Raw genomic sequence first — 144,179 nt, forward strand, 5'->3', positions numbered from 1 at the left:
CCTATCTATGTATTTCTTACATATAATATTAATTTCTAAATTTACAAATTACCCTACAAACTTATAAACTGAATTTACCTTTAGAAACAAAGAGTTATCTATCTATCTCTCTATCTCTCTATCTATATTATGCCTCATTTTCATTATCTATTCATCTGTAAATGAACTAAATTGGTCCCAATTCTTGGCTCTAGTAATTAAAGATGCAGCAAATACAGGGACACAAATATCTCTATAGTTGGAGATGGAATTCTCTGGATATATGCTCAGGAGGGAAGCAATTATTCATACATAAGGTAGGTCTACTTTTAAATGTTTTGAGAAATGTCAAAAATTGCTGCCCCGATGGTTGTATTAATGCTCACCTCCACCAACAATGAATGAAGTTTCTACTTTCTCTGCAGCTCACATATTTGTGTTCAGATTTGTTGATGAAAGCCTTTCTGGCTGGAATGAGGGGGTATCTCAGGTGAGTTTCAATTTTTATCTCCCTAATGGCTGGGAATATTCAACTCCTTTAATGATAATTATTACTTATTTGTGTTTTCTTTTTTATTAAATGGCCATTCTGTTCATTTCCCCATTTGTTGTTAGACTGGCACATTTATTTCCTTGGTATTTAATTACTGCCATTCTTTGAAAATTCTGAATATGAACTCCTATTTTGTATATAGATGTAGTAATAATCTCACACAGTGACATCATGAAGATGCATCCATCTGACCTTTAACTTTGAATAAAGAAGGGTGAATTATGTCTTCTGTGAAATAATCTTCAAATTCGTGGATTGTAAGAGTGTAGAGCTCTTATTCAAGGTGTTTGCATGTTTTCAACAAATAGAAAATCAAAAGACAAACAATAAATACTTTAGTATAAACTGTTTGCATGTTAGTATTCCTAGTGAAATTGATGAAAAATTAAAATGTATGTCTTCTTAAATCATTCATCAAAATATTTCATCAGAAAACATATGCAGTATAATAACTCAGTTAATTACAGAAAATATAAAGACAATCAGGAGGCTCAGCAGCAGCTATAAAATCAGATTTATAAATAAACCCAGACTCTGATATTATATGATGCAGGATAAGGCATACACATTTGTTTTATTTTATGTAGAAAAGAGAAAATATAAGCCTTAATCATGAGTGATAGTATGAGATATCTGAAAAACAATCAATGGTCACAAAAAAATCGTGAGAAAAATAAAATATAAGAACTGATATATTTCAAATAAATTTGTTTTTGAAAATGTCTCTGGCTTTTCTGAAAAACTGAGTTAGGGGAGCTATCCACATTAGTGATTACCAGCACAGCATCTCCACTAATGATGTGGCAAGTAAATCTAGGAAAAAAAAAAAAAAAACAAACATTAGTTGAACTTCGTTTGATGATTAGTTTTATCCATTTTACTTACTATTATATTGGACTTGCAGATCTTGACATGGTAGCATGTTCTAATAGAAGGTCATATTGGTTATCTTGGAATGCCATGAAAAAGAATGGAGGAGAGGAAAGGAAGAAGGGAAGAAGGGAAGAAGGGGAAAAAGCCGCAGGAGAAGTGCTCAGTTCTGGGGGCGGGTGAAAGTTCTGGAAGGTGGGTTTTTTCCAGAGTAACAGGTAAAACATTGTCATAGCAGTTACAACTGAGAGCAACATTTAACTGGCAGATTGAGTATGAGAAACCCTGGTATGCTGGTGCCTCTGTACCAGTACAATTGGTTCATAAGCAAATCTGTGCACCTTGCTAAAGGTAATATGTCTATTCTTTTAGGAAACAGTTGCTTAATTTGATTTCAATTTTTATTGGTCTATGTTTTCATTACAAAATTATACTTTATGTACTTGAATAAAGAACTCTTTTTAACATCCAAAAATTTATCTGCCATAACATTAAAGAAATACATATATAATACACACACACACACACACACACACACACACACACACACACACACATATATATATATATATATATATATATATTATAGTAATTTCAAATAGTTAACTGCATTTATTTCCCAAAGAATGAAAGCTTCAGAGAGTCCAAAGAATATACACATGTCTGATTTGGTAGGAAGTAAATGTTCAATGCAGCTGGATTTATTTTGAGGTCCTTGATCTACCTGGATTTGAGTTTGGAGCATGGTATGTTTCTATTTGCAATATTCTGTATGGTGGTCCTGTCCAGTGGTGAGAGTGGGGTGTTGAAGTCTTCTACTATAACTGCGTGAGGTCTTATTTGTGACTTGAGTTTTAATAATGTTTCTTTTACAAATGTTGGTGCCTTTGTATTTGGGGCACAGATGTTTAGAATTGATTGATACAGGAGACCACTTCCTGAACATTACACCAGTAGCACAGACACTGATTTAAACAATTGATTAATGGGACCTCCTGAAACTGAGAAGCTTCTGTAAGGCAAAGGACAAAGTCAACAAGACAAAATGACAGCCCACAAACTGGGAAAAGTTATTCACCAACCCAACATCTGACAGAGGGCTGATCTCCGAAATATACAAAGAACTCAAGAAGCTAGTCTCCAAAACACCAAACAATCCAATTAAAAAGTGGGGTACAGAACTAAATAGACAATTCTCATTAGAGGAATCTAAAATGGCTGAAAGACACAGAAGAAAGTGTTCAACATCCTTAGCCAGCAGGGAAATGCAAATCAAAGCAACTTGGAGATGAGAAGGGGAGAAGAGGAGGGATGCAGAGGACATGAGGGAGCAGAAAGGTTGAGTCAGGGAAAGAATAGAAGAAAGCATATGTGATAGGTAGGGTTTTAGTTGGGGGGGTGGTAGGGCAGGACGGGAAGGAGAAGGGAACTGGGATTGGCATGTAAAATAATCTTGTTTCTAAATCAAATAAAAAAATCTGAAAATAAATAAATAAATAAATGTGCTGGAGAAATACCTGAGTAAATAAGTAACAAATAGGCAAGGCAAAGAACAAATAGCATCATCCCAGGTCATGGAAAACTTCTGGTTCAATGTGTTTCATAGCTGTCTCTTTGCTGCTCAGTCATTTCCTAACACAGCTGAAACTCACCTCCATAGCCACTTTCTAAACAAATGTTAAAGTCATGCTCATCAGATCATAACTACCACATCTGTCTTTGACTTTTTCAGACCTCAGTCTAGATGCTTGTTCACCATCCTCAACACATCCAGCGATAAACACATCTGGAGTCATAGCCCCGGAGGTCAGTGGCCCAAGAAATGTGGGATTACAAAGTTCTTAGACAATCCACACTTATTTTCTGTTTATATCCCAGAATTATCTAGAAGCTAGAATGAAACATCACACCAATGGATGTGTATGCCATAATGTGCTCATGGTTAAAATTATTATTACTTGACATTATACTTTATAATGTATTGATTATGGGATCAGATGCACATAAACAAGTTTTACCTCATTACATTTTAATTGGCCAGAAGACTCATCAATTAAGATGTTAAGCTATTCCCTGTTTTTAACTTTTGGCTGTTTCTGGAAGACGTTTGGAAATGCACAGTTCTGAGAGTAAAACCACATTGTAACAGTTTACTTTTCAACAATGCATTTTGTCATACTTTACAGATCCTGTTTTCAGGATCAGAAGAGAGTCCAGAGAGAGTCTTATAAAGCCACCATTTTTTCACATCAATCTAGTCTAGCCTGCTGTTGACATTAACCCAATCCCTGTTTACCAGCTATATCAATCCCCATACTAATTTTCAGGTAAAACATTTTCCTCTAATCTTTCCTTTATCTACAGAAACACCTCAATCTCTATAAATGTGCCCTTATCTATATAACTAATGCATTTCTTTTCTGTATTTAATTGGCTAACTCCCATCATGTAAAGCACTTCTATAGAAGATGTTGCATGGACATCAAGGACTTATGACATAAAATTTACAATATTGTATTTTAAGAAAAATGTGGGTAATGTAGTTAATTATTAAATAAAATATTTGAAAATATATTTTAATGGGATATTATAGTTTCAAAGGACTAATTTCCAATATAGTCAAAGTTCACAACTGCAGTTTCAACTTGGATGTATACAATACGAAGCTCAAGCATGTATTATGACCTCAAATAATTGTTGAAACAACTAAAAATCAGGAATGAAAATATTGGCCTATGGTATAAGCAATTCTTTTTTGAAAGTATGGGGACTGTTTATTACTCTCAGTCACTATCTTTCATGTTACCTTTTGGCACCCAATAAGGGGCACAAACCAAGGACCCTGAGATTAAGAGTCTAGTGTTCTACTGACTGAACTAGCCTTGACCTAGAGACTGATATTGGGGTTAAACCTACACGCTTAAAATTAGAAAAGAAAAGCAGCCAGATAATAGCTCCTACCCCTACCTCATACTGAAAGCTTGATTGATCCACATAGGAGCTCTTCTGCCTTTTCTCAGCCTGGCTGGAGAATGAATGCCTCTTACTGAATTCTAAAGATATTGCTTCTATCTTTTGTATCCTCCTAGTGCTGAGATTAAAGGAGTATGATCTGTCACTCTTTTAGTCAGATTCAAACTTAATTCAGAGAGTGTGTCTATCTCGTAATACTGAATCCCAGGATTAAAGGTGTGTACCACCACCTCCTAGCTTCTGGCTGTTGGGATTAAAGGTGTGTGTCACCACTGCCTGATCTCTATATCTTGAGGCTGACATTGTTTTCCTGACTCCTCAGTCAAGCTTTAATGAATTATAAATAGTATAGCACTACACAAATGTGTCAAGGAAACCATTTTAGGGAACTAGAAAGGAAGTATTTGTTCCTCTGCCCTGATGTCCTCACCCTACTTGCTAGAAGCAATGACTATATGAAATGATACATTCTTACCTCTTAATGCCATACTGAGTAAAAGGGCAGATTTGAAAGTTTAATAAGAAACATATAAGTTCTACACATTCAAGGGAAAAACTGAACACATTTTTGTTTTTGTTGTGAAGAACTTACTCATTTAAGCATTTGTCTTCACTGTTTTACATTCACGATGGCAAAAAGCATAGTGAGTGCTTGGGTGACAAAGCCTTAAAAAGCATTGAATGTTCATATTATACTGTGTTATCTGAGATAAATGTCCCCATCTTTGCCTCAAGAATCACAAAATCCTTCAGTCTTTGCCATTTTTCTTGATCAGTTTCTGTTTTAAATATTTGAGTTGGTGTTGTCAGCCCAATTTGGTCTTACTCTCCACAAAATGTTTCTGTATTCATTTTCAAATATCTACATTAAAACCTAAAGCATTATCCTAATATTCAAGGACAATATCTATGGGATGAATATATTGCTTGATAGGATTTTGTATGATATATTATTCATTTATAAATACCACTGAGCAACTGGTAATTAATTTCTCTTATATACATTTGGAAGATAACCTAATAAAGTCATATCTAATGAGTGTTGCAGTTCACAGAAGAGGATTATGTTCATAATGCCATGCAAATCCCTAAGCTTTGGAAAGAAGCTATCATGAACACTGCTTATTTGAATCACCAAATTACTCAGGAGAATGTTGTATATATCAACTATAAAACTATAGCCATCACACCTCTTGTGGGAGCTGAAGATTTTACAAGCATCTGAGGGAAGAGTAACACTGTGCTTCAATGAAGTAAAAGTGGACAAAACATTGTTTTAGAATTTTGCAATTTCATGGGAAGTAGGTTACACAGTGGGTAGTATTTATTATGTGCATATTTTGTGGCAAGCACAATTTTCAGCATTTTTGTTACTTACTTGTTTAAGTCCCACAACATGAGTACAACATGAGGTCTACTGTATCACCTGCCCTTAGTCATAAAAAGAAGTATTTGGATTACTTTTCTTTTCATTTTTTCCAGATTATTTTTTGTAAGTTGTTCAAACTAGGGAGTGATGGAGCATAGCTCTGTCATGGCTGGCCTGATGTCTGATTTCAACTCCTGTGTACCTGCTCTGCAATGCCCCTTTAGAACACATCCTTTACTATGACTCCCAGGCCTGCCTGCCTACTAGTAGGGTTTCTTTTAGGTGCATTAATGGGAGCTTTCCCTGCTGAACGGTCTCAGGCAAAGCAACAATTAGTAGAATGTTACTCCTTTTTTATGTTTTAATCACATATCAATGGCAGCAGGTATAAGCAGAGAAAATCACTGAAACTTAAAATAGATATGTTGATGTTCAAGTAGGATTGTGCAGTTGGGATGCAATGCTGGAGAGAACACTCTGACCAGCAGTCAGCAAATTCTGTGATGCTGCTAAGAAGCTGAGCATTGCAGTACAGAGCAAGAAAGCACCATTCAGGGAACAATGGAACCCTCAAGGCCACTTTGACTGGATAAGGACTAGGATCCATGGTGAAAGGTTTTCTGTAAGAATGTATCCTCCTACAGATGTAAAGCTGGGGTCCCTGTCAGTAGGACCAGGACCTATCCCTGATGTGTGAGCTAGCTTGTTGGAGCCCTTTACCTATGGTAGGATGCCATGATCAGTCTTAATGCAGCATGGAGGGGCTTGGTCCTGCCCCAACTTAATGTGCCAGATGTTGTCAACTCCCATGGGATCCCTTACCTTTTGGGAGAAATGGATGAGGGGTGGGCTGGGGGGAGATGAGGGAGGGCAGGAGGAAGGGTAGGATGGAGTACTTTGGTTGGAATGTAAAATTAAATTTAAAAACTACATTTAATAATAAAAAGGATGTACCCTCCTAATTAAAGATATTAATCATGAGTTTTTTTAAGCGTTGTTATGATACATTTTTTCTTTTTAATTAATTTATTTATTTGTTAATTAGTGAGTCTGATACGTGTGTGTGTGTGTGTGTGTGTGTGTGTGTGTGCGCACGCGTGCATGTGTATAACAAATGTGCCTGTGCACCCTTGAATGCAGGCACATATAAGTCATAAGGAATGTAGAGGACCAAGGATAACTATGAGGAATCTGTTCTCTCATGCCACCTTGTGGAATCCAAGGATCAAACTCAGTTTGTAAGGCCTGCAAGCCAATGACTTTATCTGTTGAGGCATCTCAGACCCATGATCTTAGACCATTTCATGCAGTATTATACATTCTCATAACTCAGGAGGCTTCTACAGACTGAAGAACCTAGTTTCTCTTTCCCATCTTCAAGATCTGTGGCAACGTAGACATTTTCATATACCATAGGAAATCACTGGTATCCAAAAGATTTTGAGGGACCACAGCTCATATCGCATCAATATATTCCTTCATGATGCTTTAGAATTTATACTATACCATGGGTGACAAGAGTCTCAGAAAGAATTGGTTGTTGTGTAGGTACCTTGAAAGCAGAATCCCACAACGAAGATGCAGTTTCAGTAGAAGATGCAGGAAATGTAGAACATAACAAAAGTGGGGAAACACATTCAGTTCCCAGCATGTCAGTGAGGAGTTGGCTTCTACATGCAGACAGCATATTGCCTTCAATATCTTTGGTAAGGCAATTCCTTATCTAGTCATTTGGAACTATTTTTTTCAAAAAAAATATTCACATTGTCTCATGATTCCATGTATTAGTGAATTCTAGCTTGTCTTTAACACCCACTTCTCAGGATTATGAGATTATAGAGGGTATGGGATGCTCTCTCTCTCTCTCTCTCTCTCTCTCTCTCTCTCTCTCTCTCTCTCTTGTTTCTGACCTCTCTCTAACATGTATGTTTTGCACAAGAAATTTCATTCTTTGCAGTAAGCACTGGTCACACTTGCTTGGTCGTGTCTCTCCCAGGGGCACAAAATCTATATTTCTAGACTGAAGAGTAAACAGTCAGTTCACCCCAGATGACTTACAGTTGCCAAGGGAGCTGGGAGGTGAGAGTGTTTGTAAACAGTTTTATCTCCATGAGCTCCTAAGGCTCTGAATAGATGCTCAGGGTCTGTAACTTCTAATTCTGTAACAGAATTGATTAGTCCTCATTCTGAGTGCTCCACATTAGCATCTCTGCAGCAGCTTCACTCAGCACCTGACTTGCTATTAGTCAGGCTGTCATGGGACCTGCAAGTTCCAGAGACTAATTGCAAGAGAACATTTAATATGTGAACTATCTTAAATTAATTCAGCTGAGTATGTCACAGTTTTAATAGTACAACTTAGCAGAAACTGATTCTCAGACTTTAAAAGTGTGCCCAACTTCAAATGCTTAACACTGAGAGAAAATATTCAGAACTTCTTGGCTAAGATAACATCTTTTAAGCAGCCTCTGATAAAAGAATTTTAAATTTGTTAAATGGTTAAGCCTGAACCCATAACATGGAAAAGAAGCATACAGCTCTGAGTGGGTGGTACAGTGGTCTCTCTGCATTTTCAATATTTTCACAAGTCCAGAAGAAATAGCCTTATTTACCAAGACTTGACACTTTTCATCCAGACCAATTCCCTTTAGAATCTCACTGCCCTTCTCTCTCCATGTCCAATCCATCAGAAAATCCTCCCAGCTCTGTTTTCTGTGTATCTAGAATCCCAATATTTCTCATCACTATAACAGTTCAAAGTATTCTCAACACCCTGCTTGAATTCCAGCCTGAATTCTGCCCCTACTTCAAGAATGACTACACCCATCCTTACATTTTATTTTAGAATCTGTGACCTTCTAGAGTGCTGGGAAGTTTACATTTTATCAGAATTGGTTTTATTCTTTATCTAACTGCAATGCTATAAATTCCATGAAGATGGTGATTTGTATTTTTTTCATACTCCTATGTACTACAGAAATCTAGCATGCACTTACAAGTACCTCGTGGTTCTTGTACAAATACAGAATAAAATAATTAAAATTAGCAAATGTAAGTTTAAAAATGTCAAGCTTCTTCTTAGTACTAGAACAAGATGAGTATGGCTTTACTAAGATTTTGCCTGCAGGACATTGGCTAGGTCTATCTACCAGCATCACCAGCATTGCTTTAAAGCTCATTGGAAAGAATGCACATCTCCAGTCCAATTTCTCTATCTTGGATCTACTTTGTGTTGTTCTGAAGATTGAATTGTGCATTGTGAAGGGTGATCCATGACCCACCAACACGGGGTATATCTCTGCAGCATCTCCTCCATCTTCAGTCACAGTACAATTTGAGAAGCACCATCTTTGCACCTCTTACTCTGTGCTATAATAATTCATTTTAAGAGCTTATTCACTGGAAACAGAGAACTTCACCCCTAGACCTCTGTCTTTGATTTGGAAAAACATGTGCATTAGGAAAAATGTTCAGGGTGGCTGGTTGTGGAGAATGGACATGGTATTTCATCAGATGAGATAGGACTGCTGCCCATAGAGATCATAAAACTAGGACCAAACAAACTCTAAAATGAATTTATTCAGCTAGCTTTGCTCTGACACAGCATAGAAACCAAGACCCAACTGGAATTCAGCTCATTAAACCACAGATAATCTATGGTCTGACTGTTCACCAATGACCTCACCTGACACCAACATAATGGTAGCTAGTCATTTCAAGTCTGTAGACTCTAATTTATGATGCCCATTATTTCTAATTATTCACCCATGGTAGGGTTTTTTTTCTTATATTATCTCAATTCAATATCAATACAAGACATCTGTTTCTTAGATTACCTTCTTAGTCCCATGGTCTAGCTGTGTATTTTCAACATGGGTTTCAGCCTCTCTAGTAATAGTCACTCTATTCTTGGCACTAACCAATTCACATCTTGAATTTGTAAGATATGATTGTGTAAAAAAGAGCTGGCTGTTACAGAGGCAGCATCTCCACCTATGTGAGTGGCACAAAGCAACACAATGGAGTGACCCAGTTCATTTTAGCTTCTCACACTTGCAGACTCACATTGGCGAAAATGTTTCTGAGAATGTCTATCTCCACAACAGTAGAACTGCCCAGCTTAGGTTCAGTGCCAGTCACATTTGGAGACTCTCTTCTGATCATCTTCCATGTGAAGCTACACAGTCATTGGACTAATAAGAACTTTGATTAGTGAAAGGAAAATTGTGAGAAAAAACACTGAAATTTTAAAGCACAATATATCCTGTCTCTGGAAAGATAAGTATTGCATATATACATTCTGTGATTTGAAGCAGTTCTAGAATACTACATTTCTTTGGCAGCATCTGTTTAGTTTACTAACTGTTCCTGTCAACAGATGATCCAGATTTCCATGTTATGTTTTGAATATCTTCAGCCCAAGGCAAAATAAGAAATTTGTCAGAAAGTATTATCTACAGCACACAGAGGTTATCCTCATGGTTGTGGTCTCTCTTTGGGTACAGAGTCAAAAGTTATTTGCTTTTTATTAAGAAAGATCCATAAAGACATGGTATTCACCTGCCAAGCTGTGATGGTGCTGTCACCTCTGAAAGGAGTGATTGGCACTTAAAATGACTTGCAGAGTTGAAGATCAAGCCTGTTCCCCCAATGGAATTCTAGTCATCAGGATAAAATGGGTCTTTTTGGAGAAATGCTGTTATCACATTCTCAAATGTCTCAGATCTCTCTGGACTTGACCTAGTGCTTGCTTCGTTCCACTGGAGTGTCCAGTCTCTGTATTCACCCAGAGACCTTTGCCTACAGAAATTTTAAATGCTTAAAAGCTTATTAATTCTAAATTCTAACCTGAAAACCTACAAACAAAGCAGCCCACTCACTTCAATGAGTTGAGTTGGTTAATCGCATAATGTAAGTACTGAGGATTATGTCAAGTTTTTTTTGGATTCTTGAACATTGGACAGTCAAGAATGGCAATTTAAAAATCAATATGGATTTGTGCATGTTAACCAAATTAGCATTACACTCCTGTTCACACCTTCTCTTTAATGAGCCTTTTTTTATTTTCTACAAGACTGATCATTATAATTATTATGCTCTAATTAGTCAGATAAAGTGAATTGCTTTTGTTCTGTACGTTAGATGCTACAGTGAACTTGCATTGCTAATAAATTATGCACCTGGTGTTCAGTTACAGAACACAAATAAATAACATTTTATTTTCTGACACCACATTTATTTTTAAGATTCCCCATTACTGGCTTCTTCCTAGCATCAAAAGCTTAGGAAAATTCCCACCTTATACATACTTAATTTTTCATGCTCTTTCACGAATTTTATGAAATGCCCATGAAATACTTTTTGAGCAGGGGAAATTATGTTTTGCAGTGAATGCCTATGTAACTGAAGGAGATTCTGTCCCTAATATTAAAATAGTTATATTTAAAGGGCTCCAATGATTGAATACAGGATTAACAGTTGTTACTATAAAACTTATTTCACAGAGCCATGGATTAAGTTGGTCTTGATTGAGTTGATCTAGAATATAACCAAAAATACCCATACAAAAGTTTTAATTAAAATGCAAAAATGATTTTACATTTTGATTCTCAATTCCTTACATACAAAACAAAATAAACCAAAAAAACACCAATGAATTCTTTCATATCAAAATAAAACAAGTTCAGGGTTTTCAAGACAAGAGTATAACACTGTTATGTAGCACTATTAGCACTGTCCAAGGCAAGCACTAGCACAGTGCTAGCTGTGGAAATGGCTCCTTTGCTGTGGAGCTCATTAGTAGTTAAACAGGGCTTTTCTTTAGTTAATATGCCTGCTATAATTGGTTATTGGTTAAAAACTAAATTTCCCTTTGCCATCATTACATGCAAACCTCTAAGAGTCAATGTATTATTGCTAGAAAAGATTTAATTATGCTAGAGACTATTTTCACACTTTTAAAATTTGACACAATTATAGCCTCAAGTCCCAGCCCCATTTTTGTTAATGTTTACTAGGTGTCTGTCATAATCATGCATAGGTCTACAAACACACACACCACACACAAACACACACAAACACATTTAGATGTTATATTTTTGACAGCAGTATTTAAATTAGCAGAAGCGTAATTTGCTTTGTTTTTATTTAGCACATTTACATGTTTTTGCCTGGTCACACCAGTAGGTAGTCTAAAGGAAGATTCTTTGAATTTAAAACAGAGGATTTTATCTCCAAAGCTGCAACAAATAGGAGTGAAGTTACTCTCAGAAGTATTAAACCTCTACTACACCACCCAAGGACCTTCTGAAAAATTCTAATCAGAGATGCTCTGAGATGTGTTGGGAAATTATTGCAGAGCACTGAAATAATCCAGGGTCTGCAGGGGAAAAGCACTAGAGTTTGTGTTCATATGTTTAGAAGGATATTTATCATAACGAATGTGATTGCATGGTTATAAGGAACTGTAGTTTGTGTAATTCCAAAAGGAAGCCTGTAGCTGTTGACATAGGTGGCAAGGCAGAGAGAAAATATGAAGGTTGTACTTGAGAATGAGAGAGGTTGCTTTCATGGTGCTGTTCAGACTTTCAATGAATGGACAATGTGTTCCAACTCAAAGATCTCCAAACTTCAAAGTTACACCCATTCAAAGCACTCTCCATATTGATACACAAAACAAAATCAATCTCCCAAAACTATTCCTTGTCAATGTGGCATCTCTGTGCATTTCCTTTAATCTTAACACACAAAAGACAATGCCAATATCCTGTTTGTGCCTAACCGGCAAGAATCTTATCTGTGCAAACCAGAAAAGCATCAAAGTTCTGAGATAATGTTTAGGTGTCTTGATAAGCTGTAACTCAAATATTGTAGTAAAGTTAACAATGCTGAAACATTGTGGTACAAAGAAAACCCATCATTTAATGTAAGGGAGGAGAGGGGAATAAAGGAATTAAAGTTGAAAAATGATATTGAGAGAAAGCTAGATGACAGCTTTGTAACCTAACGTATAATCAAAACACCTCTTCAATAATAATGACAAAAGAGGACTTACAGTCTTCAATGTGGTTTCTAGTCATGTGATCTGTGAGGATCAGATAAAGTCCTCAGTGAATGTATATTATTGACAGGAGCATGGCCATATTAAGAACTCCAAGGCCTCAAACCACTGGAATTGGCAAGACCTAGCCCAGAACAGACTCAGTGGAGTTGCAAATTCTTACCTTGGTCTAAACATGGATGTTGAGGAACAGTTGATCTCTTTGGTAAAAGCAGTGTGTACAGAAAGAATCTACTGCACCTTTCTCTCCTTGGATGTTGATGTTGTGAACACAAAGAGTCAACTGAAGCTTTCTTTCTCCTCCTGGATGACTGAAGCCCAGCATTACAAACCTATAAAGTCTCTGTCCAGCCTTAGATAACTCTCCAGTCCCACATTTGTGCTGTATAGCAAACACTCTGTGTTCATGGGCAGCTGCTAAGTTTCCATCAGAGTGCACAGCCATCCAAATCCCAGCTTTTATGTATGTGTTCCTGTTGTTCTTTTCATTCCTGTCACCCCAGTAAGGTCAATCCAAAAGCTATGCAAGTTTCTGCAATGGTCAGCACTGGAATTTACAAGTACTTTCTTCTGTAGTACCTCAGAAGTTAATAAACATCTTGGCTGTTACTTGTCTTTTCTCTGGGAGTAATATGAAGAAACAGATGCATCAACTACATTACTCAAGTTAACTTATCACCAGTTGGATTACAAAGACAAAAGACATCTTCTTGTGTTGATATTACAATAAGATTCCATTCTTCATATTTAGGTTTCCAAGTTCACTGATTCTGTTGTTTGCTGTGAGGTCCAGCCTATAAATAGCACTGGCAGTCCTCTAAAGATTTTTGCACTTCCCAGAAAACTCTCAGAATTCTTTCAGGGAAGCCAAGTATGTCTCCTGTGTCAAATTTGCTGTAACATTCTGTTCTAATGTTCAGATATTCCTGAGTCTTCGAATCCCTTCCTCTATGTGCAAGGGAAAATGAACATCCTGAGTTTTCTTATACTACATTAATCTTTGGTTCAGGCTTCTGTGCTTCAGGAAGACAAACAAGAGCAGAGAGCCATTTCTCACCTCTGTGCTGTACGATAAATGTGGAATTTCTTCTATGTTGGCCTGAATCAATAGAGTGAATTTGCCCTAATGACATTGCTGTACCATTAACACATGCAATTTAAAGGCATTTCCACATGTATCACAGACTTTTTTCTGTGTGAATATATGAACTTTAGAAGTTTTTTTAAAAGACAGCATGATTCTTCCTGGACCATACTGTACCACACTCACATGTGTATGATATTCTTACCTACACTTAGGTATTTTGGATCCCCAATAGTAGGTTTTTTCCACTAAAACAATAAGTCAGATCAAGCCAAATCAAAAAGTCTAGTTTTAATGAGACAAGGACTCTCAGGTGGCTCTCAAGCCCCCAAGAAGTGATGCATGGGAGGGAGGAGGAGAAATTATCTACCAGGTCTCGAGGCCAGAGCTTAAATACCTGTAGACTTGATCTTGAGCTTCAGGGAAATGTTATCAATTGACTGGTTTTCTGAGAGAAATGGGTGGTTGAGTGGGGCCAAGGAGGAGTTTCCTTGGTGAAGTTAACAGCTAAACATTTTCCCAGGGAATTTCCTTTCTAGGATTTAATAAAGTAATTTAATTTTCTTCCCTTCTCCTTAAAACAGAATTTAAACCAATGATGTCTTATAGAATGAAGAGAATGCAATCCAATTCAGCTCTTCTCAAGGATTAGAGATGACACGTATTTTAGAAGTGTAAACTTCCCTCTCTTGGTCAATAAGCAGTTACTCAAAACACTTATCAGAATGCAAAAAGGCAGAATCCATGTATATACATTGATGCTTTAAGCTGACAGAATAACAGTGAGACAAGAAAGTGAGCAGGATGCATTAGCATCTCAGGCACAGTCAGAGAAAATAAATACTGCAGGCCTTGCAGCCATTGTCCCAAATCAAGCAGCAGCTGCATATTATCTGTGAAGGTGAGGTTTCATGCTGGAGAGATCCAAGGATGCTCCCCACTCCCAGTAACAAATCTCCTGCATAACATCAGTTATGCTTTTTCTAGTTTCAAATAATACTACTGTGGCTGATGCATTGCCATTTTCCTAAACCAGTATAATTTATAACTGCATTCTAAATATTTATCTTTATACTGACAGATAAGTAGAGTTTGCTGTCCTCATGAGAGGCTTCAGCTATCCATTTGAGTATTATAATATATATATATATATATATATATATATATATATAATGACTGAGGCAATGGGGGTCATAGGAGGAGTTGGATGGAGAAAAGAGGGGTAATTATATAAATACAGAACTCATATTGAAATTCTCAAAAACATTGAAAGGAAAAAAGATTATCACTGTGCACTGTCACAGATATTCTATAGGAGACAGAGGACAGAGGCATAGCTGACGCTTCATTTTCAGAAGACTGAGAGACAGGCTACAACATACACTGTTTGGACAGCTAGAATTGCAAAAACATTTAAAAAGAATCAGTCTACCACAAGATCCAGCAATTCTACTCTTAGGCAGATACTCAAAAGCTGCACATTCACACAATAAGGACATCTGTTAAACTATGTTTGCAGCAGCATTATTTGCAATAGCAAGAACCTGGAAGCAACCTAGATGCCCCTCAATTGAAGAAGGATACAGAAAATATGGTACATTTACAGAATGGAGTACTACTCACTGGAAAGAAACAATAGAATCTTAAAATTCCAGGCAAATGGATGGCACTGGAAGAAACCATCCTGAGGTAACCGAGTCACAAAAATACAAACATGAAATGTAATAACTCATATATAGATTTTAGACAGGGAGCAGGGGACTGCCAGCCTACAATCCCACCACCACACAGTCTAGAAAACAGGGAGGACCCTCAGAGAGACATGCATGGTACCCCTGAGAAGGGGAATGGGACAGGATCTTCTGAGTGGCCTAGGAGGGGAGAGGAGGACATAAGGGAGCAGGAAGATTGAGTCAGGGTAATAATAGAGGAGAGTAGCATGAGCGATAGCATAATAGAGGGAGCCATTATAGGTCTGAGGAGAGACCTGGCAATAGGAAGATTTCCAGAGATCTACAAGGATGACACCAACTGGGAATCTAAGCAGTAGTAGAGAAGCTCCCTTAAATGTCCTTCCCCTATAATGAGATTGATGACTACCTTCACGTCATCCTAAAACCTTCATCCAGTGGCTGATGGAAGCAGAGACAGACACCCAAAACTAAACACTGAACTGAACTACTGGTACAAAGTTGCAGAGAGGAAAAAGTGATGAACAAAGGGGTCAAGACAGGGCTGATGAAACGAACAGAAACAGTTGACCCTGAACAAGGGGAACCTCATGGAACCCAGACTGATAGCTGAGAGGCCAGCATAGGACTTATCCAGACCGCCTGAACTTGGATGTCAGTTAGGAGGCCTGGGTAATCTATGGGGCCTTTGGTAGCAGATCAATATTTATCCTTGCCACACACATGGACATTGGGAGCCCAATCCACATGGAGGGATGCTCTTTCAGCCTGGACACATGGGAGAGGCCCTGGGTCCTGTCCTGGATGATATGACAGACTTCGGAGATCCCCCATGGAGAGTCTCACCCTGCCTGGGGAGCGGAGGAGGGGTGGGGTGGTGGCTTGGGGGGTTGGTAGGGGGCAGGGTAGGAGGGAGAGGGAGCTGGGATTGGGATGTGAAGCAGGATTGTTTCTAATTTAAATAAAAATTAAGAGAAAAAAAAACTAAAAAAAAAAAAATGACCCAGGCACATTCCCGCCATGCATATTGCAATGTTCTTGTTCCTGTGGAGAACAGTAGGCAAACAAAAGTAAAATGAGTCCCTGCCTTGTGCAGTCTCCAGCTAGAAGAGGTGGTCAGACAGTTATAAGAAAAGTGAGTACAGTAAGTTTAGGTAATGAAACTCCAAAGAATAATTCAAATGTGTAGTAAGTTAGAAAACAACTGGTTTAAAGGATGTGTAAAAAGTACAAAGGTTACAGTAAAAAACTGAGATTGTAAGAACTAAATGTACTGAAGGACAGATGGTGTACTGGAATGGGGCAGCAGAGCAAGGCAGAGGAGTGGGGAAGGATCTAGAAAAAGATGACACTGGAGGATGTGCTGCTTTCTGCTACTATGGCAAAATATCTGAAAGAATAAATTAAAAAATGGGAAATGCACATTTTGGTTTCAGAGTTTTAAGTCCAGGATCAATTGCCTCCATCACTTTTGGGCCTGAGGTGAGTCAGTCTGTCACAGTAAGCACACTTTGAGGGAAGCTGTCCATTCCTCTACTTGGGGCAAAGGAAAATGGCAGAAATGTCCTCTGTAGAAGCATGCACTTGAAGACACACTGCTCCATAGCAGTACAAGCATGGGCATTCAGGTCCTAAGGAACATTTCAAACTGTAGTGGCAGTGTATCAGAGTGGGTGGATCATGGGCCTTTGGGGCCATTCTGAGAGCAAAGGGGATTGGGTTCTGATTTATTTTGTTGTTCCTTAGTGGATACTGAATTGAAGGTAGACAAATATTAAAATAGGAAACAAATTTTTAAATTTGTTTTAAACAATTTTTTTTTAAAAAATAGGAAGCAACTGTTTGGCAGGTGAGGGGTAATAGGCACTAAGCAGTGTTGGTCTTTATTGGCCTTCATCTTAGTAAGGAAAAGGAAAGTGGAAGAAAAAATGCACAGGATTTATTCATCCATAACAAAGCATAGGAACTCAGAGTTTCATCATTTATCACCTTGAGGCTGTTGCTATGGGGTGCATGATGCCTATACTATCCTTTCATAGTTAAACTTGCCATATGATCACAGATGATTGTCACAGATTTATATTAATATAAATAACTATTCTTTTATATATTCTCCACATCTTTTTCCTAACTCAACATATGCATAGAACTCAATCTATTAATTCCACAAAGGGTAACTAAAGTTAACTATATTTCTGAATCTTACACAATCTCAAACATATACCCATACTTATGTCATGACTGAGTACTGCAGTAGTTTATTGATATTATTTATAGCTTAGAGATAGAAAACACTTAGATTTTTGAAAGGCAGAAATGGCAAACCACCATTTAACATAAATTTGTTTTGAATTCCATATTAGCTACTCAAATTAGTCATAAATGTGCAATTAATTTGGAGAAGTTTCAAAGTATGTCAGGTGGTTCTGATGGGACACTCCAATCACCCAGACTTGAATTACCAAAACACTTAGCAGCATCGTAAAGTAGAGACAGTATAGTTTGCCTTGTCCAAACATTCACACTTAAACCATGAAAACATGAGCAATCATAGTCAAGGATTGCACTCTGCATACACTCCTCATGAGTAAAAGGAAGCAGCTTAGAGTCAAAGGCACTGTGTGCAACAGAGAACCAAGGCAATTTAACTGCACATTTCAGTATTCTATAAAATTAATTCAAGCAATTGTAAAGTTGTCATAGTTATATGATTACTATTGTTGTAATGGAACACTGTGACCAAAGCAATATGGAGAGAAAAGGGTTTATTTGACTTACATTTCTACATCATAGTTCATCACTGAAGAAATTCAGGACAGGAACTCAATCCTGGCAGGAACCTGGAGGCAGAAGTTGAGGCCATGGAGGGGTGCTACACATTGACTTGCTCTCTAAAGCATGTTCAGCCTGTTTTCTTATAGAACTCAGGACAACTTGGCCAGGGATGGCCCCACCCACAATGAGCTGGGTCCTTTCTATCAATCACCAACTGAGAAAATGCCCTACAGGCTGTCCTACAACCTGATCTTATGGAGGCCTTTCCTTAATTAAGGTTCCCTCCTCTAAGATGATGTTAACTTGTGTAAAGTTTATATAAAACTATCCTGTACAACAGTGTTAAAAAATAGAAAAAAATTAAATCCCATATCTTACCCCTAAATAAGATACATAATTTAATTTAATGTTTTAAATAATGCTTATTTCATCTACAAATGTCTTTTCCTTCTGTTTCCTTTTTTCCTACTTCCTCCTCGGTTTCCTATACTTTATTCCTCCCTCTTCACATTTTGGTTTTAATGAATGAAGCAAATTACATTATTTTGGATGATTTATTTCATTTTATTATTTTATTTTTATTTAAATTAGAAATAAGCCCACTTCACTTGTCAATCCCAGCTCCCTCTACCTCCCTTCTTCCCCTGCCCCCCCCAAACCCCCATCCCATGGCCCCTCCACTATTTAGGGAGGGTAAGGCCCTCCATTGGAAATCACCAAAGTCTGTCATATCATCCAGGGCAGGGCCTAGACCCACCCTTATGTGTCCAGGCAAAGAGAGCATACTTCCATGTGGAATGGGAGGCAAAAGTCCATTCTTAGCCAGGGATAAATACAGGTCTACTACCGAGGTCCCATATATTGCAGTCCCTCCTCACTGCACCCACTTTCAGGGGGTTTGGATCAGTCCCATGCTGGCCTCCCAGCTATTAGTCTGGGAATCCATGAGTTCTCCCTTTTTCAGGTCAGCTGTTTCTGGTATCTTCTTTAATTTCTTTCTTTAATGTCTCAAAGTTCTTTCTATACAGGTCTTTTACTTGTTTGGTTAGTGTTACCCCAAACTAACCAAAAAGCAGAGAGAGTGCATGTTAATTAACAAAATCAGAAATGAAAAGGGGAACATTTAAACAGACACTGAGTCAATCCAGAGAATCATCATGTCAAACTTTGAAAATCTGTACTCCACAAAATTCATGAATATAAAGGAAATGAACAATTTCCTGGATAGATATGGCTCATCAAAATTAAACCAAGAACAGATAAATAATTTAAATAGATCTACAACACCTAATGAAATAGAAGCAGACATCAAAAGTCTCCCAACCAAAAAAGAAAAAAGAAAAAGAAAGAAAGAAAGAAAGGAAAAGAAAGAAAGAAAAAGAAAGAAAGAAAGGAAAAGAAAGAAAGAAAAAGAAAGAAAGAAAGAAAGAAAGAAAGAAAGAAAGAAAGAAAGAAAAGCCTGGGGCCTGATGGATTCAGTGCAGAATTCTACCAGAAATTCAAAGAAGAGATAAGACCAGTACTCCTCACAATGTTCCCTGCAATGGAAGCAGAAGGGTTATTGCCAAATTCTTTTTAGAACACTACAATTACCTTGGTAACCAAGCCACACAAAGACACAACTAAGAAAGAGAACTACAAGCCAATATCTCTCATGAGCACTAATGCAAAAATATTCAATAAAATACTGGCAAATCAAATCTAAAGAACACATCAAAGAAATCATCCAATATGATCAAGTAGGCTTCATCCCAGGTATGCAGGGATGGTTCAACATATGAAAATCTATCAGCACAATCTACCATATAAATAAACTGCAAAAGAAAATTCACATGATCATCTGAATAGATGATGAAAAGGCCTTTGAAAAATCTAACACAACTTCATCATATAGGTCCTGGAAAGAACAGGGATAACAGGAAATGTACCTGAACATAATAAAAGCAATATAGAGTAAACCAACAGCCAACAACCAACATCAAACTAAATGGAGAGAACAGTGCCTGGCCCCTCCGCAGACCATGCAAGGCCTGAAGGCCAAAGCAAAATCAACACCAACAAGGCGGCCTCCAGGAGTCACGTGCTGCCAGGGCAGTCCTCTGCGCAGACGCAGCTAGCACCCACACCTGAAGCTTTACAGAAGGCTGCGGCTTCAGGTCCTCCATTGCTCCCTGCAGGCAGACCAGCTCCCAGGCCCCCAGTACCCCACAGGCAACCCATTGTGCACTGCAGCAATGTGAGCAGTGATGATGACAAGGACAGGCTTGTCATAGCAACCTGGTGGTTTATTTTTTATTGAGTTTTTTTTAATAACAGGTTTTTTTTTAAACCCTCTTTTCCCTAAAGCACATTTTTTTCTGGCATAAATTCATGATTAATCTTTGTGCAATCATGAACTTTTGACCAATAATTGTTGTTTTGTGTCAATTCCAGCCATTTTTGTACATGTTATATAGACAATTATGCTTTTTAGGAGTTTTATGTTTAGAATCTATACAGATGGTTGAATATCTATATACATACAAATATGTTATATATGTATATGTATAGGAACCTGTCAAATCAGATTATTAAATTTAAAAAATCATTCTAAAATCAGGAACAAGACAAGGCTGTCCACTCTCTCCATGCCTCTTCAATATTGTACTTGAAGTTCTAGCTAGAGCAATAAGACAAGAAAAGGTGATCAAGAGTATACTATTTGGAAAGGAAGAAGTCAAACTTTCAATATTTACAGATGATATGAGTCTATATAAGTGACCTGAAAAACTATACCAGGGAACTCCTACAGCTGATAAACACCTTCAGCACAGTGGCAGGATACAAGATTAACTCAAACAAATCAGTCGCCCTACTATATATGGATGATAAATGTGCTGAGAAAGAAATCAGAGCAACATCACCCTTTACAGTTGCTACAAATAACATAAAATACCTTGGTGGTAACATTAACCAAAAAAGTGGAAGGCCTGTATCATAAGAATTTTAGGTCTTTAAAGACTCAAATTTAAAGACTCTTAAAGAAAGAAATTAAAGAAGATACCAGAAAATGAAAGGATCTCCCATGTTCTTGGGTAGGTAGGATCAACATAGTAAAAATGGCAATATTGCCTAAAGCAATCTGTAGATTCAATAAAATCCCCATCAAAATCCCAGCACAATTTTTCACATATCAGGAAAAAAAAACAATTATCAACTTTATATGGAAAAACAAAAGACTCAGGATAGCCAAAACAACCCTGTACAATAAAGGAACTTCTGGAGGCATCAACATCCCTGACTTCAAGTTCTATTACAGAGCTATAATTCTGAAAATAGCTTAGTTGAAAACCCTGATATTAACCCACAAACATATGAACACCTGATTTGGACAAAGAAGCTAAATTTATATGATGGAATAAAGAAAGCACCTTCAACAAATGGTGATGGCATAGCTGAATGCTGGAATGTAGAAGACTGCAGATACATCCATGTCTATCTTCATACACAAAACTTAAGTCCAAATGGATCAAAGACCTCAACATAAATCCAACCACACTGAACCTATTAGAAGACAAAGAGGGAAATACCTTGAATGAATTAGTACAGGAGACTGCTTCCTGAAAATTACAACAGAAGCACAGACATTGAGATCAACAATTGATGAATGGAGCCTCCTGAAACTAAGAAGCTTCTGTAAGGCAAAGGACACATTCCAAAAGGCAAAATGGCAGCCCACAGACTGGGAAAGATATTCACTAATCCCTCATTGGACAGAGGGCTGATCTCCAAAATTTACAAATAACTCAAGAAGCTAGTCTCCAAATCACCAAAAATCCAATTAAAAGGTAGTGTACAGAACTTAATAGACAGTTCTCAGTAGAGCAATCTAAAATGGCTGAAAGACACATAAGATTGTGTTCAACATCCTTAGCCATCAGGGAAATGCAAATTACAGCTACTCTGAGATACCATCTTACTTCTATCAGAAGGGCTAAAATCAAAACCACCAATGATAGCTTATGCTGGAGAGGATGTGGAGAAAGAGGAACACTCCACTCCTGGCAGGAGTGCCAACTCCTAGAGCCAATTTGGGAATCAGTATGGCAATTCCTCAGGAAAATGGGAATCAGTCTACCACAAGAGCCAGCAATTCCACTCTTAGGCATAAAGTCAAAAGAAGCACATTCATACAGCAAGGGTATCTGTTAATGATGTTCATGACAGCCTTATTTGTAATAGCCAGAACCTGGAAGCAACCTAGAGGCCCCTCAACTGAAGAATGGATAGAGAAATTTTGGTACATTTACACAATTGAGCACTACTTAGTGGGGAAAAAAAAACAATGGAAGCTTGAAATTCTCAGGCAAATGAATGTAACTAGAAGAAACCATTCTGAGGGAGGTAACCCAGTTGCCAAAAGACAAACATACTGTACTCACTCATATTTGGATTTTAGACATAGAGCTAAGGATTACTAGCCTACAATCCACACTGCCAGAGAAACTAGGGAACAAGGAGGTCTTTTAGAGAAACATACATGGTCCCCCAGAGAAGGGAAAAGGGGCATGATCTCCTGAGCTCATTGGAATCATGGGGGGTAGGGAAGAGTGAGCTAGTAGGATGAGAAGGGGAGAAGAGGAGGGGTTAAGAGGATATAAAGGAGCAGGAAGTTTGAGCTGTGGGAAGAATAGTTGAGAGCAAGATAAGTGATACCATAATAGACGGAGACATTATAGGTTTAAAGAGAAATGTCTGGAGATCTACAAAGATGACATCAGCTAACAATCTAAGCAACATAGGAAAGGCAACCTTAAATGCACTCCCCTGATAATGAGATTGATGACTGACCTTATATCTCATTCTATAGCCTTCATCAAGCAGTTGGTGGAGGTAGTAGCAGACACCCACACCTAAACCCTGAATGAATTGGAATACTGCTGCAGAGGAGGAGTGATAAGCAAAGAGGTCCAGACCAGGCTGGTGAAACCCACAGAAACAGCTGACCTGAATAAGGTGAGCTCTTGGTCCCCAGACTGATAACTGGAAACCAGCATGGGTCTAATCCAGATCCCATGATTGTGGGTGTCAGTGAGGAGACCTTGTAAATCTATGGGACCCCTTGTAGTAGATCAGTAGTAGATCAGGACTTTAGGAGCCCATCCCACATAGAGGAATACTCCCTGAGCCTAGACACATGGTGGAGGGCCTAGGCCCTATCCCAAAGGATTTGACAGGCTCTGAAGACCCCTTATTGAAGGCCTCTCTCTCCTTGGGAAGCAGAAACAGTATGGGGTAGGTAGGGTGTTAGTTGGGGGGGGCAGGGTAGGAGGGTAGGGAGAGGAGACATGTAAAACAATATTGTTTCTAAAGGGGAATCCCCATTGCCTAAATACTCTTTTTTGATTTTGACTAGCATTTCAGTCTTCTTGGGTCCCTAACTTCATCCCAAAGTCAGTAGGAAGTAGAATGGGAATGCATACATCGCCCATTTTCCCTGGTTGAAATGCAAATTCAGAAGGGACTCCCTTACATGGGGGATGCCAGTATCTCTCACTCCCTGATAGGGACACAAGCCAGACAGCAATTCCATGATTGGAATCTCCAAAAAAGAAAATGGGGGAACGAAGGGACCAGCTCCCCATTTCAGCACCCATAACAGCCTAGCACATGCTTGTCTGACCTTGCCTTGGTCACTAGGAGGTCAGATGCCTGCCTCATGGCAAGGAACCAACCAGAAGTTAGCGGGTGGTGCTATGCTTTACAGCTCTGGCTGTGCTTTATGGACATTGCACAGCAATGACTCGCAAAGCATAGCAACCACCCTGGGAGGGCCTATGGGCCATAACAGCCGGTTGACCAATCTACACAGGGCAAACCCTCCAAGCCTGGAGGTACACTAATCCTGAGCCTGTGCGTACCCCTAGACACTCCCCTTATGCTGCCCTATAAGATCTCTATGCAGTGGCTTCGAAGAGTCTTTCCTAGCCACCTGCTATGGTGGATAGGTGAAAGGCCGGAGATAACATGGGGTTAGCTCGTTAAGCAACTACAATAAAACCTCTTGCTGTTTGCATCAAAATTTTTTTTTAATTATGGACAAAAATTTTTTAAATTTTGTTTTGTGTGTACAAAACAAAAACTTAAAGGAATTCATGCCACTTTGGCTAACAACCCTCTCCACAAGAACTACAGAGTAAATTAAAAATATGATAGCAAGCAGGAGAAGCTCCTTTATCATGTTTGGTCAGGGCAATCCAAACATCTCTTAAAGCAATCTAAGCTTTTGATGCTGCTCTTAGATACTCTCAGAGGTTGAAGGTAAGACTCTATTGCTGAAAACACCACATGACAGAAACAAGAATCTTATTTCTTGGGTCAACTCTAGTGTGAAAGACTCCTTGTGGTCTCAATTCCATAGGAACAAACAGTACTAGGGAAGCAGCCAAATGAAGGGAGAAATTAATTTTCCTACTCAGCTTTGACACCTATGTACAGCAACACTGACCAACATGGCAAGATATTCATAGAGTCTCTATTTGCAACACCTTGTTGAATGCAGATACAAGTGAAACAGATTCATTAGTGAAGTCTGCTACACAGGATCCTTAGCTCCAACGTCAACTTAGTTCATAAGCTTCATCCTTCCAGATAGAAACTCGAAAGATGTTGCCTCATAAATTAGTGACTTTTGTTTAGGCACACACAAAAAAAAGGGAGGGCAGACTATTTACTTTATATCCTTCAAAATGATTTCAGCTTGAAATAAACTTTCTGAAAATTAGTATGTTTCAGAGCGACATATCTTACTGGCCTTTAAAACCATTATCATATACTTTCTTAAGGAAGTTATATTTAACAAAGCCACAGACAGACAGAAATGCACAACCATGAAAATAAGCACATTATACAAATATAGAGAATAACGTTAACAGATCCATGAAGATAATCATGAAAAGGTTACAACAAATTAAGAAACTTTTTGTATATTTACTTTATTTGCATTCTGTCAATTTTCATTCTTTCCTACCCAATTGTCCCTTTAAATTTAATGTTACACTGTTGACATTTCTTTTTAGAATGCCCTATGTTGCTCTCTTACAGCAGAATGAAATTTTGCAGAAAGTACAAAAATATAAAAAAAAAATGCTTGGAAGAGAGTTACTGTGAGTTCACCTGTGACTGAAAATTTGCATAAAGCTAAGCATGATATATTTCTCAGTTATAGAGTTGGGTATTTAATGGATCAGGCCTTAGAAACAATGTTGAAGAAATTCACTAAGAAGGAATAGGATTGTTATTCAGAATGTATTTTTTCTTAATCAACACTGAAACAAAACAGTGGCTAAGGAATAAAATCATGCTTTATCAGGTTTTCTGGCGTCTTATCTGGAATATCCCTAGCAAAAGGCAGATTAATAAGAGAAAAAAAGTAATATCTTAAATAATAGATACATATTCTATGCACATGAGAGATACCCAGAGAAATGAATAAATTGGTTGCCAAAACAGGCTTGTTTTATTATTATTCTAAAAATGTGTTGCTTTTTGTTAAGGAGGTCATAAAAATAAGTTAGAATTGCAAGCTGGGATGATTATCAACAAAAATGTCATAGCAAGTTAGAAACTGATATCCCTGCTTTTCTCCTGGGTGAGATGGTCATGTGCTAACACAAGCCAGCTGCCAAGTGAATACAAGTACATCCTGTCTAATACAGAGATTAGTGCCAGATTCCACTTATATTAAAGTAATACACTTCACTTCTTGAATTAATAATCATATCTGCCCTTCACAGACTAAACCTGTTCTAATTATCTTTCTGAATGGAAGAGAGTAGAGAATTTTGAAGAACAACTGGACACATCATTTGCTTGTATTGATAACTTTGATAATATAGTTGACTATTAGCATTTCAGTAGTTGCCATGGAGACCTCAGAACAGGTGTCCTTTGTTAAATATAGTGTTTTTTGACTTGTAGTGAATTTGCATTTAGGAATATAATGTGTTTCACTCCTCTACCAATTGCTGTTGGCTCTTTATCAGATATAATGCATGCAGTCCACAACTCTATTGAGAGTGATGAAAATTTCTTCCCCAAAGGACAATTAAAAGGCTTGAGTTCTTTTCCTCATTGAAATAGCACAATATTCGCATCGCTAATACAACTAATGTATTATTATGGATCAAATATTCAAAAAATTTAATTGAAATCCTATTGTAACAAATGGCATAGTTATGCATGCAAACAATTCAATCAAAAAGATCAAGTATATAGAGAAAATAAGATAGAGCTTCCTTTCCTCCCCCTCATAATGAGCAAAAATGATCCCAAGCACTCCTGTGCAATCAATTATTCACTAATAACATGAGGATGATGCTCATTAAAGCAACACAAACTGGGAACATGAGTAACTAAGAAACAGGGACGTCCTGTGGGAACACTACTTATTAGATTTAGGTAGAAAGAAACATAGTGCTATTTATTAAAACATAAGAACAGAACTTAAGTGAAAGAGCTGAGCCTCTTTGTGGTGCAGGATCCCCAGGACATTACTCATACCATGTATATGTCAGTCATGCCCTCAGAGAAGTGACTGCATAAGATGCTTTCATTTGTTCCACCCTGCTTGTGGCTTTAAGCTCTAACACACTGGGAACTCTAGCTGCTTTTGAAAATGTCTTATATCCATGCCATAGAGAAATGGGCAATGAGAGGTTTTCAAGCAAAGCCTATGCCCTTTAAGTCTGAAATAATAAAAGGGATGGGACAGCTATTTGAAAGTTGTGAAGATTTGTTATTGCTTTAAGAAAAGTTATATCCAATTTTGCAAACTCCTTAATTATAAACTTAATGATATCTCTGAGTTAAATTGGTCGCCACATTTGGGAGTTTTAAAAGGATGTTTGTCTTTATTGAAGGAGACTTTTTTTGAGGATATCTCCATGGATATCTACTAGGCACAGTGTCCCCGATCTAGTAGGGGGAAATGAAATTGCAACAAATATTAGTGCATGGGGGTGCACTTTCCAAAGTCAGAACATACCAAAATAATGGTTGTTTGTCATCATCATAAACAAGTGAAAGACTATTTGATTGAGGAACATGTCACTCATAGGAAATTTAGGATATATGGGTTTTTTATCTGCAGTGGAAATAAATATTTGAGTTTCTGGGGAAAATTGGGACAGAAATAGTATAAGAGACTCATCATTGACCTAGGTAGCTAAGATGCTAGCAATCATCTGGAATCTATGTCCTAAGAAAAGGTAATGTTCACTAAATGAAGAAATCAATAGTCAGTATTCAAGACATAAAGACACTTGGACACTGTAAGTTCTTCAGAGCAATGCTGAAAACAGCTACTTAATAAGTTAGGTTCAAGGCCTTTAAGCAAGGCAAGAAGACACAGAGAAGGCTATGAAGGACATAAACCCACAACTGTTCACTCATCCTTTGTACAGCTGTTTATTTGTACATATGGTTGGAAATTGAATATGATCACTAAAACCAATTCAACATGAGTCAATAAAAGAAAAATTGTTCTCTAAACCAAAAAGTCTTAAAAATTATCGTTCTGTTGAATATGGAGTTGGTGAATATATTTTTCCATTCTGAGGGTTGCCATTTTGCCTTGCTGACTGTGTTCTTTACCTTACAGAAGCTTCTCAGTTTCAGGAGGTCCCATTTATTAATTGTAGATCTCAGTGACTGTGCTACTGGTGTAATTTTCAGGAAGCAGTATCCTGTACCAATTTGTTCAAGGGACTTCCCAATTTCTCTTCTAGGAGGTTGAGTTTAGTTGGATTTATGTTCTGGTCTTTGATCCATTTGGACTTAAATTTTGTGCATGGTGATAGACATGGATCTATCTGCAGTCTTATACATGCCAGCATCCAGTTATGCCAGCACCATTTGTTGAAGATGCTTTCTTTATTCCATTGTACATCTTTACCTTCTTTGTCAAAAATCAGGTGTTTGTAGGTAAGTGAGTTAATATCAGGGTTTTTCAATTCAATTCCATTGGTCAGCCTGTCTATTTTTGTGCCAATACCAAGCTGTTTTCAGGACTATAGCGCTCTAATAGAACTTGAAGTCAAGGATAGTAATACATCCGGAAGTTCCTTATTGTACAGGGTTATTTTGGCTATCCTGGGTCTTTTGTTCTCCACATAAAGTTGAGTATTGTTCTTTTAAAGCCTGTGAAGAATTGTGCTGGTATTTTGATGGGTATTGCATTGAATCTGTAGACTGCTTTTGGCAAGATTGCCATTTTTATTACCTTGATCCTACCTATTCAAGAGCATGGGAGATCTTTCCTTTTTCTGGTTTCTTTCTTTAAAGACTCAAAGTTCTTACTATAAAGGTCTTTCACTTGTTTGCTTAGTGTTACCCCAAGATAATTTATGATGTTTGTGGCTATTGTAAAGGGTGATGTTTCTCTGATTTCTTTCTCGGCCCTTTTATTGTCTGTATATTGCAGGAAAACTGATTTTTTTTTAGTTAATCTTGTATACTGCCACTTTTCTGAAGGTGTTCATCAGCTGTAGGAGTTTCCTGGTATAGTTTTTCGGGTCACTTATGTAGACTATCATATCATCTGCAAACAGTGAAAGTTTGACTTCTTACTTTCCAATTAGTATCCCTTTGATCTCTTTTTGTTTTCTTATTGTTCTAGCTAGAACTTCAAGTACAATATTGAAGAGGTATGGAGAGAGTGGACAGCCTTGTGTTTTTCCTGATTTTAGAGGAATTGCATTGAGTTTCTCACCATTTAATTTGATATTGGCTGTTTTTTTACTGTATATTGTTTTTATTATTTTCAGGTGTGTTCCTGTTATCCCTGATGAGGGCTGATCTCCATAATTTAAAAATAACTCAGGAAGCTAGTTTCCAAAACACCAAATAATCCAAGTAAAAAGTAGGGTACAGTGCTAAATAGAGAATTCTCAATAAAGGAATCTAAAATGGTAAAAGACACATAAGAAAGTGCTCAACATCTTTTCCTATGAGAGAAATGAAAATTAAAGGTTCTCTGAGATACAATCTTATTCCTGTCAGAATGGCTAAAATCTAAAACACCGAGCCTAGCTTATGCTGGAGAGGATGTGGAGAAAGGGGAACACTCCTCCACTGCTGGCGGGAGTGCTAACTCCTACAGCCACTTTGGAAATCAGTATGGTGATTCCTCAGGAAAATGGGAATCAGTCTATCAGAAGATCCAGCAATTCCACTCTAAGACATATACTCAAAAGAAGCACCTTCATACAACAAGGACATCTGTTCAACGATGTTCATAGCAGCACTATTTGTAATAACCAGAAACTGGAAGCAGCCTAAATGCTCCTCAACTGAAGAATGGATAGAGAAAATGTGGTACATTTACACAATGGAGTACTACTAAGCAGAAAAAAAATCAATGGAATCTTGAAATTTGCAGGCAAATGGATGGAACTAGAAGAAACGATTCTGAGCAAGGTAACCTGGTCACAAAATGACAAACATGGTATGTACTCACTCACATATGGTTTTTAGACATAGAGCAAAGGATTACCTGCCTACAATCCACACAGCCAGAGAAGCTAGGAAACAAGGAGAACTCTAAGAGAGACATACATGATGCCCCATAGAAGGGGAAAGGGACAAGCATTCCTGAGAAAATTTGGAGCATGGGTAGAGGGGACAGGAAGCCAGGAGAATGAGAAAGGGGGAAGAGAAGGGATGAGGAGGACATAAGGCAGCAGGAAGGTTGTGTAGGGGGAAGAATAGAGGAGAGAAATATAAGAGAATCCATAAGAGAGGGAGCCAATATAAGTTTAAAGAGAAATTGGGCACTAGGGATATCTCCAGAGATCTACAAAGATGACACCAACTATCAATCCAAGCAACAGTGGAGAGGCTACCTTAATTGCCCTCCCCTGATAAAGAAATTTTCAACTAACTTATATGTCATGCTATAACCTTCTTGCAGCAGCAGATAAAAGTAGAAGCAGATACCCAAAGTTAAACACTGAACTGAACCATTATCCAGTTGCAGAGAAGGAAGAGTGATGAGCAAACTTATCAAGACCAGGCTGGTGAAACCCACAGAAACAGCTGACCTGAACAAGGGAGAGCTCTTGGTCCCCAGACTGATATCTGGGAAAGCAGCATGGGTCTGATCCAGACTCTATTAATGTAGTGCCAATCTGGAGGCCTCGGAAATCTATGGGGCCTCTTGTAGTAGATCAGTACTTATCCCTAGCATAGGTGTCAACTTTGGGGAGCCCATTCCCCATAGTGGGATACTCCCTCAGCCTAGACACATGAGGGAGGGCCTAGGCCCTATCCCAAAGGATATGAAAGACTATGAAGACCCCCATAAAAAGCCTTACCCTCCCTGTGGAGTACAAATGGTATGGGATATATAAGGTGTTAGTGTGGGGGCAGGGGAGGAGGGGATGGTTTTGGAACTGGGATTAACATATAAAACATTTTTTGTTTCTAATTTAAATAAAAAATGTAGAAAAAATAATTGTTGTAGTAATAAATTTAGTTCTTCCTTTTGTTCAATGAAGCTGTCAATTGAAAAAGATAATGAAAAAATTTGAAGACAAATAATTAAGTCTGGTTTTAATTAGCAATATGATGATGAACAATTTGTAAGTTCAAAATGGGATATTGTGTTCTCATGGCCCTGGAACTGCTTCTGTAAGGACCTCAAAGACTCCAGACCAGTGAGAAATATGTTATACTTGCCTATTCCAACACGAGAGGTAACTTATGAGATAGTAAAACCATCTTGATACCATTAGTGATCACCCAATAGATAATAGTTAATGTCCATTAAAAGCCTATAGTGGAAGTATTTGTGATGACTAACTATATACAATGTCTCACAGTGTATGTAGAAATCAAACCCAGGAAAAATTTGATATAAGTCAGTCAGGATTCAAATTAGATTATGAGAATAATTAATAAAGATTAGAATTTAATAAACCATGTAACTTACCAAGAATGTTCTATTCTCCTCTCCCTTGGTATCCCTAACTGATATTAACAAACCCTAAATTATTGGAAGTAGACATGAAATGCTTCTTATCTTTCTCACAAAGTATAGGTACAGTATCAAGATAGAGACTACAGGAACTGGAGATACTATAGGGATGTATTTGTTCCAACCTTTCAAATTCCTTGTTGAAGCTATCCACACTGAATTTAATGAGGTGGATCACCAAAAACAGAAAGCCTTTTAATAATGAATACATGGAGGTTTTGCAATGTACAGAAGTCCAACAGTGTCTTCTGTCTTCTCCAGTTATATAATTGAGGGGATACAACTGTGTATCCTTCAAGAAAGAATAGAAGATTTTACTCTTGGACCATGTTCATTCATATAAGAGATGATAGTGTAGTGAGATATTGACCTGGCCAACACCTGTAGCACTGATCATGCCTGTTTGTTCATGGTCAAAGGTGAGAATCTGATGGAGGACAGGACTAGATCTGGGATCTCAGACCCCAGAGCTCTCTCTTGCTGCTGGTCTGGTCACAGGAAACAGCTTGGGACGATCCTTGGAGCTGGAACCTCTGGTAGCCACCACCTCTTGTGTAAGTGTAATAAAATTCATCTAACCTGTACTGAGTCTAATGAATCTTGACTCCCAGGTGATATTAGAGTAAGGAAATACATGGACAATAGATGTCTGGTTCTGTAGCTAAGTATATCTTATGATGGGAGTTTTTCAGGGGAAACTTTCCAAGGAGTGGGGAATACATTACCCATTGTGCTGAGTTTGGCAGATATAAGTCATAGTGAGGAAATTAATCACAATTGGGTTCCTATCAGAGAATGTATCTGTAGGCAAGAAAGAAACTTAGGGAATGCCGTTGCTTAGTCATTCACCAGAGTCCTCAGTTCAAACCACCAGCACACCAAAGCATGAATCATTCATGGGATGTCCTTTCTTGCAGTGCTCTACAGTAGGTGAAAATGAGCATGAACTAACAGAAATGATTTGATCTGGACAACAGAAACCTTTTAAGAAATGAATATAACTTCAGAAAGTTGTAGAAATATGTCATTCTAGAACTTTCAAAGCAAAGGGATGGCACTCAGCACTAGTCAATGCTTCTCCTGCAGAGGTTTCCATATATGTCCATTTCCGGTAAAATGGGAAACAGAAGAGAGTCAAAACACACAAGAATATCTTAGTGTTTGATTTGTCATTCCCTGCCCTCCACGCTGAGAAACAACCAACTCAGCAGATTTTTCATTCACAAAGATTGGGCTGAGTTCGCAAGTTTTATTTCCAAATGTGTCAGCTTTGAAATGCAACAGTTAGGAGATTATTTTCCAGCATGTCTCATTATGTGAAATTTTCACTCTTCTTAAGGTTATAAAATATTTAATTATACCATTGAAACCATCAAATGCCCACTACATCTTCACAATGACAATAACTTTTTTTTGGACTAAACCAAGCAGGTAAATGTGCAAGAAAATGAAACTGTTACAAAGCCAAGGTTGAAACTGGAGAATAAAAAGGACTGGAGAAGGAAGCTGAGCAAAAGATGCTATTTTATTTCTGAGCATAAAAGAACAGTCCAGATGCAAGTTTCCAATGGGGTTTCCCTTATTTCTTTACATCCACCCTTTTAAAAGAATGTGCAGTGTTGCATCTGAGATCTCATCTCACATCAACAAGAATTGATTTACAAGCATATCTTGATTGTTTGTGCTTGCTATATGCAGAGGTGAAAGACAAGAGTCTTGCAGCTGAGCAAATCTGAGCTTGGAGATCAATTTGACTAAGAAATTAAGAGATTCCTCCAAAGTCCTGCTGTGTTTGGATACATGATCCCCCAAAGCCTATGCTTGGTGTCTTAGATGAGAACGTCAGAAGATGGAGGCCAGTCATAGGTCATAGGAACTCTGGCTCCATCTTCTTTTTCTTTTCCTTCTTGCCATTAGATGATGAAGCAAGTCCTTTGCCATCAAGCACAAGCAACTCAAGGTCCGGAGCAGTGAGACTTTTTTCTCTTACACTGAATCCTGTAAGCTTTTTCCAGGACAAACATTCTCTTAACCCAGCAGGTAGCATAGAAGGTTGGTGAGCTTCAGGGAGCCTAGGCTACATAGTAGAATTCTGTTTTTAGAAAGCAAAAATACAACAACAAAATTCATTTCACATACAAGTTTGTTATTTCACATATTTAATTATAGCAATGAACAAAGAATTTGATAGGGGAAGTGCTTCTTTGTATGTGTTTGTCTTACTGGATGATAAATAAAGTACTGTTTGGCCAATGAGGCAGCAAGTTAGGCAGCACTAGGAGTAAAGGAAGATTCTGGGAAATGTTGTAAAGAAGTGGTGATCCAGACAGGAAGTGACATAGCAAGGAGACTCATATATAAGCAAGGGCAAGAAGGAAGTTGCCCCTTCTCTCTTCTCTCTGGTCTCTGCTCTGGAGTCACCAGGTGAGTCAGGGAAGACAGGATGCTTCCGCTGGCATCTGATAAGATAAGTCTTATAAATATATATAAATTTATGATAATTAAGACTGAGCTAGCAGATGAGAAATCCTAGTCATTGGCCAAGCAGCATTTATACCTAAAATAAGTCTCTGTGTGTTACTTGGGACCATAACGTGGCAGCGGGTAGAACTCAGGAGGCTGGCAGAAGGCACCCACTGTTGGCAGGGCTTAGGCAGCCTTGGCAGAAAGACTTATCATTACAAGAATTAGTAGTGAGAGTTGGGTCATAAACAAACATTGTATTTGTGGAAGAAGCTTGGTAGTAAGATCACAGAACAGTTTTAAGTACAGGCTAAAGAAAGGCTAGTATATTCCTAGAATGCTTTAAGAACTTCCTGGTTGAGTATGGTAGGGCTGAAAAGACTGGATACTGAACAGAATGAAAACAAGAAAGACCCATCTGATGAAGTTATGATAACTGCTATGAATAATTATAGGCCAACCTTGTCACACTATGATTGACTATGTGTTTTGTTTGTGCCCTGAACTTGTGGAACTCTAAGGTTAAATGGCATACAAGAGTTTCCCTGATGGAGGAGACTTAAGGAAAGAAAGCATTTAGGCTCTGATATCAATATGATTGTCTCCTTCAGTAAAGTTCATAATAGAGATTTGAAACAAAATAAACCAGTAAGAAAACCAAAACTACAACAAAAAATGACAAAAAAGATAGAATTTTAAAATTTTCAGCTTGCGCAGAGAATGAGCTCATGGTGTACATGATGTTTATGATAAACATAATATAAAGAATGATCCAATAAGACATAGTCAAAGAACCATCAACAGAGCTTTAAAAAGTTAAAAAGAAAAGCAGTCATTACTGTGATAAGAAAAGAAACAGAAGAAGCCGATTAGAAGTCATCAAGCAGCTCCACCCATCACAGAATCAAATGCAGTGAAAATTTAAAAGAGACTTTGGACTTAATCCTTTCTGGAGAAATTCCTGGGTTGCACTGTGCTCCAAGATGTGCCCTGCTCTTACCTGATGTGCAAATTCATGGTTCAAGCTGTCAGTAGACTTTGGCATCCTTCATATGCTCTGGTTTGCAGGCATGCCTATAGAATACAGAGTTGCTGTGACATTGTAGCACTGTGGAGAAAAGCAAAAACCTGGGGGAACAGACACATAGAGCTGGCTGTCTTGATACTCTGATACCTGAAGTAGTGAAAATACAGTCAAAACTCTGAAATTTAGAGATGTCAGCAGTGTGGAGCCTGCCAATAGAATCTTTTGACTGGGAGCAGAGTCAACCCTGCCAAGCCCTTTGAGGCTAACATAGTGAAACTCTGTAACTTGGATAGCAAGCATGGAACTCGAATACTTAAAGTCTGCCTTGGTGAACTTCACTCTTGGTTTGGTCTGATTGCTTCTTGTGTTCCTAGTCTTTCCATTTGGAGTGACAATGTGTACCCTGTGTCATGGTGTCTGGAAAGTATGCAACTTGTCTTTTTTTTTCACATTTTCAGAAATTCACCACTGTGTTTGCTTGATGTCTGAGATAACACAAATTCCTGGAATGAACCACATCTTACAGGGACCTTTTACAATGCTGAGTACCTAATCAGACTGTAAGATTGTAGAGGATTTGAATCACTGAAAGCCCAGAGACAAATTATCTTGGGCCAGTTTTTACCCACCCTTCTTAATAGTCATCTATTGCCTTTCTCTGGATGTGACCTGACATCTTGTGATTATTAGATAAATCCTTTGGTATGTACAAACTTCTCTGGGTTCTATCAGCTTAAAGGCTAAGCATGTAGCTAGACAGCATCTTTAGCCTATGGCTGAGACTTACTTGCTTTTCTAAGAGCAGCAGCTTATCTGGTATTTCCAAGAACATACTTGTAAAGTGTCTTCATTTTTAATTTTTCTTTGTTGTTACTATTAAAAAGTTTGTGAAGTTGTAACCATATCTGAATCTGGCATTTAGTTAGAGTAACCTGTTTCTGGGACATCATCACTTTTAACATTGATATGTGCATGAGTTAAATATTTAGTTTCCAGACTGTGGCACTACCTAGAAATGGTAAACCCTTAGGAAGCGATTACTGGAAGGAAACTATATCATTGGCAGTATTGGGATTGTATCTCACTTTCATTTCCTAGTTGCCATGCCATCGCTTTCCTCATAACCTCTTTCTGCCATGAGTTGATGGTTATCACAATCCTGCAAGCAATGGGAGAGCCAAACCCAGACTGACACCTCCACAGCTGTGAACCTAAATAAACTTTTCCTCCTTGTAAGTTGATTGTATTAGATATTTTGTCACAATGGAAGGAAGTTAATATGAGACTAGATGAATAGGAGGAAAAAAACAAAGCTGTCATTACTCCATTGAAGACAGATATACAGACCACAGTGCTACTAGGTAAAACTAGTAACTTCTAAGGAGATGAATTAATAAGGAAATAATTCTGAGATGGCTTAAACTTAATCATAGAGCTAGTTGATAGAGAACAGGAAAGAGTAGAGAAGCTAACTAATAGTTACAAATCAAGATAACAAAATATGAACAACATGTCCGAGAGTGTATACAGCCAGCCCTTCATCTAAAAATGAAACTAGAAGTCAGTGAGAAGACTCAATGAAGAAAGATACCAAGCATGACAAGTTTGATCCTGGGACCTGCAGAGTGGAAGAAGAGAACTGACTCCTGCAAATTGTTTTCTGACCTCCATGTATGTTCTACAGAATGCCTTCATACACTTACACTTACACACACACACACACACACACACACACACACACACACACACAGACACACACACACACATACACACACACACACACACAGAAACACACACAGACACACGACACACGACACACAATAAATAAATGCAATAAAATAATCAAAAATCCAATTAGTTTGATGACCGCATACCACAATGGTCTATTGGTGAATGAACTTCCCAGGTCATCCAGTTTATAAGCAACAACTATTTCTCCTTTTGTATTGTCCTCCTGTTCCAAACTTCCCCACTTTCTCATCTCTCTTACCTGTAACAAGTGTTAGGAATTGCTAAACCTCAAATGTGTCCCTCTGTGTGCAACACAAACCTAATAAATGATTATCACTTTCTACAAGCCATTTATCTGCTTTTCATACTGCTTGTTTTTACTTTACTCCTTTTGGTTTTTAGAACTGGAACTCTTCTAAGGCTGCATGTATCCCCAAACAACAGACATGGCAAATTTAAGCTTCAACAACACAATAGAATCAACAATGGTATTTGTGAACTGGGAAAATTTTGAAGGTTTTGCTGCTATTCTATTAAACTGCACCATTTAGGTCCAACTTGATAAGATTATGACAGTTTTATTAATTATAATTATGATAGTAAGAAGAAAGTGTGAGACACTACTCATGTTATAATATAATTCTGTGGCTGATGCTTATAATTTGATTCATCTTTGATTATCCTTAGGAAAAGGTAAAACCTCTTCTACTTAATTGTCAGCAATTTCTTCCCTCTTTTGCTTACCCTACAATACTGAGCTGTGATTAGAGATCTTTCACTCTCCTCTTATTGGTCCACTTTGTACTGATTACCGTTATAATTTGGTGACAATTAGATCAATTTTTAAATGCTATTTCATAAGGATTAAGGAATAGAAGTTTTAAAGGGAAAAACTGACTACCTTTGTTGCAAAAGAATGGTGAGCAATTTCATATGGCAATGAGATGACAAAGGGAAGAGACCAAAATAGCACTTCCTTTGCACAGAGATCTTTGTACACTGGCCTCATTTCTAGGATATGTTCACAATTCAAGATCTTCTGTTGCCAGGTATCATTGCATGCACCTGTCATCCTTTGACTCAGGAGTCAAAGTCAAGAAGATCTTGAGTCCCAGGTCAGTCTATGGTATATAAGGAGACATTTTCCCACACAAGAAAGACTTCCTCTGGAGATAATCATTTTAGTATTGGCTTGAGAGGGCATTTTTCTGTTGTTATGATCGTTTTTTTCCCTGTAAATGTCTGATTTGAAGCTTTGAAATGGTGTTCTATAGTCTTCTGCATCTCTTCAATTGAAGGCAGGCTCCCTTGCAATAGGAAGGACTTCAAGAAAGTCATGTGCGTTAACAGTTTGCAAGGGAAATGTATAAGGGAATATTTGACAATGGTATGTAGATTTTGAAGTAATGGTGCTATTGCCTTACTGAGTTAATATGTGGCCTTGGGCAGTTGCATGAAAGGAAGCAGTCAAAAGAAAATTCAGTGACTTGATCCACCCCTGAAGCATTGGAAACAATATAGCATATTTAAGATGGAAGAATCAGGGCTAGCATAATAGAAAAAACTATGTATTCAGGATAAATTATTCCACTTACCAATCCTTTTAAGGTTGTATTTGAGAAAATTAGCTCTTTGCCAACAACTTTGATATTTCTTATATCAGTATCAAAAATATGTAATAGGAAAAAATAGAAATTGGTATCTCTTTTTAAACAAAGTCGTGTTATATTACCAGAATTATAAAGCATCATTCAGCTCTATAAGGCCCAAATAATTAGGCTTTTTCACCTGTCCCCAAAGTATCAATAACGTGGCACTTAATGACAAAAAAGCACAAAGAAGAGGTTTAATCAATGAAGAGCATTGGTTAGAGGAGTAAACACAGCAATCCAATGACCTCAGATCTGTTAAGATGCACTGAGGTGAGTTTAAGATTTAAACAGAGGAAATAGGAACTAGAAAGTCAAGAAATATACATGGTTAGCCAAACAGCCCTGGTCAATGAGTGGTCTTCTTGGTACTGTCTCAGTTCTGCTTCTTCATGGTAGCTTGAAGAATAGTCTCCTTTCCCTAAAATAACTATTCCTACTTCAATATGCAGTCTCATCGCAATAGACAACTGCCCACAGAATGGTGATCTGTCCAACAAGGCCCTGCTGTGTCTGAATCCAAGGCGACTTTATAGGTTTAGGACTATGTTTAAGAGCTGTAACTACCCTTGAGGGTAAAGATGCTATGATTACTCTTAATTTTGTTACTCCAACCTTCAAAGGAGATGATACAGATTAGGAATCATTATTTTTTACACAGGAATTTCTTGAATAACTAATGTGTTAAGTGACTCAAAACAAAGGAGACAGACACAAAATGAAAACAGAGATCCAGGCTTTCTTCTGTGCTTTGTAGAGAAAATAATGTCCATATACCTGTGATGACAATGTTTACAAGTGGAATCAGAATAGAATAGATGTATGATTCTGACATCTATTTGGTATTCTAATTTAGGCTTAATGCCATGCTTTTGTATTATGTTAGTATTGATAGTTTTCATTATTTCAAGTAATCCTAATTCAAGAAAATAGTTCCCTGAAAGTGTTAGTATGGTCCTTTAATGCCAGCACTGAGGAGGCAGAAGCAATTGAATCTCTTCTGGGTCAGGAAGGAGTTGTCTCAAAACAAAAACAGAAAAGAAAGAAGAAAGAAAGAATGAAACATGGAAGCAGACAAAAGGAAAGGAAAAAAGCAAGAGAAGAAGGGACTAAGAAGAAAGGCAGGATGTAATGAAGGAAGGAAAGAGGAAGAGGACTAGTAAAAATTTTGGTCCCAAAATATGAAAATTCTATCTAGAGGTTCCCTTAGTCTCGAATACCTTAGTACATGTCTGTCTCAGAGTAGCTGCCAGGGGACAGCACTGAGGCAAACACAACTGCCTAAATATTTTTTGTCCATTCTAAGATTTAATTATGAATATGCTCCAGTACTTTTTAATTTGTTTTAAAATTCAATTTTAGTAGCCTCATGTTATCAATTGTATATGTCTATGCATGTGTTTACATGGTGTAAAATTTCCCACATAGTTAGAACATATTGTGCAGTCATTTGGTTTACTCACATTCAGAGGAAAGAAGGAAGGAAGGAAGCTAGGGAATAAGAAATAGAGGGAGCGAAGAAGGAAGGAATGGAGAGAGGGAGAAATGAAGCATGCAAGGAAGAAGCAAAGAAAGGAAATAATGAAATAAAACCTTGACTTTCTCTCATATTTTGTTCTTATTGTGAAACATTTGCATTAACTAAAAGGATAAGAATATGCCAGAGACCCTTGAAATCAATGTACAATTTGTTTTCCACGGAATGTGTCAGATTAACTCTACTTGCTTTATGACTGGCAGGTAGATAACTCAAGTATATGTTCTAGGAATTCTTGGGAATCATTCTGAACTTTAAAATTCAGTGTTCTTTTTAAGTTATATAAATTATTGATTTTGACCAAAACTTTTATATTCATTATTATTTTTGTCCAAAGAAGAGACAAAAGAGTCAGATACATCTGCTTCCATAGTTAGGAATCCCACAAAACAACAGGCTTACATTCAGAGAACTGGTACAGAGCCCTGACAGCCCTTTCTTGCTGATTCAATCTCTGTGAGCCCATATGTGTCCTGAGAAGTTGGTTCAGTGGGCTTTGTTTTCCTGGTGTTCACCATCTCCTCTGACTCTCAAAGTCTTTCTGCCCATTTTCCATGGGATTCCATGATCTCCAAGAGAAGGATCCTACTGAGACCTCCCATTTAGATGTTCTGCTGGTCAGTGTCTAGCTGTTGTTCTCTGCATCTGCTCCTATTTGGTGTTAGAGGAAGCTCTCTGATGACAAGTGAAAAAGGCACCAATCTATAAGTACAGGAGCATATCATTAGGGACCATTTCATTGGTTTTAATTAATTAATTGGATAAGTCATACTTGGTTCTACCATTGTTCTCTGGGTTTTTGATGTTCTGGTTCTTGACCATTCAGGCAATGTAAGTCATAGGCTCTCTCTTGTGGTGTAGTGTGGACCTCAAGGTAAACAGACATTGGTTGGCCATGACCACATGAGTTTTGAGCTACCATTGCACAGCACCTCTTGCAAGCAGGAGAGGTTGTAGAGCAAATGATTTTGGCTAGGTTGGTAACCATGTTTATCTTTTGTTAGTCAGCTAAGAGACTAGAACATCGGCAGAAGGTTCCATGCAGGTAGCAGCTGGAGCTCTTTACCTTCTATGAACTGTGTGGATGTTGTCCTCAACAATGGGTTGAGATGTCACCTTGTAGAGTGGAAACCCCTGTCTGGGTGGTTGGGGATCTCCATGGGATCTCCTTGGCCCACAACCCTACTGAATGTAATGCTATCCTGCCAATGGGAGTCTTGCCTGGCTGCAAGAAATGGACAGTTCAAACTCTTCATCTCCCAATACTCAGAGTCCTCATTAAAATCACCTTCATAGAGTCCATGAAGTTTCCACTGCACTAGGTTTCCACACCACTTTCAAAAGTCTCCAGTTTCCAGCCCTCTTTTCAAGTATTTTCTCCCTACATCCTTTCTCCCTATGAACTGATTACTCCCCTCTTTCCCCACACATCCCAGTCTACCTGCAAAATCTATTCTATTTCTCTTTCTCCAGGAGATCCATGCCCCACCTCCTCCAGAGCCATCCTTTTTACCGAACCTTTCTGGGTCTATAAACTGCAGCTTTACTTAATGGCTATAATCCACGCATAAGTGAATACATGTATTTGTCCTTCTGAATCTGGATTACCTTACTCAGGATGATATTTTCTAGTTCTATCCATTTTGTCTGCAAATTTCATGATGTTATTTTCTTAACAGCTGAGTAATACTCATTGTGTAAATGTACCATATTTTCTTTGTCCATTCTTCTGTTGAGGTACATCTCAGTTGTTTCCAACTTTTGCTATTTTGAATAAAGCCAACACGAACATCGTGAGCAAGTGTGCTTGTGGTAGTATGGAGTGTTCTTCGGGTATATGCCCAGGAATAGTATGTCCGAATCTTGAGGTTGATCTATTCCCAACTTTGTGAAGAGTCACCATATCCATTTCCATGGTGACTAAGATTTTTGCACTCCCACAAGTAATTCAAGAATGTTTCATTGCTCCACATCCTTTCAAGCATAAACAGTTACATGGGTTATTGATCCTAGCCATTCTGACAGGTGTAAGATGGAATCTCAAAGTAATTATGGTTTCCATTTCATTTATTGCTAATGATGTTGAACATTTCCTTAAGTGTTTCTCATCCAATTGAGATTTCTCTAATGAGAATCTTGTGATGAAATCTGTACTCCATTTTTAATTGGATTATTTGGGGCTTTTTGATATGTAGTTTCTTTACTTCTTTATATATTTCAGATAATAGTCCTCTATCAGATGTGGAGCTGACAAAAACAATTTCCTATTCTGTAGGTTGACTCTTTGATATAGTTTCATGAGGTCCCATTTATTAACTGTTGATCTTAGTGCTGGTGCTATGTATGCTCTGTTCAGAAAGTCTTCTCCTGAGACAAGGTTCAAGGCTGTTTCCCACATTCTCTTCTATCAGATTCAGAATATCTGTTTTTAGGTTGAGGTATTAGATCCATTTGGACTTGAGCCTTGTGAAGGTTGGTAAGTATGGATCTATTTGTATTCTTTTACTTGTAGACATCCAGTTTGGATAGCACTATTTGATGAAGATGCTATTTCCACTGAGTTTTTTTTTCTGGATTTTTTAAAATTAAAAATCAGGTGTTTATAGGTGTTTAGAATTATGTCTGGGTTTTTAATTTGATTCTATTGATCAACATGCCTGTTTTTGATGCCAGTAAAATATGGTTTTTATTATTATAGCTCTATAGTACAATTTGAAATCAGTGATGTTGATACTTCCGGAAGGTTTTTTTTTTTTTTTTTCTGAAGTTGAAAATTGTTCTTTAAGATTCTGTAAAGATTTGCATTGGAATTTTGATGAGGATCACATTGAATCTGTAGAATACTTTAGATAGAATACTCTTCCTTTTGTCATTTTTTAAAAAAACAGTCTCTTTGTGTAGGCCTGGCTGTCCTGAAACCAGGCTTGTCTGGAATTCTGAAATTTTCCGGCCTCTGCCTCACTTGGATTAAAGGCAAGTGGTACTGACTGGCCATATTTTAATATATTGATTCTACTGATTAATCTCCCATGTGCATTGAAGATCTTTCTGTCTTTTGATATCTTCTTCAAATTCTTTCTTCAAAAAACTTAAGGTTTTTTCATACAAGTCTTTCTCTTGCTTCAATAGAGTTATTCCAGATATTTTATATTATTTGAAGCTAGTGTGAAATGTGTTGTTTCCCTGAATTCTATTTCAGTCCACTTGAAATTTGTATATAGGAAGGCAACTGGTTTTCTTTCTATTTAATCATATACCAAAAAATCTTTGCTGAAAGTGTTAATCAGATATAGGTGTCCTTCATGGAACTTTTAGTGTCATTTATGCATACTGTCTTATCACCTGCAAGTAAAGATATTTTGGTTTCTTCCTTTCCAATTCGTATAGCCTTGATCCCCATCAGTTGTATTATTGCTCTACTAAGAATTCAAGTACTATATTGGATAGATAAGGAAAGAGGGAAGAACTGTATCTTTTCCCAATTTTAGTGTAATTGCCTTGACTTTGTATTTCAGTTCATGTTGGCTATAGGCTTCCTATAAATTACCTTGATTGTGTTTAGCTATGTCCCTTGTAGCCTTAATATCTCCAGGACTTAATTATGTTTGATTTTGTCAAAGGCCTTTTTTGTGTCTAATGAGATGATCATGTGTTTGTTTTTGTTCTTTCAGTTTATTTATATGTTGTATTATATTTAGTGATAATTGTGTATTGATTTATCTCTGCATCTCTGAGATGAAGCCTACTTGATCATGGCAGATAATTTTTTGATGTTTACTTGGATTCTGTTTGCAGATGTTTTATTGATTAATAATTGGTCTTTAATTCTGTTTCTTTGTTGAATCTTTATGTTGAGTATCAAGGTAACTGTTACCTCATAAAATGAATTAGGCATGTTTCTTCTGTTTCTATTTTGTGGAATAATTTGAGGATATTGGATGCTAATTCTTCTTAAAAAGTCTGGAAGAATTTTGTAATAAAACTGTTTGATACTGGGCTTTTTTTTCTTTTGCTTTAGAGACTTTTACTGAGTGCTTCTATTTCACTAAGGGTTATACTCTACTGAAGTTGTTTACCTGATCTTGGTTTGACTTTGATAAGTGGTACCCACCAACAAAATTATCCATTTATTTTAGATTTTCCAGTTTGGTGGAGTACAGTTTTTAAAGTATATCCTCATTATTTTCTGGATTGCTTCAGTTGTGATTTTCCCCTTCTCATTTCTAATTTTGTCAGTTTAGATATTCTCTGATGTCTCTTGTTACTTTGGATAAGAATTTGTCTGTTATTGATTTTATCAAAGAGCCAACTCTTTGTTTCATTGATTCTTTGTATTGATTTGTTTCTGCTTTCTTGATTTCATCCCTAAGTTTGATTAGTTCTTGCTATTCCTCTTGGGTATGCTTTTTTCTTTTTTTCTAGAGTTTTCAGGTGTGCTGTTAACTCACCAGTATGACAGCTCTCCAATATTTATATGTAGTCACTTAATCCAACAAACTGTCCTCTCAACACCACTTTCATTATAAGTTTTGGTATATGATGTATTCCCTTTCCATTTAATTCCTGTAAGCCTTTATTTTTTATTTCTATCTTGACCCACTTGTCATTCAGTAGAGAATTTTTCAGTTCCCATGAATTTGTATGTTTTGGTATCCAGCTTTAAACTGTGGTAGTCAGATGGAATACAGGGGTTATTTCTATTTTCTTGTATCTATTGAGACTTTCTTTGTCTTCCAGTATATGGTAAATTTTGGAGAAGTGTCCCTGAGGGACTGAGAAGAAGATAAATTCTTTTGTGCGTGGATGAAATGTTCTGTAGATATCTGTTAACTCCATTTGGTTTATAATATCCGCTAACTCAAGTATTTATCTGTTTAGTTTTTGTCTGGATGACCTGTCTACTGGTGAAAATGATGTATAGAAATTTCCCACTATCATTGTTTGAGGTTTAATATGTGACTTAATTTGTAGTAGTGTTTATTTTACAAAAGTGGGTGCCCTGGGGCATAGATATAAGAATTGAAATGTCATCTTAGTGGATTTTCCCTTTGATAAGTAAGAAGTGTTCGTCCGTATCTCTTTTGATTAGTTTTGATTTGAAGTCTATTTGATTGGAGTATCGTTTTCTCACCTTTTATCCTAAGGTAGTGGCAATCCTTGATGTTAAGGTGTGTTTCATATAGGCAGCAGAAAGATAGACCATGTTTTCTTGTCCATTTTGTTCTATGTCTTTTTATTGGGGAATTGACACTATTGATATTGAGAGATATCAATAAGAAATAATTATTGAATTTCTATTATTTTTGTTGTTGTTGGTAGTGTTAGTGGCCATGGTGGTGGTTTGTGTTAGTGTGTGTGTGTGTGTGTGTGTGTGTGTGTGTGTGTGTGTGTGTGTTTCCCTTCTTTTGATTTTGCTGCTTTGAGATTATTTCTTTACTTTGTTGTCAGGGGTGTAGTTAACCACCATAGGTTAGAGTTTTCTTTCTAGCAACTTCTGTAGGGCTGGATTGTTTAAATTTTGCTCTATCATGTAATATCTTATTTTCTCCATCTATGGTGATTAAAAGTTTTGCTGGGTATAGTGGTTTGGGCTGGCATCTATGTTCTCTTGAAATCTGTACCAATCTCCCCAGGTCTTCTTGAATTTAGAGTCCTCATTGAGAAATTGAGATCAATTGAAATAGTTCTGGCTTTATATGTTTCTTAGTCTTTTTCACTTAACATTTTTAATGTTCTTTCTTTTTTCTGTATGTTAGTGTTTTGATTATTATGTATCAAGAACACTTTATTTTCTGGTCTACTCCATCTGGTGTTCTATTTGCTTTTTGTACCTTTATAGACATCTTCTTCTTTATGTTAGAAAAAAATTATCATCTATGAATTTATTGAAAATATGTTCTGTGCCTTTGAACTTGGGTTCTTCTCCTGCCTCTATTACTATTATTTTAAGTTTTGTCTTTTCACAGTGTCTCAGATGGTTTCCTGGACATTTTGTTACAGAAATATTTTAGATTTAACAATTTCATTGATAGATGTATCTATTTCTGTTGGTGTGTCTTCAATGCCTGATATTCATTCTTCCATCTCTTGTATTCTGCTGGTGAAGCTTACCTCTGTATTTCCTATTCAAATTACTATATGTTTCATTTCAAAATTCTGTCAGTTGTGTTGTCTTTATGGTATCTTATTCCATTTTCAGATTCAGCAGTTTTATTTGTTTCCTTCAACTATTTGGTTTTACTTGGCTTTTTAATATTTTATTTATACTTTAAAATTTCAATTTACATTGCAACAACAATTCTCCCTTCCACTCTACCTCCCCTTGCCTCTACCTTAACCGACCTGCAGTCCACTCCTCCTCACAGACAAAGGCTCTCATGAGGAGTCAACAAAGTCTGCCAGAATGTGTTGGGGCAGGGCCAAGCCCCTCTCACATTCATTATGCTTGAGCATGGCATCTCACCATTGAAAATGGGCTCCAACAAGCCAGCTCATGTACAAGATTAGTATCATAATCATAGTTCTACTGCCAGGAGCCCCTCAGATAGTCCAAGCTTAACTGCTGTCCCCCACAAATGGAAGGCCTAGGTTGGTACCCTTGAGTCTCTACCACTGTCAGTCTAGAGTTCATGAGTTTCCTTGATCTTTGTTCAGCTGTCTCTGCAGATTTCCCCATCAAGATCTTGACCTCCCTTGATCATATATTCCCTTCTCTCTCTTCGCCTGGATTCCTGGAGGGAGGCCTGGTTCTTAGTTGTGGTTCTTTGTCTCTGATTTCATTAATTATTGAAAGAGGGCTCTATGATGATAGTTTGAGTAGTCACCAAGCTGATTACAGGGGAAGGCCAGTTTAGGTACCCTCTCCATTATTGCTAGGAGTATTAGGGGGGTAATCCTTTTAGATTCTTGGGAATTTTTCTAGCAGCGAGTTAATCCATAACCCCATAGTAGATCTTGCCATTAAAACATCTCATTGCTCTTCTCCTGCATCCCTCCCTACCTTGACCAACCTGTACCCTCATATACTCATCTCCCTCCCCACTTCTTTACCATAATCCCCGTCCCCAGGTTACCCAGTAGATCTCATCTATTTCCCTTCCCAGGGTGATCCATGTATCCTGTCCCTCTTATGGTACTCCTTGTTACCTAGCTTCTCTGGAGCCGTAAATTGTAGTCTGGTTAACCTTTGATTTACATCTATTATGCACTTATGAGTGAATATATACCATCATGTTTGTCTTTCTGTGTCTGGGTAACCTCATTCAGGATTTTTTTCTGGTTCCATCCATTTGCCTGCAAATTTCATGAGGTCATCATTTTACAGCTGAGTAGTACTCCCTTGTGTAAATGTACCAATTCTTTTTTTTTTTTTTTGATTTTCAGTTGAGGGGCATCTAAGTTGTTTGCAGATTCTGGCTATTACAAATAATGCTGCTGTTATCATTGTTGAGCAAGTGTCCTTGTTGTGTGATTGAATGTCCTTTGGGTATATGCCCAAGAGTTGTATCACTGGGTCTTGAGGTAGATTGATTTCCAATTTTCTTCGAAAATGCCATACTGATTTCCAAAGTGGCTGTAAAATTTGTACTCCCACCAGTGGGAGCTGTGTTCCTCTTATTCCAAATTCTGAATAATATCTCAACTTGGTTACTATAAATGTTGTGGTCAATTTTTTGGATGCAGGTTTCACATCATAAGAGATATCTCCAAGTTCATTGTTTTTTCAGAGAATAAGAAAAGAAAAGAAAAAAGGCAGCAAATATTACTTGGTGTTAGACACTCAGATGCAATGCCTTTTTACATTTTTGTATTTGTGTTATGAGATTTTGTTATCCATAGTTGAAGCAGAAGAGCATAATCAGAAGAAAATAAATATTTGAGGAGATTTATTAAAAGGAACTAGCTGGGTTTCTTCAAATTCTGAATAGCAGGTGAACTAGAAGCCCAGACTACAGCTTGTCTCCACACAAACGATCTCTTTTCTCAGAGATTCACAGGGTCTGCACCTAAGACTCCTTAAGTTAGTGAATGAGGTCCATCTCAATTAATTAAATTCATTGTAGATTAAAAATAGATTGCAACCTTTAACCATTTCCAGTTTAATTCCTTTCAGCAACAGCTAGAGATGTTGCCTAGGTGTATATAGTTTGATAGACCATCTCTGAGCTCTCATACTGAGGCAATGGAAGTTTCTGGATGAATGTGGAAGGAATTAACATCAATCATAAATATGCAGAAGACATGCAGAATATGGTCACATATGTTAACAATCAAGAACTTAGTAGTTTGAAGCAAAAGTAGATAAGTTCAAGGCCCAACAATGCTACATAACAAAACTTTGTCTCAGGAAGCAAACAAATTATGAAGACTATGCAAATGTGATTTGATGAGAATATTAAGCTACAGATACAAACAGACATATATCTGCATTAAGTGATAGAACATGTTAGTATAGTTAAATGGACCAGTAAAGTGAAATGATCATATTCCCAACATCTCTGCTCTGCTTTCTGGTGGTCAGATCCAACTGTCAAGAGTCAAACTATGAAGGGATGTCTGGGACTCTGCTGTTCTTCACAGAGGCTTTTCCCTTCACCTGTAATTGGCTGTTATGTTACCTTCAGGTCAACTTCACTCCTCACAATCTACTATCTGTATATAACAAGACCCAAAACAAAACAAAAGAATTTGAATTCTTTCCGGTAGTGTTTCATATTCCTGAGAAAAGTGTGATGCTTTATATATTACTATCTTCTTGTCATCTCCTGATTATTGTGTATGTAATGTGGTAGTGTGTGTGTGTACGTGTGTGTATGTGTGTGTGTGTGTGAGTGTGTGTGTGTGTTTTGTGAGAGGGTAGGGAAAAGGAGAACAGATATTTTGAACTAAAGAATTGTACACCACCTGTCCTCAGCCCTTTGAGTACCTAGTGATTATTAATGTGAGCTTTTGAGTGTTCCTAATTTTATTCTATTTTCATTAACTTTATGATTTAACACATTAAGTTACCCTCTGTGTATATATGCCTGAATTCATCACCATCAACTACTTCAGGGCATTTTATTACGTCAATATTATACATTAAATTCCAATGATATGCTCTGCATATTTTCTAGTTTCTTAATTACTGTTCTATTGCTGTCATAAAAAACAAGGCTACTTATAAAAATAAGCATTTATTTGGAGTTGGTGGTTTCAGAGGGTTAGAGTTCATGACAATCATGGCAAGTAACATATAGGCAAACAGTGAGGCATGTCCCTGGAGCAGTAGCTGAGAACTTACATCTTCAGATTCAATTAAGAAGCAGAGAGAATGGGATACTAGAAAGGGTAGAAGTCTTTTGAAACCTCAAAGTCTACTCCCAGTGACACATCTCCTCCAATAGTTCATACCTCCTAATCCTTTGCACACAGTTCCACCAACCAGTGAAGAAGTATTGAAATATAGGAACCTACTAGGGCCAATCTCATTCAAACTACAACATCTAGTAACCACTAATGAAACCTATAAAAGGAGATAATATTGTTAATATTGCAGATCCCATTGAGAATACATAGCTCAAATGCACAAGAAGCCACATGTCTGTGGGGGGTGGGGGAAGTATAGTTTTCTATATATAATAGGAGGAAATTTTAATATGTAAATTGCATAGCATGTAAATATAAAAATTAAAGCAACATATATGCAAAAGTGAAAATTTAAATCTACAACCTGGGGAATATGTCTGGATGTGGGTAAATAATATTAGATTAGGAAATTCCAGGGAGGTTTGCTTAAGCAAGCAAAAAATTCACACATTTTATGCACATCATATCATAGTGAGTCCTTTCAGCACATTTTAGCATTGAATATCTTTGATTCACAAAGAACTGAATTTTAGGCACAGTAAGAGTTTAAATAGACAAATGCAGGCAGAGTTTCCAAACAAAACTCACCTGCTGCCAGAGTCTCAGCCTTCCTCATCTTCTACCATTTTTCTTTTCTCTTGGGCATTCTTACAAGAGAGCAAAAATAGAGAATGTAGATCAAAACTCAATACTTAGAAAGTATGTGCTATATCCCTTAAATTTTCTCCAAATAATATGCAAATTTCACTTTTCCATTATGACATGTCCAGGTTATAGTAAAGCTGACAGATTTGCAAATAGTATAAAAATGCAAAAGACTCTGTTTGACCTTGTAACACCAGCTAAAAGTGCAGATTAGTATTGCAGTTTGACTAGCACAGGCCCACTCTATTGCCTTCTCCCAAGAATATAAAAATAAATATGGTTAGGAAGAAATCATAACTTGGAGAACCAGACACACAGGATGTGAAGACACTGTTCAAAATGCAAAGAAATTCAGTTTCTTCATTTCCTTATTTTGAGCAGTGTCAACTAGCATTAGAAAATACCTTAGTCTCTTCAGGATACTATAACAAAATACCATATGCTAAGTGACTTACAAGTAAAAGAAGTTTATTTCTCACAGGTGTGGAGGCTGGAAAATTGAAGATGAATGCTGCAACAGACCACTTCTGATATCACTTGCTATGTGTGTCCTTATATGACAAAAGAAGGCAATAAGCTTCTCCAGCCAAATGTATAAGCAAAGCACATGAGCACTGGGTACAAGGTCTGACTAGTCACAGCTTACTCACCTACCAAAGCTCTGACTACCAAATACTCTGGCAGACAGGATGGGTATTTAGCATAGGAAATTTGAAAGCAGCACCAGCATATAGATGCCGGCAGATAGTGTGCACACTAGAGCTGTTCCATCCCCAAACCAGCTGTAGATAGAGTAAGGAGACATCAGCTATAAAAAAGAACATGGTGCTAAACAGAGAAAAGTTCTAGGTTCAAGATTTGGAGTTTAGAGTTGAATCAGTGGCTCAGCAATTTATAGTACATACTATTCTTGTAGAAGATTCAGTTCAGTTCCCAACATCCACATGGGCCACTTTATAACCATTTTAACATCAGCTCCAATGATCATTCTACACTTCTTGCCTCTGCTGGTACATATAACTCACCTATGTACATACAACTCCCCTATCCTTCCCCCACACATATACACAAAATTAAAAATAAATATTTCAAAAGATGTGGGTTTCATAAATGAACAAAGATCTTCTGGATGCTTAAAATGAGGAGCCAAATGGCAAAGTGTATTTTTTGAAAAACAAACAAATGCAAAAAACCCCACCAAAGTTTGGCAATGTGTTTCAGTGTGTAACATGAAAAGGGCTTATCACACCAGTCATCATATTAAATGAATCTTAGCCATTGTGGATTGCCTGAAATGTGACAATTCTTTTGCATCAAAATCCAGTCTCTCTGCTTCCTTCCAAAGAGTTGAGCCAGGATTACATTTCCAAATCTGCTTGGCTTACAGGATTCAAGTCCCTGGAAACAAAGCAAACCTTTGTTTTCTATGTCCCCTCTTTGACATTTGCTCCCTTCATGTCCACCACAATAGTTGATACCAGGTGTGGAATTAACAGGATGTCATTGGCTTAGAGGACTCATCTTCAGCTTCCTGAATACCATTCATGGAGACATGTAACCAAAAGCATTCCTGTATTTGTCTAATTGTTGAGTAGCTATTTCATCCAAATGGAAATGTTTCCCCCTGAAAGGAGGAAAGAAGCTTACTTGAGCCAGTAATTACATGAAACCCATAAGATTCAGGAGGTTCCTGAAAACTAAAGCATCACAATGACTGTTCCCCCGGTTACAGAAGTAGTGAACCTACTATTTCTGGAGAGAAAAGATTCTTTTGCTGCCTGATCTGCCCACAAGTTGTAAGAGGAGCTCTAGAGCATCATTTTCAAGGCAGTAACATACTGGGATGTTCTTTTTGGTGAAGCATCTACCTTTGAGTATCCATGCTTCTATAAGTAATTCAAATAAAACTCACTAGTTCACTCTACTAGATATTATTTTCATTGTACTTCTTTGTTTTGGTCTGTCTTTGATCCCCTTTCTGGGGCTGATAGGCACTTCCTGGTATCTCCCCATAAGGCATCACTCATCATTAATCTACTTGGATAATGAAAAATAAACATGTATTATGCTTAGTCCACTGTATTCTGTTGTCTTTTATGTTTCTGTATGTGGGGCCTGGCACATATAGGAAAGAATTCACAAAACACTGAGAAGGAAGTTTTCAAAAAGAAAGCACAAGATGAAAACTAGCAAAGAAATTGTGACTTATTGAGTGCTTAGTGGCCCCAGAAACATTTGGCTTCATTATCTTCTTTTCCAGAAACAGGAACTATGAGAGATAGGATCTCCTTTGCTGATTTACCAGAAAGTGAAACCACAAGTTAACTTAGTTAAAATGTGTTATAAATAATTAACTCCAAGCATGACTTCAAAATCATGTACTCATTTACTTCACAGATAGTTGAGGAAGACCAGGATTCACTGCATTTTCAACCCAGAGATATTAAGACTAGTTAATGCTGGAGATTCAAAGTCACTTAAAGTGGAGGCTCATCATGCTGTAGAGAGTGATTTGGGACAGATGGTATGGGATGGTGGATACTTTTAAGTTTCCTCAGCTTACATTCAATACCTGTGGTAGTTGTTTCTATTGAGAGTAGAAGCATAAATCTTTTTTTTTCTTTTTTTTATTAAATTATTAATATTTTCACATGTACTTTCCCTCTCCCTCTCCCTCCCCCCACCCCCATTCCTTCTCCCCCACCTCCAACCTACCCCCCACCCCATCCACCCGCCACTCCCCAGGCAGGGTAGGGCCCCCAACCAGGGCTCCACCAAGTCCACCAAATCTTCCTGTGCTGGGCCTAGGCCCCTCCCCATGTGTTCAGAGACAGAGCGAATCCCTTCAAGTGGGATGGGCTCTCGAAGTCCCTCCCACCCACCAGGGCAAAACGCCAGTCCACCTCCAGAGGCTCCCAGGAGTGCAGGGGCCTCCCCATTGGCATCCATGATCAGGGGGCTGGATTAGTCCTGTACTGTCCTCCCAAAGAGCATCTGGGGTCGATATGCTTTCCCTTTTTCAGGCCAACTGTTTCTGTGGGTTTCTCCAACCAGGTACAGACCCCTTCGTTCTTCATTCCTCCCTCTCTTCAACTGAGTTCCAGATTTCAGCTCAGTGTATTTCTGTGGATGTCTGTCTCTGCTCTCATCAGCCACTGGATGAGGGCTCTAGGATAGCATAGAGAGTATTCATCAATCTCATTCTAGGGGAAGGGTTTCTAGGCCAACTTCTCCTCCACTGCCCAGACTGTCAGATCGTGTCATCCTTATAGGTCTCTGGAGATCTTCCTAGTTCCAGATCTCTTCTCGGACCTATAGTGACTCCCTCTGATATGGTATCTCTCATCCTGCTCTCTCTCCTCTATTCTTCCCCCAACTCAATATATCTGCTCCTCCATTTCTTCTCCTCTCCTCTTCATCTTGTGCTCTTATTGTGGCAGCACCCACTTCCCTACCCTCATGCTCTCAATTAGCTCGGGAGTTTATGCCATTTCCCATTCCTGGGGTCCATTTATCCCTTAGAGTCATTCATGATTTCTAGTTTCCTTGGGGTAGAGGATTATAGGCTGGTAAACCTTTGCTCTATGTCTAAAAATCATATATGAGTGAGTACATACCATGTTTGTCTTTTTGTGATTGGGTTACCTCACTCAGGATGGTTTCTTCTAGTTCCATCCATTTGCCTGCGAATTTCAAGATTCCATTGCTTTTTTCTGCTGAGTAGTACTCCATTGTATAAATGTACCACATTTTCTCTTTCCATTCTTCAGTTGAGGGGCATCTAGGTTGTTTCCAGGTTCTGGCTATTACAAACAATGCTGCTATGAACATGGTTGAACATATGTCCTTGTTGTATGGACAAGCAGTATTTGGGTATATACCCAAGAGAGGAATGGCTGGATCTTGAGGTAGATTGATTCCCATTTTTCTGAGCAACCGCCATACTGATTTCCAAAGTGGTCTTACAAGTTCACACTCCCACCAGCAATGGAGGAGTGTTCCTTCTTCTCCACAACCTCTCCAGCATAGGTTGTCATTGGTATTTTTGATTTTAGCCATTCTGACAGGTGTGAGGTGGTATCTCAGAGTTGTTTTGAGTTGCATTTCTCTGATGGCCAAGGATTTTGAGCACTTTCTTAAGTGTCTTTCAGCCATTTCAGATTCCTCTGTTGAAAAATCTCTGTTTAGTTCTGCACCCCACTTTTTAATTTCATTGTATGGTGTTTTGGTGGCTAGCTTCTTGAGCTCCTTGTATATTTTGGAAATCAGTCCTCTGTCAGATGTGGGGCTGGTGAAGATTTTTTCCCATTCTGTGGGTGGTCGTTTTGTCTTACTGACTGTGTCCTTTGCCTTACAGAAGCTTCTCAGTTTCAAGAGGTCCCATTTATTAATTGCAGACCTCAGTGTCTGTGCTTCTGGCGTGATGTTCAGGAATCGTTCTCCTGTGCCAATTTGTTCAAGGGTTGTTCCCACTTTCTCTTCTAAAAGATTTAGTGTGGCTGGGTTTATGGAGAGATCTTTGATCCATTTGCACTTAAGTTTCGTGCATGGTGACAAGTATGGATCTATCTGCAATTTTCTGCATGTCCGAATCCAATTGTGCCAGCACCATTTGTTGAAGATGCTATCTTTTTTCCATTGTATAGATTTAGCACCTTTGTCAAAAATAAGGTGTTCGTAGGTGCGTGGGTTAATATCTGGGTCTTCAATTCGATTCCATTGGTCTATCTGTCTATTCTTGTGCCAATACCAAGCTGTTTTCAGAACTATGGCTCTATAGTAGACCTTGAAGTCAGGGATGGTGATGCCTCCAGAGGATCTTTTATTGTAAAGAGTTGTTTTGGCTATCCTAGGTTTTTTATTTTTCCATATAAAGTTGAGTATTGTTCTTTCAATGTCTGTGAAAAACTGTGTTGGGATTTTGATGGGGATTGCATTAAATCTGTAGATTGCTTTTGGTAGAATTGCCATTTTTACTATGTTAATTCTGCCTATCCAAGAGCACGGGAGATCTTTCCACTTTCTGGTATCTTCTTTAATTTCTTTCTTTAAAGTCTCAAAGTTCTTATTGTACAGGTCTTTCACTTTTTTGGTTAGTGTTACCCCCAGATATTTAATGTTGCTTGTGGATATTGTGAAAGGTGATGTTTCCATGATTTCTTTCTCATTGAGTTTATCATCTGTATACAGTAGGGCTACAGATTTATTTAAGTTAATTTTGTATCCTGCTACCTTGCTGAAGGTGTTTATCAGCTGTAGGAGTTTCCTGGTAGAGTTTTTCGGGTCACTTATGTAGACTATCATGTCATCTGCAAATAGTGAAAGTTTGACTTCGTCCTTTCCAATTTGTATCCCTTTGATATCCTGATCTTGTCTTATTGCTCTAGCTAGAACTTCAAGAACAATATTGAAGAGATATGGAGAGAGTGGACATCCTTGTCTTGTTCCTGATTTTAGAGGAAATGCTTTGAGTTTCTCTCCATTTAGTTTGATGTTGGCTATTGGTTTGGTGTATATCGCATTTATCATGTTTAGATATGTTCCTGTTATTCCTGTTCTCTCCAAGATCTTTGTCATGAAGGGATGTTGGATTTTGTCAAAGGCCTTTTCAGCATCTAGTGAGATGATCATGTGGTTTTTCTTTTTCAGTTTGTTTATATGGTGGATTACATTGATGGTTTTTCATATATTGAACCATCCTTGCATCCCTGGGATGAAGCCCACTTGATCGTGGTGGATGATTTTTCTGATATGTTCTTGGATTCGATTAGCCAATATTTTATTGAGTATTTTAGCATCAATGTTCATGAGAGATATCGGTCTGTAGTTCTCTTTCTTATTCTTATCTTTGTGTGGCTTGGGTATCAAAGTGATTGTAGCCTCATAGAAGGAGTTTGGCAATATCCCATCTGCTTCTATTGTGCGGAACAGTTTGAGGAGTATTGGTATCAGCTCTTGTTTGAATTTCTGGTAGAATTCTGCAGTGAAGCCATCTGGCCCTGGGCTTTTTTTGGTTGGGAGGCTTTTGATGACTGCTTCTATTTCATTAGGGGTTATGGGTCGATTTAAATTGTTTATCTGATCTTGATTTAATTTTGGTAAGTGATATTTATCCAGGAAACTGTCCATTTCCATTAGATTTTCGAATTTTGTGGAGTACAGATTTTCAAAGTATGACCTAAAGATTCTCTGGATTTCCACAGTGTCCGTTGTTATATCCCCCTTTTCGTTTCTGATTTTGTTAATTAGTGTGCTCTCTCTCTGCCTTTTGGTTAGTTTGGCTAGAGGTTTGTCTATCTTGTTGATCTTCTCAAAGAACCAACTCTTTGTTTCATTGATTCTTTGTAATGTTTTCCTAGTTTCTACTTTATTGATTTCAGCTCTCAGGTTGATTATTTCCTGGCTTCTACTCCTTGGTGAGTTTGCTTCTTTTTGCTCTAGTGCTTTCAGTTGTTCTGTCAGTTCTCTAATGTGACTTTTTTCTAGTTTCTTCATGTGGGCACTTAGTGCTATGAACTTCCCTCTTAGGACTGCTTTCAGAGTGTCCCATAAGTTTGGGTATGTTGTGTCTGCATTTTCATTAGAATCTAGGAAGTCTTTAATTTGTTTTTTTATTTCTTCCTCAACCCAGGAATGGTGCAATTGGGTGTTATTCATTTTCCAAAAGTTTGCAGGTTTCCTGCCATTTGTATTGTTGCTGAATTCTAGCTTTAATGCATGGTGGTCTGATAAGATACAGGGGGTTATTTCAATTCTTTTGTAATTGTGGAGGTTTGCTTTGTTGCCTACTATGTGGTCAATTTTGGAGAAGGTGCCATGTGGTGCTGAGAAGAAGGTATATTCTTTTGAGTTTGGATGGAATGCTCTATAGATATCCATTAACCCCAGTTGGGCCATGACTTCTTTCAGATCCTCTGTTTCTTTGTTAAGTTTTTGTCTGATGGTCCTGTCTAGTGGTGTAAGGGGGGTGTTGAAGTCTCCTACTATAAGTGTGTGTGGTTTTATGTGTGGTTTGAGCTTTAGTAATGTTTCTTTCACAAATGTGGGTGCCTTCGTATTTGGAGCATAGATGTTCAGGATTGAGATTTCATCTTGATGGACTTTTCCTGTGATGAGTATGAAATGCCCTTCTTCATCTCTTTTGATTGATTTTAGTTTAAAGTCCATTTTGTTAGATATTAGGATTGCTACACCTGCTTGTTTCTTGAGGCCATTTGATTGGAAAATCTTTTCCCATCCTTTTACTCTGAGGTATCGCCTGTCTTTGAAGTTGAGGTGTGTTTCTTGTAAACAGCAGAAAGATGGATTCTGTCTTCGTATCCATTCTGTTAGCCTATATCTTTTTACGGGTAAGTTAAGGCCATTGACATTTAGGGATATTAATGTCCATTGTTCATTGGTTCTTGTTTGGTTTGGATTTATTGGTGGTGGTGTCATTGTGTGTGGATTTTGCTCTCCTGCTTCTTTTTGTGTTTGGCAATATTAGATTATCTATTGCCTGTGTTTTTGTGCATGTAGTTATGTTCCTTGGGTTGGAGTTTTCCTTCCAGAACCTTCTGTAGTGCTGGATTTGTGGATATGTATTGTTTAAATCTGTTTTTGTCATGGAAATCTTGTTTTCTCCATCTATAGTGATTGAAAGTTTTGCTGGGTACAGTAGTCTGGGTTGACATCCATGCTCCCTTAGTGCTTGTAGTGTATCTATCCAAGACCTTCTGGCTTTCATAGTTTCCATTGAGAAGTCGGGTGTGATTCTGATTGGTTTGCCTTTATATGTTACTTGGCCTTTTTCCTTTGCAGCTCTTAATATTTTTTCTTTATTCTGTAGATTTGGAGTTTTGATTATTATGTGTCGGGGGGACTTCTTTTTGTGGTCCAGTCTGTTTGGTGTCCTATAAGCTTCTTGTACTTTCATAGGCATATCTTTCTGTAGGTTGGGGAAGTTTTCTTCTATGATTTTGTTGAATATGTTTTCTGTACCTTTGAGCAGTGTTTCTTCACCTTCTTCTACACCTATTATTCTTAGGTTTGGTCTTTTCACGGTGTCCCATATTTCCTGTATATTTTGTGTTAGGGATTTGTTGGTCTTGAGGTTTTCTTTGGTTGATGAATGTATATCCTCTAGCGAGTCTTCAATAGCTGAGATTCTCTCTTCTGTCTCTTGAATTCTATTAGTTATACTCACATCTTTAGATCCTGATCGTTTATCCAACCTTTCCATTTCCAGCATCGCTTCATTCTGTGTTTTCTTTAATGTGTCTAATTCAGCTTTCATGTTTTGAACTGTTTCAAGAGCTTCCTTCACTTGTTTGGTTGTTTTATCTTGGGTTTCTTTAGCTTCTTTAAGAGATTTGTTTATTTCTTGAATATTTTGGTTTGTCTTTTCCTCCATATCGTGTAATTTTTTGCTTACTTTTTCTTCTATTTCTTTAAGGGATTTTCTTGTTTCCTCTTTGAAGGTCTCTATCATCTTGCTCAGATAATTTTTGAGGTCCATCTCTTCTTCATGCACTGTGTTGGGCTTTTCAGATCTTGCTGGAGTGGAGTCCCTAGATTCTGGTGGTGTCATATTGGTCTTTCTGTTGTTGAGCGGGTTCTTATTCTGTCTTCTTCCCATATCTTTTTCCAGTGAGTGCAGGTAGGATCTCTCTATCTCCTCTTGTTACTCTGTAGTGTGTGTGGGCCAGAAATTCAATGTCCTAAGCTCTGGATGGTTTTGCCTCTCCTCGTAGCCTCCTCACTCTGATGGCGTTAGACCTCTTGGTGGATCGGTCGCCGGGAATGGAATGAAGAGTGGCCTGTACCCAGATTCGGGGAGCTCCTCCCTGCCTGGACGTGTCTGTTTCAAGCAGGGACGAGCCTGGAGGGATCTGGGTGGATGGCGCTTAGGACAAGAATTGGGTAAAAGCAGGGGGTGGCTCACCTGGTCTGCGATGAGTCCACGGAAAGGGAAGGAAGAGTGTCCTGAACCAAGCCAGATTCAGGAAGCTCCACCCTGCCTGGGCGTGTCTGTTTCAAGCAGGGACGAGCCTGGAGGGATCTGGGTGGATGGCGCTTAGGACAAGAATTGGGTAAAAGCAGGGGGTGGCTCACCTGGTCTGCAATGAGTCCACGGAAAGGGAAGGAAGAGTGTCCTGAACCAAGCCAGATTCAGGAAGCTCCACCCTGCCTGGGCATGTCTGTTTCAAGCAGGGACGAGCCTGGAGGGATCTGGGTGGATGGCGCTTAGGACAAGAATTGGGTAAAAGCAGGGGTTGGCTCACCTGGTCTGCGATGAGTCCACGGAAAGGGAAGGAAGAGTGTCCTGAACCAAGCCAGATTCAGGAAGCTCCACCCTGCCTGGGCATGTCTGTTTCAAGCAGGGACGAGCCTGGAGGGATCTGGGTGGATGGCGAGAAGCATAAATCTTAAAGAAAAGCTGTAGAGAACGTATGTCCAGCCCAAGGAAAAAGCAGTACCTACCTCTGTAGCAGGTTAGTGGTATGCTTCCTCTGCACTGTTCATGGCTCTGTTGTCATCATAGTATTTTGTGGATAGTAAGCAGTTTTTCTCTTCAGACCATGACTTTCTATAACTCCCATGAGGAGATGCTCAGGGACCACCTGAAGCTGAAGAAGAAACTAGAATATCTCATTACTGCCGAAGACAAAGGCAGAGCACCTTTGGCCTGTCTTTCCTGAGAGCCTCTTTCTCCTCTGTTATTGACACTTTCATGGTACCCAGGCACTATGGACACTTCAGGTAGAGGAAAAGCTCAACAGCAGGGCACAGCTAAGAAAGTGGCTTTCTTACAAGGAGAATTTTCTCTTTCTGCAGTTCTGAGGATAGAACTCAGGGCCATGTGCATTCCAGGCAGGTGTGCTACCACTTCACCACATTCCCAGCCCCCTAAACCCCTTCAAGACATTTTTCAAAAGATATGTGTATTTTAAATTAGGTATTTAAATAAGTATGTGTGAGTGAAGGTGGCCAAGGTGCCCAGAGGAGGGCAGCAGTTTCCCTGGGTCTGGGGTTCCAGGCAGTTGTGAGCTTCTCACAGTGGGTTGTGTGACCAGAACCTCGGTATTTAGGAAAAGTAGATCAGTGCTTAGTCTCTAAACCATCTAACCAGCTGTGTCCTAAGACAATTTTAAAAGAAAATTCTTTCCTTTGAAAATCAAAGTATCTTAATTTTCCAAAAGGTTTGTGTTTAAGGTTTGATTTGTATTGCAATTTAGTGATGCTTTTGCTTGACGCCCCACCCACAAGTATGGCTGTCTGGATTTGTCTATCCTTCTCTCAGAATATAAAATTAGAAACAGGACAGTTTATGATGTGAGAGTTCAAAGTCTACAGCAAGGGAGCTGGAGAGGAAGCTGGGGAGGGAGGAGAGACAGAAGTGGGCAGAGCACCTGTGCTGCTTCAGTTGAATTGAGACCACAGATAGAAACTGCCTGGAGGTACTGAGCACACAGCACTCATTTCATTCTGGGAGCCAAACAAGCCTCCCACGCTCATTAAGACACAATGGCCTCCTTGATTTGCAGAGTAAATGTAAGTGGACTTGAAACTGTGTAGACTGTTGCTTACACAGTTAAAAAAGAGAGCTTCCATGGTCTAACCCTTCACTATGTTTGCCCCATCTTTTTGGAAAGGTATATACTATGAGATTTTCTTTCTTTTTTGATTTTTGTTATTTTTTTCTTTTTAAATTATGATTCGATTTTGTAAATTATTTTCCTATATCCATTGAGGTTACCACAATTTTACTTTTTCATTTGATTAGTACATACATTAAGGCAATTAATATGTTAAGAGATTTCACTAATCCTAAATACTTAGACAAAACGAGAAAACAATATATTATATAGTAATGATTTGAAAGTTTTCTTCTGTGCTCTTTTAAGCTTGCCCATGTTTTCCTAACAGAATTTCTCCTCCCTGCCCATGAGAGAAAAATCCCAATTCAAATGTCCTTTGCTACCTATTCGATGACCGTAGCAGAGCATTTCAAAAAATTGAATATGTCAACTGCACAGCCTGAGATATAATATGTCTGATTTCTGAGTGTCAAGTAGACCCCCCCCCAAATAATAAGCAGGAGTAAATGGGACTGTAGCTTTGGATTACTTAATCACGTTCCCTCTCGTCAGTCTCCCTAATAATCTCCATAGATAAAAGCAGAGAGACATTCCTGTGTCATTTTCTGCTATAGAAAATGGAAGCGTTATAGTTCATGAACATAAATCATGACTTTCATTATATTTTCATGATCTGTCAAGATCTGCCTTCCAACGCAGCGCGGACGCTTCAGTTCTATCAGTCGGCACATTTACGAGAGCCGGAGTCATAGACTTGAGTTCTTCACATTCATGTGTCTCTCCCAAGTACATCGGTTGATGAAGTTAAAATACCACATTCAGTGACTTGCAAATATCAACCAGAATGGTTGCAGAGAAGTCAACTGAAATGCAGGCATTACTGACAGGCTCTCCGAGGCTGGAAATAGAAAGTTAATGAAAGCACAGTGGAGGGTGGTCTGCCGTGCTCTTTGTTTTATTGTATCCATGAGGAGCTTGGTTTGTGCGCTTTCAGTAAGGTATCGTGCTGCTTCCATTATAAATTCCAATTTACATGAATTTATACTTGAGCTCTGAGAGTTCAAGATGGGCTCCAATTTCCAAAGCAGCATTAGCCCCAGAGCAGGATTTAAAATGCTGCCTTTTTCTTACAGATTTCAACAGAGAAGAAATATAAAATAGTAATCTCCTTGACTGCATGCATTTTTTCTGATAAAATGCATGCCTATAACTGAAAATATATGCCAGTATATTTAATGCTGGTTTATAAGTCATTGCTGGGTAGGGGTGCTCCAGAGCCCTATATGATGATGTCACAATAATCGCTCACAGTTAGAAACATTCAGAATAACCTCAATATCTATCTGTAGCAAAATCCTACATTCCTCTAAACTCAACAGCCTGACAGCTCTTAAAAATGAAGAAATAGTGACATAATTACAAATAGTACAGTGTAGTTTTTTTATTAATGGCCTTTTCAATGTTTTTAGTTAATATATAAAACGAGTAGATTCATTATGACATTACCATACCCATATGTAATTGCAGTTTGCTCATACATGCCTCCCCATTACTTTCTCTTATATATTCTACTCTCTCCCAAATTCCATTTATATCATATATATACATATACATATGTATATATGTATATGCCCAAACACACACATATGTATGTATATATATATATATATATATATATATATATATGAAGTCTGTACATAAGGAAAATAGACATCCGTCTTTCTTCTTTCTCTGTTACTCAGTCTTGTTCCTTCCCTCTTCTTCGCCATCACTAACTCCCCTCTACATTCATATCACAATTACAACACACACACACACACAAACACACAAACACACACACACACACACACACACACACACACACACACACATATATATATATATATATATATATATATTTAAGTCTGAATTCAATATAGTAGTGGAAATGTGCTATTTTGTTCCTTAGGCTGTATTATCTCACTCAGTGTTGTAATCTCTGTTTCCATATATTTTGCTATAAAAGACATAGTTTCATGCTTTAAGACTGAATGAAATTCTACTTTTTCTATCATTTCTCTATCACACTTTCCCTATCAGCATGTTCACAGTCACCAAGGCTAGCTCTTTATTTTGGCTATTGTGAAAAAACACAATAAACACAAATGTTCAAAAGTCCCTGTGGTGTACTTCCTTAGATTTTCTTGGATAGATATATGAGTAGAATAGATGAATCATATGGTAGTTCTGCTTTGAGTTTTGAGGAACTCTCTTACCAATTTCCAGAGTGTGTGTACCAATCATATGGCCATCAACAGTATACAAGACTTCCTCTATCACCATGGGCTTTCCAGAATTGTTGTTATTTATTTTGATGCTAATAGTTCTGATTTGGGTGAGACATAATCTCAAAGTAGTTATAATTTTCATGGCCCTGAGACCTAGTGGATTTCAAGCAATGTTTCAAGTATTTGCTGATCATTCATGTTTCTTTTGAGAACTGCTTACTAAGTTCACTGGCACACTTTTTTTCTTTTATAATTTAAATTAGAAACAAACTTGTTTTACATGTCAATCCCAATTCCCTCTCCCTCCCCTTCTCCCCTGCCCCCCACTAACCCTCTATCCCATCCCTTTCTGCTCCCCAGGGAGGATGAGGCCTTCCATGGGAGAATCTTCAAAGTCTGTCATATCATTTGGAGTAGGGCCTAGAGCCTCCCCTGTGATGACTATCTTATATGCCATCATAGAGCTTTCATCCAGTGGCTGATAGAAGCAGAAGCGGACACCCACAGCTAAACACTGAGCTGAACTCTGGAATCCAGTTGCAGAGAGGGAGGAGCAATGAGCAAAGGGGTCAAGACCAGACTGGAGAAACCCACAGAAACAGCTGACTTGAACAAGGGGGAACTCATGGACACCAGACACCATGGACATGGACACGAGAGGGAAACCAGCATAAGACTTTTCCAGACCCCCTGAACGAGGATATCAGTTTGGATGTCTGATTATCTATGGGGCCTCTGGTAGTGGATTAGTATTTATCCCCAGTACATGAATGGAGTTTGGGAGCCCAATCCACATAGAGGGATACTCTCTCTGCATTGTCACTGGCCCACTTTTATGCTGGAAAAATGCTATTTTTTGTGTTTAATTTGATAGTTCTATAAACTTTGTGGCTACTCATCTACCATATATGTATAGGCGATAAATGTTTTCTCTTATTCTGTAATTTTTTTCTTGAATCAGCTCATCATATCTTTTGCCAAGTAGAATGTGTTTCATTGTTTTCTTTCTTTGTGCAACCCCAATGTCAAGTATTGGAATCCTTGCCTTTGCTGTTGGAATCCACCTCAGCAAGTTCATGCTTATGTCCATACATTGGACCATTTACTCTGTTTTACTCTATAAGTTTCACAGTTTCAAGTCTTTCATCAATGTCTATGACTTAAATTAATAAAATTTTATTAATGAATCAAATTAACTGTAAACTTTAAATTAATTTTATATAACTTAGTGGAAATGAATCTCCTCTACACTTATATTTCTCATTTATTCAGTAGCATTCTCTGAAGAGGCTATCTCTTCCCTGGTGTAAGTTTTGACAATTTTGTAAAAATCAGGTATCTGCGATGAGTGCGTGCACCTTCTGAAATATTCCCTCTGAACTCTTAAGCCAAGTACATATTCATAGGATAACAGTAATAAGTGTGAATCAAATATTGAATTCCAAGGGCATCTTATTTTTATTTGAACTGATCCTGGCATATCTAATCTGTGCTGTCCTTCTTATGATGGTGATAAAATCAGGTTCAGGCAGTTGAGACAACTGATTTATACCATTTTAGTAATTGATTTGAATACTATAATCATTGAATCCACAGGAAAAGATGAAATCAACAAAATCTGCTCCTTTTGTAAAATATTCTTCAAATACTTTAACAGTTGTGATAAACAGAATATCTAGTATGAGCTTCCATGCATATTGCTAAAGATGGACTTGAAACACAAGATTGTACATATATTATAAATTTCTGCTATAAATATCAGCTATAGGAGATTAGGACTCATAAAGAGGTTTGTCATCTTTGAATTTTTCTGTCAAATGGTGTCAAGTAATAGCCATTAGAGTCATTATATTATAGGCATCAGAAATAGTACATTCTCTTGTTGTTTTGCAACAATTTGTACTAAGCATATCTTGCTTTCTTTTCAACATCTCTTTGCTTCTTTGTTCAGATACCCAGAGTATATCATAGAATAATCATGCTTGTAAGTTTAGCCTTAATTGAAATGTATAAATTTTAATCCCAGAAAGATTGCTTCATTTTGTAATTCAAAGGCTCTTTGGGTACCTTATATAGAACAATTTTGTTTAGTATCATTAGACAAATGGAACTCAGAAAACTAGTTATATATACCCAAATAGTATTTTATAAAAAATAAACAGAATTTAATTACTAAAAAGCAAAAAAAGCAAATTTAAAATGAGCATGTATTCAAAGACCTGGTAAGCAAATTTGTCAGTATTATGTACTCCTAACATGATCATCCTTTACATAGGAAAATGAATCAATAATCAGTGATTCTGCATGTTCAGGTAGGTGGTTAATCTAGCTAAGGCTCAAACTTAATTCTGGATCACATTTCATCGCAACAGAATATTATCATACTGTGTCTCTCCTAATTAGTCAATTTTACTACTTAGAATAATTTTCCTTTTCTAAAACAATAAAAATTTTCAATGCCAAAGAGAAGCATGATTGTGGATAGAGTAATTGTCTGTAATGTTTAAAATATTTTGTGAAATGGGTAGAAGACATTGTTTTTCTACTACAAGACATTGAAAGGAATGAGAACCTAAGTGGTGTTTGTAAAGCACTTTGGCTCTGGTCATGAGTGTGATAAAGTGTGCTTCAGTGCCATAGTAGATGAGAAACCAAGGTAAGTGAGTAGGAGAATTGGGAACCCCAGGGTATAATTTCATGGTCTGGAAAACACCATTTCTAAATGTTTTGAAATGAATTGTTTCCATCTGCATCAGAACCATCTACTGTCTGTGGGTCATTCATGTGCTCATCCCTCACAGTCTGACTGGGAAACAGTGCTGTCCTATGTGAGAACAATTCTTCCAATTGATTGAATGTACTCTTAGACATTCTTATGTAAGTTGAGGTGAGAAAAATGAGAGGTTCACATTTTCCATCATGGTGGTAAATTAGCAGTGAACTGAACCAGTGAATCTGAAGTAATTCAAATTAACAGGCAGGTACAAGCTGAAAATAGTCCCTTGCCCTATCTAGTACAATAATTCTTCACAGCGGTTCTTCCTCCCAGGATGCACCACTGCCTTGGCTTAACTGGCAGGTAGAACCTCCCAGGGGAATGTTGGCTACCATCATTTATACTGTCCATACATGGAAAGGCATGGAAACATTTGAGGACATCAGATTTCATTACATCTTTACTCATTACTTTTCCTTTACTTTTGTCTGTATTGTGTTACACAAGCTTTCTCTGGCCTGGCTAGGTCCTGCGTCCCTTCTCTGCCCCAGTTAAACACACAGATGCTTTATTAGTATAAAGCTGTTGGCCTTTTGGCTAAGGTTTCTTATTTGCTAACTCAGTCTTAATTATTAACCCATTTTCTAATAATCCATGTATTTCCATGTGGCCTTATCTTACTGGAGAAAGGGTCCAGAGACCTCTTACTCATCTGGCATCTTAGATCTCAACTGTTAAGCATCTCCACAAAGAGAGCAGAGAGTGATTTTCTACTTGTCCTGGCTTATATACTGATTCTGCCCTATTATTTCACTTCCTGCCCTGATAACAGGAGACTTCTCTTTACTATAGTTCCCAGAATCTTCCTCGACTCCTAGTCCCACCTATCTTGCTTCCCTATTGGCCAACAGTGCTTTATTCAACAATCAATAAGATAAGCATGTACAGAAGACTTCCCCCATCAGTATTGAATGTCATGTGTTCTTATCCCACTGATACATCTTGGTACACAGATAATCAATGATATATATATATATAATATATATATATATATATATATATATATTTGTGTCCTGTGTCCATATAAATGTAGTGAATATATATATATATATATATATATATATTCACTATTCACTACATTTTAAGATATAGAACTAATGAGAGCAAGTGAGTGATTATGTGTGTTACTTAGTTACTTTGCTACTGTCATAACAAAACACCATGGCCAAGATAACTTATAAAATAAAGCATTTGATTTGTGTCTCATGGTTCCAGTGTACAGTAGAGTCCATGACCATCATGGTAGAGATCAGAGCAGAAAAAAGGCAAGGATGGTGCTGGAGCAGTAGCTGAGAGCTTAAATATTGAACCAGCAACAACAAGCCAGAGAGGGGAATAGATAGATGATAGATAGATAAATAGATAGATAGATAGATAGATAGATAGATAGATAGATAGATAGATAATAGATAGACAGATAAATAGTAAATATGAGACAACATGTTAGTGAACAAAATCCAGTGCCACACCTTGATGAATACTGATTGTCTTCATCTATTTTGGTTATTTCCCATTATTTAATGTTTGTCAGTAGCTATGAAGAGATCTCACATGATCAACACTTATTAAGTTTTAAGCAATTTCTAATACTCAATGAAAATTGTTATTTCGTGGTATTTTCATATACTAATAAACAATCACCCAAATGGCATTAACAACACAAAGTAATTCTGAGGTCTATAAATACTTCAGACAATTTAAATCTTTAATATAATGCTAGAATGTGGACATTCAGTTTTGTTCCGACTCATTTTTCACTGATGTCCAAACATTCCTTTGGAGCAAAATGGTAATTCACTCCCATTAATGTTAGTGGATTTGGACACTCTAGCCCTGGACACAGCCTCCATTCCCACTCAGCAGGCCACGCTGAATATCATTGTTTAAAGACCTCATTTGTAATCAACACCATAGCCTTCTCAAGTAGTCTGAAGACTTGATTTTCTCAAAGTCAGAATGCACAGGGGTCTCCAAGCATGTGATGCCCAATGTTTACTAAATGATCATGTCCTTTACTTGAAGCTTTCAGCTATGTGACTCCAATTTCAGTTTCTCAGAGGTGTACTGTAGGTGTTTTTGTGTACTAGGGCTTTGTGCACTATTAATTTCAGGCATACAACATGATTACAAAGAGATACGGCCATTCCCACATCTTCATGTATATTTCAGTGTCAGACAATACTCCACAGGACACAAAAGTTTTCAAGAAACTGCTTGAAAAGAGCAGTGGCTAAAGATGCTTGGAAACTCTTTTCTTCATTTAAGAAATAGGGTCAATACAACCTTTAGTTGGGAATGAATTTATGAGGTAGGTGAGGGAGTTAGCATGTTTCAGAAACAAATATCCATTTGTTCCATTCCTGATTCCCTTAATTTCTGCTCCCCAGAAGTGAAGCTACAGACCATCAAGAGCCGCACTTCCATCAGTAGGTACTATGGTTGAACAGCATTTGAGCAATGCATTGGAAGGTTTTTGCATGGGGAGTGTGCTTCCTATCTAGTGCCTTATGAGATTAAGTATCCTACAATTCACTTACTACTTGATTCAGAAATGGGCATGTATTTCTCCTATATATATTAAAAGACAAAATTATTATAAACTTAAAATAGCATGTTTTTCATTAGAGAAAAAAACTTTTGTTTATTGTGTGGTAATCAGGATGTTTAGGATTTGAAAGTAATGCTCTTAGGCATAGAGTTTTCAGCAAAGTCTCTTTTACTATCTCTTACTCAATACCCATGCTTTTATGTAGATAGATAAAGAGTAGTATAGGTATGCAAATTTATGTAAATACACAAACAAAAGTTTTGTATTAATATTTCAAATAGGTTCTACATTGTCAAAAAGATAAGATGTATAAAATGCTATTAATCTCTAAATTTATACTTCTGTAATCACAATTTTGACAATGCATATCCAGAATTGTAGCTATGTTTTTTAATGCTTCATTTTAAATTTCTTGTTTGATTGTAAGCTATAATAATTCATTCAATATATTCTGTGTTTGTCTTATGGAATGTTTACATGCTTGCCAGCATACTAGCTATAGCAAAACTGTACTTCTCACAATATCATTGTTGCACAGTTTTTCTATTTCACCTTATTTATGCAAAAGGATGATAAATAGTGACTAACAGCAAATAATTTCTAAGGATAAAACTGTTCTGAAATTAAGCACTTCTGTGAGTTTCAGCAGAACTGTGTAGATCCCTGTGTTTGCCTGCCTCCTGATGCTGACAGATTCTGAATTAGGCATATAGCAAGGTAACAGTATGTTCTAGTGTGCTCAGTACAGCTATGTAATATACCAGTTTCCTAATGTTACCATGAATCAGTCTTCTTTGCTGTTTCCAATGTCTGGAGAATGAATTACATAGTTACATGATATTGGTGTATATATATTATGTCACACAGCATGTATCACTGGAGCAGAAAACACAGTGATCTAAATTTAGAAGATTACTTATTGTATTTGTACACACATTTTAATTGTGAATATTCTTTTGATTCCAAAAATGAGGAATCTGTGCCTGGAGAACGTGTAAAAGGGAAGATCTATGAGTAACTTCTAACTTCTTAGGGAGGAATGGTGCTTCTAAGTCCAGATTAACTAAGTCTTCATGTACTGATTCACTGGTACATTGTTACAGTCTAATAGAGTACAACATCCACTGTCCCCTATGTGGGATACTCAATGAGTCTTTTATTATTATTTCTGTTTTCATGATGAGCATTTCTATCAGGAGTCAAATATGTATAGGGAAAATGTGCTAGGGGATGTCAGGTTGGATGGGAAAGGAAGAGATGTATTATTTCTTGATGGAGAATATACTATTTTTATTAGATTTTCCCTCTGTTACAGTAATTATTTTAGACCATTACTTGTCTCCATGTGCTAATATAAGAAATAAGACAACACCTACTTTTTTATCATATTTAACTAAGATGGTAAGTGTTTGAAGGCTGAAAACTATTCTATTACATAAAAACAATCTTTTAAGGCAGTCATGGATGTTATATATAAAATCATTCTTAGCTCTGGGGTGAATCCAACTCACACCAACAGATAAAACAGATATGAATGGAGCATGGAGTTCTGTGGTTTGCTTGATCTGGTTTAAGTCTTTCCCATAATATGAGTGTTTTCTGATTCTTTTCATAGAGCAACAGGAATACATATCTGCTGACATCAAATAGTTCACTGATGATAGACCAGAGAAACAACCCCACCAACATCAACTGTAATGGAAAAAGGAGGTTATTAGAATTACTTACAGTAATATAATAGTCATCTGAAGGAGCATGAATGATTGACAGGGAACTGCATCACTGAAAAGTCCATGTAGGACAAGTGACAACTCAAGAAAATTGCATGCCTACAGCTCTTGCACCACTTGCAGGAATCTACACAGGATCAGAGAGTCTACTCTCCCAGAAATTTTTTACTAATCATATAACCATTAAGAAGGGTCCCAGACAATCTGGTAAATTGAGTTTTCCAAAGTTTGTGAGGATTATTTATTTTCTCAATCTCATGAACCTCCTTCCATGATGGAATATTTTAACCAGGAGGATATTGTTACACAACCATAAGTAGCACTGACAAACCGAATTAAAGTTAAAAAAACACATAACATAATGTGTAAGATACAATTGAGTGAACTATAAGTAGCACCACATGGCAGATACATAAAATTCCTATTGGCAGTTGTAGAAAATAAAGTAGAACAGCTCATTTTAAGTAATGTTTATGAATTTATGCTAAATGTTATGAAATACATAATTTATTAACTATATGACACATGATAAAAATCACAGTTAAAATTTAAGTACCTATAAGGAAGTTAACTAAAATGAATGCAACACTTTGTTTGCAATGAACAGAAGTGAACTTCAGAGAAATGAAAGCAAAAAGGGTCCTTATGAGAGTCACCTTGAGTTCCCTACAACTAAGGGAGAAGGATGAATAAAGCTAGAGGGAGAGAAAGCTCAAGGAAGAATGCAGCATGAGGCATTTAGCTTGCCTAAAACGATAGGAACAATTATGGCATCTCCATGCTGATGATTGGCCAGCTTAGCACTCTATGGCCTAAGTGTGAATTTTGCCCAGCTTGCAAAGTACTGAAGGGAACATAGTTTGTAAACATGAATCACATGTTGCCTATTGGCCAGGGCCCCTGAATTCAATGGTAGTATTTTTTGTCTGATTGTTTGTTATTTTATTTTTTAGATTATAATATAAATACATCATTTCTTCTCTCCCTTCCTCCCTTTAAAACCTCCGGTATACCCCTGCTTTCTATTTTCCAAATATATGGCCTCTTTTGTTGTGGTTTTAATTGTTGTTATGCAATGTATGTATGTAACACATATATATCCCTGAATAAATAAATGCAACATGCTCAGTCTATATAATGTTACTTTTATATATGTGTTCAGGGCTGCCCATTTGGTACTAGATAACAAATTGGTGTAATTTTTTTCCTGGGAAAGACTAGTTGTCCCTTCCCGAGCATTGTTTAGTTGTACTGAGGAAGCCATGAATGAGATTTTTCCTGTCTCCATTAGCATACCATTGTTTTTCTCCTTGTTTGGCTCATGTTTAAGATGCATGTTAGTAAGAGTTTATTGGTCTAAGATTCTGACATTCCTATGTAAAATGATCTCACAGAAAGCTCCCTACTCTTTTAACCTTATAATATGCCCTATTCCAAAATGATCTCTGAGAATTAGGTGCAGGGATTGTGTTGTAGATCTAATCCTTGAGACTGAGCTCACACTTCTTCATTTTAATTGGTTGTGGTTGTCTGTAATAGTCTCTGTCTATTGAAAAGAGAAATTTTATTGATGTTGGGTAAGGAATATACTTATCTGTGAGTGTAAAAACAAGCATTTAGATTATACTGGTTGAGTAAAGTGGTAGATATAGGTTCTACCTTCAGATACAAAACTTCACTGGCCCTGGGTAATTGGATAGGTTCCTACTATCAGTTGTGAGTTTCCTCTTGAAGAACAGGTCTTAATTCCAATTAGGGAGCTGTTGGTTTTCAGCAAAATATGCATACACTTAGGATTATCATGCCTTGTTGGTCATTGTTGTGGTTCATAGGTGTCACAGTTGGGTAGGATATATTCAATATTACATATTATTCAGATACCAAGATAAATGAAATCATGAACTCCATAGGTGATTGAAGGGAACTAGAAAAAATCATATTGGGTAAGGTAACCCAGACCCCAAAAGACAACCATCATAAATGTTCTGTCTCATCTGAGGGTTTTAACTCTAATTCTTCACATGTGAAGTCCCTGGCCAAGACTGAATTACCTAAGACAGCAAGAGGGATAAACCACGAGGAACCAGCACCTGTGAGGAAATGAAAACTGAACATTCTGCCCATCTCAGAAGTCGGCTGACCGTCATCTCAGCAGAGAACCTTGACCACAGCATTCTGATATCTGAATGATCAGTGGTCCCCCTGTTAAAAAAAAAAAAAGAGGTGATGTACTCACATAATTCCAACTTAAACCACCATATAAAGCCAAAAATTTCCTTTGGCAAGGAGGGACTGTCCTCCTTTCTCTTATTGACAGTCTGGCAGGTGGTGCTTCAATAAAGCTTTACTCTTTAGTTGCAGTGATTTCCTACTCTTGTAAACCTTAAAACGAATGTATATATCCTGCAGTAACTGCAGAAAACAAGGTAATAAAAGGAGGGCATTTCAATGTTGGGTGGTAGTAGAAAAACAATAAAGAGAGATAGCATGGTTCAGGTGATCTGATAGGGAAAATAAGAAAATGGGAGCTGCCTAATTAGGCAACGGGGAGATAAATATATAAAAATGATGGAGGAATGTAGAGGATGCCTGAAGAAGTCATAAGGAATCGCTATTAATTACTATCCTAAAACTATTTCAAATATATGTAAGTTCAGCTCAGTGCTTGGTTGTGACTCTCAAACTAAATTTCCTGTTATTCATAACTCTGAAAACACATTATAAATGACTCACACCCACAATGATGATTTAGATGAATAATGTATATGTGAAATTAAAAGAAACCTTTTTCACTCAATGTTCATCCTTATTAATAAAGCAAGCAGTTGTCACTAATATATATGCAAACAGATTTTATAATTCATTTTACTTTCTCTGGTATACCTGGATGCTACTTTTCAAAACCCAAACCAAAAGAGAATGAGAAAAAAAACTGTTCATGGTCTCTTTAAAAGTTCCAGTGTTTCCCAAGTTGTAAAGTTGGATAAGTGCTTTGTACTTCAACACCCTGTAATATACTCCATCACAAACAATTAGTGGATAGTACTTAGCATTCACATTTAGCTGCACTGAAAAATGATGTTTTAGTGTTTCTATTTCAATGGCACTCCCATTATGTATTTACAAGAAAATGTAAATTCCTATGTCATGATCAATTATCTAGTCAAGCAACATTAAGCATCTATGCACTCAGATAAAAAACTGAGTTTGTGCTTGAGTACAGCTACAATGGACTCCCCAGTCCAATAAATAATGATCAAATCTCTACAAAGCTTTCAAACTCTAGAACTCAGAGAGGAGATAGTGACACATAGCATCCACAGTCCAGTCCAAAGCAACTGTGGTGCCAAGATGCAAGCTAATACCCAAGTATTCACCTTTTAATGTTCTTATCAGCATACATTAGTGATTATATTAGTTACATTTTTACTGCTGTGAAAACATCATGACAAAGGCAAGCTATGTAAGAAAGGCTTTAAAAGGGGTATACAGTTCCAGAGGATGAATTCATGATCACTATGCACCAGATAGGCATGGTATTGGAGCAGTAGCTGAGAGTCAGCTGTCCATGGTGCAGGCTTTTGAAACCTCAAAGCCTATCCCTAGTGACACATGTCTTCCAACAAGATCATACTTCCTAATCCTTCCCAAACTGTTCTACCAACTGAGTACCAATTATTCTAATATAGGAGCCTATGGGGACTATTCTCTTTCAAACTGCCATAATAATACATAGTAAAAAGTTTCAACATGTTATTTTCATAAAAGCACATAATATATTTCTATCATATTTTCCCATTACCTCATTCCTTTCACATTTTCAATAATCTGTTTTATTCTTCACGTTTGAAATTTTTATACTTCATTTGCTCTCAACTTCCTTGTAACACACCAATAGATGATCTAGCTCAAGGTATGTAGTAAAGGTGAAGGACCCATGGTGAAACTCAAAGTGGTTCCAGTACATTTCAGTGAGAATGTACAAAGAATGAGAGACTGTGGTGATATCTTGCTTGTGCAACTAACGTCTGTCTAATTGTCAGAGAATGGAGCTTACCACTGGCTAAACATAAATGTCTGGAGATGTCCAAAGGAGCTAGGATTGACATAGCCAAGCATACATGATAAAAGACAGATGGATATGTTGTTCTAAGACGGACGTCTAAATGGCTAGCTTCCATGAGACCAATGCCCTGGGTAAACATACGTTGAGCTCTAGTGTTCTTTTATACAGGATCCCTTATAGTGCAGATAAAAATGGAACAGACTAAACTTCAAGTAAAAACAGCTTCTAAGAAAGTCTCCACCTACTTAAGGAAAGAGATTCTAGATACTCATATACAGAAGAAGTTAACTAAGATTAAATGAAAATGATGGCTACTTTTTCATAGCTGTGAGGATAAAAAGAAACTAGAGTATTAGGTGAATGTGACTTACCTGTGTGGCGTAATGTGCAACAGCAGCCAGTGGCTAACAGCCTGTGGACTCTCATAGTCACTATAGATAAACCTGAGACAGTGAATCCTAAATTTGTTAAAAATCTAACCAATGACTACACGGATCTTCATGCATAAATTAAATCAGACTTTAAGATGACATAAAATATATGTGACTTAAACTGTTCTTTGAGTAAAGAGACAGAACAGGATTGAGCTTCACAACCAAATTCTCCTCACTTTCCTAAACAACACAGCTCTATCAAGATTTAGTTTCATTTTTCTTCCCAAGAACCTCAATCCTGAGGTCAGAGGGGAAAGCCCAAAACTTAGATGATGTTACAAATGATACATGGTAATCATATCAGTTGATGAAAGAATAGTATTGACTATCTAGTCTGCCAGAATGTGGTAAGAGGAGTTATGGCTTTATAAAGATGGTGGGCAAACCAAAAAGATGACCTAAAATGAATACAGTGGCAAAATATATAATGCAATAAGATGACATAAAACTGTTCATATACCTTATCTTTTAGGTGTGCAAAAGGAATAATTAATTAGCTAGTGTAATAGAGGATCAACTTAACTCATTTGAAGTTGATGTCAGTGAGGACCTGTGACTTAAAGATGGCCAGGAATTAGCTAGATGAGATAACTCAGAAAATTGACTTTAGAAAATGGAAAGGCTATGTATACATGGAATTATGCAGAATAGTAGTAACAAGAAAAACATGAATAATTCTAAGTGTATGAAAAATAAAAATGTCCAAATTTAAATCTTTATCATAATTCATGGAAGTGTCTAAGCCAAGAACATTGACAATATCTGTATAATCAGAAGTCCAGGGAAATGGAAGAGGAGAGTAGACTAGAACAAGCAGAGAGAATCTAAAGTATGACTATCACAAATTTTGAAAGAGGATGAGAAGTTCTACAATTCTATCTTTCTCACATATGTTATCACACAGATGCCTTACTGAGAAACACACTCTGAACCTTAGGTTTTTCCACTACAAGCTCCATGGAAAAACAATCTACACTAACTATATCAATGATGCCCTCATACTCCTCATTTTGAGAAATAGCATGCAAACATAAAAGCCCCTGAGTAACTAATGATGGACAAGGGGTAACTATTCCCAACATTATTAAGTAACTGATCAATCCAATAATCTTTGTCATTCATTCTTATTTCCCAGCTCTGTGCCTTAAAGTTGATCTATATGTACATCAACAGTTGTCTTCATTCTTTGATTTTGGTTGCTTTTAAACAAGCAGGATCATAAGAAGAAGAGAAGGAAAAATAAGGGATGTCAGGTTTCTATTAGGAATCTACACATTATGGTCACCATTGACACCCCATCTTTCTCTGGCTTTGTGTCTATATACTTCTTCCCCTAAAACCATTCTTTCCTGTTATTCCCAGATTGGTATGATACACATTATTACTCCCAGTCTAATTAGTCTTGGTATTATAGCCGTTAATTTTTTCTCCTATTGATAACTACACAAAGCTTTCTACTGTTTTCCTAAGTTTCCATATACAGCACACTGTATGTCATTTTACTAAGTCCCTAACTATTTTGTTAACTGGCACTAAAAGAAGTCAAAGGAAGCATACTGTTAGGGTACTCTTTGAGTGAAAGGTCTCATGTTTGAAAACTATTGATATTGTGGGGATAAAGAAGTTGTGCAGCTGTAGCATAGCACAATAGAGGTAAGAGCCAGGAACAGCACACAGTTAGGTAAGTGTCACAGCCTGCAGCAATTTGACTGGCAGCATATATAGGTACTGATAATGTAGACTCAACTGTTTCTCTCCTTCTGATGGTCCAAGTCCCCAAGGAACTGAGAAATGTAAAAATTTGGGCCATCTGATTGATACTACAGATGATAAATCAGAACACTCTGTGACATGTTTTAAGGAGTACTTCATTCTTTGAAGTCACAGAGGTAATGACAAATTAAGGACTCAAGAAGTGGTTTGTTATGATTCAAAGAACAGTTGTAGACTATGAGATTATAGAAGGGACATTTTCTTCTCGTTTGATGTCATAAGAGGACACTTAGTCACTGAAGAGTCTGTAAAGTCAAGACACAGTTTTCCTCAGAGAAAGGGAACCCTGGGTATGTTTCTCATTCTATTTTCCAGAGCTAATATCCAGGCCCACCACTCTCAACTACTGCCTAATCAGGAATGGTTATATTTAAATTTCTTCAAGACCAAGTAGGGAAATAGGAACATATCCTGAAAAATGTTCCTTCCACAGTAGGATCTTTTACAGTAGGAACAGACCATGAAAAATGTTCATTCAATCATGATGCTATAGACCAGTAGACTGGAGGTAGAGATGTCAAGTAGAGGATTATGAAAATATAAAGTTGTGTGAGGACTGAAATAGCTAAATAAGAACATTTGCTTAGGATTCAGTTGTTTGGTATGCAAAAATTTAAATAAACTATATGTATAATCAAGATTGTAAAGCTGGAACACTTCTAGGTTGCTCCAGAAAGCAGTCAGAGTTTCAAAGTGGTGACATTATTTGAAAAAATTGTGGGAAAACACATTCTTCATCGATGTGAAATGCTTTGTGCAGGGTGTCCCACAGCCCCTAAGGTTTTGCTGTCATACACAGCTCAGAGGGAGACTAATGATGCCTGGCTTCAGTGCAATTAGTCTCTCCTGTTGTGAAGTAGGCTCACCATGCACCACTCATCAGTCTGCAATTTGTACCTTACATATGAATCTCAAAAGGCAGACTTCTCATACAACAGGTTAAAGGCAGTGACTTTGTTGTTAAAATGGCAGCAAAAGTAAAGAAAAGCCCAAGATTCATGACTAGCCAATCCCTCAAGGCTCAGGAACATGTCTGTGGGTGATGATATCTTGGTCTGTACCACACTACTACTGCTGCATTATAGAAGTATTCCTGTCTATTTATACTCTGGAAGACATTTGAGTTTCATTGGTGATGAATTGTAAGCGTTGTGCTTTGAAAGGTACAAGAAGAAAGGCAGGGCATTCCAGCAAGCTTTCATCTTATCTTAGGACATTGGATTCCCAACATATTCTGCAGTTATTCTTGAAAATTACAAGCAAGAAAGGGTGAGAAATGAGTCAACAAAGACCACTGAGGACATATTCTCCAGAAGTCTCTGTGGATATAGTGTGATCCGGCAATAAGGGATTAGGGTAAACAGAGTTCCCAGAAAGAAAATAACTGAACACATGCAGAGGCATTATTACAAATTTTATCTAGAATTATGAAACTTAACCATGATTGAAATTACCTTGGTGACATTTCAATCTCTTGCAAGTCCCCACATAAAACTACTTAAAGCATCCAGAGCAATCATCAAGGGAAAGAAGAAGGGAGGGAGAGAAGAGGCAACACCCATTTTTAAGAGAATGATAAAATATTTTCAGGGATGTTTTCTGAGTAGTTCCTCAAACTGTGTCCAAGAAATGTCTGGTTACTTACCAGAATGCTTATGGTAATTTCCCTGGGTCAAAAGATGAACAAGATTGCCTTGCCGATATGAAACCTGGTTTACAATTTTCTTTTTTATTATTTTTTCATTTTTTTCAAGATTGAACATTTTTATTGTTTAATTTCATACATGAATACATAGCATTTTAATCAAATCTATACATATTTATTCCCCTCCAATTTCTCTCATATCTCCTCCTACAATCCCCATCCCAAGTTTGTGTGATATTTCCCCAGAGTCCTTTTACTATTACCCATGTGTACATGTTGGGCAGCCTCTCAGGGGCAGCATCTCAGGAGGAAATTTTTTCTCTGTCCCTCAACAACCATTAACTTCCAATAGTTCCTCAACTAGGTATTGACTGCACAAGTCTCTTTCCCACACACTCTAATGTTTTAACTGGCTGGATCTTGTGCAGGCCTTGTGCATGCCGTCACAGCTGGTGTTGAGTTCATGTATACTCGACCCCATTATATTGGATACATGAATTTCACATAAACAATGAAAGCATATTAGGGTAAGTATTCTCCACATGATATTGGGACATACATTTAAAATATTCTTTATCTGAAATTCAGATTTGATTGTTTGTGTTTGTACAGTTTGGCAACATTCCTTTATAGCAGTTTAGGTAGAAAAAGACTTGAGCCATCACCCCTTTCTCTTAATTCTCTGCCTCATTTTGGAGGGAGGGTGTTGTCTATCCCAGCCTGGTCTACAACTCACTATTTAGATAAGAATTGTCTTGAACTCCTGATACTTCTGACTCCTCTTCCCAAGTTCTGGAATCATAGGCAATTGCCACCATGCTTGGCTAAGATAGAACCCAGGCTATTTTTGAATAATTCCCCCTGCTTTATTTTCTTTGCTGTTTGCCTGCTGGCATTTGGACCAATACAGCTGGCTCAAAACTCCTAAGGGTGGAAAAAAAAAAAAAACTCCTAAAGGTGATACACCATTATCTTAAATCTCACCATGGAGTCTGATTTGTATTCTTTGGACAACATTACATCTTTTCTCCTTCTTCATGTTGTAGCAGTTTTCCGCTTTATTTATTTATTTATTTATTTATTTATTTTGATTTTTCTAGGCAGGGTTTCTCTGTGTAGCTTTGGAGCCTATCTTGGCACTCATCTGTAAACCAGGCTGGCCTCGAACTCACAGAGATCCACCTGCCTCTGCATCCCGAGTGCTGGGATTAAAGGCGCGCGCCACTAACGCCCGGCGTCCACTTTATTTTATTTGTATTTTTTTTATTAGTTCAAATTAGGAATAAGCTTGCTTCACATGTTAATCCCTCCTCCCTCTCCCTGCCCTTTCCCCAGGGCTCCCCCCACCTCCCACCAGTCCCCCACCCCATCAACCCTGCACTCCCCAGGCTGGGTAGGGCCCTTGACGGGGGCTCCCCAAAGTTCACCACATCATACTGGGCCGGACATAGGCCCTCCCCCATATATCCAGGCTGAGATGTGGGATGGGCTCTCAAATCCCTTCTTACACTAGGGAAAAATACAAATCCACCACCAGGGGTCCCCTAGAGTGCAGAGGCCTCCTCATTGACATCCATGTTCAGGGATCTGGATCAGTCCTGTGCTGGCCTCCCAGACAGCAACTGGGGTCGATGTGCTCCCCCTTGTTAAGGCCAGCTATTTCTGTGGGTTTCACCAGCCTAGTACTGACCCCTTAGTTCTTCATTCCTCCCTCTCTGCAACTAAGTTTCAGAGTTCAGGTCAGTGTATATCTGTGGAGGTCGGCCCCTGCTTCCATCAGAAGCTGGATGAGGGCTCTAGGATGGCATAAAAAGTAGTCATCAGTCTCATTTTAGGGGAAGGGCATTTAGGTTATCCTCTCCACCATTGCCTGTATTGTAAGTTCATGTTATCCTTGTAGGTCTCTGGAAATCTCCCTAGTGCCAGATGTCTCCTTGGACCTAAAATGGTTCCCTCTAATATGGTATCTCTCATCATGCTCTCCTCTATTCTTCCCCCAACTCAAGATTTCTGCCCCTCCATTTCCTCCTCTCCTCTTCTCCTGCTCCCATTCTGGTAGCTCCCTCTCCCCTACCCTCATGCTCCCAATTAGCTCAGGAGTTCCTGCCCCTTCTCATTCCTGGGGTCCATGCATTTATCCCCTAGAGTCCTTCATATTTCCTAATTTCTTTGGTGAAGAGGATTGTAGTCTGATAATCCTTTGCTCTGTGTATAAAATTCATATATGAGTGAGTGTATATCATGTTTGTCTTTTTGTGACTGGGTTACCTCATTCAGGATGGTTTCTTCTAGTTCCATCCATTTGCCTGCGAATTTCAAGATTCCATTGCTTTTTTCTGCTGAGTAGTCCTCCATTGTATAAATGTACCACATTTTCTCTATCCATTCTTCAGTTGAGGGGCATTTAGGTTGCTTCCATGTTCTGGCTATTACAAATAGTGCTGCTATGAACATTGTTGAACATATGTCTTTGTTGAATGAATGTGGTTCCTTTGGGTATATGCCTAAGAGTAGAATTGCTGGATCTTGTGGTAGACTGATTATCAATTTCCTGAGGAGTCACTATACTGATTTCCAAAGTGGCTGTTTGAGTTGTCACTTCCACCACCAGTGGAGGAGTGTTCCCCTTTCTCCACAGCCTCTCCAGCATAAACTGTCTTTGTTGTTTGTGATTTTAGCCATTCTGTCAGGAGTAAGATGGCATCTCAGAGGTGTTTTGATTTGCATTTCCCTGATGGCTAAGGATGTTGAGCACTTTCTTAAGTGTCTATCAGTCATTGTAGATGCCTCTATTGAGAATTGTCTATTAAGTTCTGTACCCCACTTTTTAATTGGATTTTTTGGTGTTTTGGAGACTAGCTTCTTGAGTTCTTTGTATATTTTGGAGATCAGCCATCTGTCAGATGTGGCGTTGGTGAATATCTTTTCCCATTCTGTGCGCTGCTGTTTTATCTTGCTGACTGTGTCCTTTGCCTTACAGATCTTCTCAGTTTCAGGATGTCCCATTTATCAATTGTTGATCAGAGTGTCTGTGCTACTGGTGTTATGTTCAGTAAGCAGTCTTCTGTACCAGTTAATTGAAGGGCATTTCCCACTTTGTCTTCTAATAGGTTCAGTGTGGCTGAATCTATCTTGAGGTCTTTGATCCTTTTGGACTTAAGTTTTGTGCATGGTGATAGACATGGATCTATCTGCCATCTTCTACATGACAGCATCCAGTTATGCCAGCACCATTTGTTGAAGATGTTTTCTTTATTTCATCTTATAAATTTAGCTTCTTTGTCCAAAATCAGTTGTTTGTAAGTGTGTGGGTTAATATCAGGGTTTTCAACTCAATTCCATTGGTCTACCTTTCTATTTTTGTGCCAATACCAAGCTGTTTTCAGGACTATAGCTCTGTAATAGTGCTTGAAGTCAGCAAAGGTGATGTGTCCAGAAATTACTTTATTGTGCAGGGTTGTTTTGGCTATCCTGGGTCTTTTGTTTTTCCATATAAAGTTGAGAATTGTTATTTCAAGGTCTGTGAAGATTTGTGTTGGGATGTTGATGGGGATTGCATTGAATTGTAGATTGGTTTTGGCAAGTTTGCCATTTTTACTATGTTGATCCTAACTATCAAAGAACACAGGGATTCCTTCCATTTTCTAGTATCTTCTTTAATTTCTTTCTTTAGAGACTCAAAATTCTTATGGTACAAGTCTTTCACATTTTTGGTTAGCATTACCCTAAGGTATTTTATGTTGTTTGTAGCAATTGTAAAGGGTGATGTTTCTCTGGTTTCATTCTCCACAAATGTATCATCTCTATATAGTAGGGCTACTGATTTTTTTAGATTAATCTTGTATCCTGCTACTTTGCTGAAAGTGTTTGTCAGCTGTAGGAGTTCCCTGGTAGAGTATTTGGGGTCACTTATGTAGAGTATCATATCATCTGCAAATAGTGAAAGTTTGACTTCTTCTTTCCAATTTGTATCCCTTTGATCTCCATTTGTTATCTTACTGCTCTAGCTAGAACTTCAAGGACAATATTGAAGAGGTATGGAGAGAGTAGACAGCCTTGTCTTGTTCCTGATTTTAGAGGAATTGCATTGAGTTTCTCTCCATTTAATTTGATGCTGGCTGTTGGCTTGCTGTTTATTGTGTTTATTATGTTAAGGTATGTTCCTGTTATCCCTGATCTCTCCAAGACTTTTATAATGAAGGGGAGTTGGATTTTGTCAAAGGCTTTTTAGGCATCTAGTGAGATGATAGTGTGATTTTTTTCCAAAGTCTGTTTATATGATAGATTACATTGATGAATTTTTGTATGTTGAACCATCCTTGAATCCCTGGGATGAAGCCTACTTGATCATAGTGGATGATTTGTCTGATGTGTTCTTGGATTCAATTTGCCAGTATTTTATTATTTTTGCATCAATGTTCATGAGGGATATTGGTGTGTAGTTCTCTTTTTTAGTTATGTCTTTGTTTGGCTTTAGTATCAAGGTTATTGAAGCCTCATAAAAAGAGTTTGGCAATGACTCTTCTGATTCTATTGTGTGGAACACTTTGGGAGAATTGGTATTAACTGTTCCTTGAATTTCTGGTACAATTCTGCACTGAAGCCAACTGGCCCTGGACTTTTTTTGGTTGGGAGACTTTTGATGACTTCTTCTATTCCATTAGGGGTTATAGGTCTATTTAAGTTGCTAATCTGTTCTTGGTTTGATTTTGGTAAGTGAAATCTATCCAGAAAGTTGTCCATTTCCTTTAGCTTTTCGAATCTTGAGGAATACAGTTTTTCAAAGTATGACCTGATGGTTCTCTGGATTTCCTACATATCTATTGTCATGTCCCCCTTTTCATTCCTGATTTTATTAATTTGCATGTTTACTCTCTGCGGTTTGGTAAGTTTGGATAAAGGTTCTTTATATAAAACCATTGGTGGCTCATGCCTTTAATCCCAGCACTCAGGAGGCAGAGGCAAGCAGATCTCTGTGAGTTTGAGACCAACCTGGTCTACAAGAGCTAGTTCCAGGACAGCCTCCAAAGCCACAGAGAAACCCTGTCTCAAAAAACCAAAAAAATAAAAACATATATTTATGTTCTCTATCCTCTGCATTAACATTATGATGTAGATGCCTTCTTTCCTGAATGTGAATGGCAGAATAGGTTCATACTTTTCATATTGGTCCTCAGTTGGTGGAACTGTATGGGAAAGTTTAGGAGATGTAGCCTTCATGGAGGACCTGTAAAACAGGGCATAGACTCTGAGGTTTCCAAATAACTGTGCTTGTTACTTTAGGATTAATTTTTATTTAACTATATGTACATATATGTGTCCTTTATGAAAGTAGTGAACTGCCTCTGTTTGGCTACTTTTAGAAAAGGGGTGATTCAATAAAGAATTTAAGTGAAAGAGGGAAGGATGGAGGAAATTACAAAGAAAGAAAGAAAGAAAGAAAGAAAGAAAGAAAGAAAGAAAGAAAAAAAGTAAAGGTAAGAAGGTAGAGATGAAAAGGAGAGGGGAGGTTCGAAGGAAAGTCTTTCTTTTCACAAACATAGACCTCTGCTAAGGTATATTAAAGAGGGTATTTTAAAGAAAACATTTTTTATGAAATTGTAATTTATCATTCAAGAAGTTTTTCACATTTTTAGTTCAAATTAGGAACAAGCTTATTTCACATTTCAATCCCTTCTCCCTCTCCCTCCCCTCACCCTCACCCCTCCTACCCCACATGGCTCAACAGTTGAGTTTTTCACATGTTGTCAGTTTAATTGAGGATTACATAAGTGACAATTCAAGAAACCAAAACTTACCTGATTATATATTTTCTAAAACAATGTATCTATTAGAGTCACCAAGAAAAAAATAAAAAAGTAAAAAGGATCTTTTAGCTGGTTTCCACATGCCTATCATCTATATAGCATCAAACATCTATATATCTATCATTTATCAATCATCTATTCTTTTTTTTATTTTGTTTATCGAGACAGGGTTTCTCTGTATAGCTTTGGAAACTATCCTGGCACTCACTCTGGAGAACAGGCTGTTGAACTCACAGAGATCTGCCTGCCTCTGCCCACTGTGTGCTGGAATTAAAGGCATGTGCCATCAAAGCCCAGTTCTGAATCATCTATTCTGTAATCTGGATGTTTTTCGTCTATTGATTATATTATCTATCAATCTATTATCAATATATCTTCAAATATGTATACCATCCATTATTTATCTATCATCTCTTTGTAACCCATGTATTATTCATGCATCCTTATCCTTATCTATCTATCTATCTATCTATCTATCTATCTGCACAATGTTTTTTATAGAAATAAATTATGTGATGATAAAAATATGGAATGCAGAGATCTCTTGTATATAAACTGGAGACATAGGAATTCTGAATCTAGAGTTTCCATCCAAGCCTATATAGGCCTAATGTGAGGGAACCAGTGGTAATAGGACCTAGCTTAAGTGTGAAAGATCCACATTTATACTGAAATAGACGAGGAGGAGCAATTTCCTTATAATAGACTTCTTGGTTCTATTTGGACCTTGCTCTGATTGGCTGATTTCCACACATACCTGGGAGAGCAATGTACCCTACTCAGACTATGGAAAAAAATGAACTTATCCAGAAATAACCTCAAAGACACATAATGTTTAGCTAAGTATATGTGCATTCTGCCAAGCATGTTTATACATAAAAATAAGGTCAGAAAATACAAACGTGAATAATGTTCACATTGTCCCATGGGAATTGACATCTGTCTGTAGCTGTCAAGTTCCAACTTTGGGGATTTGGAAGATATCATTATCTTTGGTCTGCTCCTGTGGACTGTTTGCACTCCAGTACTTGTTCTGTGGTATTCACAGATGTATACCCATTTGGAGTTTCCTCTGTTTTTAAAATATGATGAAATCTCTGAAATTTGTAATAACAACTTATAAATTATTTCCTTTATTTTTGAGATTATAATATTATTATATCATTCACAATTTTTCTTTTCTCTCTCCAAACCAGCCAACATACTTTTCCTTGATCTTCTCTCAAATCAATAGCTTATTTTTCATTAATTGTGGTTACATATATGTCCTTTCATACAAAAATAAATGAATACAACTATAATCCTATAATACAACTCCTGCACCTAAGCATCAGGAATTGTTGTTGAAGAGGCATCAGTAAGATTTTAAGATTCAGAAAAACAAGGAGTTTGCTATGAGATTGTGTGTCCTAGGAATGTTATAAGCCACACTCATGAAGGCTCACTGAAATTAATCCCTTAACCTGAACTAAACAAGGAAAACAAATGTGGATGAGAGGAAAACCCATGAAGCTCCAACTCCAAGAAGAGGAACTACAGCAAACTGAGGAATTCTGGTACCAAAGGAAATAGGCCTTCCTCATAGAAGACCACACTGATTATTTATCTAATATAGTCAGCTATGACAATATTCTTAGAATATTTTCTTTTGCATGTCTTGCTTTTAACAGCAGGAATAAAATACCAAAAGCCAATAAAATTCCATATGTCTACCAAATTATATTAGAGAATGGTAACTCAGACATTTAACTAATAGATATAGTTTCCTGTAAAAAAGAAAAATAAAACCTTTCTTTTGGTGTCAAAGGATTTATTTAAAAGAAAAAAAAATCTCATAATGTAGTTCTTTATTGTTTAATCAAGAAAATGGCAGTCATCTTTTGATCATGTAAACATATAAGAATTTTCAGTAATAAAATTTGTGTGATATTTATGTAAACATTAAAATATTTCTAAGTGTTACGTATGAATGGGAGACTATTAACTGGGAAAGTTTCTGGAATTCACATGCAGCAAAAAATCTTATTTAACACTACATTGATAAACAGTGAGAGCTGGTCATGCTCTGTTCTTTAATTGATAGCAGAGTCAGCCGGAAATCCATGCCCTAACACAAATGCATCTGAATTAATTACACATTTTATTTATTTATGCACACAGCCCTCTGTGCAGTTCATGAGGAGTTAAAGAAGAGGCAACAGCACGGTAATTTGCTATTAAACCCTCTGAAGAAATACTCGTATAAACATCCCATGACCAAAACCACACCCACAAAAAACCCAACAAATAATGGAGGCTTAACAAATATCTAAAAATACAAAGCATCATGTTCACATATATCTATTTTCATACTAATATCAAATGAGCATAATTTTATGAAACAGTGTTGCCGGGTGTTGGTGGCGCCCGCCTTTAATCCCAGCACTCGGGAGGCAGAAGCAGGCGGATCTCTGTGAGTTCGAGGCCAGCCTGGTCTACAGAGTGAGTACCAGGATAGGCTCCAAAGCTACACAGAGAAACCCTGTCTCAAAAAACCTAAATAAATAAATAAATAAATAAATAAATAAATAAATAAATAAATAAAGCAGTGTCAAAATCATAGAGTCATAGCAAAAGTAGAAGTCTCTTACTAAAATCTTCCACAAGCTGAACAAGGGTTTTCTCTATTATTAAGCATAGCAGGAATAAACATGTCATTCACCTGTTGTACATTTTTAAGGCTGCTGAGAATGTTGCAAGCACACACACATGGGTATGTGTGCACACAAACCCAGCAGCTCCTGTCCATCAGTCAGAGACATAAATGGGTTGGCTCTCTTACTATCTTCCCTGCAGAGAGTACCAGAACTCTTTTCATGGTTTGCTTGAATGGTTTTCTGTGTGATAGTGAGAAACCAAAATGTCAGGCCTTCTTTCAGTTATCTTTGTGCACAGCTTATACCACAAGCTGGTGGAGAGTGGATTTGACTTTGGAGGAGCAAAGTTCCATATAAGATTTCAGCAAATAAATGATATTCTTTGTTTTATCATGCACTGTTGTATATTTGTCCCCATAATTATTACTTCAAAGGATATATGACTTTCTCCTAAGGCATTGAGAAAAACAGCTGCTATTATTTATTTAGAGTGCCCCTGTCAGACAGAAATTGGACAACCCTCCCCTCTCATTTAGTTTCCTTTCTCACATATGAAAGACTATTCAGTGTCCTCAGTCAATGAGAAGAAGGGTAGCATCAGTGTTGACTGTGTAGTGAAACGCAACATTCTGCGAAACTCCAACTTCATGAATATTATTATTTCAACAAGATTTCACATAGTAGTTCCCTGACTTATTACTATGTCAAAACATAGGACAGAAGCAACTTAAGGAATGTTTTATTTCTGCTTGCAGTTTGAAGTGATGTTTCCGTTTCTGATGGCTGGGCAAGCATAGCAGCAAGAGTCTGAAGATGTAGATCACATTGCACCTGCAGGCTGGAAGCAGAGAATGGTGAGTGCTATTGCTCTTCTCATTTACACTGTTGATTCAGCTCTGGACCATATTCAGGAGTGTCTTCCCATGTTAGTTAATCTATCTACATAAGCAGTCATAAGACTGTCCAGAGCCTCATGATCCAGCTCAATCTAGTTGAAAATCATTATTAATTTTCACATTTCTGTTTCAAAATCTTTGAATATTTGGGGGTTCAGTGTGGTTTGTCCATGCTGAAGGATTTCTGCTTATAATTCTAAACCAATCTGCATTTCCTATGGGTCTATAATTGATCTGTAGAGGGTGACATGAGGTATACAGTTTATGGTCCCAAACCCAAAATAATCCAAGAGTTACCTTGAGAACAAGATGGCATGGCCATTATGTAATGTCAAATGTGCAGTATATGTGAAGTGAACCCAAAAGAGTCAGATTGGATTAGGAAACAGAATGAAATAGGTGTCAATTGCAATTAATCTGAGACTGTAGAAATCTCACTAGATGGCAACTCAGCTACAACCTCAATCTCTATTTACACATAATCCCTTACTTGCTTTGCTTTTTCAAGTAGATTGAGGCCTATATACATGTTTATGAACAGTGTATGTGAGTTTTTACTCTGTCTTTGCCTTTTATAAATAACTCTGGTAATATTCTTAATATTCATACATACCTTAGGGTTTTTTTGTGTGTTGTTGTTTTGTTTTGTTTTTGTCATACAAATCTTGGCAAAGGAATGAACCATGTCCATGCAAGAAATCAGTGTCCCTTCCACAACTTGTTTCTGTGAATGTACAATGTATTTGGAAGTTTTACTTATAAGAACATTTGTTCTTCTCTTTCCCTTCTTTGTGACATTATGGATATCCATACACATAAATAAAGAACATATGGATATATTTGTTTAGGGCATATCCTTAGGACTGAAACTGGTGAGTCATGTATCTTCCCTTTTCAGCTTAATAGATCAACCTACAGATGACAATTAAGCCTCTCTTGGCTGCAGATGGAAACTTGTCACTTCACTCTTATTTGGTATTTTGTGACTTTTAAATTCTATACATTTCATGACACCTACCTATTTTACCTCATAGTATTGATTGCGACGATTAATACACTTTCTTGGTCCAGGTCTACAGATGAAGAATTTGAGATACAAACCATGGGAAAAACACAGATTTATTGTCAGCAGGAAGGAAATGAGGGCATAAAGCAATACAGTTTGCTATCTCCTGCCTGTGGCTGCACAGGAGTGTGTATTACAAGGAGCCACTAGTCTGATAACCATCTATGAGTTGTAAAAGTAAGAGGGAAATTACCCACTTTGAATCTCATTAGTACTGGTACTCATAAAAGAGAGTGAGTTCTTCTAGATTTTATATAGCTCTTTTTATACTTCTGCAGTTAGCTCAGAATAGACATTAGAGCTGTTTAAGGTTAATGCATGGAACCTTGATATGTTAATTGATGAACATATATTTTGATAAGTATGTATGCATTTCCTTGGGATTCATACCTATAGGTAAATGTCTTGCCTGTGAAGTTTATTTATGATGAATAGAAGTACTGGCTTTTTGGATTTTTCCTAATGACTCCTGACTGCAAGACTTTTCAAGCATTTTGCTAGTGACCTGTTACACTTATTAGGCTTTTGATCTAGGTCTGAGTCACTGATACAGTATTTTCATTGTGTCAAAACACATTTGATTTAAATTGACAAATACTGATTTAACCTTACTTTCCTTGAATAAAATTAATATTCTTGTAAGGTATAATTTTTAATAAAATTGGACCCTAGAATTAGGAGTCAGTTTTCACCTGCATTTACAAATGAAATAAGAATATATTTTGTTCTGTGGACTCATGGATAGAACGAACAGAGACTCCTGGCTGGTATTCCAGCTGGGAGCCAGGCGACTTGGCCAGGTGTTGTCCAACAGAGGGCTCCATCTGCTGTGACTGTGCTGTGGGGTCAGCTCCAGATCTGTGACTGCACTTGGCTGCTGACTGAAGAAAAGATGCTGTCTGAGGAGAGTGGCTTTTCCATCTGGACACGAAACAAGGGCCCTATATAGGATTTTCTTCATTCTTCTATTTTGCCAGATCAATCATCTAACTGAGTTCATTTCATCTCTTTTTTTATATCAAGATTGAATTTGGGGAATTTTTGTATTAGGTACAATTTATCAAAACTGAATTAAGAAAAAAATTTACAGTATTATTCCTCAAAATAACATCAATCTAGTTTTGTAAACCTCTTCATGCTATTAAATTTTGCCTGAAAGATCCTCCTCCCCCAAAAAAGAATATAATTTTGCATTCTTATCAAGTCCTTGCCAGGTTTCTATAGTAAAATAATGCCTCACTTTGTAGATTACTCTAAATGTTTCCTTTTTTTCTTATCCATGAAAATACTCATAAAATATTTGTTTTATTTCTGTTTATTTTGTAGCCTATTGTATTTATTTTGGCTTGCAATTTTCTAGACAGAAAATTTAAAACTAATATTTAATTTATTTAATTCTCAGGAATTCTGTTTTCTGTTTCAGTGTGGTAAATTGTAAATGTCTACATTTTGCCTGTGTTTGAAACTCAACTTGTATAAGTGTGCTAATAATGTTATCCTAACATTTTAAAATATTTATAGTCTCTTGTTATGTTTTTTTATTACTAACATTGGTGTATTTATCTTTATAATTTCTGTGGTTCCTTTTGCCAGGGACTTTCAGTAATCACAATAGCCCAAGTCAAATATTAAATGAGATATGGAAAAATGATTATCTCTTATCTTTATTGACATTACTATTCTACAAAGAGTACATTGCCTTATACTTATGTTCTTAAACAAATTATTCCATGGTTATATGATATTATTTAATATGTTTTCCTGATTGAAACATGCAATCGTACATTTCTCTAAAGAGCCTAAGAACTTTTCAAATGGAAAAATATTCACTACCTAATATCTGGTTATTCCCATCACTAGTTGGTCATCATTAATTTTAAGCACTGTTAGTAGACAGAGCTAGGAAGTACATTTAAAATTCATGTATTCATAATCACACCTTGAATCAATCTAGCTCTTTTCCATTGTAACCTGTATTTTATCATTTCATATTTATTTTTCCTTCTTCCATTATAAAAGCTTCAATTACAACAAAAACTCAATAATTTTATTCCTTAGGTCTAGCTTAGAGCACACATAAAGATATTTCATATTTTGTAGGATTATTTCATTCTTGTAAAATTTATGCACTGCTACATGAACTTCAAAGCTTTTTTTGGTAATCTCACCCCACCCTGTTTTTCTGTTTCCATTTAGAATATCCTCGCATATTGTTAGAGTTTATTTACCAAATCATCTCTAAAATACATGTCCCGCTCTTATTAGAAAAAAAACAAAGTTCCTATGGAATTGCACCATGTATTTCTGTGAGTGGAATCATCTTTCTAACATAAACATGTTCAGATACTTTCCTTGTTTAATTATACTTGGTAAGTATCTTCTTAAGATAGGTAATCAAAGTCAGGCAGTGGTGGCACATGCTTTTACCCCAGCAGTATTGGGGCAGAAGTGAATCTCTCAGTTCAAGGCCAATGTGGTCTACAGAGCAGGCTCCAGGATAACTAGGGTGACACACAGAAAAGAAGGAAAGAAAGAAAAGAAGAAAGAAAGAAAGAAAGAAAGAGGGTAGTTAATCAAATGATGAGATTTCAGATATCCTTGCATTATTTTTGTTTGTGATAACTCCATATTCAATATTTTGGACCACACTTATTGCTATATTTCCTCACAGTGGCATAAAAAATACCACAAACATTTGCTTTAAAAATGTATATTATTTTCCCAGTACATGCCTTTAATCCCAGCACTCAAGAGACAGGGGCATGTGGCTCTCTGTGAATCAAGGAAAGTCTTATCAACAAAGTTCCAGGACAGCCAGAGCTGTTAAACAGAGAAACACTGCTTTGAAAAACAACAACAAAAGTATATTGTTTTATTTTAAGATTGTCAAGGTCAGAATTTTAAACCCCAAACTTAGGTAACCAAATCTTTCTTTCTAGAATCATTTGGGGAAGAGTTACTCAGTTTCACGATTGGAAAAATTTACAAGAGTCGTCTGCCTCTAAGGTTTGATGTGATTAAATTCGGCCCAACCAGACAGCCCAGGAAAATCTCACCTTGTCAAAGTCTGTAACCTTCAGACTATGTGCAGTATTATTTTGCCACTCAGGCACCACTGTCAACTTTTGGGAACTTGGGGAGTAAGGGTGTGGGAATTTAAGCCTTTATTGTGCTGATCTGTCCCTGCTGTCCCACAGCAGTTTAGCCCCAAATAAACACTCTGAGGCTTATATTAATTAGAAACTGTTTGGCCAATAGCTCAGGCTTTTTAGTGGCTAGCTCTCTTAATTATCAACCCATTTCTATTAAACTATGTATCTGTATCTGTATGTGGTCTTGGCTTACAGGAGAATGCCCAGACCTACTACTCCTTTGGTGACTACATGGCATCTCCAGAGGCTCCTTTCCACCTTCCTTTTCCCAGAATTATTGTAGTCTGCTAGCCCCACCTATACTTTCTGCCTGGCTACTGGCTAATCAGTGTATTATTCATCAATAAATAAGTGAAATGTATATTCAGAAGGACATTCCCTCATCAAGAGGCAGCAGTCTGAGGCTTGGTGTAGAGCTTGTGGGTCATCTCTTTCAGTTTGAGATACAGTAAGAGGTAGTGACCTGCTGCTTTGCTTTTCTGATCTTCAGCTCAAAGCTTGAACCCCAATATCTGTCTCTGGGTCTTTTTTATGCAACAGTGTCTAGTCTTTCTGACCTTCCTTAACCCTCATAAACCCAACACCCCTACATCATCTCCTTTCCTATGGAGATATTTGTCAGTATCTTTTTTTTTCTTTATTTCTGAATTCAAAGTTGCCATTTGGGGATCTCTCCATCTCTGATAATTTCCCATATGCATGTGGTATTTTTCTTGTTAATCTGTTTCTTATTTCGTGATTCAGCTCATTAAAACCCTATAAAATTAAAGATAAAAATCATTCTTTCTATGAAAATATGCTTGAGGAAAAGGAGGCAGAAATATTGTAAAAGCAAAAACTGATGCATAACCACAAGGAAAAAGTGTTTTCCTGAAAAGAAAAAGAAAACAAATAGGACTGTGGTGCGTATGAATTCACAGAGACTAGCAATATGCACAGAGCCTGCACAGGTTTCAGCCAGGTAGGGTAGCAGTGTTGAGACTTGGAAATAAACAGAAGCTCCCATCCCTCAGAAAACTATCTTCAACCAATATCTATTTTTAAAGAAACATTTAGTTATCTCTAATGTAGTCTTACTGGGTATATTAAACACACTTCAGGGAAGGACTCATGTCCAGTAGTAGATGGCCAACATAAAACAAACACAATGGTATTTTTTTATTATGTTTTGTCCCATACTGCTTTGCTTTGCTAAAGCACTTTTGACTCACTGGCTTTTTGTTTGTGTATTATTGGCTATAAATAAAAAAAACCCAATGATTGAGAGAAAGAGGATATATGACATAGTTCATGTGGAGGGGATTTTCATTAAGGGAAAGGGACTGGGGATAGGGGGAGGGGAGGGGAGAGAAGGGGAGGGAGGAGAGGGGATGGGAGGGGAGGGGAGGAGAGAGACAATTCTCTAGGGATAGGAGTAGAAGAAGAGAAAAGAGAAAAAAGAGGGAGGAGAGATGAAAAGAGTCACAGAAGCAGAGAGAAAGAGAAAAAGGAAAACATAGAGATGGGAGAGGGAGAGAGGTGGGAAGTGGGCAAGGCCCTATTTAAAGGGAACATAGTGAATGTGCACAGGTGGTGGTACTCTTATGGACAGCAGCTGAGGACACATCCTGTCAAAACCTCAAAGGCAGGCCAGTACAGATGCCTGAATACTAACAATTATGGTTTCCATTTTTGTGTTTTTATATTCCTTTTGTGTATGCGTTTCTTGTACTTGCTTTAAAATTTTGGTTTGCCTGTTTTTAAAAGAGAGAGGAAAAATGGGTGTGGAGATGAGTGGGTGGGCAGGATCTGGAAGGAGTCAGTCTAGGGGAAATCATGAACAGATTATATCATGTGAAAACTTCTTCAATAAAAACAGAAAGAAAATGAAGAACATTTCATATACTTTATTGAAGGTTACAGTATGAAACTTCATAAAATTTGAAATTTTGAAGGAAAATATATTTAGGTTATAATACAGAGTATAATATTTATACCAACGTGTGTATAAGACAAAACAAATTTCCACATTAAGGAAGCTAAGAAAGGAAGGGTTAAAGACAAAGTAAGCAGGAGGAAATCACACTTTCAATTAAGACTGAAGGTACACAAGTATTAAGACTGAAGGTATATAAATAGACACATGGCAAATAAAATTAATAATTGGAATATTTTAACAGGTTTAATAAAATTCTAGGCTAAGAGAAAAAATAACATACAAGTAGTCAATATTAATAATGAAAGAATGAAACTTGTACATCCCAGGCATTAAAAGAAAAAAAGGTATTATGAAGAAAAGCCAACCAATGATTTCATAACCTCAACAACAACACAGCATGTTTGAGGGAAAAAATAGCACAGCAAAATGTTGAATGGAAATGGTTTCATTGCAGAATTCTACCAGAAATTCAAAGAAGAGCTAATACCAATACTCCCCAAATTGTTCCACATAATAGCAGCAGAAGGGACATTGCCAAGCTTTTTCTTTAAGGCTACATATACCTGGGTACCAAGCCACACAAATACATGACTAAAAAAAAGAGAATTACAGACCAATATCCCTCATGAACAATGATGCAAAAATTTCAACAAATTACTGGCAAATTGAATCCAAAACACATCAGACAAATCATCCACCATGATCAAGATGGCTTCATCCCACAAAAGCATGGATGGTTCAACATACAAAAATCCATCAATGTAATCCACCATATAAACAAACTGATAAAGAAAAACCACATGATAATCTCCCTAGATGCGGAAAAAGCTTTTGACAAAATCTAACGTCCCTTCATGATTAAGGTCTTGGAGAGATCGGGAATAACAGGAACATACCTGAACATGAGAAAAGCAATATACAGCAAACCAACAGCCATCATCAAACTAAATTGAGAGAAACACAAAGTGATTCCTCTAAATTCAGGAACAAGGCAAGGCTGCCCACTTTCTCCATATCTCTTCAATATTGTACTTGAAGTTCTAGATAGAGTAATAAGACAAGAAAAGGATATCAAGGGGATAAAAACCAGAAAGGAAGAAGTCAAACTTTCACTATTTGCAGATATGATAGTTTACATAAGTGACTACAAAAACTCTACCAGTGAACTCCTACAGCTGACAAACACCTTTAGCAAACTGTCAGGATACAAGATTAACTCAAAAAGATCAGTAGCCCTACTATATACAGATGATAAATGCTCTGAGAAAGAAGTCAGAGAAACATAACCCTTTACAATAGCAACTAACAACATAAAACATCTTGGGGTAACACTAACCAAAAAAGTGAAAGACCTGCATAGTAAGAACTTTGAGTCTTTAAAGAAAGAAATTAAAGAAATTAAAGCCTGATTTTGGGCTTACCTTCTCAGAAGATGAAAATACATGATGTCAGAACAAAGACATGGCAGCAAGAATACCTTAAGGCTATCATATTTATCTGAAAGTATCAGGTGGAAGGAAAAACTAGGAATTACAGAGTCTGTTGAAGCTTCAAAACCGCACCCAGGGACACCTCTTTCAACAAGGCATACATCCTATCATCCAAAATAGTCCCACCAACTTGGGAGCAAGCATTCACACATACAAATCCATGGAGGGGGCATTGTCATTCAAATCACCATACTGTTATTGCAGAAGAACTGAGTTTGGAGCTTAGTGTCTATACAGGGTAGTAAACAACCATCTGTAATTTCAGTCCAAGGGTCCTATCCTTCCCCCTGGTGTCTACCAGCACTAGACTCATGCCCATAACTATGAACATACTCCAGCACATACATTAAAAATATAATCCCATAGAAGTGGGAGGAGGAAAGATTGTAGGAGTCAGAGGGGTCAAGGGTATGACAATAACAAGGCCCACAGAATCAACTATGCAGGGATCATAGGGGCTCATAGAGACTGAAGCCACTATCAGGCAGGCTGAATGGGTCTGAGCTAGGTTGTCTGCATATGTGCTATAAGTTGTGAAGTTTGGTGTTCTTGTGGGACTCCTAACAGTGAGAGTGGGGGCCATCTTTGACTCTTTTGCCTGCCTTTGGGACCTTTTTTCCTCCTATTTGGATTGCCTTGTCCAGCCATGTTATGAGGGTTTGTGCTTAGTCTTATAACTTGTTATACCATTGTCAAATGGTATTTCTGGGAAGACTACTCTTTTCTGAAACAAAATGAAAGAGTACATCAGGAGAAGAACAGAAGTGATGGGGAGGGACTTGGAGGAGTGGAGGGAGGGGAACTTATCCTTAACCCTAACCCTGAAAACAACACGAAGTTGAATTATGCCTGATGATAGTGACTAGGAAAATGGAGTAAGAGGATCCAAGATTTTGGCATGTTTCTGTAATCTCATCCCCAAAGTTCTTAAAAAGGCAGAGGCAGAGGAGACCTTGTTAGAAAGGAAAAGGGGACTGAATGGATGACTAAATGCTTATAAGCATTGGCTACTTCTTTCCTTATAAGCACTGGCTACTTTCCCAAACCACTTTGGTTCAATTCTCAGAAGCTATATAGTAGCTAACAACCATCTATAACTCCAGTTCTTGGGATCCTGTGTTCTCTTCTGGCATCCTTGGTCACCTGTCACACACATGGTACATAGACATACCTGCAGGCAAAATACCTGTTGTGTTTGAAAGACAATAGCTTCCAAAGAGCGACCTTGATGGAGGAAGTATGTAACTGTGGGGGTGGGCTTTGAGGTGTCATATGATTAAACTTTGCCCAGTGTTATAGTTCATTTCCTGTTGTCTGAGAATCAAGACATAGAAATTTCAGCTCCTTCTCCAGCATCATGTCTGCTTACACCCTGCCGTGCTTCCCTCCATGACTACTGTACTAAACCTCATAACTCTAAGTGAGTCCTACTTAAATGTTTTCCTTTATAAGAGTTGCTGTGGTGGTCATGGTGTCTTTTCACAGCAACAGAAACCCTAACACACAGCCATACACATTAATGACATTCTTATTTTTAAAGAAAGAATTTAAGAAGGAAAGGGAAAGGGGGAAAAGAGAAAGAGAAAGACAGACAGAGAAAGAGAGAGAGATCAGATAAAGTATCGAAGGGGGCAGTGAGTTTTTCATGTTACCAGCATAAACTTGATACCAAGATCAGGCTACAGAGCGAAGCAATGTTCCATCTGTGACAGAGTTGACTCTGCTCAAATAAAATCACTAGCTAAATTCTCAAAAAAAAAAAAAAGATTTCAATGTCATAGAGAAGTGATATAATATTTGGAACAAGAAGGAAAGAAAGATGATTAAGACTAGAATATGTTCCCCAAAGAGAAGGAGGGGAACTACAAAGGATTTCAGAGGGGATCAATCCTCTCTCTGCTTTGAAAATTCCCCTTTGTATACAGTTTTTTAAAATAGTCAACTCAGAATAAATCTTAAATGAGAAAAATCTCATTTTATTGTGGCAAATTTTGGATCCCTCACCCCTCTTCCTCCCTCCCTTTCTTTCTCCCTCCACTCTCTGGAATATTCTAATGTTTTCTTGTATAAGTTTAGCACGCATATTCAAATAACTATTTCCTGAATATTTAAATATTTCTAAACAACAGATATTTCTAAATAACAAATTTTTCTATTACTTTGTTTTACGTAATTAGATGTTTGTTAGTGAAGCATAACTTTTTAAATTAGTAATGAAAATTTTACAGATATTATGTGATATTTTTTACTACTGGCTTTTCCCCCAGCTTCATAATTGTATTCTTTATTAATAGAAACACTGGGAACTTTTAAAATCTAACTTTTATATTGTTTTCCTCATATCTGAAGTTGTGGCTAGGTTTTCTAAAATAATATGAAGTCTGAATATCACTGACTTTTCAAGTTTCGCTTCTAGTGCCACCTTTAGAAGTGCTTTGCTGTTTTCCAATTGAAGAATAGTAGTATGTCCATCATGTTAAACAACTATCTTTAACATCCCATTGCATTCAGTGTTTTAAACTTGATAAACTCCAGGCTTAAAGGATTTCTCAAATGTGTAAGGAATACTTTAATACTCTACTATTTTTATCTATTGAATATTTATTTATTTATTTATTTATTTATTTATTTATTTATTCATTTGGGGGTATTTTGGTTTTATGAGACAGGGTCTCTTTTTCTAGCCTTGGCAGATGTCCTGGCACTTGCTTTGTAGACCAGGCCGGTGTGGAACTGAGAGATCCCTGCCTTCCAAGTGCTGAAATCAAAAGCATCCACCACCACAGCCCATCGAAGACTCTACTATTTTTTATACTGGATAAATATTATATTTAATTAGCTCAGTACCACCCTTGTATTGAGCTAGTTTCACTTTTTGTGAACAAATGTGTCTTCTACTTGACCTTTTTTACATACTATTGAATTTTATGTGAAATATTTTAAGTAGGAATATTATGCTCTATTTAAAACCTTGGTTGATGGGAATTGTTTCTTTGCTATCATTATTGGATTGAAATATCAAGGTTTTACTAACTTGATGGAAAGTTGAATTCCTTCATGTGCTCATCTCTGGTACTTTTAGTACATTATTAAAATTTTATACATTTGAAGAACTTGAAGAATTCTTGTGTAAAATACCTGTGCTTCTTAAAAAATGGAGGTTTGCTATTAAGACTTTCATTTTTTTTAAGTACACAAATTTTTATAGGCAGATTCAGCTATAGCAGTCCAAAACTTCCCAGGAAGTTACTACTTCATCTGAATGTTCAGCTATTTTCAAGGAGTCCTTTAAGTGCATCTGTTATTTTGGAAACTTCCTGTTTAGGTAATTGCTTCCTGTTCATCATGCAGGAACTGTGGATTTATGTCTTACTAGCTTTTCCTCATGAATTCGGTGGTGCATCTCTTGAAAGGCACACATTCATCATTAGGACTTGCTTTGAAAGTCCGTTGATTTTCTTTTTATCATTATTGTCTAATTGAAGCTATCATTTCTTTACTTCCTTTTTATGATAATTTGTATTTAAATGTTTTTCATATAACATATTTTGGTCATAGTCTTTCCCTTCCAGATCCTACTTTCCCTCTTATCTTTTATGCCTCTGACATATATATTACTCTCTTATGTTAATCTTTTCATTTGTATCACTGACTTTCAGGGGATTGTTGTAATGTTCCAATGACTTGAGGATTTTCAAATCTAGTTTGTTGTGTTTAATGTACTAAAAGTACTGGAAAATATAGAAAGTGAATTTCCTAGCCTAAAGTTAGTTAACGCAAACATTTTCATAGCCCTAATTAATAGAAATATGCATCTTCATGACTTACACCCACTTCCTTATGGAACACTGATTGGTTGCTACTGCCCTCATAGAAACTCTAAACAGTATAGGGAGCTGTCATTTAAAATAAGTACAATTTATCAAAACATGCTAGTTTATACTCTTTCTTTTGTGTAGATCTCTAATCAAATACATGACCTAACTGGGCTTTTTTATTTTCTGTTTAAAGACGAAATAAGACATTTTTATTGAAAGATAAGCTTTCACTCCAAGAATCATTATATCTGGTCATGTATCTTACAATATACATCAGAAGGAAAATAAAAAAGAGCATCTTTGTTAGTTGACTGGTTAGCTGAAGCAAGGTTTCCTATGTAGCTTAGGTTGACATCAAATTAATACTACCCTGATTCTGCTTCTAAAATGCTAGGATTTCAGGTATGTATCCCCATGGTTGCTCAGAGTCTTTCATTTTGATTTCATTCCTACTTGGTTAGCATCTACACTTTTGACACAGAGGCTTCTCCTAGCAAACATCTCTTTAGATGATCTATGTACCTGTTACAGCTTTCATCAAGGGATAATAGCTTCTCAGAGTAAAAGTGATAAACTGGTCTGAGTTGACAACTTTATCCTTTTAGCATTGCCAATAATAGGTTCATTTATCACCAGAAAAATCTGCAGCATCTCAATTGTGTTCTGTGTTCCTATCATTGTATTTCCATGAAAGAATTCATTCAAGTTTGGGTAGAGCAGTCAAAGCTATGTTTCCTTAAGTCAGACAGGGAAACCAATTTTGTCATGCTTATATCACCCTCTGCCCTGTGTGCAGGCTTTCAGTTCAATTACAGTGATCACAGGGAACAACATTAATGGGAATTAAAGTTGGATCATCGAGTTTTCCATAATATGTATTGAAACAAGCTTCTTTTACATATCAATCTTAGTTCCCTCTCCTCACCCTCCTCCCCTGCACCCCCATCCCCATCCAAATTTTCAAAGGAGAATGTAATACAGTGTCATACTTTAAAACCACTAAAAACATACAAATTTTATTCAATATTATTTCTTAAGTTGTCTGAACACCTTACTTCATATATAGCTCTTAGAATGTCAATATCCACTCAAAATGATGTGATTATTATTTGTTATGACTACCAATACTGAAACCTGTTATAGCTCTTAGAATGTCAATATCCACTTAAAATGATGTGATTATTATTTGTTATGACTACCAATACTGAAACCTGTTTTAGTCAAGCTTACTTTAATGTGTTTGTTAATTGTCATCTATAAATGCCTTAATCGCAGCACTCAGGAGGCAGAGGCACGTGCACCTCTGCGTTTGAGGCCAGCCTGGTCTATAGAGTGAGTTCCAGGAGAGCTAGACCTGTTACAGAGAAATCCTGTTTCAAGATTGTTCTGTATTCCTCAAGATACTTATGACATGTATGTGTATAGAACATGGGTATTTCCTAGCTATTAACATCTATTTTAGTTATAAAACTAATGTTCAAAGAGGAATACATTGAAAAACATTATAGTCCATGACCTCAAGTGCATTATTTTCAGCATTCAATACTTTACTCAAAAACCAAAGAAAAAAAATACCTGTGAGGACTTAGGGTGGTTTGTTCAATGAATGAATTTTGCTACTTTAATGTTACCATAACCAAATATCACCTTGGCCTTATATCAACATTCAACAAAAATAACACAGAAGAATCACACATACATGTCCGCATGTGTGTGGGGGGGATGAGGGGATGTGTTACTAATATACCACTACGAGTGTTGACTACTGTGTTCCAATTTGCCTCCTTCATAAAGAATCTCTGGAGTAATTTATTTTTTAGTCCTTCTGCTCTTATCCTGAGGAAATGTGTTTTTTTTCTATTGAGGACTCATTTTATTTTCTCTTCCATTGATAACAAATGCATAAGACATCATGGCACTCTTCACTTCACTATCATTTGCTGTGTGTTTTGTTCTATCTCATGACTTCACAGAAAGTATGATAGAGTGCATGTTATTTAAAATTTAGACATGCATATCAAAAAATATCCTACAGTCTTTATAAGTTGACCATATCCCAGAGAATGCTTCCATACCCATGCGGATCCAGACAGCACAAATTAGATTGAGTGGGATAGTGTGTGTGTGTGTGTGTGTGTGTGTGTGTGTGTGTGTGTGTGTGTGTGTGTATGTAAAGCACAAAGTTGAGAGGGCATGTTGGGGATAGTAGGTATAGATATGGAAGGAGTTTAAGAGTGTATGTGATCAAAATACATTGGTGAAATTTTCAAAAAATTATGTGAAATGAAATGTAGAATTTTTGCAATACTGAAAAAACAGTCTGGAAACCTAGAAGTATTCTCTGTGAAATTATCTGAAAAATGAAACTGAAATAATTGTTCTTAGGAAAATAACCAAAATAACAAAAATACAGAACTAAGAGTATCCACTTTTTAGAGAACTGAACTTAAATATCTTTACACAGAAGAAATAAAATACAGAATATATATTTGCATATAGACAAAGAAATGGATAGCTTTAAAGCTGGTATACATGAATATTCAAATGTTCCTATATCTTGGTTTTAATTTACTTACACTATAATATTTAGTAGAAAGAGTAGCATGTTTTGAATATTTTATAACATGTTTGTTAACGTTTATAGAAACACAATATTTGGAAGGAAGTATCTGGAAGAATGCTATAATAAAACTCTTTTATGTAAAGTTCCATATATTTTTGGGATAGATAGTGAGAAATTAAGACTTTATAAGCCATAAGGTAGTACTTTAAAGAGGCAGAAAAAGAGCTGAAGCTAATAAGGAATAGTGGAAAAGAAAATTAAATCATAAAAACTGCCTTAAACTAAAACAGGCAGAAAAACAACAGAATAAATAAAGACGAAAGGCTAGAAATGGTGGATTTGAATATAAGCTTAGAAATAATTTCTGTGAGAAGCTACCTCCATGTACCTGGCCCTGCCTCAACTTGATGGGCCTGACTTTGTTGACTCCCACAATGGGAGCCGTTATGCTGTGGGAGGTGCAGATGGAGGGTGAGCTGGGTGGGGGAGGCTAGGAGAGGAGAAATAGGAGGGAGATCTATGAAATTTCAAAAAAAATAAACTTAAAGTGAGAATATTCAAAGAAAAATACTCTATTCTGAATACAGAAAGAAGAGGTAGTCATCCTTAAAGGTAGTGTAGAGAATAAGTGAGGAGATAAAGAGATGGGGCACAGAAAAGAAATAAGCCCAAATAAATGCCAATTACATGCCTGAGGCTCCCCAGGTGGGAGAGGGAAAACAAAATTTGTTTAAGTAAAGTTTTTTTTCCATTTTCTGGCTATTATGAATAATGATGCTGTGAACCAGGTTGAACAGTGCTCTTGTGGTGGGATGTAGCATCCTTTGGGTATATTCCCAAAAGGTTATGGCTGAGTCTGGATGTAGATTCCCAATTTTCTGAGGAACCACCACTTTACTGATTTCCATAGTGGCTGTATTTATCTGTACTCCCACCAGCAATGGAGGGATGGTGGCACATGTCCTTAATCCCAGCACTCCAGAGGTGGAGGCAGGAAAATTGTAAGGATGAGTTTTCAGGCCAGTCTGGTCCCGTGACCCTTGAGCCCCAAGTGAATACACAAGACTTACATTAATTATGAAACTGTTAGCAGGTGGCAAGGGCTTCTTACTGGCTGTCTCTGTCTTAATTATTAATCCATTTCTATCAGTCTAAGTATTTCCACGTGGTCTTGCCTTACCAGAGAAGGGTCCAGTCCTATTACTTCTTTGGCATCCTATATGGTGTCTCTTCTGCCTCCACTCCACAGAATTCTCCTTGTCTCCTAGCCCCACCTATCTTCCTGATGGCCAATCAGTGGTTTGTTAATTATCTAATAAGAGAAACATATGCACAGAAGACATCCCCATCAGAAAATCTCTGTGAGTTGGAGGCCAGCCTGGTCTACAAAGAGAGTTCCAGAGCATCCAGCACTACATAGTGAGACCCAGTCATATATATATTAGGCAGTGATGGCACACACTTTAATGCCTGGCACTCAGGAAGTAGAGGTGAGTGAATCTCTGAGTTGAGGACCAGTAAGGTCTACAAAGTAAGTTCCAGGACAGCCAGTGCTTCACAGAGAAACCCTATCTTGATTTATGTTTCTTGGCTTCAGTGCCTTTCCAGATCATTAGCAGAACACTCAGTGGCTCTCTCACTCCATTTTCTTTCATACTAACAAAAATCAATACCATGAGTATACTTCTATAGCATAAAGTAGTTATAAAGCACTAGAAGTAGGTGTTATTTCAACATTTTTCAAGATTATGAATTTAAAGAATTAGTTTACAATGCAATTCAGAGTCTTTTTGGAAGCTGCTGTCAGTCTTCAATGTTTCAAGGTTATATTCTATAAATGCAAAATTATACTATCCTGCATACTTTATCAACATACATATTGATGATGTCTTCAAATTAAGAGTTTAACATGTCATTTGATACTTCTTTTCTCCCCATCTACAGAGGAAAATTTTATACAATGTTTACAATTCAATGACTAAACAAGCAACATAAATGTTTCATTTTTATAACTGAGTTGTTGGAATAAGTTGCTTAACTAAATTTAACATATTTAGATGTTCAGGGGTGGATCTCCTGTTTGCTTCAACATTAGAAACACTAATATTACAGCAATCAAGAGGTGGAGATAGGAAAGTACTTTGCTGAAATCCCACCAAGTCTTTGAAGTAAATTCATTAAACTTCTGTTTCTCTTATATTTATCTATTGTAAATACAGTAAGGACTCAAGCAAATAGAGATTCTGCAAAACTCCAAATGTATACTGGCACACCGTGTGGTCTAGCAACAACAGTCAAAATGTTTGCAGTTCTCAATGTTAATCCCCCATTACCATATTACCAAAAGAAAATTGTTTCAATTATTAGTATTATAACAATCATTAGGATGTTGCTGTATAAAAGTACAGTTTCTTCACATACCTTTATAGAATGTGGGCCCCCGAAAGAAGATAGTCCTAGAAGAATCACAGCTGCCTTCACTGAGGTCATCTCAATTAAACTCTGAGAAAATATGATAAATATTCAATATTTCAATTTCTTGTTGTAACTGGATGTGCCTTTCTGACCCTGTTTTTGGAACATTCTTCCATGATCTGCTTGAAAAATAATCTATTATATAGGGTTCTTCTCCTTTTATACCTATTTTTTTATGTTTTGTCTTTTCATATTGTCTCAAATAGCACACATGTTTCATCTATATTTTTAATATTATTTTTACAGTTTCATGGATTATACAATGAATTTCAGTTATTTCTACTCACAACTGTTGTCTTAGTCACTTCTATTGCTGTGAAGAGACACCATATCAAAGGCAACTCCTATGAACATTTAATTGGGGCTTACTTATCATTTCACAGATTTAATCCATGATTATCATGGCAGTGTGCAGGGAAACATGGTGCTGAGGAAGCAGAGAGTTCTACATTTGCATGTGCAGGCAACAGGAAGGTGAGAGACAGTAGGCCTAATTTGGGTTTTTGAAACTTGTAAGTCAACCCCTAGTTAGTGACACCAGCTCCTCCTCAAGGCCACACCTCTTAATCCTTCTCAAGAAGTACAACCCTCTGATGACTAAGTATTCAAATATATGAACCTACAGGGTCATTCTCACTCAAACACCCACATTCCACTAGACAGTCCCCATAGGCTTATAGCCAAATCAAAACACAAAATATCCACTCATTCCAACTTCAAAACTCCCCACAGTGTATAACAGTCTCAACACTGTTTAAAGGTTCAAAGTTCAAAAATCTCTTCTGAGACTCATGGCATTCTCTAACAGTGACCCCCTATAAACTCAGAATCAGAAACCATAACACATACTTCCAACATACAATGGCACAGAATATACATTACTATTATAAAGGAGGGAAAAGGATCATAGTGAGAAAATATTAGACCAAAATAATACCTATAATCAGCAGGGCACCCTCCAAACTCTGCATCTCCATGTCTAATATCAAAGCATTCTTCAGATCTCAGCTCCTTTCAGCTTCGTTGAGTGAATAACACTTCTCTATCATGGGCTAGTTCCACATCCTGTTAGTGGCTCTCCTTGGCAGGTATTCCATGACTCTGGAATCTCCAGCTTCTTGAGGTCTCCAATACAATCCAGACTTTACTGTCATAGCTTCATGCAGTAGTCGGTCTGAGGACAATGGAAGGACACTCCTGATACATTCCTGGCTTCAGTGGCTTTCTTTGGCTTCAGCAGGAAGATTCCACAAACACCGCCTTTTTTTTTTTTTTGATTTTCCTTTTCTATTTGTTTGTTTATTTCTTTTATTTTTTCCAACTTTTTAAATTTGATTAGAAACAGGATTTTTTACATGACAATCTCAGTTCCCTTCTCCCAACTGTCCTCCCCTACCACCCCCAACTAAAACCTTATCTATCACATATCTTTTCTGCTCCCCCTGGATGGTGAGGCCTTCCATAGGGTGTCATCAGTGTCTAAAGTATCCTTTGGGATAGGGCCTAGGCCTACCCCCGTGTGTCTTGGCTCAGGGAGTATTCCTCTATATGGAATGGGCTCCCAAAGTCCACAACTCTGCTAGGGATAAATACTCGGCTTCTACAGGAGGTCCCATAGATTTCTGAGGTTTCTTCACAGAAACCCATGTTCCTGGGCTCTCGATCCGTCCCATGCTGGTATTCCAGCTATCAGACTGGGGAGCAAGAGTTCCTGGATGTTCAGGTCAGCTGTTTCTGTGGGTTTCACCAGCCTGGTCTGGACTTCTGTGCTCTTCACCGGTCCTTCTCTGCATCTGACACAACCCCTTTCTTACATGCTTTACTCTAAAGCCAAAATCATGCGGTTTAAGCTGCCAAGTTCTGCTTGCTGTGGCTGGATCTTGTACCCTTTGTTCAAATACATTTTCACCAGCTTTCTGGTTTTGATGGTTTCCTTTACTGCTTAAGTTTCTAATTCTTTTTCACAAGCTGGAAGCTTAGCTCAGCAGGATGTTGCTCTGAGATCGCCACTCCCTTTATTTCATTTAGCATCAGATTTTTCATTAAACTTTTTATCTCCTTGGACAATGGACTGAGCTCCATTACATTTCCTGGTGCTCAAACTGTACATTTTGAAGTTTTTTCTTGCTAGCGTACTACTTTTTATTACAGATCTACATAACAGTGATCACTGCTCATCACATGACACTGTTAATACTAACCTGTTTTGAGATCTCCTCTGCCAACATCACTTATCCAAAACTATTCAATTTAAAATCAGGCAGATTTTTTTTTTTTTTTGGAAAATGGCAGAAAGAAGCCACATACATTCTCTACTAAAATATTACAAAAACTGTCTCTAGGCTACATAATATTATTCTCCTCTGAAACCTCTTGAATTGAGCTATCATAATCTGCATTGTTCCCAGCACCACTGTTGTCCATGCTCCTGATGATATGGTCCATTAAGCCCCACTTAAATTGTTCAACAGATTTCCTAATCCAAAATCGAAATTTCTGTATTCCACAAATAATCAGCATGGTCAGGCCTGTCACACAACACCCAACTCCTTGTACCAACTTATGTCTTATTCAGTGTTCTATTGCTATGAAGAGAAACTATAACGAAGGCAATTTTTGTGAAATAAAAAAATTAATTGGGTTTTTTTTTATCATTTCAGAGGTTTTGTTCATTATTACCATGGTAGTACACCGGCAGACATGTTGCAGGAGAAGTAGCTGAGAGTTCTATAATGGATTCACAGGCAGAGGAAAAGAGATACACTAGGCTGGGCTTGAGCTTTTGAAACCTGAAAGTCCAACCCCAATGACACACTTCCTCCACTTACACTTGTAAGAAATCCCTCTCAAGTAGTAACCCTTCCAGATGACTAAGCATTCAGACATTTAAGCCTGTGGGTACAATTATTATTCAAACCACCATGCTGTTTTTCCCTCCTTCCCACTTCTTTCTAATGAAAGTTGTCCTCCCAAGTTCTTCTCATACTTTCATCTCTGCTCTTATGTACTCTTGTGTTTGTTGAATTTATCACTTGTCTTTCGCTGAATAATCCAATTTTTCTTCTTTTCTTTAGCCTCTGATTTTCTGTCTTTCACATAATCTATTCCATTCATGAGCATTCACACTGAGTTTTTTATTTACTGTTAGGAGTTTTTATTTCCATTATCATAATATGTTTGTTTCTCTTCAGCATTTCTATGTCTTTGTTAAATTCTATTTTCACATCTTGAATTAATTACCTTTGTTCATTCAGTTTGTTGCACCCCTTGGAATTTACATGGGAGATTATTTGTAGCCTCTTTGAACTCATTTATTCATATCTTCCTTGAAATCTTTATGTGTAATTGTATTCACTCTTTCAAATTACTTTTATGGGGAGTTTAATTTAACTCACTTTTATTAGAAACCATTGCTAATAGTTTTAGTGGTTTCAAGAAAGATATGTTGTCATGGTTTTTTGTGTAACTTATAGTTTTATATTGGGATTTCTTCATCAATAGTTCATTTCTTGAATCTTTTTTTGGGTGGTGGCACAGGAGATTTGAATGAGTACTTAGAAAGTAACTAGTGCTCCCTTAGCTTAGCTGAACTTTGCTTGGCTACGTACTATCTGATGCTTAGTCTTTGGGGTACTCAGTTTTGATCCAAATATAGTTGACTAAGGTGACACCTTGGCTTGAAAAATAGGAGTGGACTTTTCACAGCAGACAGACACTGCATGTGTGGACTTTGTGTCCTCAGAGTTCTGTGGGGGAATATGTGACAGTGAGTTAGATTTTGGGGACAAGTTTGCGTATCCTCTGCCCTCAGAAACTTGGGTTTTCAGGGTCTGTGGTCTAGAGATGATCACCATGCTTAGACTTCCTGAGGAAGTTAGTTGGAGTTCATGTAGGTTCTGTTGTTCCCCTGGGGACAAGTGTGATTGTCTGAATACCAGATTGTGATCTCTAAGATCACATAGGGACTGGTTAGATCTCTTTACCTGTCAGTCTGGCCTTGAATCTCTATGTTCCTTTTCTCACTATGTAATCTTCATTCTTTACTTATGTTCTACCACGCCATCATTAGGCACATTGACATGCAGCCAGGTTGTAGGACTTTGTGGAGCCAGAACAGATGGTGCTGAAAATTATGTGCTTTCGGACTCCAAATTTTAAACCTAAACAAACTACTTTATTTTCTAAACTCCACAGCCTTCAAATACTTATTGTAGTATCAGAAAAATATACAAATACAAAATATACCAGACTGGTATAAAATTATACAATATTTTACATATTGTTAAAATGTTTTATGAACGAAGGGATCTGTACCATGTTGGAGAAACCCACAGAAACAGTTGGCCTGAAAAAGGGAAAGCATATGGACCCCAGAAGCTCTTTGGGAGGCCAGTACGGGACTAATCTAGCCCCCTGATCATGGATGCCAATGGGGAGGCCCCTGCACTCCTGGGAGCCTCCAGAGGTGGACTGGCGTTTTGCCCTGGTGTGTGTGTGGGTCTTCGAGAGCCCATCCTACTTGAAGGGATGCACTCTGTCTCTCAACACATGGGGAGGGACCTAGGCCCAGCACAGGAAGATTTGGTGGACTTGGTGAAGCCCCGGTTGGGGGCCCTACCCTGCCTGGGGAGTGGTGGGTGGATGGGGTGGGGGGTAGGTTGGAGGTGGGGAGAAGGAATGGGGGTGAGGGGAGGGAGAGGGAGAGGGGAATTACATGTGAAACAAGCCTGTTCCCTAACTTGAATTAATAATAATAATAATAATAATAATAATAATAATAATAATAATAGAAAAAAATGTTTTAACTATATACATTTTAACACCAATAAGTAGTCAAGATTCCTCTCTTCCTATATATTAAAATATTTTATACTGTCCTCTCTGTAACTTGTCAATTTATATCTTTTATGCAATTTAAAAGTTTGAATTAGTGCATTTCTTACCAAATTTAGAATTTTACAAATGAGGAATTTGGGTACACATCATAGTAAATATAATATGCATTAATATTTTACTTGAGGCAAAGATTTTTAGCTACTGTTTTTATTATGTTCATTTGTTCCCACCAGTAAGCTGTAACCATAATAAAATTAATGACCATAAAATTTAAATTTCCCATTGTTAATATTTTATATATTATATCCTAAACAATTCATACTTATTCTTATGATCTATTTTTAGTTTCAGAGAAATGTTACCACTCTTTTATATAGTTCTCATTATAGGTGCTTTACAGGTGGGTCATTGTTTAAGAGCATGTACTGCCCCTTTAGAGAAGTGAATTTGATTCCCAGCACCCCCTTTAGGCAGTCCAATAACTCTATCCGAAAAGTATCTGATGCCCTCTTCTGGTCCTTTATATAGTCATAAAAATCCATACAGAGATGCATATACAAAAAAATGATTTTTTAAAGTCATACTTTGTTAATTATTTCTATATAATTATTTTTCTTGGTACTACATTCTCCAAAACAGGGTTGTGTCATCTTTCTCTCAACTCTAAACTCTTGAAAGATTAATGATTTCTATGTATATAGCTAGTTTTGTATTTTCTGTTCTTTATTTTTATTTATTTATTTAGTTTGGTACATAGGATGTATTGACACATCTAGAATTTGAACCAAAAGAATATATAGTCTGGTAAGTATATTTGATGAATAATTATATTTGCTTAATATGAGTTTATATTACACTGAGTTTATATATATGAGTTTATATATACATTATATTATATGGACGTTGCAGTTATATCCACAAGCACTGATGCATTGTCCTTAATATTCTCAACATTTTCATACAGTGATAGAACTGTGCAATCATGCATATATAATCCCACATATATACATACATATTCATAACACAAGATTTGTGTAAAACAATTAGTTAGATGAAAGAGTTTAGAGTAATAATTGCTTTAAATATTACATAATTCAGAATAATGACTCAGAGGGTGGCAGAGTAATCATCAACAACACTGAGAGTATCCTAATGTCCTATGATCATGTGGAACTTACATTCAATGACATGAAGTATATGCCAGAGGCCTTCAAAGGGACCAAGAAAGGAACCATCTACCTTACTCCATACCGGGTCATCTTTCTGTCCAAGGGGAAGGATGCCATGCAGTTTGTCATGATGCTGTTTTATCTTATGAAGGATTGTGAGATCAAGCAGCCAGAGTTTGGTTCAAACTTTATTAAGGGAACAGTGAAGGATGGAGCAGGAAGTGGCTGGGAAGGCTCTGCTTCCTAGCAGAGTATATTTTCACAGCAGGGGGCCCATTGCATTGGACAGTGGATACTGCAGGTGGTATCTCAAACCTCCAGAGGTGAAGCCCCTAATAGAGCCTATGGGTACCCTTACATGCCCAGTGGGGCCTATGTCTTTACCCCACAAGTCGCCAATGAATGTACCCCAGCCCTCCTGGCTACCCCTATCCACCTCTCCCACATGCAGAGTTCTATCCAGGAACTCCCGTCCACTCCTGCAGCTGAGGACAAGGTCATAAGAAGCAGCTGCCAGCAACTATTGCAACCGAGGCAACCCACACAATGTCTACAAGCCCACGAGCCAGCCTCTGCAGCCACCCTACTATCAGCAGAAGACAACAAACCTTACACAGTAAACCTTACCCACCTCCCTGCCATCACTGGATGACCCCTTCCTGGGACTCCCATGGAGCTGCATCTGGGACTCTGGGAGGCCAGGGAGGGCTTTGTTCTTCCCCAGGACTGATTATAATCAGTTATCAAGAACTAGCCTTAATGGAAGTGTGGGGCTCCTGGCCTCTGAAAGGCACCTTCCAGCTTCCCACACTAACACAACCCGTGGCACTGCTCCATCTAACTTCCCTCTCACCATCTCTGGGGCTCTCAGGAGCACAGGATGACCCTTTGTTACTCATCGTAGTAGCTCCTCCCCACAGAGGGACTCTCTGGCCACTCCTTCACCACAGTGCAGTACCCTTCTGCCTGATGGCCATTGTACTCCATCTTGTATGCCCATCGGATCAGCCTTGTGTCTCCCCTACTGGGCCTGCCAGTCCTGTGTTCACATTCGTTTTGCCCGGTGTGTCTGACCCTGGAAGGTTACTGTCCCACAGTAATGATCAGTCCATAAGCATTCCCTTTGGGCAGGCCCTGGCCTCAGTCACACTCACCCTGCCACACTTGGTCTTGTTCCTTCCTTGCTTCTAGCTTTGGGAATTTTACCCTGAGCTTCCAGTAGTTGTTGGCATCAAAAGCAAAGCCACTGTGGATGGGAGGAGGCCTTCTGCTGGTGTTTCTCGGAATTATCACCCACCTCCCTTGCTTTCCCCTTTACAAGGGGCTTCTCGCAGGAGCATTAACAGAAAGCATGTCTGTCCCCTCAGGCCCTTTGGTCTGGGAACAATCACCTCCAACCATGTTACCTGTAACATGTCATCTGCCCCTGTGTGAGCTTCATGCCCCCTGGGCGCACTAAGATTTGCTCTTGTTTGTTCCTAGTCTGGAAGCAAAATGAGGAGATGGTTATTTAAAGAGAATTTCCTGTTTATTTGCCACCAAAAAAAAAAACAAAAAAAACAAAAAAACAAAGCCCAGCTAATATATAATGTGAAATAAGTGCTGTTTTCACCTTGATTTGTTTGCTACAACCATGAAATAGTAAATGAAGTAACTGGGGGAAAAGATTACATAATTCTTATATTTATAATCATGTATCTATTTACATTTCTTTTGCCCCCTTTTTCAATTACATGGTGAAATTATTAACTTTCTCTCTTTAACAAAAGATGAAATGTTTCCATGTATCAAATATATTCAAATCTTGACATTGTATTTTTTGTTGGAATTTTTAAACTTTGCATCATGAAATTAAATTTTAATAATTAATGATTTATTTCTATGATGTTTTCTTCATTTTGTTATTTTACAACTGTGGGATGCTGTCCTCTAAGCATAGCAGCTATTGCCATCTTAATCAAGAAGCAGCTGTGACTGCTCACAACAGACACTTGAGATTGTGATTTTTGGCATTCCTCCTAAAGGAATGAAAGTATCAGATCCTCCCTTGAGACCTCAGCCGCTCTTGATGTACCTGCTGCCACCTGTACATGATTCTACCTAGCTGCACATGGCCTCCTGTTCTCAGAAAGTGCTGGAGTAAGTATGACTGTGAAAAATTGCCTGAAGAGTGGACTCCATCCATGCTATGCAGATATGGGAATATTGTCATCATTGCTGCAGGATATTTCTCAGTATTATTTCTCCGTTCAAGTTACCCAGATTCCTGTAAATAACCCCTGACTCATATTCTTTACGGAATCCCCTTAAACAGTTTGCCAAACTGTTTTGTATGGGATTTTATTTTTGTTTTGTCTAGGAGCCCTGTGAGTGTGAGTAGACACTTGTTTTCATCTGCCCAGTGAAAGTCCAGGCACCCACAACTGAGTTATTTGTTTACGAATTGTGTATTTTCTTTCTTTTAAAAACTCAGAGCAAGTTATCCTATGTATAATATCTATCCACATGAATCATACATGAATATGACCTTATGGATATATTGCATATACAGAAACTAGACAAACAGTTCTTTTAGCTAAATCATAGATCCTGGAAGAGAACAACCATCATTTTCTAATCCAGCATAATTCTTAACTGCACTCTAAATATTTACCTTAAAACTGAAGATAAGTTTAGTTTTGACTGCCCACTTGTCAAAAAACAAACAAAAAAGCAACAAAAACTTTCGTTTTGCTACAGATGGAGACTATTACATAAAACCACAATTGGTAAAAGTGCAGGGAAAATAATGTGTGATGCCCAGTCTCCACTGATAAAATCAACAACACAATTCCTGCAATTAAGGCTCAGGGCTTATAGCAGAAGAAGGGATTGAAAGGATATAAGAGCCACTAGAAGTTTGCTGTGAGACTTTCACTTCTAGAAATGTCAGAGAGGGTATACCCATAGATATATTATTTGATGAATACCATCTGAATTTTGTGGAAAATATAACCTTGGAATGAAATTTCTAAAATATGATGTATACTGTGAATAATTATTTTTAATGCTATCAATTTATCAAAGTATTTGCATCAAACAGGAGCCCTCCATCCATGTATTATGGCTGCAGTTAACCTGTTTTCTTACTGATATATCTATTGTTTGACTGGTTAAATTTCATCTGGTGTGGTTTGGGGTTGATAGTGTATCCCAACATCTTCATTTATAAATATTAGATACAGCCTTTTGTTTTTATTTTTTTGCTAGGGGTTTAAGTGTTTATTTGTATCTGTGCTTTAAATATCACACATAATTTTCTGTTATTTTTCAAGTATATGTATTGTGTATATGTTGATTTACTTTATACCTTCGCACAAATGTTAAATAACTAAAACTATTCAAAAAAGATAGGCATTGTATTAGTTACGGTTTTGTTGTTGTGATAAAATACCCTCACCAAAGTAACTTGTAGAAGAGTTTAATTTGGCTTAATGGTTCCAAAAGAAGAGTATATAATGGCTATCAAGGCATTTCAGCTTGTGATCAGAGCAGGAATCTGGTTAGGTTTCTGCTTAGGCAATTGGTAATAAAACCTGAACCAAGAATCAACAATCTCATGCACAGAGTCCTCATCCATGGTGTGGCATGTCACTGTGCAGGCCCCACCCATCATCAGGGGGCAGGGGCAGCCTGGTGTTTTAGTCCCCAACAATCCCACCTCTTGTTATCATTAAAAGGCGAGGAATTGGGCATGGCAGGTTAGGGAGGGAGGACATCAAGTTCTCAAGACTGCTCCCTGCTGAATTGGGGGTATTGAGCACCTTTGGGGGACCTGAGAAAGCTGGGGTATTGCCACTTCCTGGGAAGCTGATTGTTTCTTCACAGTCCAGGCTGTATGGAACTCTTCGGCACCTCTTAAATCTAGCAAGATGTTACTAGAGGACAAAGTTAGGGTTTTTAATTTTTTTTCCTTAGGTCCTGGTACTTGAGGGGAGGATGACATCAAGGGGTCCCAAGATGAGGGAAGGGAATCTGAAACCAGGGAAAGGTTGAATAATATTTATTTTGAGTGAATCTGACCTGTTTGGGTGGGTCCAATTCAGCTCCCTAGAACTTATAAGAATCCTTTGAGTTTATGAAAACATAAATTTTAGACACATTAGCAGCATATTCATGTTAGGAGCAACTTGCCTGAAAGCATTAACATTTTAAAGCTGACAGATATTTTTTAGCACAATAAAAGCACTGTAACTTTGAGCTTGTAGTCTTGATCATATCTAGGCTGTATGGAAATTTTCTGGTTGCCTTTGCTCAGGAGGCACAAATGTTTGGTGGTCTTTGTGTTTCTAGACCCATGGATTCTGGCTGGCATTCTTGTAACAACAGCTAATCAGTTGGATTAGGAGTTTTAAGTGAGTTATTGGGAGATACATAGGAGATTGATGAGCAGGGTGTAATTAGAAACAGGAGAGTTTAGATCAGACTTATAGGAGTGGAGCCTTATTCTTGTGAAATAGGAAGCAAAGTAGTTGATCCCGGTGTCCTCCAAAGCCCAAGGGAACAGGGTCCTGTTGCAGAAAGAAGAAGGACCTGATCTTGGATATTAATTGGTGATGTACAGGGGTTGGCACATGGTTAAAGTATAGAGTGGTCAGCAAATTCCCCTAGGAGGGAACAGAGATGATGAAGTAAAGGTGTAAGCAGGTGGTCAGGGAGAGATGAGAATTTAAGTGAGAGACCTGGTGTTAGAGCTAGTGCCCACACATGAATACAAAGTGTGAGATGAAAGGGGGTTATTTGGGGAGAGCCCTAAGCCTGAAGAGAGCCAGAGGCAAGAACATATTTTAAAGAATAGTTAGTTTGCTCTACCTTTCCTGAGGACTAGGGATGATATGGTATATGAAAATGACAAGGGATGTTGAGAGCTTTAGACAGGGTTTGGGAGATCTGAGAGGTGAACTCATGACCACTGTCTGACTGAAGAGAGGCTGGAATCCCAAACCAGGGAATACTTTCCCTGAGAAGGATGTCGGAGATTTCTGGGTTTTCTTGTTAGGGGTAGGAAATAGGACAGAATTTGTCAAGTGTCAGAAGGTGACTGTGAGGATGTATGGACTCCCTTGTGGTGGGTGAGGTAGAACTGGGTCTCCGAAGGCTGCAGCCTTAGCTGCTTCATCAGCCCAGTTGTTGCCCCTAGAGATAATGGAGCTGTCAGTCTGATGAGACCAGAGCAGTGAATAGTTCCTATTGCTCTGGGGAGGCGAGAGGCCTTTAGCATGGCCATAATATAACCTGAATTAGCTATGGATCCTCCTTTAGTATTAAGTAGTCCACACTCTTTCCAGATAGCCACATTGGACAGAAGGATATGAAAAGCATATTTAGTGTCTATGTAAACATTTAGGGAATGTCCCTGTGCTAATTGGAAGGCACAGATGAGGGCTATTAATTCAGCCTGTTGGTTAGTAGTATGGGCAGGGAGTGCCTGTGCTTCCACCGCCCTGGTATCTGACACTATGCCATAGCCTGCTTTATGGGTCCCTTCATGTAAAAGGGAGCTGTCATCTGTGTGCCAGGTATAGGTGGCCTGAGGTAGTGTGCCCTCCTGTATGTGTGGAGGATAGGAAAATAGTTCCTCTAAGATTTCAATGCAGGAATGAGATGAAGAATAGTTAGTATTAGATCGAGGTAGAAGATTTGAGATATTGAGGGGTGGATTGGAGGCAGGATTGGAAAGTAAGTGTGGCATCTTTACCAGCATCACCCAGAGAGAAAGAACTAGGATAAGAGGTGGAGTTTGCAAGCCTCTGTAAGTTAGGAGATGAGACAGTTTGTGGTTGGAGAAGACAGTGATGGGCGACCCAAAGGTTAGTCTCTTTGACTCACGGATAAGGAGATCAGCAGATGCTAAAGCACATATGCAGAGTGCCCATCCTTGCATAGTCATGTCTAGGTTCTTCAGCAGATATGCTACAGGTGCAAAGGAAGGTCCTAGCTGGTGACCTAGAACTCCAAGGGCATATCCTTCCTTTTCTGCTATGTAGAGTGAGAAAGGATGGATTGGCTCTAGAAGATGAAGGGCTGGGGTCTGGACAACAGCCTTTTTGAGTTTCTGAAAGAGGTAAGAGGGTTGAGGAGAGGTTCATATGGAGAGCCTCATATAGGGGATGAGCAAGGAGAGATGAAGAGGAGATCCAGGAGCATAAGAAGCCAGCTATTCCTAGAAATGATAAAATCTCCTCTTTAGTAGAAGGAATGTGAAGAGACTGGATTAGGTTTTGTGAGTTGAGACAATGATTAGTCTCAAGTAGGTGACCTAAGGAATAGACAATTGAACCTTAGACTGTAGGGCCCTATAACCCCTGTTATAGACAGGATATTTAGAAGAGCAGAAGTATCAGTCTGGCTAACTTCTAAGGATGAGCTGCAAAGTAAAATATCATCTACATATTGTATGAGCTTATATTTGGGAAGAGACAAAGAGAACAGGTCAGAAGCCAGAGCCTGGCCAAGTAAGTGTGGGCTGGCCAAGTAAGGTAGGATGGTCCATGTGAGCTGAGTGGAGGCATGAGTGTCAGGGTCAGTCCAGGTGAAAGTAAAGATGTTTAGAGACTGGGTGTTGAGAGGTATATAGAAAAAGCCATCCTTAAGATCTAAAACTGATAAATGAGAGGTCTCTGAGGAAATAAGTCGAGAGAAGTGTGTAAGGGTTGTGTACCACAGGATGAAAGGGGACCACTGCAGAGTTAATGAGCCAGAGGTCCTGAACCAGGCGATATGTTTTTTTAACTGCCAGTATACGGGTGTAAAAGGGAGAGAAGGTAGGACAAAGTAACATTTTCCTTAGGAGGTCAGAGATAATAGGTTTAAGTCCTTTAAGGCTTTGGAATGGTAATGGGTACTGGACTTGAGCAATGTACCTTGAGGGGTCCTAAATTGATTGCAATGGGGGAATGGTGTCTAGACACTGAAGGGCTTTGGGTGTCCCAGACTTTAGGGTCTACCTGAGAAGCTGATAGAGGAAATGGCATACTGGAACCCACAGGGTGATTGCCTAGGAGGAGAGCTGCAGACTTGTCTGGACTTAGGTGAATGTGAGGAGCAAATGAAATAGAAGCTCCTACCTTGGCTAAAAGATCCCTCCCCAGTAAGGGCACAGGACAAGTTGGTATAACCAAAAATGAATGAGTGAGGGGAATACCTCTGAAAATGCAACTGAGTGGTAGAGTCTGATGAGGTAAGTAAGGCTGTCTCCATTCCCCAACAATAGGGAGACAAGAAGGAGAGTGGGTCCCCAAAACTCCCTTAGGACTGAGTATGTGGCACTGGTGTCCAAAAGGAAGGAGATGGATTGCCCTGATACTTTAATGTCTACCTGGGGCTCCCTGTCAGAGATGACAGTGGTTGGGTCAAGAGAGCCGAGGCCTCTTCACTCATTGTCATCATCCATGGCCAGGGCTAGGAAGTCAGATGGAGAGCAGTTTGTGTCTGATGTCCTCCTGCCACAAGGGGCTAGGGGACATTCCACTGACCAGTGGCCCTTTTCCTGGCATTTTGGATATGGTTTGCATGGCAAATGGTGATTAGGACAAGCCTGGTCCCAATGCCCTTCCTGACCACATTTGAAGCATGGAGGGCAAGGGATCCCGGACAGACTTTATGGACATTTGGACAGCTTCAGCTAGCATCTGGTACTTGTGCTTAACGGCTTTTTTATCTCTCCCATGGTACACCTTAAAAGCCACTGTGGGGTTAGGGTTCCCCTCTCTAGATGCTTAAGTTTAGCCTTAATGTCAGAGTATCTCTGAGATAAAAAATACGTCATAAGGAGTTGTCTTCCCTCTGGTCCATCAGGGTCTAAGTTAGTATACTGCAAAAAGGCCTGTGTAAGGCATTGTAGGAACTGAAAGGGATTTTCTGTTTTGTCCTAAACTACATCTAGAAGCTCATCATAATTTATTGGCTTTAGGTCAGCCTTACATAGAACAGCCATGAGGCAGGTCATAAACTGATCTCTAGCCAAAATTCCCTCTGGGGTATTATAATTCCATTGTGGGTCCTGATCTGAAACAGGTTCTGTCTCAATAGGGTAAGCTTAGTGGGTTTGGTGTACCTCGTCTGCATAAGCCCTTGCCTGCTCCCAAAATCGCCAGCTTCCTCAGGTTGTAGGTTATTGGTTAAAATCATGAATATATCATGAAAAGTGAGACTGCATGATTGGGCACTGTACTGGAACTCCTTTATGAAAGCAGTGGAGTTAGCAGTATAAGATCCCAATCTCTGCTGTATCTGAGAAAGTTCTGACAATGAGAAAGGAACGTTGACTTTAACCAGCCCATCTACCCCAGCTACCTCCTGCAAGGGGAGAACTGTAGCTGGGTCAGCGTTAGCAGGTCAAGATCCTGTTTGAGAGTGGGTGGCGGGGGAGTAAAGATGGGCTCGAGAGGTCAGAGCTTGGAGGAGTCCAGTGCTGGAGAGGAGGAAGCTGGAGCAGTTGAAGAGGAAGAAGAGGGCATAGTAGAAGAGTCAGAGGGTGTAGTAGAAAAGTCATATGTAGTAAAGGTTGGGGACAAATTGGTGGAGGTTCATTGGTGGGAACTAAGTTAATGGAGTTTCCATCAGGTTTTAGGTTCCATAGCTAGAAGGATTCGAGATGAGGAGGAGAGAGTGCTTAGCAGATAAGTAGAGGAAATTTTGGATATAGGGTAAGTCCTTCCATCTTCTGGTTTGCTGACAGAAATTAGATAAATCCCATAAAATATCGGGGTCTAGAGAGCCATGAGGTGGCCAATGAGATTCGTTATCTAAGGCATATTTGGTCCATTTTTTGTGCTGAGGTAAGTGAGTATGGATGTCTTAACAAATGTCATTAAGTGAAGGGGTTTTAAATTTTCCAGAAGACATCCCAGTGGAGTGGATGGGTTTATCTGTTTCCCTGGTTTACTTTCCATGGGTGAAGTAAATGAGAAAAATGGCAAAATCCACTCTCCAGATCCTCGTCAGCCTGGAAGCATTGCCACGGCCAAGCCCGAAAGACACAGGAGTCTGATGGGACAAAGCAGTCCCAATACAGAAAACAAAACAAAACAAAACAAAACAAAACAAAACAAAAAACCCACGGGTCCCAACAGCAGCTAGCCACAAAAGGAGTCAAAATGGATACCAATGGACCTCACCAGTGGGAAATATACAAGAAGTGATCATCAGCTAGAGGGATTGACTGTAACCTTAAATGTCATGGCTGGTGGAATTCCCCCACCCCCAAGAATACCTGAAGTGTGACAGACAAACAATGGTCAATCCTTTGGTTTCAGGGAGACATTTACCCCAAGTGAGAGCGGGTCCCTTACTGAATCATTGCCACTGTTGCATGAAGAGTCCAAGGGAAACAATGAGATGGCCTAGGTTTTTGCTAGTGGGAGAGATTACGGAGAGAAACTATCTGCATTGTTATGGTGCCAAAATGTTAGGATTTTGCTGCAGCAATTGGTAATGAAGCATGAACCATGAACCATAAACCCACTTGGAGTTTATTGGTGAAAGGGAAAGAAAGAAGGGGTGTCAGATGGGGGTGGATTGCCAGCAAACCCAAGGAAAGGAAAAGAAGAGATGGAAGCAGGGGGGTGTGGAGGTTGGGGGTAAGCACTAGCTTTTAAAGGGAAAACCGAGCATGCACACTGAGGCTTCACTCAAGCAGAGTCTGTAATGCATAACGAGTAATGTGGTGATGATGTGGCATGTCACTGTGCATGTCCCACTCATCCTCACGTGTTTCAGTCCCCAACAAAGCAGGCTGATCATTTTATCCATACAGGAAAAGCTACTGGGTGAATTAGGAAGGGGGGCAAGGATTTAACCTTCAGTGCCTGCCTCCAGTTATGTGCTTCTTCCCACAAGGCTGCTGCAGCTCCTATAGGTCCTATAACCTTCTCAACAGCATCATCAAATTAGAGGTAAAATATTCAAATACATGAGAATATCATGGGCATTACTCACTCAAAAAACAATATGTTTTGCTTAAAAACACTTTTTGCTTCATGATTAGTGAGTCTCCATTATATGAAGGAGTCCCAAAGTAGTAGATGCAATGCCAATGAAGGAACTGACTTGATAGCAAGGCAAGGGCAAGAAGGCAAAGTGCAAAAGCTTCCTTTGTCCATGTCCTTATATAGGTTTCTAGCAGAAGGTGAGTCATCTATCAAAGGTGTATTTTAAAGAAAATTAACAGTACTGATAAACCTTTAACCAAAAAACAGGGAGGAAAGATCAAAGTAATACGATTAGAGATGAAAGAGGATGAATTACAACAGGCACTAAGGAAATCTAGAGGATCACAAGGACAGACTTCAAAAATCTGCACTGTCCCAAATTGGAAAAGCTAAAAGATGAATACGTTAATGTATAAAACCTAACAAAGTTAAATCAAAATGAACTAAACACATTAAACAGTTCCAGATCCATAACTGCATATAACCCTTAGACAAATAAAAGCAGTAATAAAAAATAATCTTATAAACCCCAAATTGCCTAGGACTGGATGTATTCAGCATAGAATTCTACCAGATATCAGAGAATAATTAACTCTAATACCCCTTAAATTATTCCTCAAAAAGGAACTGAAAGAACATTGAGTAATTCTTTGTATAAATCCACTATTACCTGGGTACTACAACCTCACAGAGACCCAACAAAAAATAAAATAATACAGCAATGTCTCTTGTGAACGTGAATGTAGAATTTTTCAATAAAATATTTGCAAAATTATCAGAGACTATGGAATGAATGGGTTTAGTGTGCATGATTGGAAATTTATTTAAAAAATCAATGAAAATAATACAATAATTTTTTTTAAAAGTTCTGGCAGCCTTTCTGAGTTTATATTTTATTGAGTTTCTTATATCCATATTGTCTGTGATTTTACTCTAATTTGAAATAAGTTTCACTAGTGTACACAGTTTATTCTTCTTTACTTTGTCTCCTTTCCTCTACCTCTTCTTCCTTTCTATGACCCTCTGTCTGGTCAGCCCAGCCCTCTCTGTCTGGAACACAAATTCCACACATATTTGAGACTCATATTTGCTTAAGATGAACAGTATTTCAGTACGCTTTTTTCTATTGTCCTCATTGTTGTAATCTTATCTTTTCAGATGCAGTTTCCAACATATAGCAAAATGCATGGGTGAATAGTTCACACACTCTGCTTTTCAGTTCCAGAATTCAGTATGGTTTCTGTGGTTGGTATTTTTCTACTGGTGACCTTCATTCTTCACTGATCTACAACTCTTGTTTTATATCATTGGGTATGAATTTAGTATGTTTTAAAATAATTCCTTTCCAGTTTTAATATTTTTGCCATTTCAACATCTCTTTATATTGATCTTTATCTGGTTTCTTAATGTTCTTGCCTCAAGCTTTAGTAACATATTAAAGACTCTGATTTCTAACACAGGTCTTTTAAAGCTGCTCCTTCTTATTTATATTTGGCTCTTTGGGGGGCAGTTTTAAAGATTTTGACTGGCCATTTCCTGTATGCTTGATATAGGTTGCTCAGTTGAACATCCTATACTCTTGATGTCTTATTCTCTATAGGGAATTTAAGACCCCTTACCTTTTTGCAGTTGCTGTCACTTTGCTCAGCACTTCTCACCTATGAGACAGTGTAGAATACTCTCCTGTGGAGAAAGACACCCTGACCTCTTGCCTGTCTTACCTTGCCACAAGGTCATGCAATTTGATATCTAAGAAATATTGTTTCTTGTCATTTTTTTTCAGGTCCATCATTGCCAAAGGCAGCCTGGCTAGTGGGGCAGCAATCAAGGTCAGTGCAACCAGATCAGCTACTTCTACTAGGGTTATGTGTCTGCCTTTCCTCTGCTGTGCTCTGAAATCAAGATGTAATGGGATTTGTCACATTCTCCTAGTTTTGGGAAGATCCAATTAACATTATTTTTATTGATCTAAATATTTAATGGATATAATGTTGTAGCACAGTATTTAAAATCTGTTCTTTGGGAGATTTTTAGTAAAAATTCATCAAAAGTCTTCAACACTTATAGGACTATTAAGTATTTAAGAAGAATACAGGAGTGGTTTAAAACGTATTCCTATAAAAGACCATATGTTTGACTTTAAACCTTCACTAATCCAAATATCTTCTGCTTCAATGTGTTTTCTTTCATGAAGCAAATATTCCATCCTTAGAGCAGCTATCATTTATGTTGTGCAGGAACAAAGAGTCACATGCAGGCAAGGACTAAGAGACTTTAACACCCACATATTCTTTCTAAAATAATACTTGAAAGATCTGAGCAGTTTGGGAAATGAATTACCCTTCCAAGTCACTGTTTCACAAAAAGAAAAATACAGAGAATAAAATCAGACTTGAAACACCAGACAGTAGATCATGACACATGCACGACCAAATCTGTTCTCCCTTCCAATGATTATTGCACATGGATCAAAAATTACACTCAGGTTGGATTTAAATGTTGATGGATATATTGAAAACATTTATGTTGATCCTTTGATATAAATAAGTATGCAAGCACTCTTCCTATCATAGGTAATACAACCAAATCATCGAAGTGTAAATCTAGCATGTTTACCTCACCATCATGTCGACTAAACTGGCTTGCCACATAAAAAAAAAATTATAAATTAAAGAGATGTCTCTTCCCTTATCTCTTTCTAGAATCTGACTGTCTCTGATTGGCATCAATATATATATATTCATACCCTATCCAAGAGTGAAGACTGTGAGGGCTCAGAGTCAATGTAAGCCTGAGCTTCATTATTATTTGTTTTGGTAACAGATAGCTGTTAGCCACCATATGTCGGTGATAAGAACTTTTCTTATCAGGTTTTCTGCAAGAGGAATATATACTCTTAACTGCACAACCATCACTCTAGGCCCCTGGAAAAGTTAATAAATGTTACCCTGGAAGCTGTCAGAAGAGCTCTGGCTCACTAGCCATGATCACAATTTTAGGCCTGATAAATTCCTTGGCGAGAGGGTCCTTTGGAACTGATTAATGGTCCCATATGATCTGTAGAGATGGTTGGACTAAGCATGAACCACAGAGAATATTAACATGAAAGGAGATTTCTGTTTGCAGAAGAGGGAGGTTAACAATTCTGAATAAGCACAATAAAATTAGAAGAAAGATAATGGACATCAGAAGACTGAATATAATTACTCACATCCAGTTTTTATTTGTATACTTTAAATATATTTGATGGAGGATGTCCCGCTGTATATATACTTCCATTATTGGTTGATGAATAAAACTGTTTGGCCAAGAGACAGGAAGATATGTGGGACTAGGAAACAAGGAGAATTCTGGGAAAGGTAGGCATAGAGGCATGTCAAAGAGATGCCATGTAGAGATTGAGAGGATAGAATGCACCAGTCATTCTCTTGTAAGATAAGGCCATGTAGAAATACATGTAGATTAGTAGTTATGGGTTAATAATTAAGACAGAGCTAGCCAGTAAGAAGCCCTAGCCATTGGTCAATAGTTTTGTAATTAATATAACATCTTTGTGTATTTATTAGGTGCTAAAGTGGCAGTGGGATATGGCAGGACAAGATAAACTCTGGCAGTGTATAGTGCTGCAGGGCATGTTTATTAGTGGTTCTTACTTTATTCTTACATGTAAAATCTAATTGCTACATGATGGATACTTAAGATACCCAATGTAGAGAGTTCCTACTACCTCTGCCCTCTGGTTCAGGAGAGTCTGGGCACTGCTCCAGACCCAAATCCCACCATCACCCCTTCCTCAGATATTCCTGGGCCTACTGCACATATAGAGTGGACCTGCCCAAGTAAGAAGGCTCACCCTGAGTCTGGCCACACCTCAACTTTGGCCTACCCTCAGCCTTCCACCCTCTGCTTGAGTGAGAAGAGACCAGACCATCCAGAGTTTCAGACACTGAAGTCTTGGCCCACAAACATCACTGGGAGACTAGAGGAGAGGGAGTGCACCCACTCAAAGAAGGGATAGGAAGACAACAGTATAAAAACACACTCAACAACAGAGAGACCAATTTTCTAGCACCTGAATCTAGGAACTCCACACCAGCAATACCTGAAAAGCCCAATGCAGAGGAAGAAGAAGAGATGGACCTTGAAAACTATCTTATGAAGATGATAAAGACCCTTAAAGAGGAATGAGAAAGTCCCTTAAAGAAATAGAAGGAAAAAAAAACAAAAAATACATGAAATGGAGGAAAAGAAAAACCAAAAAATTCAATAAACAAATCTGTTAAACAAACTAAAGAAAGCCAAAAGAAAAAAAAAAGAAAACCACAACCAAATAATTGAAGGAAACAATTCAAACAGTTCAAGCCTTGAAACCTAAAATAGACACAATAAAAAAACACAGAATGAGGGGATGCTGGAAATTAAAATCACGGTAAATGACCAGGAACTACAGATGTAAGTATAACCAAGAGAATACAAGAGATGGAAGAGAGAATCTCAGTTGTTGAAGACTCGCAAGAGAATATACAGTCATCAACCAAGGAAAATCTCAAGTCCAACAAATCCCTAACACAAAATATCCAGGAAATATGGGACTCAGTGAAAAGGCCAAACCTAAGAAAAATAGGTATATAAGAAGGTGAAGAAAATAAGTTCAAAGGTACAGAAAACATATTCAAAAATCATAGAAGAAAACTTCCCCAACATAAAGAAGCATATGCCTATAAAAGTACAAGAAGTTTAGAGAACAACAAATAGACTGGATCACAAAAAGAAGTTCCCTTACTCCATAAAAATCAAAACACCAAACTTACAGAATAAAGAAAAATATTAAGAACAGCAAAAGAAGTCAAAATTTCACTATTTGAACACAATATGATAGGCTACATAAGTGACCTAAAAAACTATACCAGGGGACTCTTACAGCTGTAAAGCATATTCAGCAAAGTGGCAGGTTACAAAATTAACTAAAAAAAAAAATCAGTAGCCCAACAATATACAGATGAAAAACACTCTGAGAAAGAAATCAGAGAAACATCACCCTTTACAATAGCCACAAACAACATAAAAGAATTTGGGGTAATGCTAAACAAACAAATTAAAGACCTGTACAGTAAGAACTTTGAGACTTTAAAGAAGAAACAAGAAAATGGAAAGATCTCCCATGCTCTTGGATTGGTAGGGTCAACATATTAAAAATGGCAACCTTGCCAAAAGCAGTCTACAGATCCAATGCAATCCCCATGAAAAACCCAACACAATTCTTCAAAGACCTTGAAAGAACAGTACTCAACTTTATATTGGAAAAAAAAAACAGGATAAACAAAAGAACCCTGTACAATAAAGGAACTTCTAGAGGCATCACCATCTCTGACTTCAAGCTCTATTATAAAGCTATAGTCCTAAAAACAGCTTGGTATTGGTAAAAAAAGTAGGTAGATAGACCAATTTAATTGAACTGAAAACCCTGATATTAACCCACACACCTACAACACCTGATTTTTGACAAAGAAGCTAAAATTATACAATGGAAAAAAGAAAGCATCTTCAACAAATGATGCTGATATAACTGGATTTGGACATGTAGAAGATTGCACATAGATCCATATTTATCTCCATGCACAAAACTTAAGTCCAAATGGAACAAAGATCTCAAAATAAATCCAGCTACACCAAACCTCTTAGAAGAGAAAATGGGGGATACCCTTTGAAGGAATTGGTACAGGAGAATGCTTCCTGAGCATAACACCAGTAGCACAAACATTGAGATCCACAATTAATAAATAGGACCTCCTGAAACTGAGAAGCTTCTGTAATACAAAGGACACAGTCAACAAAACAAAATGGCAGCCCAGTGAATGGGAATCTGGCATCAGGCTGGTTTCCAAAATATACAATGAACTCAAGAAGCTAGCCACCAAAACACCAATCAATGAAATGAAAAAGTGGGATGCATAATTAAATATAGAATTCTAAATAGAGGAATCTAAAATGTCTGAAAGACACTTAAGGAAGTGCTAAACATACTTATCCATCAGGGAAATGCAACTCAAAACAATTCCAAGATACTATCTTACTCCTTTCAAAATGTCTAAAATCAAAAACACCAATGACAGTCTATGCTGGAGAGTATGTGGAGAAAGAGGAAAATTTCTCCTTTGCTGTTGGTAGTACAAACTTGTATGACTTCTTTAGAAATCAGTATGGTGGTTTCTCAGGAAAATGGGAATCAGTCTACCTCAAGATCCAGCAATTCCTCTACTGGGCATATACACAAAGAATACACATTCATACAATAAGGACATATGTTCAACTATGTTCATAGCAGTATTTATACTAGCCACAACCTGGAAGCAACCTAGATACCCCTCAACTGAAAAATAGATGGAGAAAATGTGGTACATTTACACCATAGAGTACTACTCAGTGGGGAAAAAAACAATGGAGTCTTGAAATTCACAGGTAAATGGATGGAACTAGAAGAAAACATCTTGAGTGAGATAACCCAGTCACCAAAAGATAAACATGGTATGTACTCACACATATATAGATTTTAGACATAGAGCAAGGGATTACCAGCCTACAATCCACTCTGCCAGGGGAGATAGGAAACAAGGTGGATCCCAAGAGAAGATTCCATGGTCCCTTGAAGAAGGGGAGTAGGACAAAATACCCTGAGCAAATTGGGAGCACATGGATAGACAGTAAGGTGGAGGGAAGAGGAGAGGAGGCAAAGGGGAGGAGGAGGATAACAGTTGGACTTAGACAGGGGAGGAAAATGGAGGGCAAAAAAGGAGATGTCTTGATAGAGGCAGCCAGTACAGGTTTGGAAAGAAGTCTGGCACTGGGGAAATGTTAGGGGACCCACAGGGATGACCCCAACTAAGAATCTAGGCAGTGGTGGAGAGCCTGCTTTTGATGCCCTTCCCCTATAATGAGATTGATGACTACCTTGGTCAGGGCATCCACACCTAAACACTGAGCCATACTCCTGCAAACTAGTTGTGGAGAAGGAGGGAGAATGAGCAAAGGAGTCAAGACTGTGCTGGAGAAACCCACAGAAAGAGTTGACCTGACCTAATGAGAGCACAGCAACACTAGTCATAAAGCTGGGGAACCAGCATTGGACAGAATGAAGCCCTCTGAATGTGGGTGCCAGCTAGGAGGTCAAGAAAGTCTATGGGACCTCTAACAGTGGAGCCAGTGTTTATCCCTAGAGCACAAATGGACTTTGGGAGCCCATTCCCTATGCATGGATAATATTGCAGCCCAGATACAGGGAGGAGAGCCGGGACCTTCCCCCAATGATGATATGGAATTTTATGGTGCCCTGTGGAGGGCCTCACTGTCCCTGGGGAGGGGCTGGGGAGGTTTTAGTGGTTTGGTATGGAGAATGGGAGGATAGGAGGGTGAGGGAATGGGGAGATGAATATGTAAATAAGAATGCTTCTAAAATAAAAAATAATAATATTAAAAAAGATACCCAATGTACTGAAGCATATGTTATTGTATGGTAACAGAGATATAAGAGAGACAGAGACAGGGGATTGAGAAAATAGAAACTGAATTGTATATTTTATGCAATCCATGCCCAACTACAACAAGTTCTATTTCTATAATCATTAACAACTTTTGGTGAAGTCCTGATAACAGAAAAAAAGAATAAGGTTTTATGAAATTGGGACTGTTTAATTAAGAAGAAAATATTTTAAGTATTATCATTGGATAATATTAGAATTTCATTAGGGGATATAGGTCTATTTAAATGCTTATCTGTTCTTAATTTAAGTATGGTATGTGATATCTATCCAGAAAATTATCTATTTCCTTTAAATTTTCCAATTTTGTGGAGTATAGGTTTTCAAAGCATGATCTTATGATTCTTTGGATTTCCTCAATGTCTCTTCTTATGTCCCCCTCTTCATTTCTGATTTCATTAGTTTGCATGTTTTCTCTTTGCCTTTTGGTTAGTTTGGATAAAAGGTTTGTCTATCTTGTTGATTTTCTTGAAGAACCAACCTTTGTTTCACTGATTCTTTGTATTGTTTTTTTGTTTGTTTGTTTCTACTTTATTGATCTCAGCCCTCAATTTGATTATTTTCTGGCATCTACTCCTTCTGGGTGAGTTTGTCTCTTTTAGTTCTAGAGCTTTCAGCTGTGCTGTTAATTCTCTAGAGTGACTATTCTCCAGTTTCTTCACGTGGGCACTTAGTGCTATGAACTTTCCTCTTAGCACCTCTTTCAAAGTGTCCCATAAGTTTGGGTATATTGTGCCTTCATTTTCATTGAATTCTAGGAAGTGTTTAATTTCTTTATTCTTCTTTGACCCAGGAGTGATGCAATTGAGCATTGTTCAATTACTATGTGTTTGCAGGGTTTTGCAGTTTGTGTTGTTGTTGAATTCTAACTTTAAACCATGGTTATCCAATAAGATACAGGGGTTATTTAAATTTTTTTGTATCTATTGAGGTTCTTATTTTACTGAGTATGTGGTCGATTTTAGAGAAGGTTCCATGTGGTGCTGAGAAGAAAGTATATTCTTTTGTGTTTGAATGGAATGTTCTATAAATGTCTGTTAATTCCAGTTGGGTTGAAACTTCTGCTAGTTCCTTTGTTTCTTTGTTAAGTTTCTGTCTGCTAGTCCTGTCCAGTGATGAGAGTGGATTGTTGAAGTCTCCCATTACAAGTTTGTGGGTTTTATGTGTGATTTGAGATTTAATAATATGTCTTTTACTAATGTGGGTATCTTTTATTTGGTGCATAGATGTTGAGAAATGAAACTTATTCTTGATTAATTTTCATGTGATGAATAAGAAATGACCTCTTCATCTCTTTTAATTAATTTTAAATTGAAATCTAATTTGTTAGATAATAGGGTACCTACATGAGTTTATTTTTAAGTCTATTTGATTGGGAAATCTTTCCCCAACCCTTAATCTGAGGTACTGTCTGTCTTTGAAGTTGAGGTGTGTTTCTTGTTTGCAACAGAAGGATGGATTTTGTTTTCATGTCCATTCTGTTAGCCTGTGTCTTTTTAATAGATGATTTAAGAGCAATGATATTGAGGGATATTAATGACCATTGATTGTTGGTTAATTGTTTCTTTTTTATTTGTTTTTTAATCAGATACACACAGCTATGTTCTGAGCTGAACTCCTAGAATCCTGTTGTAGAGAGGGAGGGGTGATGAGCAAAGGGGTCAAGACCATGCTGGGGAAACCCACAGAAACAGCTGACTGAACAAGGGAGAGCTCAGCGACCCTAGTCTGACCGCTTCAGAACCAGCATAGGACTGAACCAGGCCCCCTGAATGTGGGCATCAGTTAGGAAGCCTGTGCAGTCTATGTAGCCTCTGGCAGTGGAACCAGTAGTTATCCTTAATGCAGGAATGGAATTTTGGAGCCCATTCCCCATGGAGTGATACTGTCTCAGCCTATATACACAGGGGAGGAAATAGGCCCTGTCCCAAATGACATGACAGACTTTGATGATCTGCCACAGAGGGTTCACATTCCCTGGGGAGTGGATGCAGGATGGAATAGGGGGATTGTGGGTTATGGGAGGATGGAAGGGAGAGAAACTGGAATTGATATGTAAAATAATGAGTTTCTAATTTAAATAGTTTAAATAATTTAAATAAAATTTTATATAAAAATTAATTTTAGGAATTCCTGTTGGATTTCACAATTTAAAGGCAACTGAGATGAAGCTGTAGAGGAAGGACATAGTCATTACCTGACAAAAACAACTTGAGAGAGGACAGGTTTACTGTATCTCAGTTTCCTAAGGCTCAGTATGTCATGGTATTACAGACAAAGAGTGGACCAGTTCACAGAGGGAATCAGGATGCCAAGAAAGGAAAATTCTGGCACTTACCAATCTTTCTCATTTTAATAGGCCCAGCATACCATTTCTCAGGATGTCACTCATATTCAGAATTGGTCTCATACCCTCACTTCAATTGTCTAAATTTCTTGTCACAGACACACCTGTAGATTGTCACAAAAAAGTAAACTCCTATTTTATTCTAAACCCTGCAAAGTTAACAATGAAGTAATTACTAATTACAAATGTTAAGTATGTTAGGTTGAACTATTCTAAAGTGTGGACAGTTAATCAGAAAGCAGGCAAAAGTGACAGGGATGAGCAGTTGAAAGCATAAGCAATGGTCATTTCCACTAGCTCTGGGATGCTCAACATTTGAATTAAAATGATATTTAATGAAGAGGGAAGAATACTATTTCCCAATTCCTTTTGGCAACATTGACCTCCTAGAAACAGACAAGGCTTGCTTTAAATTATTGCAATAGACAAATGGGGTTTAAGCTTTTATTATTTAGATGAAACACATACATTTTTTTAAAATGTTTTCTTGCATGGAAATATTTCCCTTTACATTTGTATGGTTAAGCACAATGTGTCTAGCCAAATTCTACAAGTAAAGATGTCTGTAACTGTGGCTTATGCTCTAAACTTCAAATTCGGGTAGCAAATGGCCTCATTTGCTGTGTTCTAGTTTTGCTTCTCCAAGTGATATATATCACCTTGATCTCACAAATACCTTGAGGGTGTTATATTTTATGTGAGTAAATTATTAGTAAGTTGTATAGACTAGCTCCATACCTTGAAGCTGTAATTCTTGTTAAATAACCCTATGTAGCACTAACTTAAATGTACTATAAATTTAAACAGCTTCTTTTATTTTGGGTTTATTGCTGGATTACTATAAACAGTTTCTATATAGACCTTGAGCTCCACAGCTGATTTATACCTACAGTTGTTTCTGCTTATCACCTTCTCAATAAGTTACATCCTAACTTATCCCTGGGAACTAGGAATTCAACTCAACCCTAAGGCCTTTGTTCACTGTTGCATTCATATAAAACATAAAAAATCACTTTCAGTAGAGTGGAGAGATAATTCAGTGGTTAAGAACATTTGCAGAGGACCCAAATTCAGTACCTAGCACCTACATGGTGGCTCACTACTGCCTGTAACTCCAGTGTCAGGGCTCTCATGGACTCTTCTGGTTTCCATAAGCATTAGGCACACACACACAGTATATATACACCTATATATGTACCCATTATCACAGACACATAAACAGATCTTTCAACTGAAAGAAAGGAAAAGAAAAAAGGAAGGAAGGAAGGAAGGAAGGAAGGAAGGAAGGAAGGAAGGAAGGAAGGAAGGGAGAAAAGAAAGCACTTTTCCATGTTGGCCATTTGCACATTTTATTCATTTGCCTCCCAAGCTGTCAAATCACATATGATTGAGTTTACACAAAGTCGTCATGTTATGTTAAAGAAGGGAGAATCAGAAAAAGAAATGCTAGCATTTCTTATCATCGTTACGTTTTTTTCACTATTTGTGTCAAAATGTACAGAGTAATTTTTCCTGCTTAGTTTTGTAAAGTTCCTACTTGAAGTCTCTTACGTTAAGTGACTATTTTGCAAGCATTACATCCATTGAACAAAGTGAGAAACTTGTTAGCAAAAGAGTTTAGACTCAGAACAATATACTCGGAGTTTCTCTGGTTCTCAGAAGAGCCAATCCACTGAACTTTCTGCCATTTGAGGGACTAAGCCCTGTCATTGCCTTTCTACAGGTGGTACGGCAGAGTCTGCCCACTGATAATGAGGTGGGAAGCAAATAGGGAATGAGAAAGTCTAAGAGAACAGATCTAGACACACCAGGCAAAAAATGATATGGTAAGAATTTTATTTCAATGTATTTTTTAAAAGGATAACTGTTTGACCACAAAGTGTGTTTTTGAAGAATAAAATCATTTTTCTCCTTTTATTTTTGATAGTTTCATATATTTACATAATGAATTTTGGTCATGTTTAACTTCCTTCCCTCTTTCATACTTCTTTTTTCCAATGAACTTTCCTCCTAAATTCAGTGTGTGTGTGTGTGTGTGTGTGTGTGTGTGTGTGTGTGTGTGTGTGTGTGTGTCTAGTTGAGTTGCTTCATGATTGCTTGCATGATATTGGATATTTACTAGACCATGAACAATCTATCAGTAGCTACACCACTGAATAAAAACTGAAACACATTATCCTAAGCAGTAATTAACAGGCAATAGAGTCTCAAAAGAGGTGGAGTCTTATGCATTACTTCCCTATCCATGATGAAGTGTGTACAGACATATCCAATCAAGTGCATGTTTTATGTAGGTAACCATGGCTAGAGAGAGTTCAGTAATGCAATGGGCAGGTCTAGAACACACCTTTTCTCACCATACCTCCTTGTACCACACCAACCATTATATTCTCTGTTCCTTTTCCATGATGTTACCTTAGTCTTGGAGTGGGTGATAGAGATAACTTTTTTAGAGCTAAGCATTCAACAGTCTCTTATTTTTCTATAGTTTTAAGTATTTGAGAAAAATTATTCATTACAAAGCAGATTGATAAGGAAGTAAACTAATGCCCTGTCCTGTGTAACTGAACAGCATGGAGTCAAATTAACCTGAAAGTATGGCTTTTGTTCCACCTAGTCTCTTGGCTGAGTATTATTTGAATATTGAATGTGTTTTTAATTGAATGTTGGGACATCACTGTTTTCATACAGTTCATTTTACCATTTTTGTGATGATTCATTTTTTCTTTGTAAAGCCTTCTGAAGCATCATTACCATCTTTATACTCAGCACTTGCCATTTATTCATCCACAAATGACCTTGTCTGCTATCTCATTAAGCAAATTGAAGTTGATAAGTGGACACCACATGAACCCATCTCATGTGAAATAAGATGACTCAGTCTTTACCATTAGCGTTATTTAGTGTTAGTGTCACTTTCTGCCAATATTATTAATGACAGTATTATTCTCTAACAGTCTTTATTTTTGTGAAAATCCATGAGTAAAATCTTGCCTCAGAAACAAGGAAGCCCTTCCCTACAATCATGATTACAGTTGGGAACTTAATTTGACTCCTTCTTCTTCAACACAGTAAGACAAGGAGACATACTTGCTATTGATACTCCACAATACTATACTTGACTCTATAACTTGTTTTCGAAGAGTTGTGTTTCTCTGTAACCCCTGGTACCTACAGTGGACTGATACTAAAGGACAAATTGTCTAGATTACTAACTACACCATCCTACTATGCCAACTCAATAGAAATGGAGACCCAAGAATGCCTCTGACCACTGACAGAAACTTTGGTGATGCTGAACCTATTCCCTATCAACTTCAAGCTTGGCCTACAGACTTGAACAGAGAAAGCTTAAATCACTTCCATGACTGTATCACTGCCTTAAGATGCCTGGCTGAGAACACTGAGCACTGTCAGGACAATTCCATTTATTCTATCCAACTTCTGAGTATGGGACTAGTCTCTCAGCCTCTGTGGGAAAATCATCATTGAACTCAAGCAAAACAAATTAGTCAGCCTAGGTAGGTTCCCCTGCATCTATTCTCCCTCTTGCTTGGGTAATTTTTTCTTCCCTGACTGCACAGAGCTTACTCACCTTCTTCCCCTTTTTCTCATTCCATTTTTTAAAGCACTGCTCCATGCCTGAATAAACCAAAATGAGTTCAGTTTATAATGGACTATATGTCCTATTGCAATAGTCAGTACTGATCAGCATTATGTTATTCTTACTTTCAACAGCACATAGGCCCACCTATCCCTGAAACTCTTCAACAAACACTTTCTGAGAAAGAATGTAGCCTATTAGTGATACACCAGTAAAGTAAACCAGCTTCACTTCTAGACAGATGAATATACATTTATAAAATTTCCACACCATATTTATATCCTTGGATTATGTTAAAAATATAATATATGAAAACAATTAAATTTAAAAACCTAAGTACACAAAAATTGTGGCATTTCAGATGCATTGAAGGTAATCTAAAGAGTTATAACCAGTGAAATGAAAAAGAGAGCTAAATATGTAAACTGAAATATAAATAATAAAAGTCAGACTAAAATTTGAGTCAGAATTACCAAGACTAATAGTTTTCATTTCTCTGAGAAAGTATTAAACTGGATTCACAGAACAAGAAAGTTAAATGCTTCCTAGAATAATATGCAACAGGAGGAATAAGGGTGCTTTGGAGTAAATTCTAATAATATATGATTCAATAAAGTATAATAAATTTTATTGTTGAATGTTTTCAAAAGAATAATTCATTTCATGAAAGCTATGTATCTCAACATTTAAAACTTGCCCAAGTACTGAAAGACATTGCGTAGTTTTATTCTTCCTTAGGAGTAAATACAGTGACAACATATTATATAATCAAGCATCTTGATTATAATGAAGCTGAGCATGCATGAAAGGAGGTAATCATCTATATAGGTTTGTATGAAAGAAGATTGCCAGGCACAGTGGAAATTACTGTTAAAGCGTAATAGATAACTGCATATGACCAAACTCCATAGGACTAAAACAAAAAGCAATATCCAAATTGCACATGCTGTGAAAGCTCTGTAAAACAAGTGGCACAAAAGCTACTACGGTTGCTTCTATTTCATATAGTCTCATATTCATAGAAAAGCCAGAAAATAAATGTAAGGAATTCCAGGATACTATCATAGAGATTTTTCAATACTAATATTTTATATTGTTTTACTTAACATTATCTTATTCTGTACAGAGCTAACCATTAGGGAAGACAATGACAATGAATAGGATGCTGATGATGGTGTTGAGGGAGATGATAAAAAGTAAATAATAAATAAGGGATGCAAAGGTATTAGGAGATCTACAAACCATGTTTGTTAGGATCCTTTGAGAATAAGTTGCACACATATATGATAGTCAATAACTGATTTAATCAATAAATAAAATAAATGTACTTCCTGAAAGCAGAGGCATCATCTTCCATTGTCATAGTACAATAACAAAATTCATACAAATATAAATCTATTAGTTTATTTCTAAACTTTATGAAAATTTTAGTAAGTGTGGCTTAGGGGGTAGCTCAGTGGTAGAGTACTCACCTAACAGACACAAAACTCTGGTCTCCATCCCTGAACAAAACAAATAAGCAAAACAAGCTATCAATACTTGCCTATTTTCTCCAATCCTTCCTTTTCCCTTTCTGTTTTCTTTCCCTTCCATTTTCCTGCTCTTTTGCTTCTCCCTTCATTCTTTCATTCCTTCCTTCATTCCCCCTCCTTCCTTCTTTCATCTTTTCCTTCCTTCAATGCTTCATTCCTATCTTTAAAATAATTTTAGTGCCGTGTGTGTGAGAGGGGTACATGTGCGGTGTTTATGTGTATGCATGTATGTGCATGTGTATCTATACATGTCTTATGTACATGTGTGCATGTATGTGGTATATAAGAGTGCAGGTACAAATTTGCATGTTGTGTTTATGGAGGCCAGAGGATAACTTTCTGAGTCAGTTCTCTCCTTCCACCATGGATTCCAGACATTGAACTCTGGCCATTGGACTGACACAGAAAGTACCTTTATCTACTATGCCACATTGGCCACCATTTTTCTATATCTTGGAGACAAGATCTCACACTGTATCCCAAGAACTCTCTACATATATCTCAGGCTGGCCTCAAGCTTACAACAATCCCTCTATCTGGATCTCCTAATGCTGGCATTATGCATATTAGTCATAAAATAATACTATTTTTAGAAAAGATATATGCTGTATTCAGTTGTGTCCTAATGTGTCATTTTAATCTGAAATGGATCTTTAAATACATTTTTTCTTTAATGACCATGACCTTTTTTATGTTGTCACATTTTTCCCCTAACAGGCTCCTCAATCTGAATCTGTCAGTCATCATTTGGTGCTGTGGGGTACATTGCAGCAGTGGTAGTGTGATGTCTTCACTTCTTTATATCACTGAATAGCAGCACTATTGATGACGCCAACCATGCACTGTAAGATTTCTATTTATGCTTTACATTAAGTCGGGCTTCACTTCATACTCAGAGAATATATAAATATTCAATTTATTATCATACTTCCTCCAGAGCTTTAGCATCAACAGCTGCTCTGTATTGGAAAACACTGATGCAGCTTTAACTCATGTAACTGTCCTATAAACACTCGTTAGTACCTTACTGTTATAAAAATCCTGCCCCTGATCTTCTGCTTAACATTTTATTCTGTGTGTATGGAACCACAGATTGTTCTTATGTGTATGCATACAAGAATGCATTCATTTATGTATGTATGCATCTATACATATATGTGTATATGTGTATGTATGCATGTGAGTATATGCCCATGAATGCATGTACATATGTATGTATGGTATATATGTATGCATTTATGGGGTAGATGGAAATGCGTACATGCCATGACATAAGTGTAGAAATCAGAGGACACCTTGCAGGAGCTGTTTTTTTTTTTCCTTTCATCATGTGAGTCCCAGAAATTCAATCATGCCATCAAGTTTAACAACTCTGTTTGCCATTACACTCTGTGCCATCATTCCATACCCCTGGATTCTTTTATCATTTCTAATGTTAATAATATACTAAATAAAATAAAAATGTGTATGTGTGTAAGCATCACCTTTATGTTTGTCACAAATTCATGTTTTAGATTGATCTTCCACTTTCACTGCACTGACACAAACAGCAGCTATTTTTTCTGAGCAGAATTCAGAGGGAAGCTATAGCGCACATCCCTTGAAGTCATTTATTTTTCTTATTGCTATTATAAATCTTGTGTTATTTTCCTAATATGTCAGTAGAAAGTCCACTGAACTGCTCTTTCTTCCTTTATGTTGAAAACTGAAGCTTAATTTCTTTCTTACTTGTAAGGGTCACAATCAGGGATGTAAGAACAAAGGCAAACTAAAGAAGAGGATATCAAATTGTTTTGAAAAAAAATTCATCCAAGCTTGGCTGAAATGTCTCTTCTCCTCCCCTCTTTTTTCTCTTGTCTTCTCTTTTATCCCCTCCTGCCTCTCTACTCATCTCATATAACCATACAGAATTCTATTTACTTATCAATTCATATAAAGTGTATCTTAATATTTCTGCCTCTAATTTTATCTGAACAATATAGTATTGAGCTAATAGATAATTTAGAAGTACCACTTCAGTGAGTTCAAAGATTGCAGAAACAGACCCAACATATTTAACATAAGAAAATTCCCCCATGACCTTGAAGACCATGTGAGAAAAGCTACACACTCTTATATATACTAGATGCTACATATTTAGATATACAGAATTGGAACAGAACCTCCTAATAGGTAGTCATGAAGATGAACCACATATGACACAGTTGAAGATATATTAATATATAGCTTATGTGAAAAAAATCATTGAGATATAGGGCAGAGTTTGCAATTTGGTGATATGATTACATTTTCTGCTAGCTTTAGGCTCCTTTGTGAACCTACAAGGAATAGGAACAAAATGAACTTAGAATAGGTTTGACAGGAAAATTTTTAAAAAGTAAAGTCTCCATTCAGAGAAATGCTATGAGAGAGAATTGCTTCCCAACAGGTCTTCTAAGTAGAAACAAATCTTAATCAACCAAGTGTAAGAGTCCTTTAAATGTGCCCAAGATTATGGTATTGGAAACCCTTCTATCAAAAAATTTCTTTGGGAATAGATTTCATATTCATCAAAACGAAGTAATTCTGACAGCGTGTGGCATAAACAGAAAGCCCCTTTAAAGGCATGTGGGATATCAAAGAGCTTACCTTCCTTGTGTAAGGAAAAAAGCTAACAGTTGTGTTGTGAAGGAAGGGGGTAGCCATATTGAAGACTCTAGACACAAATGACAGGTGTTGGATTGTCTTTGTTAGGGTTTTATTGCTGTGAAGAGGCACCGTGACCACAGCAACTCTTACAAAGAAAAAAATTAAATTGTAGTGGCTCACTTACAATTTCAGAGTTTCAGTCCATTATCATCAAGGTGGGGAACATGGTAGCATTCAGGCAGATGTAGTATTGCCTATATCTTGATATGCAGGCCACAAGAAGTTGACTGAGAAATTGGGCATTATCCTGTTTATACATAGGAAATCTCACAGCCCACCCCCATAATGTCACATTCCCCCCACAAAGCCATAACCACTCTAAAAAATAATTCCACTCCCTGTGAGATTATGAAGCTCAATTACATTCAAACTACAACATGGGTGATGGCCAAAGAGAAAACAGCAATATTCACACACAGCTATAAGGGAATTTCTTGCTAATATCAGTGAGCCTAGAAGTGCAGTGAAGCATTGTTTTTGTCATTGCTCTCAGATCTTTAGGATGCAGTCAGTGTATGGAGCTGAGTCTCCCAGTTCTGAAATCTAGATGTTCAATCTTAGTATTCTAAAGTTTGTTTTTTGCAAATAAAATGATCAGTCAAACTGACAGAAATGAACTTCAAGAGAACACTTTTTTATACAGTGGAATAGATTGAGGGTCTCATTCTCAGTGTCATAATCATTACACTTTAAGAACATGCTGATCACATGGATTAGGACCACACTGAAATAATCTGCTACTAATTGTTAATAAAGAAAATAACAGTCACTTACCCTATTCTTAAGGTCAGCCTCTAAGTGAACGAATGTATACTTGATGAATAGATTTACCCTTTCACGGTAGATAAATAAGTTCATTCAATCCCTCTTTACAAAGCTGATATAAAAACAAACCTTCTTCAGACATTTTATTTATATATAATGGATAAAATAACCTTGTAATACTTATAAATTTACATATAAATATATGTATACAGAGGAGATAATTGGCATTGTCAGACTCACTAATTTGAAAAGGGTCACCTCTGTGCATATTTGTGTGAGAAAGCTTCATTATATTTCCCAGTCTACTAGTTTTTAAATGTTCAAATATTTAAATTTAAATATTAAATTAAATTGTATTGAATTAATCACTGTAGGCATATGTACTTAATATCATTTAAATGATCAGAATAAACCATTAGACATTAAGAATAAAAGAAAGTTATGCATGCCACAACTGAAGAAATGAGACCACATCCAATAATATGAAGCTACTTTACAGAGATTGCCTACATTTATCTCAGAAATAGTGAAACTATATCTTCCTACTTGATTGATATTTTTGGACTATTTTTTGAGTGTTGGTCATTTATTTCAACAATTGAAGCTTAATTATGTTGTTTTGTTGGGTTTTTGTTTTTTGTTTTTAATTAACATAAATGAATAGAAGGAAAAGAAACTGCATAAAATGTACCCAGTTATCTGATTGGGAAAAAGGGGGTAAGGAGGTTGCATTTTTAATTCATTCACAGCAATTGAAACACACGACTGTCTATTTTCTGTTTTGTCATATGAAGATACTTCACATCTTCTCTCTAATTCCTTCTTTCATTCTGGTCTTTGCCAAATTCTATTACTTAGGCTGAGATTCTGATAGTGCTCATCTCCTTTGCCCACTCCAAAGCCTCTCTATTTTCCGTTCAGCAGCTCCAAAAAGCTCAGTCACAGTGCCTACACATTTTAATTTAGTAAAAATCTACCTCTGCACCTCATTTCCTTTGAGGTTGATTTTATCTGCTATAATTTGGCTGTTGAACTAATCTATGTTTTCTGGTGTGGATTTTCCTAACTAACAACGAGAAAGTTACTCTCTACTTGATTTCACTAATAAGGATGAAATTGGAATGTGTACTTTATGTAAATAATCTGTACTTTAACTGTTCCAGGATGATGTTCATAACACTCTAAGCAATTCATGCAACACTGTGGTAAACAAGTTCTCTTCATTACTTAAGAGGGACTGTAATTCTCTTCCTCTTTCCTTGTACCCACAGCTAAGTGTGTTCCTCCCCCCTCAACAAGGAAACCTGTAGGTGCAACAGAAAGATACCACTACAAAAATCCACAACTGATCATTATGCAGAGATGTGGAGACTAATCCAGAGGAATACTTCTACACAACAATTCCTACACTTAAGACTCAGAGGACAGCCGGGCGTTGGTGGCGCACGTCTTTAATCCCAGCACTCGGGAGGCAGAGGCAGGTGGATCTCTGTGAGTTCGAGACCAGCCTGGTCTACGAGAGCTAGTTTCAGGACAGCCTCCAAAGCCACAGAGAAACCCTGTCTCGAAAAACCAGAAGAGGGGACAGGATGATTGTAAGAGCCAGAGGATCAGGGGGTTCTCTGTGAGAGCCTGTCTCTTAACATCAAAAGTGACCCCCATAAATTCTCACCAGCCGGACTGCCTAAACATGCACTGAATAAGGAAAACTGACATGCCAAATGGAATGAGGAAAGCTAATGAGGGCTCAAACTGACATAAAGAAGAGGCAACTAAGAAATTCTGGCAGCAGGGAAGTACTCACATAACAATGGTTATTTAATACCAATTGTCAGCTGTGAAAACATACAACAAATAACTTTTTACAGACTGGAATGGTTATATTTATTATATACATATATACATATATATGTACATGTACACATATATATATGTATATATGCATATATGCATATTTGTATATATGTGTGTATGTATGTGTGTATACATGTGTGTGTGTATATGTAACAAAAATTAATGAAAATAATTTGAAAGAGAGAAAGTGGATATATGTGGGAGTTTAGAAGGAGGAAAGAAAAGGGATAAATAATATAATTGTATTATAATCTAAAACATAAAATAAATAATAGTAAAATGAATTCATGTAACTCAAGATACCAATATACTACAACGTCCTGATAATGGAAATTTTGAAAAATAGAGACATAAGCAATAAATTCAAAGCTCTGGGTGCTAAGAATGGGTGGGTGAGACAATGAGAAGATTTTATGAGTGTGCAGATCTTTAATATAGGAGAAAGGAAATAGAATTCCTTTTTGTATTAATCAAATTGCTATTACTGTAGCACAATACCTGAGATAATAAACTTAAAAAGATCAAAACTGTTTTCTGGCTCATAATTTAGAATTAGTGATTCACCATCAAGCTGGCCTGTAGTTTTGGATCTTTGATAAGGTGGTATACCACTATGGAATCACATGAAAAAGGAGTTGATAACCTCTTGGTTGACATGAAGCAAAAGAAAAATAGAGTGGAGGACACATATCCTCTTTTAAAAACAGCCCAATGAATTAACTGCTCCCCACAGCACTTTACCTATTGAATATTAACCACTTTCAAATTACATAGGCTGTAACCAAGCCTTCAACACATGGAACTTCAAGGGATATTTATCTCCTCAACAGCACTATCTAAATCAGAATTATTCAACAATGTATATGTGTCTTCAAAGATTGCCAAATTGAATTATAGCTTATAATGCTTTATTTGTATCAGAAACAAAGAAGGGAATTAAATCATATTCACCAGTAAAACATTAAGTATACAGATTAACATTCTAAAAATTTGAAAAACAAAACAAAAGCAGAAGAATCAGGATATGGTCCATGAGCTCAGTAATCTTTTGCTTCTATCTAAGTACTCCCAGGGTATACAGATATACAGCTGGCAGCAGGTCTCTTTATTTCCCAAGGTTTGCTCGTGCTATGGTATTAGCTACTAAGATGCTCTCTTTATAATCATGACACTTTACATTATCCCTAACAGTGAAAAGCTTACCTAGTGCTTACCAAATGCATTATCTCATTTAAATTCATCTGCAAAAAATGACTTCCCATTAGCCAGTAAGTGTCAATACAACTTAACAAGATTTTAATACTGACAGCTGTGCTTACAACTTTTTCTAATGGATACTACAATGTTCTCTTTTTGTATTTAAGCATGTAAGCAGCAACATGATAAAAAGAAAATTCTCTCAGCAAAGCAAATGGGTTATGGTTCTAGTTAAATATATCATCAATTTCTTTGTGTACAGGATATGCTTTTTCCTTATCCACAAACCAGGAAAGATTGAAGATGGAAAATTAGGTTATGATTTTACACTGCCTTTAGATTATTCCACCCAGCTCATACCCTTAGCACATGATACTGGTTGGGACTGAGTGGAGAAAGTGGATAGCAGTGGGAACATCCATCACATCCTGATGTTAGCAGAATGCTCTACCATGCTGTCTGTGTAGGTAGTGAATTGGCCCTGATCTGGGCAAACCACAGCCATAAAATCTATCCCAGGGAAGACCTTGCTTATTCCAAGGGAAATTCCCAGCTTTCAAACAAGCAAAGTTCAAAATAAAATGATTAAATGAGAGATGGCTACCATGGATGATATTTGCAGACTTGCATTCCCTGTCACCCCATGGCCTTACAACTATGAACTTCATTGTTCCAATGCTGACTTTCAACATAAATCCAAACTCGCACTCTCAAAATCATCTTATTCAAGTGTCAGCATAATGAAAGAAGATTTAAGCTCACCCAATTAATTAATTTATTATCCTTATGGTAAATGTACTCTGTTATGACAGTTCCCTTCTTCAAAGAAAAAAACTGATGTAACTTCAAATATCATGTTTTGGATATTTGAATTTCAATACTCCTATTAATTATCCACTATAAACTTACACATTACATATAGTAATTCACTCCTGTCTTGCCATCAGAATATTAATGCTACAAACGTAAAATATGCCATTAGAGAATGTATTGTCAGCACAAAATCTGTGCAAAGATTATGGAGATTTCATTGGATAAAAGTAAAATAATTGAAAAGTGATGAGGAATAATTATCTCAACTGATTAAATTTCAATCAATCTCTTTTAGCTAGAAATAAAGTTACAATATCAGTCCTGGACTATCTTTGTGGAGAAGATGGATGTACTTGTGAGTGTTGCCTTCCACTCCTAGGATGACTCCTGTCTTCACTTCTCCATTATCCCCCATGGGCACCATATCACTTGCTGTCTGAAAGGAAGCGGCACTCTCAGAGCTCTTTCAGATGTCTTTGAAATCAAGGGTAATGCTCTCTGATTTATTTTCCTCTTTTCTCCTTAAATGGCATTCAAGTGCTGCTGGAATTAAGTAGTTCATGATTTTGCCTGGTGAATTTTAGAATATGTGGGATTAATCTTATGAAGCATGGTTTCATTGTGCATAACTGTTCTCCTGTAGCTCAAACTTTAAGCACCCAAGAATGAAAATGAATTACTGACAATGGAGCAATTACTCCAACTCTTGTAGTCCACAGTTAAGCAGGAACAAAAGTAATTCCATTACAACAAAATAAATAAATCAGTCCCATGCAAGAAAGGTTCTAGGTGGAAACTTTCTTTATTGTTATTTTTTATGGGCATGAATTCAGTTTCCTATTTGTAATATAAAACCAAAGAATAAAAGAAGAAGCAGGTGTTGTTGGCTCATTCTTACTGTATTCCATTATTAGCAATGAAGTGGATTGTCTCATTAATCTCTTAAGGGAGATATGGTCCTCAAAGAAGAACATGCCTTTCCCTGAGTAGTTGAGTCAAAGCTGTAGCAGTCACTACTCGTTCTGATATCTAGAAAACCAATTCAAACCATTTTAAATATTAATATAACATGGAAAAGTCTGGTAGTTCCATGTATGTTCAAGGATTTTTAGACTCTGTCTCACATTCAGATCAGATTAAAGCTTTGAATATCACAGCAGAGACTGCAGCAGAGGAAATGCTACACACTTCTCATATGCTTCCATGCATCCAGAGTTCTGTGGAAGAAAAGTTGCAGTAGTAATCAGTGTTCTTTAAAAACACTGGAAATTCTTGACAGACAATGCTATTTATAGAAATAGAAAGTATCAAAGTTGTTCAGACAATAGTCAGAGTCTCTATGCTCTAGAAACCATGACTTAAAAACAAAACTGCATTTTGACACTGCGAATATGAATTGTGTGAAAATCCATTCCACTCAGAAGCCTGAACGCTCACTAGCACTGATAGACCTCAATAGACCTCATTGTGGACCATGAACAATCTTCTCTGTAAGACCCTCAGAGAGCCTAACATTAAGCCTGGCCTTTGCAGACAGTGTGTGAGAAGATACTGAAATATTTCTCATATGGTAGAAAAATGAAACATTCTACATTTACTGAAAGTCTGTGTCTCCCTAGAAAGCTGCAGGAATGATGTGGTAGCTAGAATGACTAAGCCCACTCGTTGCAAGTAGACATGAGTCTCTTCCATGGAGACTTACTTAAACACATTATTTACAGAGATGGTAATATGCTCCAGGCTTCACCTGCATTGGAATTGCAAATGTAACCCATATATAGGTTAACATTAACATTACAAGACATAATTTTTGCTAAGACACTGTTTTCAGTTATTGAAATAAAAAAGACCATATTCCTTCAGGTAGAGTGATCAGCAGTTTGGCTTTGGAGCATGCAGTGCCATTGTTCCTTCTTTAATGCTTTTGTTTCCAAACTCTACATTTCCCTGGAATACAGTATTGGAGGATGAATTGGGGTAAGGGCATAAGACTCTGGTGTGATATGCAGATACTCACTGCCTTTGACATCCAGGTAGCCTGTGCTGATGCTAGAAATTCACATCATTTATCCATCTACCCAATGTCCTTCAAAACCTTCAAATCAAGAACTAATACCATAGATACTGTAATCCATATACTGTCACAGATGATAGAGATAAAATGGTTGATGAGGTTTTGCCACACTATAATTCAATCATGGTAACAGTAGTGTGTGTGTGTGTGTGTGTGTGTGTGTGTGTGTGTGTGTGTGTGTGTGTGAATATAAAAACAACAGTGTGATGTTTAATATGGCACAAATACACAGTTAAGAGGGAATAATGAAGCTTTGAGCCAATAAACAGTTTATTTGAGTAGGCAACCTATAGGACTGAAATCAAATACCCCTGTGTTGGAATGAGAAAATAGGACCCACAAGTGCCAAAATATGAAAACAAATAGTTTATTCAACACTGAACAG

At 37.5% G+C, this 144,179-nt stretch overlaps 1 pseudogene; it reads left to right on the forward strand.

Annotated features, from left to right (window-relative positions):
- Positions 1 to 20,341: 20,341 nt before the first annotated feature.
- LOC100766454 lies at positions 20,342 to 110,034 on the forward strand (annotated as a pseudogene).
- Positions 110,035 to 144,179: the final 34,145 nt, after the last annotated feature.

This window comes from Cricetulus griseus, assembly GCF_003668045.3.
Source record: "Cricetulus griseus strain 17A/GY chromosome 1 unlocalized genomic scaffold, alternate assembly CriGri-PICRH-1.0 chr1_1, whole genome shotgun sequence".
Classification (NCBI taxonomy): domain Eukaryota; kingdom Metazoa; phylum Chordata; class Mammalia; order Rodentia; family Cricetidae; genus Cricetulus; species Cricetulus griseus.